The sequence below is a fragment of the Varanus komodoensis genome, unplaced genomic scaffold, assembly GCF_004798865.1.
Source record: "Varanus komodoensis strain SLA01 unplaced genomic scaffold, ASM479886v1 scaffold5, whole genome shotgun sequence".
Lineage (NCBI taxonomy): Eukaryota > Metazoa > Chordata > Lepidosauria > Squamata > Varanidae > Varanus > Varanus komodoensis.
Genome location: NW_025336087.1, coordinates 42,174,047 through 42,308,965, shown reverse-complemented (window position 1 = coordinate 42,308,965; position 134,919 = coordinate 42,174,047). Strand labels below are relative to the sequence as shown.

Below are 134,919 nucleotides of genomic sequence, written 5' to 3'. Positions count from 1 at the left end.
TCAGCAATGAAGTGTTTGAAAACATTTAACAGTTCCCGAGGAACTATAACTGATGAATGTGTAAATCCTTCATACTTCATGGACTACTGAATCAATGGACTGTAACGGTTACTGTGGAGCATTGCAGCCTGTTAATGAATATCCATGGAGATAGCTTAATGGCAAAAAATGCACACATAAAGCCTCTTTGGATAGTGTCGTGCAAATCTAGTTTTTTCTTAACATGAAAAGCTGACCTCGACATGGGTATAGAAGTAATTATGAGGCAAAGCACTAACTCTCTGAAACTTGCATAGCATTATGACAGAATTGTCTATGCTTATTTCTATGCCACATCAAGTGTTTTTCAAGTCTAGAATGACTGTCAACTATACAATAAGCAATGAATGATAAAAAATCAATTATTCACAAACAAATGATTGCGATGCTGCTTTCACTTGAGTCAGGCTGTGAACAGACCAACTCTTCTACCACCCTTACCAGCAATACACAAAACAGCAACACTCCTTGGGTTGTTTAACCTAGAAATGGTAGGGATAAAAAAAGCTCAGTGGTTGTGTCTGCTTTTAACCCAGCTTACATGCATGCACGTACACCCATCATTCTTGGATTGTTTTATGTGCTGACTTGGACATTTTAGGCTGTTTAATCTATAAACAGCCCAAAGTTTAAGCCAACAACAAGCCATGAGCAATTGTTGGGTTTTTAGTTGTTTAATTCATAAGCAACCCAGTATTCTGTATTCAAATGTCATGAAAAATATCAGGAATAGGGTGTTTCTGAACTGTGAATTGGAAAGAATGGCTCACATCCTCTACTTATGTTCAAAATTGGGTTAAATGCCGTGCCAACCAAGTCAGAGAATTTTGTGCCCTGGTCAGTTAGCAAAGTTACGTATGTGCGAAGAGGTTTCCAAAATTCAACTGTATTCATTGCAAGTATCAAGGGGGTTCATCTCAAGAAGCGTCAGCACCAGAATAAGGGATATTTCTACTTGGTATACTTACTGCTTAACCTAGGTCCAGTTTCTGTCTTGCCACATTTATTCTGTTGCTCCCTTGCCCACCAAAACCAATATGTCCCCTAGGCAGTGCTTAAAGAGCAATAGGATATATCAGATTCTCAGAACAGAGGTCAGAAATAGTACTCAAACATTGGAAGAAAGAATTGGAGTTCTGTAAACCTTAAGACAGATGACTGACAGCCCTTCAAATAGAGAACTGTCCTCAGCAAAATAGGATGCATGGCTACTCTTGAAGTTACTAAGTGCCAAACCAACAAGGTGCTTGGGCCTTAGATGAAACCTTGTAGAACCTGGCTTAAGTCCCTGGATAAGTCCAGAAGATAGGCTCATTGCCAGTTCTAGATGAGGTTGCACTCCCTTTGAAAGGCCAGATGTGTAGTCACTAGAGCCTGAAGTGATTATGACAGCTCCGCGTGCCTTTTTTAGTTTCAACTTTGCCAGCTATGGCCTCTCCTAGAGAGGGCTGGGCACATACGTTCAGCCTCTAGTAAAATCAAACCTGAATTACTACAATGCCATCGGTGTGGAGCTGGCCTTAAGGCTGGTCTGGAAGCTGCAGCCAGTGCAGAATGCAGTGCTCAACTGTTGATGACATTTTCAGCATGTGACTCCCCTGCAGAGGGAATTGTACTAGCAGCCCATTTGCCAATGGGCCGGATTGAAGGCTTGCTGCAAGTGTATAAACCCTAAACTTGAGACTGGGATGCCTAGGTGTGCCTTCTTTTTACCAACCTGCCAAGTCACTGAAGTCATAGACTGGCATGTCTGTCTGTTCCATGTTGGATGCATGGCCTGATTGAAGTCATCAGTGTTGCAGCTCTGTTCCTATGGGACTCTCTGCCTCTGGAGGTCAAGTAGTTGCAAACACACATCATATTCTAGGAAACCTTCGGTTGATCAACTACTGGTTTGATCAACACTGTTTTTATTGATACTCTGCTTTAATATTGCATTTTTAATCATTTTTCCCACTGTTCAACTCTCCAGAACTTGGGTAGATGTGGAGTATGTAGATTCTGCAAATAATGACTCCCAATCATTTAACATTAGCAGCAACATTATTCTTCATCTCCTGTCCTGCTACCCTAAATTATCCTGCTGAAATGAAGATAGATGGTAATCAGGAGTGAATATATGTGTGGAAGGACAGTTTGCTAGCAAGACGACATTGCCTTGGTTTTGAGGGTTTGTTTCTTTCTAAGTGTATATGCTTTATTCCAGCCATTAGTTAATGACATTTGAGGCTCGAGATAAAAATGAAATGGATCCTCAAAGCACTGAGATCTGTCCAGCACTGCCTTAGACAATCCAAACTGAAAATAAGGGAGGTGGATTTCTGATCCCCACAACCCACCAGGAGCAACACACTTACTACTGAATTTGCTGCTAAGTTGCTGCCTAATTTCAGCACCAAAAGCTACTTTGTCACTTTTATGCAAGGCAGACAAGGAGCATACCCCTTATTTTAATGCAAAATCTTGCTTGTACATTAAAATGTGTACCCTTTGTCTTGTTTTAAAGCTGCTGCTGTTACTACCACATGGCTGAAATTCGGAGGCAGTGGAGTGACAGCAAGGTTGGGGCAGTGGAAATAGGGGGAGAAATATAAGTCAGGGGTGCGTCTCGCAATCTTGGGAGAAATGTTGCCCACTCTTGATCTAAACCATGAACAATTGTAAATTTATCACAACAAGCCCCAAGGCTCATGTGCTCTTCATGCCTTCTCTTTGCCCTAAGGAGAACGAATGCTTCTTCATTTATATATGGTTAAATATACTTACATGCATGCCTGAAGTATGTTACAGTTCCCTGTTGCATTCAGGAAACCGTACTTGTTTTAAATCTATTTAATTAAAACAAACCAGGTCCCACACCATGCTTTGAAATGCTGCTTTGTGTTTCAGAGATGCACAGAAGGCAAATCTGTATCTACTGCTAGGTTTTTCAGTGATTTGCAGTAGATCAAGGATTTTTTACTTTCAGTTGTTCAACAGCTGAAACAAAATGAGTTTATTTCCCCTGAAATTAGACTTCTGAAGTGAAGAAAGCTCAGGCTAATAAGGAGAAGATTTTTATGTGGAAGAACTGAGCTTCACTCAGTCCTGGTAGTCAAAACAAATCCCTGAGCTCAGAATTCTTAAATTGTAAGTATGTCTTCTGTGCCAGGTTCCAGTTGTACCAAAATAGATCATATAAGATGAAGTATGCCCACCTCTAACCAGTAATGCTGGGCAATTTTATTTACATTAGTTTGGTGACCAAGGATAAGGAGGAAATGTGCATTTTTTAAACAAAATGCTCTAAGTGACACTGAATCACTGGGGTAGCAAGGAAATACATGCTCCACACCATGCTATTTTTCATGTATTTATAAAATGTACATGCTGCCAAACACCATCAGTGCAGTTTACAATATTTTCAAGACAGAAGAGCTATCTTCTATTTAAGTAGGTCTCTTTGCATGGTATAGGGCTTGAGCAGTGGTTCACAACATTTTGAGCCATGCGCTTATTCAGGAATTTGTGAGGCTGCTATGGGCATTACTGAGCCTAACTGTTGCATCTGTGGATCACAGACTTCATCTTATGCAGCAAAATCTGTTATGTCTATTGGACACTGCAATGCTTCTTAAGAATTTATTTGACTAATTTAGCAAATTGCTGGAGATGCAATTCAGCTAATGCTTTTTTAAACCCATGTCTTGGTAATATCTTGTAACTGCTTCTTTTGCAAAAGAACTTATTACAGATAAATTTTGTACTGGGACCATCTTTAATATTAGCTGATGCACCCTTTTATTTACCCGCTTTGTGTAAATTAACAAATGGTAAATGTATTCTGTTTACTCTTTTGATAGTTAAAAGTCTGACATTGCAACACTGGAGAGAGAAACACCTCATATAATGCTTTGAGGAATTAACTCTCAGGATAGAGGAATTTACAGTTATTTAAGTAGTGGAATGGGTGCCTTAGACACCATCTTCAAATTGATATTTGAATATTGGTCCACTCTTATTCAAACCTGTGTACAATTGCTAGGAAGTATGCATCTCATACAACTGCATACATATGCATCTAAAAACACCCATAAAACAGGAAAAATATAAAACAAACCATAGGCACCACACAGAGGTGCCTACCCTGTGCTACCCTGGGAGTAACACAGAAGGTGCCCCTGGGTGCTGAGTTAGGGACCTTTAGTCTAGTATGATTAACCTTCTAACCTTAAGTAAACAGTGTGCAGGTAAGTGGAAGGGGACTAAATCAAAAGGAACAAAAATGCCAACTGGGTAGTAGCCAGTTGTGCCCTAGCAATATGGGGGGAGGGGGAAATAGTGGGGAATGAAGCCATTGGGATTTATCAGGTAAACCATTTAGTGAACCTGGGTTGAAGGCAGATTCGGTTCTTAGATTACAAATGGGTTGAGGATTTGAGAAACTATTTTTGAAAGCTTCCATGGAAAAAGAGGTGTCAAGACACTCCCACAACAAAAGTGAAATGTTCTGTGAAGAAAAGGCCACATAGAGCAAACAAATCAACTACTGTAATAAAGAGAGTTAATTGAGGACTGGCCATGCATCAGTATGTCAAGCAAAGTTGACCACGAAACTAAGCTTGGGTTATTTAGGCACTTCCAGGTACAGCAAGCCAGGAGAACCAACACACTACGAGCGGTTTAACTATCACCAACAAATATTTGTTTTCCATTCTCTCACGAGCAAAATATGCTAAATTGTTCATTCTGGTCTGTTGCCCATGAAATTCATGCTTTAACGATTTGATCACCATCTTCAAGCAAAGTATTCACAATGATCCTCTGACATTGGGTTTTCCCAGCCCAATTGTTTATTTGAAATAAAAGAATAGCAAAAAGTATCAGAATGAGTGAAAATGATCAGTGCCAATTCATAACCCACCCTTCTCCTATTATGGCATAATTTCCCTGCAGATCTGGAGATTCCACCTTGCTTTCTCCAGACTTGGTAATATTCCTACTGAAGTTTTCAGGTTTCAGAAACTGAGAGCACACACAACCTCCCCAGAGCTTTTATTAGCTAAAATCCATGGTGTAAAGTTAGAACAGGAAAACATTTTTAGTCATTTATGCCACATTTCCTGGCATGCATCCTGTTCCACTAATGGGGTCCACTGTGACTGCAACAAACAGACCAGGAATTTATTCTATGAATTATGGGACTAGGAATTGTTCTCATTATTTGTGCTAGTCATTAAAAGCAATTAAAGTTTGGCACACGTATGATTATTCAGATATAAACAGCCTCTGTTTCAGATTCTCCTCAACGGTGTAACTTACCTGAGTTGCTAAAAAGGGACCACCTGTTTACACATCAAACCGCTGCCCTTCACAGTGAGAGGCATTCCTGAGGCTGCTACATACATTAAGCCCTCCACCCACCCCAAATTAGGCCCATGTTTACTTTAGCTCTGAATAAACAGTTCTGGGCTCTGACAAAAATTTGATCATACTTTTTTTTTTTACTTAAGGTTAATTAGACTGTAAGTAAGAAAATGTGTGCATGAGAAACAGGTAGGGATTAGTGAAAACAAATAATTTGTGTTACTCTAAAAAGGAATACTAAAAAAACTAAGGGGAAGAAACCATCCCCATATTAATATTTATTTCTACCCTGATGATAGCAGAAGTTCAGCCATAGTTATGATGTGAATGGCCACATAAGCATTTTCAGCTAATCAGGTCTAGCCATTTTATTTTCAATCACACCTTCCTTATTATGAACCATTTTGTGTGTCTACCTTTCGGGATGAAAACCATTCTACATGAGGCACTCATTGTGCACTTTGTGATTCCTCCTATGTGGCAGTCTGCAGGCACCTCACACAACACTGTTATTCTCAAAGGTCCTCTGATTCTTTGCCCAGTGTTTGTGTCATTTTAGATCAGGAAAAGTGTCACATTCTTCGAAAATGGCAGCATGAAACCTTTGTGTATTTACATAGTTCCACTATACTGCAGTGTCACCTAGTGGTTGCATACTAGAACATATAGAAATGTCAGGAAAGAAAAACCCTGGGAAAAGGTAAAGCCAGGGTATAGGAGCCAAACTTAATCCCACAAAAAAGGCTTTGGTAAAATTGAAGTCTCATGTAGAAAAGCTTATTAATTGGTTACATAATCCCATTTTGTCTCCCTAAAGTACTTGGTGCAATTTGTCAGTATCTGCAGCATGGGCTGCTGGAAATCAGGTCAGGGCACCAGGACCCAGACGACCAGTACGGTATACAGGCCCATTCCAAAACATAGGCAGTACAGAGAAAAAGGTGGCCAACTGAAGTGCAAGTTAGGTCAATCTTGATAGAGCAGAGTAGCATATGCCAGTCAGGAGTTAAAAGCCAGAGAGACAAGCCAAGGAGAAGCAGTTACCTGGTGAAGGAGAAACAGGTGAAGCTGAAGCCAGGCACTTTCCAGAAGTCACAGGACACTCCAACAATACCAGAACCCCCTACTGTTGAGGTAGCAGCTGAAGGGAAGAGCTCCTTCTTATATAGCTCTTCCCTCAGGGCTCCCAGGTGGTGCTTGTAACATTCCAGGTGGCTGCAATTGACTCTGGGCCCAGTCCTGCAACCACCAGGGCTGCTATTCTGTCTTCTGGTCAGAAGAGGGAACCCTGGTGCTGCCTCAGAACCTCACACTCTTTCAGTTAATCCCAAATGCATTTTTTTCCTGATTGCATGTTTTTTCTGCAAATCTGGAGATCCTGAACAAATTCCTTGCAATGAATTTGACTGGTCTTTTACCCCATGATTAATAGTAACTGTTGCTGTTGTTTTTAACCATGTGGTGACTTCCCTCTAGCTACCACTAGAGGCACTCTTCTGCAAAAGCATTTCAGATCTGTAGTTGTGGCACTACCTACCTACCTCCATTTCTTCCTCAACAGTCGTGGCACAATCACTGCTACGCACCATAGCCTGTTAACCCACAGTAAAACATAGTGCATGCTGGGTGGTTATTGTATATTCAAGCTGCAGCCTTGTTGTGCCATGCAAACCCAGGGGCAATGGGTTATGCAAAAGTTTCCAAGTTTGCATGACAGAAGCCACAGCTGGAATATTCAACATGGCTATCAGGACATGTTAGTGGCCACCCTGGTTTACATAAGCCCGATTGTCAGGATCTGCAGAGAGATGCAGTTCCCCCGGGTGGCCTGATGGAGCTGCCTTGCCTGGTCCACCTTGTAAATACTTGCAGGATTGGCATCATCTCAGTATTGCAGCTACATCAGCCTCCAGCTTGCTGGAATGAACTGGGGAGTGGCTACAATGCTTTCTGGGACCTTAAGAGAGAGTGGTGTCAGCTGAGGACCAGCAGTGAGTGTTCATTTCTGTCTACTTCCTGCAGACATTTCCACCTTTGCTTGCTGGAGGTGTGAGCCTGTGATATGAACCATCAGGCTCTTGCCCTTTGGATCCGCTCCTGAAGGTGTCATGCAACCCCTCCCACCAACAGTGCAGGACTTTGAAATTAGACCTCTGGAAGGAGATTTGTTTTCACTATGGGTCCTGAATATGTGCCTGGAACGGAGGATATAGGCCATGTGGTCAATCATGTGGGAGCTACATTATTGTAGTTATGGGTAGAGGGAGGTGTGGAGTTGGAAGGATAGCTAGCCAGGGGAGGAGGACATGGCCTACAGAGCATAGGTCGTGCCATGTTCTGACCTCCCTTGCAATTGCAGCTTTGATGGTTGCTCTATCAGCTTGCCCTCAGGTTTCTGGCTGCTGTTATTAAATGCAGGGTTGAAATAGAACAACATTTCTCTCATTCATGATCTAATAGTGGGTGAGGCAGCTGATCTAGCATGGATAACTGAGCCGTGGGTGGGTAAACAGAGAGGAGTTATGCCTACAAGGGTGCTTGGCTCAGCATCAAAGTAGACTCAAAGGATAGGGGGTTGCTGTGGACTATAAGGGTTCAATTTATCTCTGCAGGCTCCCTGTCCATCTGACTACCAGTCTGGAGTGTTTGCATCCTGCATTGGGCCAGAAGGACAGATCAGGGATTCTGTTGGCACTGTACCCTCCTCATGCTGCTCAACAGATTCCCCTTCAGAGCTGATGGAGGTGGTCTCAGATAGGATGCTGAGATCCCCCAGGCTGTTGGTTTTGGGGGATGTCAGCATTCATACTGAGGACAGCTCTTATGGGACAGCTCAGGATTTCATGGTCTCCATGAGAACCATGGGACTGTTCCAACATGCCATTGGTCCAACACACATAGTGTTTATTTATTTAATTTAAAAGTTATATACTCTTACCTCAGCATGATGCCATAGTAGGGCATAACCTAGACCTGTTTTTTTCAGCTGGGTGTGGGGCTGGTGATCTGAATATAGTGGACTTGGATTCAGGTCATTTGTCATAATCAGATCACAGCTTACTGAGGTTTATACTGATGCCACATTTCCCCTATGCAAAGGTGGGAGGTCCATTAGGATCCAGAGACCAATGGACATGGATGGTTTCCAGAAGGCTCTAGGAGATTTCCTAGCTGATCCAGCTGGTAGTCCCGTTTAAACTCTGGAAATTTTTGGTCAGTTGACACAGAATAATAGAACAGTAGAGCTGGAAGGGGGCAGAGTCCCATCAGGTCCAACCTACTGCTCAGTGCAAGACTCCCAGTTAAAGCATCCCTTTCAGATGGCTGTCCAGTTTTATCTTGAATACCTCTAGTGTGGGAGAGCCTACAAACTCCCTAAGTAATTGCTTCTATTGCCATACTGCTTTAACAGTCAGTTTGGTGTCACCTGCAAATTTGATAATCATTCCCTGCATCTATTGCCCTGAGTATCCTTTCTGCAGTAGAGTTTGTACAACTCTGTGGTATACTCTGCATCTGACACTTATGAAATAAGAAATGGTTCGAGTGTCAATGGAGGAAAATCCCTAGTGGATGCAATCAGGCCCTTGTATGTGCCTATAATCAGGTATACCCGGGCAAGAGTGGCACAGAAACTACATCTCGCTGCTTCTGTTCAATCTTTTATTTGTTGTCCAGTGGAGCTTTTTAAGGTTGTCCAGGGCCTATCACATGCTGCCCAAAGAATGTTGTAGACCCATCTGAGGCCCACTGTAACATACTTGCTAGGCGCTTCCAGGAAAGAAAGTTCTTGCATCTCTCAGGACATAGACTTCAGCACTACAACAGCTTTATCTGGTGAGGTTTCCCAGAACACAGACTGGTCTCATTGACTGGATCAGTTTCAGCTAGTGCAGCTTGAGGATATTGACAAGGTTCTTGAAGAAGTTAATGCAACCACCTCTATTCTAGATCCCTGGCCCCCTTGGCTAATAAAAAAAGGCAGAAAGGAAAAAGGCAGCTGGTTCAGGGCGGTGATTAATGGCTGCTCCTGAAAGGGAGGGGTCTCATGCTACCTGAAAAAGGTGGTGGTATGACTGCATTTCACAGATCGCTCCCTGGACCCAGAGCATGCTAACAACTTCAGGCAGGTGGCAAAAGTGACTTTCCTGGGCAAGGTTCTCGAGTGGGTAGTGACCAATAAGCTCCAGCCCTACTAAGCTTGGGACCGCAATATCCGATGTACACCTCTCCCAGCCTCAATCTACCCAGACTCTACAGTCTGCGTCTGGGGCCTTCCTCCAACTGTCAACTCCAAGGGAGGCCTGGAAAGAGGCCACAAAGAGATCTTTTCCTCACTGAGGCCCATCTGATGCCAACATTGTCACCTGTTTGGTAAAGGTTAAAAGTGCCCTCTATCGTCAGGCATTTAGTGCATACAATGGCATATGTCTATTGTTTTAATCAGGTCTAGCTTTACTGAAATTGCTTTAGATGTTCAAACTGTTTTAAATTTTGTATATTCAAATTTTAAACCATTTTAAATACTGGAATTTTATACTGTGTTCTATTGTATCTGTACTTTTAATTGTATCTCTTTTTATAGCACTTAGAAGTTGTTGTGAACTACCCGGCTTCAGCTATCAGATAACATAGAAATTACATAAATAAACTTGAACAAGCAGGCCCAGTGCAATCGCACAGACCCGCTGGAGGCACAGGAAGCTCCTCAGTTTAGCTGAGTTTTGCCACAGCAAAAAGTCATCTTTGTGGTGACTCTGTGTGTTTTTGATTTGGTTTCTGCCTCCAGTCCTGGAATGTCATCAGTTCTGGCTTGACTCCCACCTGTTCCTATTGTTTTTGCCTCTGGTCCTGCAGTGCCTTTCCAGGTGGCTGACACATGCCTTTTCCTCTTGCTGCTGTCACCTCTGGTCCAGTTTGGCTTGATGGGTTATCTGTCCACCTCCATCACCCTGGTCCTCATTTTCCAGTTGAAGACAACTGCTGCTTAAGTCCTATTGCGCACAATGATTGTGCAAGTAGGCCCAGTGTCTTCCAGTGATTCCTACCTGGGGCTCAGCTTTCCTTTTTTCTGGATTAAAAGTGGAAAGATGTTTCCTTTTTACCATCAAAAAGAAGCAGAGTTAGATACCTATATCTACATAGAGATGTAACATTTTAGTCAGCTCCCCTTTGCAGGAGTTGCCCAGTGATACTGCCTCCTGGTGTTCCATTCCCCATGTATAGTCAGCTCAGAAACCAGACAGTTTTTCCTGGACAATGCGAATACTCCTGGGATTCCCTGCACACTCCGCTGCTCTTACGCGGCTTATGTCAGAGAATCTCACTGCATCCTCATTCCCCGCTTTGGAATAATGTCACTGCCCTCATATTGTATGGTTGCTGCATACTGCCTGCCCCAGGACAGATGCCTCCAAGTCAGTGTTTTAATTGCTTACAGTAGACTCTCTCTGTCTGGTTATAACTGTGTACATTGATGGTGTTATTTTACAACAATAATGCATTAAATTAGATCAATATGCCAGAATGTCTACATGGTAAGTGGCACCTACAGCCATCAATCCAGGTCCAGATATACCATCTCTGTGCATGTGAGAGAGAAAAGGAATAATTTGTATTTTTGTGGAGAAAGGCCTAAGAATTAAATGACTATTTTTTAAAAAAAGCCAAGGCTCTTCCCTCCTGGGGATCAAACATGCTTCCTTCATGTAAACAGGACTCCTCACCCCTATCCTCACACACACTTTGTCTGCTAGACATAGACTAGAAATCTCACACTTCTCACCTTCCTCTTCTACCTTTCTGGGTTGTTGAAAAGCTTTCAGTGTCCTTTATATCTCGGCATATTTGTGAGGCACACCATGTCTAGACTCCTCTCCTACAGGCTTGCCCAAGTCCGCACAGCCATGTCTCTTCTTTCACTCCATAGAGTTAAAAGAGGAGAAATTCCTTATGAAAACAGATAATCTTTTGAACATCATTCATGGGTAATCCTCTTTACAAGTATGTTTTAGGTTTATCTTTAAGAGTGTCTGACTTAGATTACTTGAGATGCATTCCTTTAGCTGATAGGTCCTGTGTGGCTGGAGTCCCCATTGCCACCCCACTGTGAAAGCCCTCTGAGTTTGTAGCAGGGATTCCATCTTAGGAGGGCCCTCCCTCCATCCTTGCGACTCCTGTGCTTCTTTCTGCACTGGGTCAGCCTCTTGCGGGAGAACAATGCCTTTGGAGCAAGCACTGGGGAGGAGCAATCTGGGGTCAGGGAGAGGAAGAGCCAGGTGCTGCTGTCCTTTGGAGAATCCACGCCATGCCTCAACCCCTCCTCCTCGTGGGCAGAGGCATCAGCCCCAGGCAGCCAAAATCATCCATCTTAGTATTTTGCAGGAGAAAAGGTGCCTCTCACATGTCCTACACTTGACTGGATGTCCACAACCTTGAGTTCCAGGGTTCCAGGGCAGTCTCGAGACAAAGTCTCTAGGAGGAAGAACGAATCTGCAACTCCCAGCATAGGCTTTGTAGGCCTTTTTTCCATCTAAACATCCATAGGTTTGTTCCCTTAAAATAAACTTTAGTCAATTTTGTGCTGGCTCTCTGTATTTCCCTACACTACTTACAGTGTGGTGCCAGATAGACAAATCATAAAAGTTAATGCCATCAAAAACTCAAGAGGACTTTGGATGGACTTTGTAGGCACCACAAGATCACAATAAGGGAGGCCTAAATTTATTGCCTAAACTTCATGTTCAGCTTTGACAGATGTAAGAAGAGGACTCTGGACTATTAAACTGTATTTAAACTGGATTTAATGCAGTTTAATAGCTTAATAGTCCAGATATATTTTGCTGTGTTTAAAGTGCCCCTGGACTCTTTATGCATTTTCTTTTTTTTCTGATCTGGAATAACCTGCTATTCTTTGGAAAATAGTGCCAGAATCAAACAGAGCATGCTATGTTCTCTGGGCAGTAGAGCAGCTTCAGGCCAGTAGAGCAGCTTCAGTTACCCAAAGACAGACCTATGATCAGTGAACCTTTTTCATCCTGAAGGGCAAGTTCAATTTCAGGGAAGCTCTGGGAGGCCACATTCTGGTGGTGAGCAAAGGGGCAAAATTGCCAGCATGAACACTTCATTAGCACCAGCAACGTTTCAGTCCTTTAGAATGGGGGAAAGGTTCACAAACGCTGGGAAGCCACCAAGCAGTGGATCATGGGGGAAAGGGGCACGGCCATCTGGGTAATCCAAAAGGGCAAGATTGGGACCTCAGGTGGGCTGAATTGGGCTCACCCTCGGCTACAGGTTCTGCACCCCTGTCATACACCAAGGATTTGTCACAACTTTTTGAAATAGATTTGGTGCAGAACCATTAACATCCTTCATAAAATATTCCATGCTGTAAAATGATAGTGCTCTTTGATAAAAAGGTTGCCAACAATACTCTTCCTGCTAGCTTGTCTGGCTCAAAATTCAAAAGATGCAAGTCTCCACTTCTTAAATAAACATTCCACAAACAGCCAAATACGTAAGCAATAAGTTATAATAATTTTTATTCATGTTAGAATTTCTATCAGTGTTTGAACATTAATGTTTAGAGAGTTTGTACAAATTTTCACTCATGATTTAAAATTGAGAACCACACTAGATCACAAAATGGTAAACCTAAAACAGTTCAGAATGACATGAAACATCCACACTCTCTTTTAACACTGTTATCGTTTGTTTGTTTGTTTGCAAATGGGACTTGTCATGGAAAGTGTGCATTGTATTTATGTCTCAGCAATGTTCCAAAACATAATGGTATCATCATTACATATAAACTCTTTAAAAATATAATTCTGTCAAAAGAATTGAGGACTACTATGTACACTACAAAAATAAATTTTCATATAAATAAATTATATGGCATACTTTTATCTTTGTAACTGAAACACAAACCCATTCCTGCTAAAAACAGAAACAAAAAACACAGGCAGACAATGAGACCCAGTCTGAATATTTTTTCCTTTTAACTCCTTGCTCTAAAAAGCTACAAAATGAGTCCTTAATGTAAATGTTATATACTCTCTTCCTATTTAACATTAGTAAGCATTCTATACAAATAAAAATTCAATTATAAAGTAAAAACATAGCTGTAATAGTGTTTCCAATAGAAATAAAATCCCTGCATTGTGTTTGTTATAAACTGGCATGACAAATACTGTACGAACACATTCTTATGATACAAAAATATAAATATCAACAACAATTAAAGTTAAAAACTAAAACAACCAGCCACTGAGATCTCCTTTTGCCAATGTGACAAGAAGAGAAAATGGTCTATATACTATGCACTGAGAAGCAGGTATCTCACACAAGGGACCTCTCTCTCTCTCTCACACACACACACACACGGGAAGGCTAAGGTGAAGGGGCTTCAGAGCACAACACTCTTTCCACTTTTCCCTCTTCCTTTCTTTAATGGAAGTAGAGTGGGATGGACTGACTGATTGGTCCCAAAATAATACCAGTGGTAAGCCGTGGTGACCTCCAACACGACAGCAATGGGCTGTGGAGGGTAGCCTACCGTTAGCATCACACATATAGCTTTTTAAAATATCATACCGACATCTCCACACTGCCACTGCTCAGTTGGGGGCATGGTGTCTTTTGGCCACAAAGTGTTTTTATGTTACGACAGGGAACAGGGTCAGTAGACTGAACTTTGTTGTCCTACTAAAAAGTAGCTTATGTACTAATGAATCAATGACATGCCTTCTTGCTTTTACCAATGTTCATGTTAGGTAGTTGTTAGGAGCCATCTCACACTTTCAAGGCCAGGGACAGAAAAGGGCTGCTTGCACTACACTTTCATTATAAATGGTCTAGCAGGGCTGAAGGAAAATCTGTGGGCAGAAACTTAGCCTGGCAGAAGCGTATCTCCATTCAAATAATGTTTGAAACTGAGGGTCTGTTAAAACAGGTATCTCAAGTCAGCCCAATATGGGCCACCGGGGGTTTAACTGTGACACACTGGGATTCCCCAAGACCAAGCCAAATTTGCAGAACCCCACACCCCATATTAGGTATTTTTCCTAAACAGAGAGGCCTTCTGAGCCAGTTTGGTAAGGTGTATAAATAGGGCCTTCTTTCTGGTTCAGTTTGCCAACAGCGAATTGGCCAACCCATCAATAAGCACAATTCAGAAGCAAATTCTGTTGGGAAATTCTGCCAAAATTAGTGGGACTTGTCTAAGAGCATTGCCAGTATCAGGCAGGCTGCACCTCATCAAGAAATGGCATTCAAACATCACAAGATCATTCTACTTCAGTGATATGGGTGGTCTTATATAAACTGGATGCACAGCGTTTTGTGAGTGCTTTGCATCATTTCTATACATTCTTCTGGGTCTTATATAAAGGATCAATAGTCTAACTTCCCCTTGAGATATGTTTGCGCTCCTTCCACAAGGAGGGCTCATGCATCTTTTAATGAGCAGAATGCAGGAGCTCCTCCCTTTGGATGAGCCTGGGAGCCAGCAGAGAGAATGTACATCACCAGCCTCTGTCGCTACATCCAGATATCATGCTGTGCTTAACAAAGAGGGTAGGTCAACTGTGCTGACTTTGTGCCCTTTGCATATTTCTCTGGATACAAGATGGACTTGTTTGTTTTAAAAGAAAGCCCAAAAAAAAAAAAACTTCAAATAGTACTAAAATGATATTTAATAAAATAGTAAAAAACTCAACACGTTTCAGTATACAAAATACAATCTCTGTTTTCTTCTTCCCCCATAGGAGGTCTTTGCTGAAATGTGTTGGGCATCTTATTGTTTTATTAAATTTTATGCATATTCCTCTGTACAAGTTCATGCCTTTGGTGCTAACCCTTTTTCTCTGATTGTTTTAAATATGTCTATTAGTTAATTCCTTGCTCTAAGAAAGGGCTGGGAAAGAATGTACGAAGAGTGTATGTTAATTTTAAAAAGTTACTTTATTCTGCTAATTCAAGGAATATTTTCATTATTAAAAATGCTACTGTAACACTGTGAAAAGAACAATTCATGATGTGAGCATCCACTGTTAGTAGCTTGGATGCATTAAGAAATTGATTTAATTGCCATCTGAACAGAAGCTCTTCTTAATTTATTTGAAATTCTCATAAAAATATTGGTAGGAAGAATATAACTATGTCAATTATGTTCAGAATGCCTTTACAAAGTTCAGCGTGCAGCAAAGTCTTTAATATGATTATCCAAATGCCTTTATCAGCATCTCCCAAGGCGTTCAACCAGTTGGCTTTTAAGAGCCTTTTGCTGCAAACTAGCCATCTAGTTATGGTGCTGTGCTTCACTAAGGATGGAATGCCATTCCAATGCTACTAGGAGATACAAGTTTAGCCACTGAATGGATGGGCAGGGAAGCTTAGGCAGCAGTGGCAGGCAGTGCTAGGTGTCCAAAAGATCCAGGACTCAGACCTACAGGTGGAAAAAAGGCACTAGTTTGCATTTGCTAATTAACATATGCTCTAAAATCTCTGTATCCGTCTTTAAAAGACCCGTTCTTCTAAGGATACTCCTATTAGTGACAGGAGAATCTGCAGAAAAAAACACAGGCAGAAAGAGTCAAGGAAGGGCAGCAGGAGAGGAAGCAAATGTGGGCCAAAAGCCAACTAAACTAAGATGTAACAGCCATCATCAGGGCCCTTATACCTTTATTACAGAAAGCATCCATGGACCACAAGGTGGTGGAGACACATGGCCTCCCAGATTCAGAGCTACAGCCCTAGTGAGTTGCCCTATAACATCACTAACATGCAGATCAGGTTATTTCCCTAGAAAGCCAAATGCCGCATAACTGAAGTAACAAAATTGAAGGCCATAAATACCGATTCCTAATCTCTATTCTGTTTTATCTCGGTCCTTTGATGCGGTTGGTAGCAGTGGCTGATCTCCAATGATACTTGTAGTTCTCTACAAGACTAGCTATAAGCCTGCATCCAGCTGCACACGTGGGCATTGGACTAATTTCAGTGTCAGGTCTTCACAAATTAAATGTGGGCTGGATTGTAGCCTTACCCAAGAAAGATTACCCCAGTGAACAAAATCCTCCTGGAAAATCCCCTGCACATGAGCTGTTGATTATGGGATGGAGTGGCCCAAAAACCATCTACTTGCACATGCAACATTCATTTCAGTGAGTCATGTATCTGATGCTCTTGATAGTCTGTGCTTGACATAGTCCTTACAGTACACAAACATGCACATCGCAACAGAACTCACACATTTTTGCTTGCTTCACTCACCAAGGTTAACCCACTGCTCTTCATATTTGTTCATCACACACACACAGAAAAAAGAAAAAGAAAAAATTATCACGCATAGCGTGTTTGAAAGTCAACAGAAACATTTCATACTACCACAGGGCTGTGATATGGAAATTTTAAAATACTTTAACACACACACATGCGCATGCGCGCACACACACACCTTTACCAAAAACAAACAAAAATAAAATCCTAATACGTTAGCAATATTTGCATAGAATTATACACGTAAATTATACAATATTTAAGCAGCAGCAACATATGCTGAAATTTACGACTAGATTAAGCTTAGTTGTAGTACAGAGATCAATGTACAATAAAGTACAGAATACCGACAATAGTCCCCACTCTGTTAAACAGGAGTTAAAACAACTCCAGATTATACTATTTTACACAGTTTCTCTTGTATATTACACATGTGTACATCTTTTAAATATTTATAGAAATATTTCACAAAATTATACAATAGGTTACAGTAACAGGGAACTGTTGTCCTGATGCAGCATTGTCCTTTTCCATAACTTCAAGCAGTTTCTCTTCAAGCAGTTCTGGAAAGAGGAGGTTTCCCATCTTTGGCCTCTTCTTTGCTTCAGTTATTTCCCTGTACAAATAGAGACAAAAAAAGGAGCCCCACTGTTCACCTAAAGTTCAGCAAAGATAAATAAATCACCTCAGCCCCAAGCCATCTGACAAGTCCTGCAATTAAAAGCTAGGAGGCCGATGTTCTTTTTCCAGCATTGGCAGTGGCTTCCTGTGGCCAAATAATTTAAACAGGGTTTTTTAAACGCCTTGTTAATTTTCAATATTTCCATTTCTAGGTAGCTCACGATGCATCTCTGCCCAGGTTTGCAAGCACAACTGACAGAGGTATGTCATATTGTTCACAAGTTGTACCAACATCTCAAGTAAATGAGCACCATTAAAAATCTGACTCCTTGATGTCCCTACACTCACTATCCTTTGAATCCTTTGTGAGGTTTTTTGGGATTTTTCTGTGTTTTTATTGTTGTTATTTTATTGTATTATATATGCCCAACTTAATATTATTGTTTTTATTGTGTATGTTGGTGTTATTATACATCTTGTAACCCACACAGAGAGTCAGCTTGGCTAAAGGGTGGGATAGAAATGTAATTAATTAAATGTAATTAAATGTAATGTATATCTATATATATCTCCTAGAAGTGAAAAAGGATTACAGGGAATTCAGTGTAATATTGTAAGGCAGGCTTGCTCTAAACCAGGTTATCCCAGCTCCTCATATGTTTCCAAGGAAATGAATGGGACTTCTCACAGATGTCTCCATAGTTCTTTTAATTTAGTTTTTCTATCATTAGATATAACTTAGAGCAATTTGTTTTTCTGTATCTGCTCTTCTGCATTGCTCATTTGCCTATTGCCTCTTTCCCCTCCCAGCAGCAGATTCACGGAACTACTGCTCTTTTTTAGTGCTATGTATATTAGTCCCAGGCTCATGCACCCGCCAGTCCTCTCCAGAAGCATCTGCTCATGTTTTCAACAGAACACAGTCTGCTATGTCCCAGCCTAGACAAACTGGGTTAACTAGATATTATTGATGCAAGCAAAATCAAACCAACGAAAATGGACATGCGTACTAGTTCCTATCTTGTTATGGCCCCCGTGGAAGAGGAGCACGGAGGGATAAGATCACTGGCTATAGACTTGTACCTGTAATGCTTAATTACAATTTAGCATTGCATGTAAATCAGGGCTGAGACCAACCAGCTATGTCCAACATTAGGAGAGTACACAACAAACCTGAGACCTCCACCCATGCAGGCCCCATGTTGGTCCACCCACCAGACTATCTAGGCCTCATCTGAAATAAGTGTAGACTGAAAGTTTCCAGGCCCTGGTGCACAGCACTATGATGCATCAGGGTCAAACTCCTCCGAGGGCATTCTGGCCTCTGATTAAGTACATCCTCCTTGATATTTCTCATTTAAAAAGTCAGGGAGGGCTCTAATAGGCAGAGGAAGAATGCTGTAATAGGGTTTCAATCCTGCACACATGCATTCATGTGCAGTGCATTCAGTGGCAGTCAGAAAAGTTATGGGAGGGGAAGCAATAAGGCACCACCACCGAGCTGTGGCAGCCAAGTCAGATCTTACAAACCACAAGGTGAAGCAGGGGCACAGGGATGCTGGGCTACCGTCAATAAGGGCAAGAAGCCTCTTCCTTTCTAGCGACTGATCAGTGCACCTGGGTAGACAATCATTTAGGATATTGTCCAGGAAATCTGTGGCCCACCAGACATACTTGGATCCTAAGTCCTATCAGTGTGCCAATATTATGGGAGCTGCAGTCTAACAAAATCTGGATGGCCACAAGTGCCAGAGGTGTCAATTCAGAGCTAAGATTTGCCACACTGACCTTTTAATTCCTACTCCCTGAAATGTTTTCTGTAATAAGCTGGCGCTCTTGATTTTTGGGAGCTAGAGCCGGCTTCCAGACTAAGAGAGCTCCATACACATGGTTTTGGATTGCTCCATGCCTGCAGCTGGAATAGAAAATGTTACCTAGCGGGGATGAAAAGCCTTACCTTACTCTGAGCTGTTGCTACAAGTCCTTTCTTCACATTCAACATCTTGCAGTTCTATTACTTCTACTTTAGAGTTCCTCCTCTCACACCGGACATTGAAAGGCACATGAGGGTCCTCAAATTGTCCATGGTCGGCTTCATGGTATCCCTCGTAGGGTGGAAAGCCTCCCCCACAAGTATTGTGACCATGCACGGCAGGATGCACAGCGACAGTAACTGAAGCGGAGGCAGTCACAGTAGTGATCGGCTGGCAGTAAGGCGGCACCGAAGCCCCTGTGGCAGTGAAGGTGGGGTTTCTGATGTTCTGAGACTGAGCTCTATGACTAGAAAAGTCCCTATTATTAGGGCAAGAATGCCCCTCAGTAGACATTTCAAAAGCATCCCTGCGTGGCCGATATGGGGGTGGCCGGAGTCCTTCCCTTGGTTCTCTTTTGGGTTTCTTATGTTGATGCCATGCTTGCTGGGATCCAGGCTCTTGGTTAGGCTGTGATCTTGGACTTGGCTGCGCATACCTCATCTCTGGCTGGATCACCTGGAAATGAAAGAGGCAGCAAAACCTTTGAATGCATCTATGAAAGAAAATGATTGCGTCTGCTAGATACCCTACCATGGCCTAACAAGGAATCAGGTTTTCTCAGACAAATTCTGACAGTGTAATTTTGGAGGTTAACAGGTGCTCTCCTTACAGTATGTTCTCCAAAAGTTGTAACAAGTGACAAGGCATATCATGACAGCAGGGGCTGTGGCTCAGCAGTGGACCATGTTTTGTAGATAAAAGGTCCCAGGTTCAATGCCTGGCATCTCCAGGAAGGGCAGGAAAAGTTCCTGCTTGAAATCCTGAATGGCTACTACCATTCAGTTTCAACCACACCGGGTTAGAGGGGCCAGTGATCTAACCTGGTGTAAAGCAGTTCTCTTAAATGACGGTATATGAATGCGCACAAACACACTTCCCTCAAACTCAGCAGCGGGTAATTCTAAGCTTCTGACACATTTATCAGTATATTTCAAGAAGATGGATGGAATCAATCTCCAAAGTAGCTCCCTAACCAAATAGTTGGGCTGCAGCAGAAATTGTGGTTCAGCTTGGGTATGCGTACACAGGATGTTAGTGGGATGTAAGCATCTGGGATGTAAGTTGTAAGAATCTGGTTTTTTGGATCTTAGTAAAAAGCGTGAAGCACAGCAGCCACATAAATCAAACAACCATGACCAACTCAAAATGTGGTTCAGCCTGTACCTATTTTTAGGCCTCTACTTATTTGCATTTCATCCCAGATGCAGCACTGGATAGTAATGGGGGAGGGAAATATTTTTCCCTCTGTACTTGTACAACGGCCAGCATTTGGTGCTTTAATTATTTCAGAATGTGGTTTATAACACCTTCAGTGAAATCTTTATGATCTGTGCTATCCAATATGTTGGGTAGATTTCTTATTCTTTTTAAGGGTGCAATCCAATTGCTTGGAGGCTTACAAACATCCAATGGCAAGAGCAAGCTGCACTGTGCCTTGACCCAGCTTTTTACCTAGGGAACCATATGGGGCTGTCTACATAAAGCTCGGAAGCTCTGGAGAAGAGGAAAGGAGGAGGCTTAGACACCGATAGGAATTGGCATAAGCCACACTGCCTCCCTTCCTCATCCCTGGCACACCCCTATTTGTCCTCTCCAAGGCTCCACTGCAGATGTGTGGGGCAGCCAAGGCACTGTGCAGCCAGGGCACTAACCCTAACCCTAAACCCCCCTATTTTCTATTACATCTTTTACCAAAGCTACTTCCTACAGATGAGAAAGGACTTGCCCAATTCCAGTCCAGAGCTATGCCAAGCTCTTAATCTAAACCTCTGCACTTTCAGAAAAAGAAATAACACAAATGAAACATGACTACATTTGTTTAGCGCTGAAGTTGTACCAACACTTCCTTTCCCAAAATGCTTTTGAGATTTGCACCACATGGAGCCAGAAATAAAGATAATTAAAGGTCAGGTCACAAAAGAGGCACCATTTATTCCCTCTTTGCACTCATGCTCTCACATATACAGCTTCGTGAAAGTGTGAATGAGCTGCTGCAGTCCTTTGCCTGACTGAGGCAGCTGCCACCGTGGGAGTGCCTGAAGCTGTCCCCAGGCAAGTCAGAGATTCAAGTCAAAAGGCCTCTCAAACATGCAACCTTAGAGCAAAAACAGCTCCAAATTATCCTGAGAAGTTTTGGAGCTTGCCATCTCAGTTACTTTGTCATGTGTATGAACTTTCAGACCAAGCACTACCCAAAAGCATGAAGCAGTTTGGGAGGTGAGGCTCCATGTATTTGCAGTAGCTTCTGTCAAGCCAACTAGGGCACGGGTTGATAAGACAATGCAGGATGCAAGACTACTAGGCAAGAGAATGGGTGGGATTGGGATACTTACAGTGGATCTGGCAAATACTGGATTTTCAGTTGCTTCAACAATGACTTGGTGGACTGGGGCACTAGTCCTTTGCGTAGCTTCATACTGATGGAGCTCCTCACTTATTCCTGATACTGTGGTCTGAGAACTGTACTCAGAATCAGAAGAATCTGACCCATTCTGAGCATGTCCTGGTGGTATGGCAAACCTCACAATGCTTGGGGGTGGCTCAGAAGAGGGGGTAGGTAACCTGCTCCTTCCATCAGCTGGAGAAACCTAAGAAGGATAATTAAAAACTCTTAATGTATGTTTATAAAAGCCTCAGGCTGGTTCACAGATTCTGAAGGAACACCTAGCCCTCTGTTGAAAAACCACAAATTGCTTGCACTTTGTAATATCTCCTGATGCAAAGCGTAGTAGCATGAAATATGTCCAGATCTGATATCTTTTAAAAAACTGCAGTTAATGCATTTTTGTTGAACTCTTGTTGCTGCTTGTAACATGTGGATTTGCCCTTTTGGCTTAGATTACATATGCACAATACCATGACTTTGAAAAGTATTCAAAAATGTTGGCTGCTTTAAATATAGCACTCAGACTTTTGACTGGATGCAGGTGGATGGAATTTGTTACTAATTTGATACCATCTGCAGTAGCAATTCATTTCTAAGTCCAGTTCAGTTCTTACCAAGGCAGCATAAGCATTGCCTGCTGCTATACGTGATCACACATGGACCACACTCAGCATTGGAAGTCCAACAACTTGTCCCTCTACTATCTTAAATAATAAAAATTCTAAATTTTCTTCCTATCTTCTATCACAAATTATGTACAGTCCCTCTCTCCAACACTCCTTTTTGATTGGTTGAAAATTAATTAGAAAGAAAATAAAATAACCTAACCAATTCTGCTACTGAAAACAGATATGAAGATTGAATGAAATATGCAAATCTGTTTAATTTCCATTATACATTTCAGTAATGTAAGTTTGGTTTTCTGAATTTTAACACAGAATCCATGACCTCTGGGCATAAACCAAAGCTCTTTGTGCTAGGGATCCCTAAGCATCCCTCTGCTCACCCCAAAAAGGGCTGTGCTTCCGTCCATGTTTAAACATTTACAAAGGTCCAAGTGCTATGCAAAAGGTCAGTACCATCATTCACAGAATTCCTGCTCCTACCTCTCTCTTCCCTGGTGCCGAGCACCCAGCCACAACTAATCCTGGGGCAAGGAGAAGGTAAGCATAATAAGGTTGACTGCTCTCAGCATGGCTTCTTCTGCTGGGGAAATTGACCGGGCCAAATGGCAGTCTACACACAATGTGAATTACACACAGAACATCATTTATTTGTTTAAACACACATAGCATGGGACCAGGATACCTGAAGGATCTCCTGCTCCCATATGACCCCTCAGATCAGGTTTGGAGGCCCTTCTCAAGGAGCCATTCTCCAAGGAGGTAAGGAGGATGGCGAACAGAAGAGGGGCCTTCTCAGTGGCTGCACCCCACCTATGCAACTGCTCCCAAGAGCAGTTCGCCTGTACCCTCTTTACAATCTTTATAGCACCAGGGGAAAACCATTTTATTCTCCAGATATTTTAATAATTGATTTTAATTCTGTAGAGTTGATTAATTTTAACTGAATTAAATGTTGGGTGTACGTTAGTATTTAACATGTACTGTTTTAATTCTCAGGTTAAATTCTCAGCTGTATATTGTATATTTATTTTGTGTGTGTGTGTTTGTCTAAAAATTTATTCATATTGTATATTTACTGTATGTTTATTATATATTGTTGTGGTTTGTGTTTATGATGGGGATTATGTTGTTGTATATTGTTTTCATTGTCATTGTTTGTTTTGTTTTCATGTGTTTTCAGATAAACCCAGCCAGAGAGTCCTCCTGGGCTATCGGTTAACACGGATTATAAATTCAATTATAAATAAAGAAATAATTTCTCTAATGGGATACTGGGTTTCTACCGGGTGCTCTACCTGGGCCTCGAAGCATACAAAAAGCTGTCTCTGCTACCCCATTTCTGCCTTTCCCTGCCCCAACAGCAAGTTTCTAGGCAATGGGAATCCGTCCAGTCTCCCCCAACCTGGCTCTCTCCAGATGTGTTGGATTAAAATTTACAATCCTTTCCAGGCATTGCTGGCTGAGGATGATGGGAGCTATAGCCTAATACAACTGGAAGGCACAAAGCTGGGAGAGGCTGAATGAGGCAGTGGAGCAAAGTGGCTCACAGGAGGAGTGTGAGCACGGCCACGTACACAGTCGGTCAGTCTATGGCAGCCTTCCCCAACCTTGTGTCTTCCAGACACATTTGGACTGCAGTACCCAGAATGCCCAGTCAAAGGCCCTGCTGGATGGGAATTCTGGGAGTTGCAGTCCAAATGCCTCTGAAGGCCACCAGGTTGGGGAAGGTTGATCTATGGCGCCCACTTCTACAAGTGCCACCGACTAAAAGCGACACATCCCTACCATGTGCTCCTTTCTCTTCAATGAAAAAGAATGCTCTGCACATATGGCACTCTTACGCTGCGTGAGTGGAGCGTTCCCCTGCCTACAAAAGCACAACAGTGGCTTGACTGCAGCATCCCATAATAGACACATATTCAAGTGTTAGATCCACTGGTTTCACAGGTTTGTAAGCTGCAGTATACAAGCTGATTTTTATGATTGTTACCCCTGTGGTCTGTTCTGATAAAAAGCAACACACAGGTAGATTTGGATATTAGGAGAAAAGGATGGCATGTCCATGTACTGATGACAAATGTTGTGCTCTCAAGGTCAGGCATTGCATCAGAAAGTTAAAAAAGATCTGGACAGCCAAACCAGATTTCAGATACTTAACACTTATTTTCAATTTTTTTAAAAAAATCTGATTTCTAAACTTAAGTAAAAAACATTGCAATGTAAAATAATTACAAGTAACACACAATGAAAAAGACATAAAATCCTAATAGCAGCTGAGAATGAAATAACTATAAAGTCCAATAAAATACTAACCTCAGGATATGGTCCAAACAGGGAAAGAAGAACAGGAAGTAGCACCAATCCATTCAAAGCACCCAAGATGGTTAAAATGGCCAAAACGGCAAAGAAATACCTGAAATATTTTAATATACTAATGTTAAATGCGTTAAATATTTAAACCAGAAAACGAAAAACTGAACAGATTTTATCAAACTTTCAAACCAAGCGTACCAACATAACATTCAGAGTGGTTTTTAATGTACAAAGTCAGCATGCATTTTTTTTTACCTTTTGGATTAGAGGAGCTACATTCCATAACCCAAAGTGTTAGTTCAAAAAAAAAGAAAGGGAAAAAAAGCTTGTTAATTTACCAAAATCTTCCAGCATGTAATGTTATTTATGAATGTGTTACACAAACACAAAAATATGGAATGTGAACTGAATGACTGAACAGATTGAAAGCACAAATACAATGAAAAGGGGCCCCCATTAGCGAAAACCCAGCAGAAGCAAACAAATGAAGTGAAGGGTGTAGAATTTAAACAATTTAGTCTCGAAGGAAAAAGAAGCCCACTTCTGCCAGCAGCTAATCCACTGTGAAATGCTTCTGCGCCTAACAGCAGAATCTCTAATTAAATCTCTAGTGTATCAGGTAAGGCTTTCCCTTGCCATTCATTAATCCCAACTTTCCGCCTTGAATTCTGTGAGTTCCAGTTTGACCAAATAGCTCAAATTGCAACCTTTTTAGACACAGGAACCAGCTTTTTGCAAAGAAAATGCAGGCCATTCTGTGGTAAGCCTGAGCATTGTGGTGAGGAAGAGCACTTTACAATAGCAGAGCTGCATTGCAGGCTAATCTTTTGTGGAACAATTTAGCATCTCTGAATGCTCTTGTTTTGTGTCAGCCAATTCAAACATAAAGGCTGGAGGACTATGGAAGAAGAAGAGAGTGCACAAGTGGTTGTCCTTTCCCACCATTGAGGGCTAAGGTCTGGTATCCTTCATGAATCAGATGGCAAACCAGCCGCGAGAGGAAAGCCTGAGTTGAAGGTATCTGCGGGAGGGCAGCAGCGGGCAGAGAGGTAAAGCTCAAAGACCCATTTTGGAGCTAATGGATTTGGGGACTTTGGGTCTTAGGCAATAGTTTGAAGGTGAAAGGGGCAGAAGGGGAAGATGCCATGTCACTGCTGGCTACGTGGTTTAAACAGGAAGCACTCATCTGATCAAATCTATCAACATGGATAGCTACAACTATCACTGAGGATTACATCTGGGAATTTCTGGTCTGCATTAGCAGAAGCCGGCGGGGAGGGGTGCGTGGAATCAACAAACTAATCTCTTACACTAATGTAAACTAAGACAGCTTTATACTGGGAAATGCCATCAACAAGAAGCGCTGGAGACATTTGCATCTCATCAGTCTAGCTCAAGAATAAACAGACTGATTATAAATCTGACCACTTTGCGTATACAAAACTTCTACCCAGATGTGCTGTTGGGCTAAACACCTAGTTCTTGCCAAAGGTTTGGGGCCTCCATCAGCTCTCGGAAAAATGCTCCAGCTTTGCTCATTTACTTGAGAGCCATCTTTGAAAAAACAGAGGAACTAGGCCCAAAGTGTATCACAAAATGAGATGGCTGGGAGCATGCAGCCAATGTACTGAAGTGCTGAAATACCCATTCCGCTATTTTTAAAGCACACATTTAATTTCTGAGGGAAAATGGTGTATACAGACAATACTTGTTGACTAAGCAGACAGTACCTGAAATCTACCAGGCCACTGGCAAGTTGTTGCATTCATTGCCACCTGATGCAGCTATCTCACTATTAAGTATGGGCTTCCCAGTACTCACTCCATTATGCCTCCTCTCCTCTCCCCTCCTCTCCCCCATCGTACAGTGTGTTGGATCCACCTTTGGATCACTTTTGGTTTCTGCTTGTGGAAGGGGTAAGTGGCAATATATGCTGGACCATCATGCACCACTTTTCATGCTGCTCCAGAGGGTCCTACAACTCTGAGGGGCAGATTTTCAGAGGGTACAAGTGCCGTGGGACTGAGCAGAAGAGTAGGGAGCAGAGACCCAAGAGGACCCTGTTCCATTAGTAAGATTCTGCATACAACTCTCTCGATCCAAGTGTGTGTGTATGTATGAGTGAGTGTGTGTCATTGGCTGTCGGCATAAATAACTGACATGACTTTTCGGTGGCTACCTTATCAGTACACCTTATCAGTACTATATGGTTTCCCACCTTATCAGTATATTCAGAGTGTCCCCACTGCTGCATTTGTGCCCTCGACTGTTGTATATCTAGTTACTGGTTACCTCACACGGGAAGTGCTTTTTTGGAAGTGGGTGGGGATTTTATGTAAAGGCCTAAGGAAGAAGTGCTGTGCAGATTTATTAATGAAGACGGGAGTGTGAGAAAAAGAATGCACTGGTGGATTGCAGCAGAACCAGTTGACAACTAGCTTCTATATTGGAGTGAATGCAGAAAGAGCATATGATTTCATGACATCTTGAGAGACTAATATAAGTTTCCCCAATGCTATTCTACTCCTCCTTACTAACAGTAGAGGCTTTAGGTTTTATATTGATGTTTACTGTTTTTCATTTGTCAGCCTAGACCATGTCAATCTGAAGAGTACATTCTAATTTGGGGCTCCCACTATCAAGTTCTTTTATTTGGCAGGTTTGCGTGGCAAACAGAGAGGTGGCTGCTTTTCCTTGCAGCATCTCTTGTTAGAAGGAAAACAAGATTCCTTCCTTGTTAGAAGGAAAACAAGATCCATTTCACCACTCCTCTCAAGTTCCCTTCTGATTCTGCCGGATGCACATTCTTAGCTAAATATGCAAGAAAACAGGCTCCCTTTAGCTTCAGACAGAAAGGCCTTTGGACTTTATTTTATGGATTTTAAGTTACATTCAGTGATGTTGTAGGTGCCTGCCTGCCCACATTTTACACTGGACTTTTTATTTTGGTCTGCCGAAGTTTTCCATAAGCTTCAAACAAGGGTGGGATTGGTGGGGGAGGAAGGGGGGAGGAGGAGAGTTTCAGTTTCAGGATGTTTATAGATTTTCAGGCTGCTCCACTCCAAGTACTCTGCATGTAAATAGTTTCAAAGAGTGGTTAGGTTAAAGGTCACCTCCAGCTAACCACTGGACAATATTGGCTCTTTGGGACTAACTTAATTTTGCTATTGAGCAAACTAGAAGCTGCACAAGAATTTTTCTGAGAGGGAATCCGATTTTTCAAGAACTAAATCCAGAGCTTGCTATGTAAGTGGGAACAGCTACTAAAATTTAAACCAGCAGTTTAAAAAGCAGAGTGAAAGTAGAATCATGAAACACGCAAGCACAGCACATAATGCAAAATATCACAACACAGAAGGTCAATGAGAATACACAAGCATGTTCCTGTGAAAAAAATCTCCCTTAGTGGATATTTTCACAACCCAAACTCACTAAGGTATCCCAAAGTAGCACTTTGTAATAGAAATTTTCTTAACCCCAATTCTGAGTATGCAATCATAGGCAGTTTGCACTAGTCTGATAAATTGTGGGGAGTCGTGGAATATGCATGTGGTTTACCTGACAATAAAGTCAAACTCAGATCCTGCAAGCATTAATACACCAAGCAGCGTAGACACAGCTCCATCCAATACAGGCGCAAACATGTGCTCTAACGCCAGGACAGCCCTGCGATTCTTGTCTCCTATTGCAGTCAAAAATGCCTGGAAAAAAATGGTGTCCATGCAGTCAAGTTAGTGCATACAGCTGACAGGGATTCTTGCTTTTCCCCAGAGGAGGAAAAAAGCCACGCAGCTTAAACCCAGCTGCTGGCACTATCTCTCATATATACCATTAATGCACTAATTAGAATATAGAGAAGACGTTGCTTTGGTAATCTTTCAGAAAATTTAACTTGCAAGAAGGGGGATTTTAGGATCCATAACAAGCTAACTGAAAGCCCCCTTCCCAATGTTAGACATTTAAGCACTAGCTATGGAGACACACATTTGAGTGAAAGGCACTCTATGTATCAGTTCCAACTAGTACAAAATAATAGGCATGACCATGATAAATATACCTGTTCTCAGATGAAGGGGAGCAATCTTATGTAAGCTTAGGCAAAAAGCCCCCCAAACCCTGTAACTCCATGCTAGCTTGGCATTGCAGGACTTTTCTGTCCAAATGTACATAGGATTGAGCCCTAAAAGTACTTTTATTTGGGGGTTGCTTCCAACTGGTAAGGATTTTTTCTGATGAAAGATGTATCATTAATACTGTGTAATGCAAATTCTTGAGCAACACAAATACTTGGCAACAAGTAAAATATACAATCAGGCTGTGACAGCAGTATTGCAGAAACATGTTGGACATGCATGCTGAAATGCTTCATTTCCTCATTTCAAAGTTGTCCTTAATGTTGAAGATGGGAATACACGGAGAAGAATATGGAGTAACCTTCTTCTACCAGTGCAAGCTTTCAAAATCTAAGATATTTCTGGCATGAGTATTTCAACATGAGACCCTTCCTCATTCGTTTGCATTCTGAAGTTACACAGTTCTAAGGAAATTAAACCAAGCAGATGCAACAAGCAGCTCATTTTTTCCAGTGTTCCTGTTACTAAAAAGCACTGCCTGGATTCCACCTACCAGGGCAATATGAACGGTGAACTCCACTCCAATTCCAACAGAAGCAATCAGGATGACTACAGGCACTGCGCTCAGCTTTATTCCAATCAGGCCCATCATGCCAAAGAGCTCCACCGTCATCAGAGCCAGCACCACCACCTATGGGAGTCAAACAGTAGTTAGCAACTTACCCCATAGAGCGAGAAAATGCAAAAGGATTTTCTTTGTTCTTTCTCTATTCTAGGGGTTTTCTTTATTCTTATAATTTGCTGACTTAAGCAAGCTAAGAATCATCCCCAATAAGCATTAGTTGCTATTTTTACTTCCAGTATTCCTGACCATTGGCTATGGTGGTAGGGGCTGATGGGCACTGAAGTAAAAAAGGCACTAAATTAGGGAAGGCTGATCTACATTCTTTAGCGATCCCAGTGTAATTACTTCCTCTAAAGCAAGTGTTAACCTAAGGGTAGTATCCAACAGCTTGGTTCAACTGCTAAGATAAATTATGTAGTCGTAGCACTTCACTGGTTACTGTCCAATGTATTTATTTCTGTTTTGATTATAATTTGGACATACAATCTGAAATCTGGTTGGCTAATCTCTGCTTTCTGGCAACATTCCATGTTCACTTAATATACTCAGAGAATAGTGATTAATCCAAGGAAAGATACAGGAATCGAGCTTTCTTCTTTCCCAGTCTTGAGAAAATTATAGACTAAGTGTAGATGACTCCTGACTAGTCAGTACACAGAATGCTGTAATCAGCTGATGGTGGTCAGGTTACAAAGGGCCCCTTAGCTTTGAAGAACTTGGGGGGATTAACAGGAGCAAACCAGACAGTAAAAGTTAAGGAAAGGAGCTTTATTTATCTATCTTTTAAAAAAAATCAAGGCAGGAGAGGGAACATGCAATAGGAACCAAAACAGAGAGAATTACAAAAAGAAGAAAGCCTGAAGACTGTTAAAACAGCAAAATCCTTTTCTGTAAGCAAACCCCACTCCTGTAGGCCTACAATAAATTACAAATTAACCATTCATGAATGATAACATATATAGTCTATGTCTTTTGAAAGCTGTTCTAGACTAAACATTTACCTTTTAACGTACCTGCTGTACATTCTATACGCCCCAAACCTGGTAATTGCTTTCTACTTCTACCGTTTTATAAGCTAGAGAGAAGTTCGTAAATTTTAGGTAGAATAACATTAACATTCCATTTGAAAAGAGTGCTTGTGTACTGAAAGATGTCCAGTGCTTCCTGGAACATATAAAAAACCTAGTCTATACAATTTATATTCATCATTTTATTTCTGCTATACCCTACAGCCCTGTGTTCTCTCTCCTCTCCCACCCAATCCTAATATTGCTTAGGGTGTTGCCAAAATGGCAATTTTTTACACTGCTGGGGCTCTGAGAATTTGCATACATGTTATGCTTAAGCAATGAGCACCTCCAGGAGTCAACAAGTAAAGTATCTCCAAAGGAGGAGCTCACTTTGGGAAGCAACCATTTGCCTAGGACATTGGGATGCACATGCGAAAAAATTGTACAGAACAGAGCAATGACTTTTAAGCCACTTTTGTAGAGTCATGAGACTTATTTCTCAAGTAAACAGAGCTGGGGTCATTTCCAGAACACAACGAACAATGGGTTATATCCAAAGTTAGTTCTAAGTGAAGGGGACTCATTAAAATGAAAGGATTTAAGCTAGGCTAATACTGGATAGAACTCAATGAACTGTTTATGGACAGTTCATACTCCTCCCTCTAAAGAAATCAAAATTTTAAAAACTCGTAAACTTATTTGGCTTATAATAATAATTTTTATTAAAGACATTAAAGCATTCCTTCATTTTTCTTCTAGTTACAAGAATGAGGGCAAAAGTTTAGACATCTTTATTTTTTATTTTGAAACTGCAGCTAACAGAGTAGACCAAGGATTAAGGTTAGCAAAGCTTATACCTTTACCATGAACCCTACCCCCTCAAGTTGAATAAATATATCATGAATGATGCAATATGCATACTCCATCAGTAGCCTAGACATAAACAAAACCTTCCCGACTGTAGCAAGAGCTATGTTGAAAGGAATTTAACTTCAACAAAGACTTACAATGATCCCAGCCGTCCAGGGATTCAGAAGGAAGAGGGCACACACCAGAAATGTGCAGGCTAGAACCACGCTAATAGACAAGAGGAGCCAATGACGAAGGCCAATATATTGTTCCCAAAAGAGGAATGGGTATCCATTTGGGTAACTGGGAACCCCAAGACTGGTGTAGTTATCGCAGATTGCTCTAACTTTCTCAATAGCTTCCACAAAGTCAGAAGTATCACGCAATCCATTGAGGTAGAAAGGAAACTGAGCATATTCAATAGGCTCAGCTTCTGGGACTGGGGAGAAAATAACAATAATGATGTTGCATGAGTTTATGTGTCTGAATACAAAGTGAAACAGAGGTAACGGCAGTATTTTAGCTTCCTGTGCTAAATAAGTGCCATAATTTTCATCAGACAGCTATTCAGATATACCAGTGAAATGCAGCACAACAGTCCACTATAGCATAAAGAGGAGTGGTGCATATCAGACTTCATACAGACAAGCCTTCCCACTGCAGTAATATCATGCTATGTATTGGAAATTACAAAGAAAACCAAAATAACAGCCTAATGGGAAATAGCAGGATTCCTAAAACTACTAATCCTTCTATTTGGAATGTCTTTCTTGTCCCAGTTCATGCTGAATCTTCCAGGAGTAGCCTTTTATAACACATAATGTTTTTATATTATTGTACTGCTTAAAAACTTTCAGAAGGGTAGCTATTAGTATGCAGGAAAACAAAGGAGTCCTGTGACATTTTGAATATGAACAGATTTATCCTCACACAAGCTTTTGTGGGTGCATCCAAGAGCACTTACTGAGTGTAAGGTTTGACAAGGATCATCATCATCGTGCGAACTATACAATTATAAGTGACCTATAGAGTGCTCCTAGTGGCTGCGAATGTTGCTGAAGACTTCTACCACATGGGTACATTAACATTAATTAATGAATTTAAAAGCAAAAAAATTCAGAGGAGTATACTCCCTCAGTTCCCTTTACATGCATCTCAACTTCCAAGTGTCTTGGTTTAATGGTGCTGTGCTGCTGACAGATGGCAGTGCACATACACACATACTCACACACTTTGGGCTGGTTCACACATTAAACTGAACAACTCATGGTTAATAAACCCTCAGGGTTCTGAGCTGCACCATTCTGACATAAGCAAGTTGTGGCTTCCATTTCAGCACATGTGGACACATAGAGACTTGTGCAAACTCAGGTGTTTTAAGTTATTTGAGGGTTAAACAACAATGAGTGCATGGCCCTGAGGTAGCTTATCATGATTTGTGAACCACCCTATATTATTATTATTATTATTATTATTATTATTATTATTATTATTATTATATGATTCCCACCCTCTTCCACACCGCCCAGTATCTTGAATGTCTACGGTTAACATGGGAGAAATGCACAATGCATTATAGCCTATTGTGAACTATATTATTTCAGCTTAGAACTGTCAAGGCAGTTGACGTATGTTACAGCTATTTTCAGCCTGCAACTTATGAGACTCAACCACTGCTGTATAAAAAAAGATTTCATATATCCACTCCACTGCATCCACTAGGCTAGCATTTGTCAGTAGGAGTCTGTATAAACCCAGCCAGAACAACAAGTTGCCAGCCCCTGGAGATTAAAATGGATGGATCTAAACTCTAGACTAGAGAGAGAATGAAGAAACCTCAGGTACTTCTGCACTAACTTGCTGTATGGGGAATACCTCTGTACTCATTGCACAGCTGATAGTGTTCGAATTCCAACAACATGAAACGAAGCAGTGAGTCAGGGCCAGCATTCATAATCAGTGAAATACTTTGAAAGATAAAGCTGGCCAGTACATTTGTTGCATTTTCCCTGGTTATGGAAAATGAGCTTTAAAGCATGTTCCAGTCAATCAAAGAAAGATTAACTACTTCAGTTGGCTGATTCAGGAACTGCATCATTTTTATCCTTTAATGGCATGACACACCCACATTTTTCATGCTCTCCTTTTTGAAAGCAATGCTAAGTCTACTAGGCAACCCATTTCCACCCCATCTGTTAAAAAAAAAAAAAAAAACCTTTTCCCCAATAGCATTTAGTTCCTGCTTTTGCTGCTGTGTGTTCCAGACCCTGTAGGGTCATTCAGCTGACTTGCTAAACATGATTTGCCCTATTATAATCTCAACTATAAATTTTCATTAAGACAAGACTTGGCTGTGTGCCCGAGAGCTTTAGGATTCGGATACAGCGAGGCACAATTTACTTGCTATCCAGTTGTATTGCCAAGAACAGCAGTCCTCTTTTCTCCTACTTCCCAATAACCAACAAGCAGCCCACCCAATAAATTCAGTGGAAAAGCAAATAAAATCAAAGTGGTATTGTCATTTAGAATGCAAGCAGGGGACTCGAGCAAAGACTGCAAGGAAAGAGGATACTCTTTTATACAAATCTCTTTCCCACCTAAACAACTTCAGCACAACACAGGTGTTGGAGAATGACCTAATTTGCCAGAAATTCTTTGCTTGCTGGGCTGGCAGATTTATAATAAACATGATATAATTCCCAATGATTAAAAAAGCCCCTCTGCATTTGCAAAGGCAGCAAACACATCATGGGAACTGAAGGCTTCCCTTACGTATAAAATGAGTGTGCCACATTAAAATGAAATGCCTAATGCAAACTTCAGATCTCTGATATAAACTATGAAAGAATTCATTTTTCAAAATGATGAACAGCTACCGAGGTACGGCATTCTTCTACTACATTACACAACCACATCTGTCTCCTGAGTTTTTGCAAAGTAACACAATATATTGTTCTGTTTATGGTCTGAGTCCTGTTCATTGTCAACTGACTGAAGAGCTGCTGGGCCTCAAGAGAAGAGCTGAGGCACTTATATAAACCGTAAGACATTAAAGTGAAATGTTCCTTACTGGTTACTGGCATATAGTCTGCTTTATCGTGGACCCATTCTGGACGATGGGGCCGGATGTTGGCTTGAGAGGCAGCGTAAGCCACAGGGTCATTGCTAACCCAGGCTGTCAAGTAGATGTAGAAAGCCTTGGGGTTAATGATTCCATCCGCATCCACCAGCCGTTGTTTAGCCAACTGCAAAAAGGAAAGAAGTCTTTCAGAATGAAGGCTGACTTTAGATTCCTGCTCTGGTAAGGCACAGAGAATGGCTGGAACGCACCACACAACAGCATGTAAAACTGAGTCACAGCTTGTGGGGAAGACTTTTTGCTTAATAGGAACACCACAGACAAGATGAATGTTGATCATATGGGAAAAAACATTTTTCATATTCAAACGTTTCAAACTGTTTTGTGTTGCATGAAATGCCTTGCATGCAATATATTAGAAAACATTAAAATCAGCAAAAGGTTCCAGATGAAGACCAAGCCAATTAAATCTGAATTCTAAAAAGCTGTCTGCAGCCAAGAAGGGAAAGCAACCAAGTTGGAGAAACATACTTAAAGGTTTTTTTTTTTTTTTAAAGGAATGGGGGTGGGAAGGGAAGAAAAAGAATCTGGCAAGAGTCCTATAGACGTCTGTGTGCAGTTAACCTCTGTTGTTAACACTGAAGGAAATGCCACCCAGTAAATGGAGGAGAGCTATAAAAATAAAACAACATCTGTATAAATTTTGCTAACACTTGCCTCCTATGACCTATGTATTCAGAAAATGCCCAGCACCAAAAACCAGATGAGCGCACTCTTGCTGAGGTCACGTGGGCAAATGAATTTGGTGAGTCTGAATCAGATATTCTATGATTTTGGAACAAAGACAGTCTTGCCATACAACTGGAGTAATGTACAGAAGACGCCATGAAGGAAAAACACGACTGCCACTACAGATTTTTGTTTTCTTTTGTTTATTTTTCATTCTCCCCCAGCTCTCATTTTCTGGTCTTTCTAATTATGTGAAAAACAACAGTGACAGCAGTCTTTAAAAAAAAAGCTGGAATCTAGAAATCTGGATTCAATTAATCCACAGGATATGCAACAACTGTATGTCTTCAAATTGTCTTTGGAACTGCAGAGCACAGCTTGAAGACCCTGTGGGCTCAGCAGCAGGCATCTGTGCCTCCCAGGCAGAGAGAACCATGGGCCAGTAATATTTGTTCCATGGTGCACTTGGTGTTTACAGCCAAAAATTTAAATACATCAATTGGGGCACCTGATTATAGTTTTTGCTTCTCTTGATGAAGGTGACCATACCTGGCAACATGTTGTACTAAGACATAATGGGATTTTCTAGACCTGATTTGACTTCGTTCAAAGTATTCCAAGGGATTGGTCTTATTCATGTTGAGACTATCCTTATTCATTCCAAGGGATTGGTCCTATTCATGTTGCTGCCTGGGGAATGCTGGGAGGTAAGGATTTTTCCCTGTCCAACCTGACACAGAATTGTACCCTAAATCTTGCTTTGAGTTTGGTCCTTTGGAAAATTATTATTTTCTAATAAATTTGGAGGTGGAGTTAAGAATTATACATTTCCTTTTAAAGAATTCTGAATGCCTTAAGGGTTTTTCTACATGTAGACCAGAGGTCTCCAACCCCTGGTCACATTTACATTCTTGGGAAAGTGTTGTGGGCACACAATAAAACAATCAGTCATTTGGGGGAAGGGGGGGGTTAAAATGGGTGGAATGAGACAGAACTTTGCAGTTCAACTACCATTTCATAGAAAGATATGCCAGTGAAATGTCGGAAGCCTAATGCACTCCTCTGAACCCTTGGCTTCTGCTCCAACAAGGAGATAATTCAAGGTAAGGAAAACCAGTTTCCTCAAATTACCTAAATGAGAATTAGTTTAATGTTATTTGCCTCTACCTATTTCCCCAAAATAGAAATAAGACCCTCCAAATATATGACCAAACCACCCAATGCCAGAACACAGAAACATCATTGACTTAACATTCAGACATGCATGGGATCCAGACACCATGCGTCTCCATCTCCATCTCCACACCCCCTGGGTTGTACCACATGTGCCGTGGACGCTTTGTTTAATGGCATCCACAGTGGCTACAGAGCATCAAAAAGGCAAAAAATAGGCCAAAGAGCTAACTGTGGCCCTATTGGGCATCTTTTAAACAATGGGGGCGGGCCACATAGAGCCCACTCTTTGCATAAGGGGATGTTCAGAATAAACACCTTTCTAGTGCTCCTACATAACAGCAGACCATATAAACCACAAGAAAACCTCTGTGAAAACCTTGCAAGTACAGCGGCTTTTCATGATCTTGATGTAGCATTTTTCAGCACAGGGATGGCTGGCAACTTTCCAGGGACCCACAACCCAGCTGAGGCCCACCCAGAAAAGCCACCTAGAGAGCCGCCTCCTCCTCCTCTTCGCTGCAGCCTGCTTGTTCACCTGCCGCTTGCTCTGTCTGAGAAGGAGGGGCAGGGCATGCCACGGTGTACAGGCTCCAGGTAGTTCTGGCAAGCAAGCAATAGCAATGATTAGAAAAGAGGAGCCACTGCAGCTGCTGACAATGGTGTGAGAAGGCAGACTGAGGAAGTGGGGGCTCCAAGGTTATTTTATTTCAGGGCCTTCACAATCCTAGTGTTAGCACTGTGTAGTGGACATACTCCTGCAGAACCCTACACCATAAGCCCCCTGGAGCAAAGCTGGTTGGGACCTTCCCGGTAGGTAGGAGCAGAGCCCCTTCAACTGGGTGTCTCCAGCTCTTGACCTAGCCACAAATGTTGCTGTGTGTCCAGAGCGTCACCACGGCATTTAAACCACAGAAATACTGGCAAAATCTGCAGGGTCTGTTTACTGGTGTAGGCAGCCAACTTAATGTATACTTCCCAGCCAGGTCTTTTACCACAGTGACAGGTGTGCAAATAATGCATTTCATCCATAAGTTCCTAGGACTCTACAGCAATCACCTGTTTTGCCAAGAACAGGTATACTGGATACTTGCCAGTAACAATTCAGGCTGAGAGCATATACAGATGCTTTCTTGGACAGAGCTCACAGTTGTTACCTTCAAGAAGGCAGCAGGCAGCCCCCTACCCAAGAAATGTACTGGTGAGCCCATGATCAAGCCAGTGAATGTAAGTTGGTTGGAAAGAAACAGCCAGGAAGGGAATGAGCCAAGTTCACAAATGTGTATTTGGCAGCAGCCAGAAACATTCCCAAAGCTTCTGTCTGCACACTCATCTGATCTCAGCTGGAACTCGGGCTAGCAACCCTGATCAATGGGTAGATGCATGAATCAATACTTAATATGGCATCCAGTTGGCAGGAGATACAAGTGATTTTAACTGTAATCTGCCTGGAAAACATATTAATCCTGGCCACCACAGATTCAATAGGTTCAATGCTATGGCCAGGTGGAAAAAAGCCTTAAGGTCAGCTTCTGTGGGCAGCATGACACAGATGCAGTGGTGGCACAGCTGTCAGGGACTATCACCTTTAAATGTGCTCTTCCTACTGCATGGTAGCATTTCCTGACACCATTATCCAAGTAATCATTCCTTCTGCATCACTGTCTACAACACTCTGGTTTACCAGGGAGATGCATGGACTTGCACAAGTAACAGGGGGCACTTAAAAGCAATTGTATCAACCACCCACATTACCTTTAAGTTAATTAACCCACATTAACAATAAAAAACAAACACAGTGGTACCTTGGCTCACAAACTTAATCCATTCCACGACTCTGGTTGTGACCCAAATTGGTTGTGACCCAAGTCAAATTTCCCCATAAGATTCAATGTGAATAAGGTTAATCCGTTCTGGCCCCTCCAAATGTGGTTGTGAGCCAATTTTTGGTCGCGAGCCAAGTAAAATTTCCTCATAAAGTTCAGTGTAAATAAGGTTAATTCATTCTGTAACTTTTTATCAGAAATTGTGAAACTAAGTGACAAAGAACAACAAAGTAACAAAGTACTGTACAGTACAGTGGAGAACACTAACCTAGGTGGTGGGGAGATTGTTGTTTTGAGGGAGAGTCCCCCTCCATAAGGACATTGGGGAGATCTCTTTCAGGGGTTTCCTCTCTTTGTCTCTTAGCTGCAGGGTCAATTTTGGTGAAAAATCTGTCTATAGTCACTTGTTTTTTCCTGCCCTGCATAACCCTCCAGAAATGAGAGACCACGTTATTGTTCATCAGATTCAATACTCTGTTCATTTATGTTGGGGTGGTGCTTCTCAAAGAAACCCTGGCATGGGCGTGCTCCTGCAGGAAAGATGGGTGCAATCTTGGCCATCCCCCCACCACCAGCACGATCGCGGCCATCCCCCCCCCCCAAGTGCGGAGATGGACAGAATCACAGTCGTGTTCGTGCAGGGAAGATGCACGTGACCACGGGCGCACTCCTGCAGGAAAGACGGGCGCAGCACAGCACAGTCCTGATCACGCACGTGTTCCCTGCACGAACGCGACTGCGATCCTGGCCATCTTCCCACTTGGGGTGGTGACCGGGGAGATGGCTGCAATCTTGGTCACCACCCAAAGCGGATTCATGACCCAAGTCAAAATTTTCATGAAATTTTTGTTCGTGACCCAAGGCATTCGTGACCCAAAGTGTTTGTGAGCCAAGGTACCACTGTAAATACTTATCTGCATCATTCCCTTTAAACAGAGATATAATAATATTTTTAAAGTACCTGGCTAATATTAACAGGTTTATCCCGAATGCCTGAAATAGATTGAACTAAAAGTTTGTATGCTAGAACAGCATCTGCAGATCCATTTTTGTAATTGTTGAGTGTGATCTTCCCAGATTTCCAGTCACTGTCAAAAGCCTCTTGAAGCCCTGTTGGAAGATGAGAGGACAGGTTTCTTATTCTGTTTTTTTTTAAGGGCACAGCTTGTAAATAGAGAGGAAGAAAAGCAGAGATTTCCTTTAATAACTTAATACAAAGGTCATAGGACTTTACCATTTTTAGCCCTCAAGTAGGTGCTGACAAGCTAAGTGCAGCATCACCACCACTTTTCTAGAGTGCTTTCTGACTCTTCCATCTGTCCACTCCTGTCTCCTCCCTATAGCCTTGGAACAAGCAGAGCTGGCTGGAGTACTATCACCTGCCTCCCAAGCAGATGTTTGGGAGGATGCCACAGGTCCGAGACACCGGCCTCCCAGAACTCCAGAGCTCGCAGAGCCTGCCTTTCCCGCTTTCCAGCTAGTCTATGGAAGACAGCCAGGTTGGAGTTCCAGACAGTCCTCCTGCTGCCTCAGAACTGGCCCAGTCCTCCCACGCCCACTTAGCTAAACTCCACCACACGTGAAAACATCCTGACATCATAATATGACTGTGTGTGGCTGAACACATGGCTTCTATCTGGGGGGGGGGGGTGAAAGAGCAGGATGTCCACATGTGTATTGTGTTTTGCATGACTTATATGGCTGTGCATTCAGACATTCATGCTTATGCATGGAAGGAGGTGGGGGAACACTTTTAAGCTTCACCTGGCCCTTTGGTAAGAAACCTCCTACTGCACAAAATACTTAAGTGAAAACTCCATGAACCATGCTATAAATCAGGTAAGCAGAGCAGGAGTTGTGTCGCAGGTTGTAGAGAGAAGGAGGGAACACATGGGAAGAAACACCGCTCTGACTCCCACAAGGCTTTGACAGGAAGTGCTGAGAGTCAAGTAATTAAAAAAAGAAAAAAAAACTCCAGGAAAAGAATGTACTCCCTCTGAGTAAGGAATGCATTATGACTTTGAATACGCTTCAGAGTGATAGTGCAGTCATCATATACATGGAATACAATTGCAGCAAGTTCACCCTTTTAAAAGCAAAAGCAAAAGGAAGAAGGTGGGAGGAGTATGAAAAATCTCTCAACGAATCTCAGCTCAGTACTGAACATGCACACAAAACCCCAGATAAAATATTCAGCAGGTGCCATCCCTATGCATATTTAAGGTTCTCTCCAGGTTGCATGGCTGAACAATGGTACTCTGCTCATCTGTAGCTTTTTTTGGTTGCACACAACCCACCAATTTCTCCAACAAAACCACTACTGCAATTAATGGAACTATGTGAAAGATGCTTCTGGTAGATGATGCCCACAGACTTCTGGAAAGAGCCTGGAAGGATTCAGGCCATGCTCTGAAATAAAGGTGGACTCACTCACAGGCTGAAAATGAATGACACCTTGAGAGGAGACACCCAGCACTCTGTTGTTTCAGCTACTGCTAGGTGCTGAAGCCATAGGTTACATGACAACATGACCAGAAATTCCACCGCAAAGCCGGAGGAAAAAGAAACCCACACTCCCACTTCCAAACTTCAAACAACAACTCAGCTCCTTCTTGAGCACAGCGTGAGCGAACACGATTTTGTCAATTTGTTCCATCTGTTCAACTTGTGTAGCTAATACAAGTTGTGGGATCTGCTGCCAGCACGTGTAAAGATCACAGCCAACACCTATTCACTCTCAACTGTTATTTTCCTCTTTGCCACCCCTCGCAAGAGGGAGGGTGGGCAAAAATACCTCACAGCACAAATTTGGATCAGATTTAGAACAGGAAGCCACAGCCCAGCACAAGGAGGCCGTCTGAGCACGGATGAACGGCCCGCATATCTAAAGGGAAGGGAAGCAGGAGAGAGGAGGAAAGGCAGGGGGGGGGGGGGGGGGGGAGAATATACTGACCCACCTCACAGCTGCACTGAGAGGCTGTAATCAAAACCATCATTACACATCTGATAGGTTAGCTACAGCTATAAAGAGATAAGAGTGCTGGGAGAAAAAACATGGCCTAAATGACACAGCCTGAGGCTCTGGATGCTCGTTTGCATTCACAGACCCTTCCTCCATTTCCTTTAAACTTTGCCCCCCATGTAGAAAGATAAAATAAAAAAACCCCTCACTCTTTCAGCCAAGCAGATTCAGAACAAAAGCAGTGAATGGAGCGTGCCTGCCAAACATGGCACATTCAGACCTCCAGCACCTGGCCAGAAGCACAGAGCAACTATTGACTTTTAGTTATTCTAATACCATCTGCAAGGCTTCAAAGTACCCGTTAAGAAAACTTCGGTTGCTGAGGGTACTTGGAATAAGACAAACTTAGGAAGTGGAAAAATATCTCTCTCTCCTTCCTGTACAGCGTTTGCTTAAAACACCATTCAAGTACATTAAAAGACTAGGGGAATGTTTTATATTTTTAACATGCATATTCAGCATAACTTGTCCTGAACCCTTGGACTATGACAAGCTATAAATCCAGGCAACATTGGGACCAATCCTATACATATTTCGACAGAGCAACCTTACAAACTCCCATCAAGGCTGGGAAATGCTGGGAGTAGTAGGATTTTGTCCAAAGGATGCATAGCATTTTACCCAAAACAAATAAATGGCTAATTCATATGGAATCAGTATGAGTGTCAACTTCAACAGGCCATGCAATTATATTTTCAGTGGAAAGGAATCACAATAATTAAAACATAAGAAAATGGTTAAGAATTCTAAAATTGTGATGAACGAAATAAATAAAAAAAGTACATCTGTGTTGGTTACCTTGTAGCCAGTCTCTAAAGTAGTGCAACCACATTTTGGGAAGCTGTTTGTTTTCTTCCAACATAACGTATGTCACATTGCTAAAACTTTTGTGAAGTTCGTAAAGTAAATGCTGGATGTTGGGATAATCTGCTTTCTGTGTAACCACGTACATGTGGTAAAATGAGAAATACTTGAATTGAGCTGCAATGAAGTCATATTCCCGTGTTTCCCGTGGCACAATGTCTGTAAGATCCAGGCCATCTCTCACACGAGTAGTTCCATAAAGACTGAGGCCAAGTAAGCCCAGAAAAAGAAAAATGACCACAATCTGCAAATGATAATAATGGTGATAATGATGATAAATAAGACTTTATTTATTTATTTTTGTTTTTATTTATTAGATTTATATCCTGCCTTTTTCTTTTCTTTTTTTAAAGAACTCAAAGTTGCTTACACTTCCTCCTGCTCTCAATCCTAGCCTTACAATAACAACTACCCTGTGGGGTAGGTTGGGCTGAAAGTCTGTGACTGACCCAGAGTCACCCAGTTGGCTCCATGGCTGAGTGGGGAGTACAACCCAGGTTGTCTGAATCCAGTGCTACTGCTTAAGGTGGCATCTTCCTGAAAAGTTATTAAGAGACACACAGAACTATTTCTCAGAGCATGCAGTCCCCATTGCTTATGCGCTGGCTATTTGATTCTCATTTTCTGTAAATTCCTCTCAGAAGTGCCAATACATTCATTGACTGGGTTCAGACAACATGACAACCCACACTTAAGGGCTGAGTATAGGTTGCCATTGAACCATGAATTGCTGTTGAAAAATGGGGTATTGTGCCACTTGGATCTACCAGCACCAACAAAGCATGATTTAACCACAAAAGTGCTTGAAGAAAACCCATGGTTCATTGTTCGATTGTGAACTGTGGATTGTGGGAATGGCTTGAAGATGGCAGCCCTCTGGATGTCTGGAACCCCGGCTTCACAAGCCTCTTCTCTTCACAAGCCCAGCTTCACAAGCCTTGTCTCTTCACAAGTCTCTTCTCTAATGTGCATTACAGGAAAGACAAGCCAGAGTTCCAGGTCCTGATATCACAATAAGCAACCCAGGGATAGGACATTCCTGGGCTGCTTAGCTTCTCCTGCCAGCAGCAGGTGTGACTGCGCCTGGGTTGTTGCTGCACGAAAACTGGGTCTCTGTCCCCTTCCATAGACCAGCTCATGCAATAAGCAAAATTAATGGTACACAAACTTTGTGTTTTCTCTGGATATGCCAGATGTAAGTAGCACTGCAATGGAAGATTCCCTCATGGGACAATTCAGCAAAGAAGTCTAGCAGGACAAGATTCCAGCAGTCATGCATCAGTCTGGCCATGGCTCTACATGCAGAAATGCCAAAGTTGCTAAGTATACTAGAGAAGATCTGAAGGGACACATGTGCAACCTCACACAACCTGTTGCTGAGGGTGGGAACAGAGAGCAGTGATTAGAAAGATAAAGAAAACAGTGCAAAACTGTGCAGCCATGAGTGGCCAGAGGTTAATTTGTTAATCCTTTAGAGCAGGGAACCCCAACTGCCAGGCCATGAACCGGTACCAGTCTGTGTTCTGTTAGGAACTGGGCCGTGCAGCAGGAGGTGAGCGGTGGATGAAGCTTCATCTGGAAATACAGATTATCATTAGGGCCCCTTTGGGTCTTGGGCCTTGAAAGGAGGAGGGAGTAGTGGTGGTGGCAGCAGAGCCGAGTGGCACACGGCGTAGAAAAGCCGGGGGGGGGGGGGTGCACGTGCAAGCACTGAGGGAACAGGAAAAAAGGTAAGGGCTGGGCTACAGGTCAAGGGGAGGCTCCCACTGATTCTGCAATATGGTGAGTTAAATAATGATTTCACTGTATATTACAATGTAATAATAACAGAAATAAAGTGCACAATAAATGTAATGTGCTTGAATCATCCCAAATCCATCCCCCGCCCCTGGAAAAATTCTGTGGAAAAATTGTCTTCCACGAAACCAGTCCCTGCTGCCAAAAACGTTGGGGACCCCTGCTTTAGAGGAAACCAGGCTTTCTTTCCTATAAAATGTTCTGTGCTACTTTACATAAGAACTTCCAAATGGTTTAAAGAAAGATGAGGCCGCACACATAAAGCTAATTAAAACAAAGTAATCTGTACAAAACCAAAGCAATTACCAGCACAATTCTACGGCTGCTGCACAATACCTAGTTATTCATAGGATTTTTCAGAGATTCAGCCAGAAGCTCAGAAAATCACTCTGACCTCATGAGTAGGTCTCTGTGTTGAGAGCGTCCTTTCCCTTCCCTTGCAGCTGGCATAGCAAGAAACAGCTGCATCTTCAAGGTTACAGGACTGACACTGGGGATGGGGTTTAGGGGGCAGTCTGAGAGGTGGGGAGGAGAGGAGACGTGTGCCACTAAGATGCAAGGTATTCTCAACCTCCTTCCCCACTGCTCCAGAATCAGTCATCTAGCTGAGATGGAAGGTGGGAGGAGCAGAGAGATGTCCTTCACCTCTGCATTCCACTTGTCCTTGATAGGATGCTGATAATCCTCCATGTTTGAAGGGATGCATGCAAGATGCGATTGAGCCCTAGATTAGTCAACATCTGAATAGCTTTTTGGAAGAGAAAAGACAGCTGAGAGGGAAAGGCATTTTAAAGCAGTGGAGCCACAACAGAAATGGCTCTGCTTCTGATAGAGACCAATCTCTCCTTCAGACAGGATGGCGCTTGACACAAGGCCTCAGCTGAATATCTTACGTGCCAGATCTTAACTACCACTTACAGAAGATATTTGCAGAGACAGTGAACTGTGAGGCTTTTATGGAAGGAACTGCATATATGGAGGATGAATCCAGCCTGAACCGTCAACTTCAGTCTTTAGCAAAATAGCCAAAGAATTTAGAGAAACTTCAAAGAGATACATTTTCATCTCCCCTGATCATCAATTATGCTCCCACCCACACACACACACAGGGCCATCTTAACAGCATTATGGGCCCCGGGCAAAGCAGTGTACTGGGGCCCCTACAACAACTACAACTACTGCTAATTTGGGAAGTTTTCCAATTTTCCAAGGGTTAACATACACAGATTAGTAGGGGGCCCACGGGCAAGTGCCCATCAGGCCCATGCATTAAGAAGGCCCTGCCCCCACAAGTAAATGGTCTACCAATGATGGAGATAATCAAGCTACCTTCAAAGAAGAGTAAGGCATGCAGTGTTCATATTGCAACACAAACAGGTGTTACCTTTGCTTTTGGTTTTAATAGGAATGGAGCATACTGTTTTTCAGCAAATGAGGCTAGTGTCCATTTAGTACAGGGTGGCTCAAGGCAATGCAATGTCGTTTCTGAGAACTGGGAAAGGAGATCCCTGGTTGAACTTGTGCTTTCTGGACTCTGGCAGCTGAGGTTATCCTGTGTCACGGTGACTGGCTGCACTGATATTTCCGAACGAGGTTCTGCTGTGGTATAGTAAACTTGGGTGTGAGGGTCATATTCAGTGCGCAGCTGGACTGTGGACTGCATCGTGATTTGAGTTTCATGTGCAAAATTGTGGCTGCTGTAGGGAGGCGGAGGGCTGTAGCGTGTGTTGTCACCTGCTTCTGCATATGCCTGAGGTTCGATCTGAATGACTCTGCTGACACATGGACTGAAAGAAGAGTGGGGGAAGCATTTAGAGCCGCTGTGATTATAACCAGAAAATTTATTTGTTTGTTTGTTTGAGCATTTTACCCCATCCAATACCTTGCCGATCTTTGGACGGCATAGAAGTCAAAAATCCAATAAATACATATATACACAAATAAAAAATATAAATATAATAAATATTAATTTATTTATTTGCCTTGTACATTGCCCCATTATCTACATTATCAATAAGGCTCTCTGGGCGGCTCACACATATTTCAGCAACAATTAAAATGGTACTTAATGCATAATATGCATAATACATTTAAAACAATATATAATGTAAAAATAGTAGTAAAAATATAACCAATAATCAAAATACACTTACAATTAATCAATAAACTATTTAAAATAAGCTTAGTAAATGAAAGACCAATTAAATAAAATACAAAAAATAAAGTTATAGCAGATTATTAATTATATTTAATCAATCATTTCTCTATCAGTTATCAACAACATACATTTTAGCACATACAGAATGCTTGTACATATAGGAATGTATTATATGTGGAGCAGCCCTAACTGTTTAAAAGAAATAAATGATCATTGCATCCTGAAAAGCAATCCATGTGCTATCCACAAGCAGAAATGGAAAGAAAAACTTATTGATGGATTCTTCCCCAATCAATGTGGTACAAGGACTGAGTCAGCACATCTGTGTGTTTTGGGCTGATAAGCTGATTCTTCAAAAGCCCCAAAGACTGGAAAATTTTTTTATCTTCCTCATAATTTTATTAAGAGCAAAATTTAATTGCAATCAAACCTGTTGCTGATTAAAACAAGGCTTTTAGCAGCTGTATTTGCACTGGGAAGTGAACCTCTGTTCAACTGCAAATGCGCAAAAGGTTACAGTTTGTGTCACTGACTAGGAGAAAAATAAAAACAACAGCACGGAAGAGGCTAGCTAGGCTTATCCTTGGGAATGAAAACAGAAACCATTTGGTAACTTTAAAAGTTCAATTATAACACTGCTTGCGGTGGGAGTGGAAAACGTACTCCTCATTTGATGCACAGGAAGTCTGAAAGTGGCCACATGATTCTACCCTAAGAATGTTTGCACAATCCACGCAGTCAATGGCAAAACATCCATTTAAAATGATGCAGTCTATGCAGTAATCTTACCACCTCACCTTGTAAAGCAGCAGAATATATCCAGCCTCCGGTCTTCACGACGGTACAAATCCATACTCAAGATAGCAGGAAAAATTAACAACACCATGGCAAAGTTGAATACCACGACTACAGCAGCCTATATAACCAAGCAGAGAAAGGTAGGAAACATCAACAAACTTAATGCATGTACAGCAAAGAGATTTAATCAACACAAAAACAACACTGCTTTGATTTGGCACCTGCATTGGCCCATTCATGATCAGGATTTTGCTGCAAAAAATGAAAGGAGTGCTTTACTATAATAATTATTATTACATTTGTACACTGTCCCATAGTCCATAGGGCTTTCTGGGCAGCTTACAATAGAACAAGAAAATACATATTCCATACAAATACAATAATATATCCTAATATCAGCAATACATAATATCAGTACATAATACAATATAATACCTAATACAATACATAATATCAGTAATAATAGGATATAGCTATAATCTCTCAAACACATGAAACCCAACTACCCACCAGTACAGTTAACTAAAGCGACAGAGCCCCAGAGCCCCACATGGGGTACACCATGATACAACAGGGTAGCCCAAACAGCCTGCTCTCCGAGGCCCCACCCAAGAGGCATACCTGGTGCCGTGTGGCTCCCTGCGGCTCCTCTTGGAGTGTCTCTCTCCTCCCCTGCCTCCTCGACAACACTGCCATTTCTCCCACAAACAGTGATGACAACTGAGGCTGAGCTGGGGGGAGAGGGCAGGTGGCCCCCATGCTGGTCTGCAGCAGAAGAGAAGCAGCAGCAGAAGCAGCAGGTGGGACTTTAGCATTCCTATATCACTATGGGTCACTGAGTATGGGCAATATCCAGTGTAACACTACTGCCAACATAAATTATGTTATACTTGTGTAAATAGCTCCTACCGCAGCACTACTAGCACTTGCTGACACCATGGGTTTCCCATCATGACAGCAAGTCCTATTGTTATCGCAATAGAAGTCATTTACACTGATGTAACATAATTTATGTTGGTAGTAGTGTCACAATGGATACTGCCCTATGTAATTAGTTTTGTTTATATTAAATTAGATATGACTTCAGTGATGAACTCTTAAGTGTCATCTCATAGAGTCTTTATAGATGTCAGTACATCTCAATATGCATTCCTCATCTGCAGACTAGGAAAAACAAAGACCTTGCAAGATTAGAAGGAAAGATTTGCATATTTAATCTAATTTCAGTGTAGTTTTTTAAAAAATCAGGAGAATGAGTTCAGCATTCAAGACACACAACTGTGCAATGTAACTGGAAAGGTGGCCACTGATAGAAACCATCCTTGAAAGCTTGATTATTCACTACTTTAGACTTAGAAAAGAGAACCTTTAATTAACCGATCCATGATTTATAACCCTCCCATCAAACATGTGTGTGTACATTAACAATATCCTTTAGAGTCTTGCTAGAAAGGAGACGTTGTATCAGAGAAGCTAAATGCTATTTCAGACCAAGACTTAGGTTCTGGAATTAGAGAGAGAAGGTATTTAGAAAGGTCAGTTGAGATCTTCCTTCAGCTGGCCTGTGTGGTCCTTGTACTGCACCTTACCCACTCCCTGAAGTTCTCTAAAAAGTGTTTACAGACCTTTCTTAATCTTACACAGTAATCTCCTTTCTCACTGGATCCTTTGGTGGACTTTTTTTTTTTTGGTTATATCAAGCCAAGCTAAGTGACTCCTAAAACATGACAAAGCACTAATGGGAACCCACTGATGATTCTTAAAACATGTATTGAAAGCAAAGTGATTTTCTGCATTGCCCATTAGCCAAGATGGCTCTCTAAGTGGCTCCAAAACAGAAATGAAAACATAATGAAAAATAAAAGCAGTTGCTCCAATTATAGTCTTTCTTGTCTTCAAAGAGAATTGCCCCCCCCCCCATACTAGAGAGAATATAAAAACAACCATGCTGGATCAGACCAATCTAGTTCAGCATTCTGTTCACACATGGCCAAATAATTGCCCACAGTTGCAGAATCTCCTCCCTCCCTCCTTGCATTTTAGTTTAAACAAGTTATCCTAGTTTTAGCTCTCCTGTCTCAGGGCAGGTGGTTGGGTTAGATAACCTCTCCAGGTGCTCTCCCTATCATACAATTCTGGAAATAGAACTCATGGACCAAATGCGTATTTTGAGCATAAACTATCGCTAACACTCATATTATGACTGTCAGCTGGTTAAAAGGCATCATATATGTTTGCGTGCTTAAAGGATTGGTCTGGGGAATATTGTGCTGCAAGGACACACAGCAACTTTGGGACTTTCCATGTTCTGCTTTAAGTCATGGTCCATGTTTTCCAGGTTACTGGGAACTTTCGTTTCTCTAAATGTTTAAATATGTTGTCAGGCCAGGAAACAGCATGTGGCATCCTTGGGCAGTTGCCAGGACCCCAGCAGGAACTGTCACTGGCACTAGTTTTGGAGCCTCCTAAGACAGACAGACAGACCGACCGACCAACTGACTGACCCCCTGCCCACAGTGCCTTGATAAGCATTAGGCAGCTGGTCTTGGAAGGTACCAGATTGACTTCCTACAATATGTATGATGTAGCATTGCTCTGGGGTATGCTGGGAAAACAACATGGTGTCCCACAGCTGTCCAGTACTGATTGGAACATCTGTTGCCTCCTACTGCCAAGGAAGTCCACCAGGAATCACCCACACAGGAGAGGGCCCACCAGAGGACACTTTGCCTAAGGTCTCAAACATAGGGCTGACTCTCCATGATGGAGCTGGTCAACTCATGACCAGTTTTTCCACCCCCAACACTCTTTGCATCATTCCCTGATACTACTCTGTTCTGTTTACTACTGCATAGGCATGCTGAATACTCTATTTTGGTATAGGAAGCGCATGATCATTTCATGTCACTAACAATGTCCTTGACTGTGATGAACAATATTCACTGAAATATCAATTTGAAGCTCTCTTTTCATGAAACGGTAGCCCCAGTACAAAGAACTGGAACAGACCAGGAGGAAAGGTCAACTGAGGCTGCTAAAAACCCCAGGCCCGGCATTGCCAGGAATGGGAAAGGTCCCTCATGTCACCCTTGCTCCTCGCATAAAGCAGCCATCCGAGAGGAGGGTTAACTGGGTGGGGAGGGGGGTCTCACATGTCTGCCCTTGGAAACCAACAAAGCTGGTGGGGGCTGAGGCTTTAATCCAGGAGCGTGTGAATGAGCTGTGGCTTAGTTGCCAGCATAAGGAGGAAGGGCTCAGCTTCTCTGAAAACATCAAAACATACCCACTCAACCCGCTGCAAACATGAGAAAAATGAGTGCTATGTCTATCCCCATCCATAAACTGAACTATTTTTCTCATGAAACGAGCCTCTCGGCAATTGACCGCTTCAAAATGTGGCTGCCGCCACTGCTGCATATGTTAGCTGAAATGCAATAATGGGAGCCTGTGCTGGAGTCACTGAGGGAGAAAGCCGAGCGAGGCTGGGGCCCTGACCAAGGTATGCGCTGCTTTCTGCCGTTCCTTCCAGACCACCCAAGGAGAGCGGGTGCATTGTATAGTGAGAGATGATGAGCAGATGAGGAGGCCGGCCGTGCAGCCTCTCGCCTTCTTGCTATCTCTCTGCAACTCCCTTCTAATGGCATTCAAGTCTTGTATTCTCCCTCCTCTCACTCCCCTCCCAGACTTTACAAGCAAAATGAAAGACTTTATGACAGGACAAACATGCTTAAAGGAGCTGGGTGTAGAGGGGAGATTTAGATATTTCAGTTTAAGCTGGGAGTGAGATAACAAATGAGCCTGAACATAGCCTGCATTGTTTCTTCTGCTAAATACACATATTTTTTGAAGACAAATGGAACACTGCATCATTAAGCAAGTGTACAGTTATTTGAAGACTATCAACTCCGCAAAGGGATGATGCCATATTCTTTGCTTAGGAGGAAAGAAAGGAAAGCAGGGATTGATTCAGTCGAGTTTAAACTGGAGAAGTTCTTGCTACAGAAAAACAAAGACATCCTGGTCCCTACCCAACCTCTCCTTCTAGAAATGATGGAACTAGGAACTGATCTCAAGCTGGTGCGCAAACTCACAGTGTGCAGAAGATAGTGCTTGAAGCAAAGGATTCATTTAATGCGAGATCTCTTTTATGCCATGAATCAAACTCCTTGTTCAGGGAGATCTCATATTCAGATAAATGGAATATCTCCCATTTGAAGGCATTATATTTTATATGCAGCAGATGTGGGTGGGAAGGATAAGATTCTTTCCAGCCTGGTGTATGGAGAGGTTCTGAAGTGGGAAGAGGAGAGAAGAGTATCTGAACGGACTCTGGTGGGTGGGGGAAGTAGAAAGTATACAAGCCAAAGAAGAACTGGTTCTGAAATGTGTATGTGAGCACATGAACATCAGGGGCAGAGAAAAGTCCCTGAATGACCAGGGAGATGATATTATTATTATTATTATTATTATTATTATTATTATTATTATTATTATTACATTTCTATGCCACCCCTTGCCGAAACCTCGGGGCGGCTTACAACATGATAAAATACATTGAAATACAATAGTACATAATAAATTACCATTAAATATAAAAATACAAAAAATACATTGATTTACAAATACAAAATTAAAATTATCAGTATAAAATAAAAATATAGGATGAGAAAGAGAAGGAAGAAGAAGTTGCCCAGGCCAGATCATATGTTTTAACAATTGAAATGATGTTTAAATAAAAAGGTCTTTACCTGGCGCCGAAAAACCAGTAACGACGGTGCCAGGCGGACCTCTTTGGGGAGTGAATTCCATAGGTTGGGCGCCACCGCAGAGAAAGCCCTCCTCCGGGTACTTACTCTCCTAATTTCTTTCATGGAGGGTTCCCAGAGAAGGGACTCTCCCGCAGATCTCAAAGGGCGGTCGGGCATATACGGACGTAAGCGCTCGTTCAGGTAGCCAGGACCCAAGCCGTTTAGGGCTTTGTAGGTCATAATCAACACCTTGAATTGGGCCCGGGCTTCAATGGGAAGCCAGTGAAGCTGACGGAGGACTGGAGTCATGTGAGCATAACGCCCCGTCCCCGTCAGCAACCTGGAAGCTCTATTTTGCACCAATATAAGCATTGTCTTATTAAGATCTAAATTGTCATTAAAACAGCATTTACTATAGAGAATGGAAACAGTGCTCTAGTAGAGGTATGTGTGAAAATATTATGGAAGATGCCGATGCAAACACAGTCTCACTTTTACTTTGACCCTTACAATTTTCCTACAGGCCAAACACAAAATTCAGTCTTGGATTAAGCATATTGTATTCTGCAAATTTATCTAGATTCATACCTCCTTCTTTCTAGACAGCATGAACTTAAAAGCATACATATAAATAGTTTCTTCTTTGCCCCCTTAATTACATTTTCATAAGGATTTTCCCTCTTGGCAAAACAGCAATATAAAGTGCTGTTTCTCAGAACTGCATGTGCACCAATAATGACAAATGATTTCTCTCTAAATTCACTTTAGGAATATTGTGCTACATGGATTCGGAGATGTTCAATCCAATCCACCAAGATTTTAGAGAGTTCCAAAAGGAGAAATTTTACTTGGTGCTCAGCAGAGGTGGGGAGAGCTGATAAATATGCTAAGAATAAAAATACAGATGCACAGATAATTAAATATGGTATCTGACTTGGTGGCAATAGATTACTGAACAGCAAAAGAAAATCCAGTAAAGGTTTCAGAAAGAACCACCACTCACATCCGAATCATTAGTACTTCCTTGGATAGTCTGCACTGAACTAAATCAACAGCCTGGTGGTATAGTGAATGTACCACCTTGCCTGAAACAGAAGTTTAAAAGTAAGTGCTGATATGCAAGACTGAAAGTTAGGTTTTCACCTTGTCAGGAAGCCATTTATTCTCTCTAAGCAGCTGGGTTATTTTACACCTATTCAGTCTCAAAAGCCAATGAAGCTTTGATTGTTATCTTTTAATGTCTTGAGGGAAGTGAACAAAGATAGAGGAAGGTCAAAGCAACTTTCTGTTTTAAGCCCATCTGCTAGATGGCTGCTCTTGAGATGAGCAGAAATAAACACTGCTGAAAAGAAAATGTGGATGGAGAAAAATTGCAATATTTCTGTGCTTTCTTAACTTGGTTGCAGATTTCTGACAGGAATTCTTTATTAACAAACTCTAAATGAGACCAAGCAAGGGTAAAGGACAGTAAACGGGGAGAAACAAACACTTAAAAGCAGACCACCCAAATGCAACTTGCACAACCAGCTGATTGCTAATGCTACAATTAAATGCATCCCATAAATTTGGCTACACCTATAAGAACTCAGAGATATACCAAGTGCTGTCAAGATTTGATTTTGTTTCTGTCTGCTTTTTCTATTCTATGCTCAATAATGTTAGATTCTAACTATGTAGCCTTTGCATATTATTTTACCTGCTAGATTTAATGTGATTAGAGTGACATGTTTTGTATTACAGAATGGTACTTATGCATTATGATGTTACGTAGGTTTCAGTTCAGCAACTCACACAATCCATGTTTAAACATAGTTTGGCACTAATGTGACCAATATGTGTGGTCCACAAAAATGCAGTGATCATTCATTCATTCATTCATTCATTCATTCATTCATGACATTTGTATGCCGTCCTTTATGACAATCATCTCAGGACGGCTTACAGCGAATAAAAACAATCAATAAAACAATACAATATAAATATTTAACCAATAAAATAAATCAAAGCGACTGTTATTAAAATTACTAAATTTTAAAATAACATTTAAATAAACATGATTTTAAGCCTGGTGCTGAAAGGGATATAGGCTTGGTGCCAGGTGAACCTCTTTTTATAAGAAAAAGGACAATTATGGCCATATGCATGCAAATATTTATTCAATTTATATTCTGCCTTTTCACCACTGAGAAGACCCTGTCACATCATCCCCACATGTGCCTCTAAAAACGCTGAGAAGAGCCTCCCCTGCAGGCCTTAAAACCTGGCCAGGCTCATGTGGGAGAAAGTGGCCTTCCGGGAAGCCCAGCCTCAAGCTGTTTAGGGCTTTGGAGGCCATACCCAGCATGTTGAATTCTGATTTGAAACTGACCAGTAGCCAGCAAATTAAGTTACATTCTCCCTGTAACCAGTCCTGGTCAATAGTCTGGCTGAAGCATTCTGCACTGGTGTAAATTCTCAAACAGTTTTCAGAGACACCCCTGTATAGAGAATGTTACAGTAATCCAAATGGGATGTAACTAAGGCAGATGAGACATCTTGGAATGGGCCAAGTTGGTGTTCTACATGCTCCTGGTCACCACTGAGAATATGGCCAAATGGCAAGCTTCACACTTCAATAGCAATGTAAGTCCATCCAGTAAAGGCTGAGTCCCTATACCTTGATCTGCTTTTTGAGTATCAGCTTGATAAAGCTTCAGCTTGTGCGTTCTCATCCAGCCCATTATCTACACCAGACACTGATTTGGAATGAGAACAGTGTCCATGGATTTAGGCGCAAAGGAGAGAGAGAGGTAGTGCATAAGTATACTGCTAGCACTGAACTCACAAACTCTGAACAACCTCTCCTAGACATTTCATGAGGATCAGGTGGAACCCTGAGGGACTTCACAATCCAACAGACATGGCATTGAACAAGAATCTTTCAGCATCACCTTCTGAAATCAGTTGTCCAAGATCAACCAGAGCCACCCTATGACACTGCCACTCAGTCCCTTCTCAGGTATATTCCTCAGAAGGACACCATGGCAATAGTATCAAAAGGTGGTGAGGGATCTGGCAGAACCAACGGGGCACATGCCTCCTGTCCAGTTGCTGATGCAGATCATCTACCAGGATAAACAAAGCTGCCTGTGTCCAATAACCATTTCTGAAGCCAGACTGCATGGGATTTAGACAGTCTGCTGCAGCCAGAATCCCTGGAGCTGAGAAACCACCAAATGCTCTAGCACCATGCCCAAGAATAGAATATTGGGAGTAGCTGAAAATTATCCGATGGAGTTCAGAGAGGATCTTCTTCGAGGGATTTCAACCCCACCTCTTTTAAGCAAGACAGAAAGGGGGCTTCACTGTTACTTTTACCAGCTCGGGCAGTTCCCTCAGCTTGTTTGGAGAATACTGGGTAGCAAAATACAACAATAATGCACAAGAATATGTTCCTACAGACCAGTTTTCCCTGAGCTATTGCCATCCAGATATTTTGGACTAAAATCCCCAGCATTCCTGAACATTGCCCATGCAGTTTGTGGCTAATAGGCACTGAAATCCAAAACATCTGGAAGGCACTAGATTGTGGAAGGCTGCTATAAACCAATGCTATGCTAGAGATTGCTTTACAAGTCTACAAAACTGAAGTACATCAGTCTGACTTGCAGGAGTGGGAAGGCTGGAAATCACAAGTCAGAGTTCCTAGTTATAATAACTAAACCAAGGACCAAAGATCCATGGGATGTTCAGTTGTTCCAGTTTGCAGCAGAAGCATACAAGTTTGTTTGGACTCATACTTGATAAATTGTGGGTTTTCATGCTGTGCAAACTAAACCAATGCATAGCCTTATGAGAATATGCATAATTAGATTTTTTCCTCTATCAGAAAACAGATGTACTCCTTTCAAATACTGATTTATTTACAGCAGAATTATTGGTTGCATAGCAGATTGACTTATAAGGAGGGAGAAAAGATAAAGGAGTAAACATTCAATGGTTTAACAAGAGGAAAAGGTCATGGAACCATTCATAATCTAACAAGATGCATTTGCCAAGGATTACATGCTTGTGTAATGGGCCTCTCCTACTTCAGCTTTTGGACTCCAGAATCAGGGCATGAACACTGAGCACACAAAAAAAGCTCAGCTTCATGCAGTGAATAACAACTCTTTATGGTACTGCTGACAAACTGCCATACTCCAATCTCCAAAAAACCCCCACAATAGTTGCAACAGGTATTAAGAAAAATGGTAATTCTTGCTTCCTCTAGTTAGGTCGAGGGTCAAGTAGAGTGAAAAATGATTGGTGATCCAGACAACGAGGGAAGAAAAATGAGTGCTGAGAAAGTACAGTTACCAAAGTCTTTACCAAGGTCAGAGTGTGCTATAAATTGTTCCTGTGTTGGAGCCATGCCAAAGGACAGCCTCCCGGAGCTCTCTTCAAAGAGCTCTTCCATAGCAGAAGCAGTACCCATCAGTACCTTTTAATCTTGACTTTGGAAAAAAAATAGCATCATGATTATAGCTAAGAAGCACATTTGTGGACACCCATTCTTGGGAGAATGAGATGGTCACTACCATTCTTGGGAGAGAGGAGGAGAACAGTAGTTGGTGGAACAACTTTGTTGAAAGGATTTTGGGTGGGTTTGCATCTCAGGCTTGTGAACATGTCATGGTGGGCTGTCTATTTGCTGAACAGCCCACAAACTCTCTATTTGCTGAACAACCCAACACATGATCAGGCTCACAATGGATTGTTCTCCCTCTCGTGTGCTCCAGCCAGCTCTGGTACATATCCCAGTGTTCTTCATGGTAGAACCTGCCTGGTCATCTAGGCTTTCTCCTCCAAATGTCCCCCTTTTTGTTCACTGCCATTAAAAAAATATTGAAGCCTTAAAAAGGCACAGCTGGTGTCAAGCTTTGTTTTGTTTTTTGACTCATGAAAATCATGTAACTGCGTGTGTTGTTGTTCAGCTTATCACTGTCTGATATGTGAAGTCTCTCTCGGTCAACTTCCTTGTCCATTTCAGCTGTCAAAAGGAATGGCAAAGTGAGGTAGGTTTAACAAGCTGAAACTGCTTACTGGTTAAGTTGAACTCCATTGAAAGAGATCATTGCCTAGCTGTCCGTTGAAAAACACTGGCAAAGGGGAAAAACAGAGAAGGTGCTGCGATTGATAGTGCCCACACCTCCTTTTGGTCCATATATTTTTGCTGCCATCTCCCCTTTGATGCTGCTTTTCAAGTGACACCTAGTGATTTCGTCCCTGGCAACTAAGTGCAAATTGGTCCCACCATATCAAATGCACTCTCCTCCTCTGTTCCTTTTGACAGCTGAAACAAACAAATGAACCAGGCAAACATCCACATGTCAGACAGCCATAAACGTGCACCTGCATGACTGACTAAAATAAAATAAAATCTATTATCCATCTGCGCCTTTTTGGGGCACCAAAAGAAAAAGTGCACGGTCTTGCCCATCGGGCATAGGAATGGGTGTCATAAATACAGGTTAGGGGACAAGTGGCTGGAGAGCAGCACTTGTAAAAGGGATTTTGGGGTACTGGTCAACTGCAGGCTAAACTTGAGTTGGCAGTGTGACACAGTAGTCAAGAGGGCAAACACCACCCTTGGTTGCATAGCCAGAAGTGTGGCTTCTAGATCAAGAGAGGTATTACTACCACTCTATATGACTCTGGTGTACCCGCAACTGGAGCATTGTGTTCTATTCTGGGCTCTACATTACAGGAAGGGTATAGCAAGGTTAGAATCAGTGCACTGTATGGTCACAAGAATGGTGGCCAGATTGCAGGGAAAGCCATATGAGGCGAGACCGAGGGAACTGGGTCTTTTCAGCCTGGAGAAGAGGAAACTCTGATGGGATCTGTTGGCAACATATAGGTACATGAGATGGTGTCACAAGGAGGTGGGAAGAGACCTGTTCTCCCCTGTGGAAGAGGGCAGAATGTGTTCCAACAGAGCCCAGCTCAGGGAACCAAGGTTCAATTTGGATGCCAGGAAATACTTCCTGACAGTTAGGACCCCAGGGGTATGGAATGGGCTTCCACGGGAGGTGGTTGAAGCCCCATCAGTGAGAGTGTTCAAGGATAGGCTGGACATGCACATGCTGGGCATGTTGTGAGCGGAGCCAGCTGGAGCCAGGGGTCAGACTAGATGGCCTGGGAGACCCCTTTCTGATTTGCTGTTTCTATGTTTCTAAAAAGAAATCAAATGATGGTCTTTCAAAGTACCATTTTGACATTGGTAGAAGGGCAGTCACCTGTGGGATCATGAAGCCATTCTTTACAAACCATGATGAAATTCCCTTGTTGGGTTCAGTTGACACAACAACCTATCATGGGCAAGAACATCCCTGAAACAAGCCACAGGTTCTCAGGGTGGCGTGTACTTGAAAAGTAAGTCACTGTGCAGAAATGGCACTAGCTTTGTGCAACATGGTGGATTGTCCTGATGTGAGAAGTGGATCATTGGCTGTGATCCAGAAGTTATCAGTCCATTGCCTCTGTTTTATCAGCTAAAGCAGGGAACCCTGCTGCATGAACTCATGGAAATCAGTCGCATCTACTGACAGAAATCTCTCTGCATGTTTTAGCAGTTAAAGACAAAATGAATATGTTGATTTAGTAATAACACATGTGAAAGCAGCATATACAGTGCTCCTGACAGTACCCATAATTCCAAGAAAGGGAAAACTCTAACTTACAGAGCCAATATTTTCCATTATTATCCCATAAATGTCAAATCAAAGCCTTTTCATATTATAAGCTTGATTTGTTTCAACAGCAGTTCATAGTTCCTGAATATTTCATGTAATCAGAGTAGCTTAGGAAAAAAGTACCACAGAAGATGCTGCAGGACGAATGACCTGGGTAGACCACTTCTATGGGCTGTTAGTCATACAAATGAACTAGTCCTCAGACTGCTAGAAAAAAATTGATATGATTTCCATTACTGGATACCATTGTTCAACATGATAAAAAGGGATGGTCTTTTTTGCCTAGCAACATCGTAACAGATTTTAGAAGCTTTATACATGGATCTTATAGAAACATAATGACCAATATTTACATGATCAAATCTTGGCTTAATAAGTCAAATTATGAATGATCCTCCTGCATCAATTTTGCTCCTCACAAGTAGAGGAACAAGTTAGGAAGCCACAGTTAACTACAGTCCTCTGTTATATTTGAACTGGGAAAACTACATTTGATGGGTTAAAACAGGCTGGAATAGATGATGTCATGTTTTAATACTGGCTTATTGTTATTGTTACATTCAACAGAATAGAGTGAAAGCAGAATTGGAAGGGACCAATAAAGCCATCAAGTCCAACTCCCTACTCTGTTTCCATGTGTGGTCACCCATCTGACTGTAGGCTCACACCTTTCCAACTTAGCAAAGGTGACTTGACATGCCAGCTTGATGTATAGCTACACAAGCAATGCAGGAATTTGTATCTTGCCTTTTTTCCTCTTGTGAGGAACCCAAGGCAAATTACATAGCTTTCCTCTATCTACTTTTATCCTCATATCAACAACCCCATGGTGTATGTTAGGCTGAGAGCCCATGACTGGCCCAAAGTTACCAAATGAGCTTCATAGCTGAGGATAGACTAGAACCTTGATCCTCCAGGTCCCCAGTCCAACAGTTCTAGCCTCCACTGGCTTCCATATTTTGGCTGGTTGAGATGTCATTAACCATTGTTACATGTCATAGAAAGCTAAAGTTAGCTATGGCTTCCTTACTTGTTTCTTCATTCATACATAGGGAGGAACAAAAATGTTCATTTCTTGGTTTCTTAAACTCATAACTGATCATCATAATGCAACCAATTATATAATCATGAATAATTATCAAGCTGAACAACTAAACTATGGTTAAGCAATAATTGCAATCCAGAATGCAAGCCATGGTCTGAGGTAGGCTCACTGTTTAACAATTAACAGGAATATCCATTGAATAACATTGAACAATGGTTCCTGTTAACCATAGTTATGCATTATTGAATAGCCAGGGGCACAGCTTACAGTGATTAGCTAAAGCATCATCAACACTCCTTGCTAGTCTTGCAGGGAATGGGACTCTACCCCACTTAGACATCAATTAATTCTTAACTGCTTTATTACATAAGTTACACGTGTAGCTTGTAACATAAAACTTGAATTCATCCCTAGTGGACAGCTCCCACTAAGAATCTGGTGGACAGCTCCCACTAAGCATAAGTATCTGAACTGGTATCAAAATTTTACCAAAACAATCTGCAAACACCTGAGTAAGCAAGCAAAGAATCACAATTTGGAGTATGCTTTGCCTAAGTCTTGAGAAAGAGCTAGAATTTATATTTGTTTGTTTCTTGTTCCCAGCAGTACAGCCTGAAACTAGCGTATCACCTGGTAAAACCTACACAGATTGGCTACTGCCCCCTCCAACACCAGTTCATCTGAAGACTATGAGCATACAGACCGCATGACTTTGCCATGATCTCTCTCCTTCCTCCATTCTTCCTCTCTGCCCCACTATTTGTAGTCTCTTAAAAGTTTGCATATTTTTTGTGTCTTTTTGATCCTGATATGGATTTTGCTATTTTTCTTATGGCCTACAAAGCTACTTTCCCCTTTTTTGGATGTGCTTTTTAGATATGCAACTTGTATTGCCTATTTCTGAAACTCTGCTCCCTTGAGGCTTGTACAGTGCCTGGGACCAGTGAGCTCTCAAATGTGGCAGATATTTGTAAAAAGGAAGACAGCAGGCCAAAAACTGCTAAATATTTGCTTATAGGACAGTATTATTCATAATAAAGACCTTTAAAATGTAAGTGGTAAAATAGCATGCCTTACACTAGGTTTGAGGACTGACGTCTTTGAGTACATGTTATCTAATTATGCAAAAAATGTATGACATGTCCTTGTGGCAGACAAACCTCTTTCTGGATGCATTTTGATATGCTACACAACCTCTAAATCCACAACTGACTCCAAGGTTATTATGAGCATCTACAGGATTAGTCACATCTCAGAAAAGCCCCAAGTTTCTGAAAGCAACATGAACCTCCCAAACAGTTAAGAGTCCAGTTAAATGGTGCCAGTTAAGCAAATTCACAATCTATATTAGTAATTTGATTCCTTTCCTGCCTGTGTGCCTTTGGTAATTAAGCCATTGATTGTGTATAAAAGAGAGAGAGAAATCACCAGCCTAGGGAAATGCCATACGCGGTGGCTCTAATCCACTTTTGAGAACATGAATGCTGATTCTTAGCTAGTAAGAGTGCATTTCTATGCATGAGAAGAGAGAAAAAGGTCCCATGACTTGCAGTATACTCCAGTCAGCCATACTAACTGGAGCATCTGGGAGATGACAGAATTTCTTTCAGTCTGAACATGCACAGGATTGAGCCCTAAATGTTCTAAAATATTTAGGTCCAGCTCAACATAACCATCCAAGTAGGAATGATAAGAGATTTGATTATTTTCTTCTTATTCCCAAACTAGTAGTATCTGTTAATGCCCTTTCTCTTTTCCCCTTAAAATATATTATGTTCTGTAGACTGTTCTACAGCTGCAACTGGACTGGGGAGCCTCAGACCCCCACAGGAGCCAAATTTGTTTTTCCAGATGGTCCCCACCCATTTGCTGGCTTCCTGGCTTTTGGGCAGTTGTCTCCCCATCCTAAAAACTGGATAAAGGGCGTCTCCTAAGGCTTAATTACTGACAGTATGAACTTTAAGCCATAATAGGTCTATATTATTTGTATTTTGCCCTTACCCATTTGCCTTCAGTCCCTTCTATCATTGGGATGCAGCTGTGAGTCCTTCTGTAAAACTAAATTTGGCCCTTGAGCTGCAAGAGGTGCAAGGCCCTATTTTACAAGCTCAAGTATAACCCCATGTTCCTGGATGTTTCAATAATATAACTGGCCTGAGAAGAAGTGGGCACTTCTACTGAAAGATCACATATGTTAAAAGAGATGAGGCAACTCAGCAAACCCCAACCTTCACCAAAAACAATACATGCCTGTTTCTCAAATTACAAAAATTAAACATAACCAACATATTTTCAAACCTTTTGAAGTCCATATACAAAAAGAAGCCCAAGGTTTTCACTTTCATTAGTTTTAAGTCTATGTATCAAGATTTTTCTAGGGTGAATCAACTTTTTCACTTTTGAAAACATTGTGGAACAGTGGTCCCCAACCTTCTGGGACATGGGGGCTGAATTAGAGTGCCCAATGCTTAAAGTGGGCCACATCTTAAATCAAAATGTAACAAAATTATTAACCTACCAATTTAGATCAAAATTAAACATTCAGAAGTTGATGAAGAAATATTAACCTGAATGCAATCCATGGCGGAACAGTGTTTTACTGTGGAATTCTCTTATGTATTGTATTTTTTGTGAGGAAGGGACAGGAACAGGCAGCAGTAGAAGGTGCTCTTGAGGCAGGAAGAACAGTGTGGGTCTGAGGGAAAATACCTTCAGGGTGATAGCAGTAGTGACCAAGCAGGTTGCAGGGCCGCACAGAAGGAGCTTGGGGGCCGCACGTAGCCCATGAGCCGCAGGTTGGGGACCCCTGTTGTAGAATAAGAGTCAGTGTGGTGTGGTGGTTAGTGTACTGGACTGGGAAACCAGAGGATCTGGGTTCTAGTCCCCACTCAGCTATGAAGCTCACTAGGTGACTTTGGGTCAGAAAGGAGGAAGTCTATCTAAGCCACCTTCGGTTACTTGCAAGAGGAAAAAAGACATTGGCTATACATGTAATTTAATGTCATATAATAATGAGAGCCATTGCTACAATCAAAGGCTATTTCCCCATAACCATGTACATGGAAGCAAGCACATTTAAAATTAAACACCTCAGATATGACTGGATATGTAAGTTCCCATACTAGCTAGCATTGATCTAACTGTGATGTAGGTCATCTTAGTCTAGGAGGAACCATCCACTGGCAGGGAATTTCTGCAGTGTTCGCCCAAGTCAACACTAATCCCTGCTCCAGAGTGGCTCTCAAACGAAAGCGCCAGACTAGAGTCAGCATAATAATAATAAACAGAACCAACAATGAATATGCTTTAGAAACTTACTTGGAGTGAAAATGCCCGTAGAGCGGGAATGGGAATTAAGGCAGCCATGAAGAATGCAGTTACATTACTGATAGATGTAAGGGCCACACTTGCTCCAGTGCGTTTCAAACATTCCCCTGTTCTATCCTGAAAATACACAGGAAGTTGTAGAATACATGAGGAATGAAATAGCACACAACATACACATACAAAGTTTACCTAATATAAATCCAGATTGTGTATGTCTACCTGCGGGGAGCTAAGAATATACAAGTGATGGCACCAGCATGTTATTGATGCCATGGTCATTAAAAAACCATGCTCAAAATTCACAGTACAGAACTCAAGGGAAGTCAATTAGGTTTTTGAATTTTAATTTAAATAATTTACAAGACACACATAATCATATATGAAGCCATAACTGCATCAACTAAGTACTAAGGGTACTTCCAGGAAAAGCCTTTATCCTACAATTGCTCTGCCTCAAATGTGGAATTATATGGCAGATCCAGATGAGCTAGTTTTCCATTTGTAATTCTTCAGTGCTTTTGCACCACTACTTCCATCTTTTTTCTTATTGGAAAAAACTATTTAAATAGGGAAAAGACAGAACAGGTACAAAATGCCTTTTTATTGATAGTAGAAAGAAGAGTCTATAGCCTAAAAATAGATGTAATAAGTATATTTTCAATCCAAGGGTGTCAGGTCAAGCTTTGCCCTACATATCTGAACTCTTTTCTCCCTTATCAGACTCAGACCTAAATGCAAGGATCTGGATCAGAGAAGCCTCTACAAAGGACCTGAAGTTTCTTTCCAACCATTATCTGTTTTTCTAGTATCTCACTGGTCTCTCCAATATGGCCCTAAATGGAATGGGAAACTGATTCACCTTGCCACCAAAGATTCTTGATCTTAGAAATTTAACTCAGGACAGCATTAATCCTGGTTCTTTGAACTATTGATTATGCAAATCCTTAGCTCCGAAAGAATGGCCCCAAGTAACTCGCCTTTACCTCAAATGGAATTCTCTTATTCTGCCCAGTTTCACTAAATGCGTGTGCCAAAAGGAAGACGTCATCTACACCGACTCCTAGAGCAAGAAAGGGTAAAACCTGCATAAAAAGGAAACAGGAACCAAAGACAGTTAAGGGGTCTCATGACCTACCAGAATATTAGTTAGCTGACTAAGATAACATACATTCTTACACCTGGACTTCTGTTTACAGCTAAACACAGATACATGCCTGTTAGCAAAAATCCCAATCTTTTTGCATCAGTTTACAAATGTTTGATGAAAACATTGGTTTTGCTGAAAATGTAAGGTTTTACTGAGTCTCTTTTATATTTTCCCCCATCTCATTGCAAGGTTTAGAATACATGACAAAATGTTCTTCTTTCCATTGATTCTTGTGAGGACCACCTTGTAAGGTTGATTTCAGAGTTTCAAAGATGGAGAAAAGGCCCCAGGGTTGTGGACTACCTTCACCATGAGCTGAGAATTACTTTGCCAGACTTTAGGTGCTTTATAAATAAAACATGATGACCACTATGAGTAAATTGGGAGTACCTGATTTCAGCAAGATTTGGGATCATCATAACCTACTGTATTTATTTATAAATACATTTCCTCTCTGTTGATATATTTTACCTGTGATGAGCAAGGGATCCTATAGCTCCCTGAAACAGTGCTTTTTCAAAGCCAACCTTAACTTCTGGACTACCTGGAGATTCTAACCCAGTTTGCCAATACCTAACTCTTTTCTCTGTAAGGACTCTACACTGTAACACTTGTGACAATCATAAGTTACTTTCAAAATCTTGAAGCAAAACAACATCTTTCTGCTGTTTTTACCTTGTTGTATGCTTCTACTCATGCATACCCAGTGCTAAAATTTCAATTCAGCTATATGTGTGAAATGTAAATAAAGATCCCATTGAAACACATTCTCTATTCAGATCTATGTCCTGAATAACCACAGGTAGCAGTGCCGTCTCAGTTTAGACATATTAAATGTTAACTACTTGGCAGGCCAACAGAGATACAACTGAAAGTACTAAAAACCAGTATTTCAGAGCTGTTTACATTCTCCCCCTCCCCACCCTGCTTCAGTCTGTTAAACAATCTGTTGCATTGTTCCTTTAATACCTGAGTTGTGGCTGCATTAAAGGAAATCCCAATCAACGAGCAGAGCCCCAATCCTGCAGCTACCGAGAGTGCAACCAACAAGACTCCTGCCAGCCCCACGGCACCCTGGGACTTAGCACAGTCCCACCGCAGCATGGTTAAACAGGCATAGGCGAGCTGCAAGCAGAACAAAAGGGTCTATGTTTAAAAAAAAGCAAAACATCAGGGAAAGTCACATATTAAATGTGTTCCTTTTCTAAACAAAACCTTCACCTACAAAATACATTTTGATGGGACAGCAGGCCTGGCTTTTTATTGAGGCAGAACATCTTGTCCAATCCTGTCAAATAGGTCTAAAACCCGGTTCCGCACGTCTCGGGCAGATGTCTTCCCAGTTCTGTTACTGTTTAACTGAAAACCACAGAGATCAAACTGGTGGCCCCATCCATGCTGAGCATGTGCTCCCCTTAATGAGTCACAGATCCTCCCTCAGATATATTACATGACTGAACAAGTGGTGCACAACTACAGATTTCAGAGTTGTCCAAGAATGCTCCGAGAGTGATTTCTGAGATGACAGCTTACTGTGGAATAATGCGCAAATAAATCACGAAGTATAACATTGCTCTTCTGTCCATTTTACCATGAGTAGGTAGCCACTGGCAACTCTGATAATGCTGACATCAGAAAATGATTTTAGGATGTCCTCCAAAGTAGTTGTAGTAAAGGAAAGCACCTTCTGAGTAGCGTTTTGTGCAACACTTTGATGTACAACCTATACAAAAGAGATTGGAAGCACAATCACATAAGGGGGACAATATGATACTTTCATGCATGGATATAGTTTAAAACCAGCCCCGCTCTCTCTCACACACTGTAGAGGACGTGTCACTGACCCTTTGTTACACAATTGCCATACTTGGTACAGAGGCACAGCGGGCTGCTACAGATCAAATAAAAATGTGTGCCTTGGAGGAGAGGAAAATTGCAATTAATTTAAAATAGTGAAACTGAAGAAGGTTCATGGCTCCCTCTCCACTCCTTCCCCCTCCTTTCCTGCTTTCTCTGTCCGTGAGCCTACAACTGGTCTGTTGTTACATCAGTTGTGCCTCTAATCTAAAACAACAAATTCTTAAGAGCAATCCTCTCTTTCTTCATTGGCTGGACACTTCAGAGAGGTCACCAGCAGCTTGGCAGAGGTCAATGCCTGGGAAACAAAGGCCAGATCATGTCACATGACCTCACCAATGGGACTGCAGCTGTGAACAGATTCTGTGGCTGGCTAATGTTTTCCAGACACCTTTGCTGGATAACCACACTGACCAAATGTTTTTGAAACCAGCCTAACTCTTTGAGCTATGGCAATGCAGTGTCACACCAGCAAATCAGAAAAGGCTTCAAAATTCCTGTGTTAAAACAAAGGTGCACTTCTCTTTGGTGTCATTCATAGCAGGAACTGGTAGGCTTCCCTGCACACTGAAAGAAAGGTGAATTGGAGGGTCTTAACTTCTTTGTCAGTCTCAGCACATTTGCGTTTTAAGCACAGCACACAGCCATCCTGGCAATACCTTAAATTACTTCACTGAAGGAATACTAGGCTACACTGAAGTCTAACACTGCTGGTTGTCTAGGTGAATTCCTATTTTACCTCAACATACATCCTCTGCCAGGCTTCCAGAATTGCAGCTGCCTTGTCCTCATTCCAGTTGATGTGCGAGACATATTCATAGCCCTTGAAGTGCTCATACATTTGTTTAGGGGTCATTAGCTGAAACATGGTCTGTAACGCCTGGGCACTAAAAAAAGAAAAAGCAAGGAGCTCATGATTCTCCAGGAACTATTTCTAATGCACGGCGTTCTACTTCGAAGTATTTTTGGTTAGCTAGAATACTGCATACTGCCTTATCCCGATTCAGATCCTAAGCCCATCTAGCCCAGTGCTGTTGACATTGCTTGGCAGTGGGCTTCCAGGGTTTCACAGGCAGGAAACTTTCCAGCCCTACCTGGAGATGGGGGAGAATAAACCTGGGACCATCCGCATGAACAGACAGCTGGTCTAGCACAGCGCTACAGTCCTCTCCATCTTTCCAGCAGCAGGGCTGTGCTAGAAACCTTGAAGGTCTGCTACAGATCAGCAATACTGCGCTAGAAGGACCAATGGTCCCACTGAGCACAAGGCAGCTTCACATGCTCCTCTCCTTTAATGCATGTTTGCAACCACTGTTTTATTTTGATGTATAGCCGCGTTCAATATTTGTTGAAGAAAATTAGGCCGCAAATCTTAGCACAGTTATGTAAACACAAGCTCAACATGAAATGTAAATAAAAGTTCTGCAAAAATGACACTGGGGTATGGGAATTGAGAAGTTATGAATGCCCTTCCAATCTTGTTATGAGATGAGCAGCTTAAGTATTCTTAGGGCCCACCCTGTTCTCCAGATACTAATCCAGGGGACCAGACTGTCTGACTATCCCAGTTGTGATAAGCTATACCCATGAAGGCTGCAGCTCATAGCACTACAGAGTAAACATGTAAGAGGTCCCTGATGAGCATGTGTGAATCTGAGACTGGACATGCTTCTTGAGATGGAGTTTTCAAGGAAGCAGGTGGCAGCAGTCCTTTGCCTTCCCAAAATGCACAGGGCAGCAATTCAGCAAGACATCTAGCAAGCAAACACAGAGCTTAGTACCCAGTGGGTTCTTCCACTGATGGAAGGCTCTTTGTTCCAGCAGAGGCTCTATCAATGAAACAGGGCATTTTGGCAATCCCACCTCCCCACCCAGATTTTCCCCAGAGGACTGGTGGAACCCTTTGAAAAAGCATGGGAAGTGGTGCAGGAAGAAAGGGGATTGGCAGAAAAATCACCTCCCTCCCATTCCACTGATGAAAGCCTTTACTGGATTATACAGCTGTCCATTAGCAGAAGGATACAACTGGTTACAACCCAGAGGCCCCTTGCTTCTTTTCCTTATAAGTGGAATGTGAGCAGAAACGTTGGAGCTTAAATGTGAACTAGACATGGATAAAAATCTTTAGAACTGAAACAGTAACTTTAGAATGAGTTACACCCAAAGTTGAAATGCACTTTATACATGTGAGCAATACAACAGATTCAAATAGCATAGTACATAGCAAGACAGCTGATTCAAGAAAGCACTGGAACATTTAAAAATGTATACAAGGGATTTTTCCCGCTAGGAGGCAAAGAAATAGGGAATGCATCAGACAAGAACATGCTGGCAGCCCAGGAATGCTTACCTGACAAGTTTCCCAGTACTGTTTTTAACTGTGCCGCCAACAATCAGCTCTTCCTGCCAATGCATGTATTTTTTTGATAGCCCATAGCATCCACCACTTAAAACAAGAGCCACGTCAAGAGGCTACAATATAAACAAAAACGTTATAAAATCACAGGACAATAAAAAGCACAAAATAACCAGTGTATATAATAACAGTGATATCCATTTAGGGAGCCAGGAAGACAAGTTCAGAACTTCACAGAAGTCCGGCCCCGAGCCCTGCTCTGCATTAAGCTCTAAAAGCAGACAGGGAGGTCCAGGTAAATCCTTATCGAATTACAGCCCCTCCATTCCTGCCAGGACTAAATTTGGCAGTGAAGAATAGCTATGGATTTTCCCCATTTTCCAACCAAGCTTCCTAAGAGGCAGCAGAAAGCCAGCAGGGAAACAAGCAGAGAAAAGGAGGAAGTACAGACTAGTGGCCTAGCCAAGTGTTTAGTAAAGTAAGCCATAGTATCATGCTGAATCTTGAGTCCAAATCCCAGCCCTAAAAGTTAATCTGTAGATTTACCTGAGACAAATAATCCTGACCACATTATCTTCTAAATTGTTTAGTACTTACTATGACCTTAACCAGACAGTACTTTTTATTTTATTTAAGGAACTTAAAGGAACTTTCAAGGAACTCAAGATGGCTTACATAATTCTTTCCCTCTTCTCCATCTCATCCTCACTGCAACCCTGTGAGGGAGGTTGGGCTGAGAGTCTGACTGGCCTCAAGTCACCCAGTGAGCTCCATGCCTAAGGGGGAGGGGGAGACTAGTACACAGATCTCCTGAGTTCCAGCCCAGCACTCTTAACTACTGCACCATTCTGGCTCTCATAGTTATAATTTCTACCCTTGAAAGAACTTCGCCTACCAAATTGCTTACATTGTTTGTACTTTCCCATATAATTTGCTGGATATTCTAGCTAATTTAAAAATGGTAATTCTGTAGATACACAGTAAAACCTTTGCAAAATATCTAGCCAGTGATGTTAAGCTTTGTGAATTATATTTGTTTAATGTGTGATAATACAAATAGAAAGTGTAGGTTAGAACATAAGCTGAACTGATTTCAGGAACTGCAACATTTAAAGTGTGTGCGTGTGCTGAAAAACATATCACAGAGATTCCTAAAGATAACATGTTGGCTTTTTATGAATTGTTTTACAATTAGCTGTAGTGTCAGTTAAAAAACATGATTGAATTGTCTTAATGACTTTGCAATCTAGTCACATTCATATACTAAATCTCTCACTTGATAGGAAGACATAAACAACACTGGAGAAATAGAACTTCAGGTAACTAAAACATCAGCAAATCAATACTGTCCAGAGAGATTCATAGTGACCAATTTAAACCTATGTAAGTTTAGACAAAAAAGTTGTGCAACTTCCAGCAATCCCCAGCCAGCATAGTGGGGATTGCATTCTTAATCCCCTTTTCAGAATCTGCTCAATCGGATCCTTTTCTTCTGTAATTTAATACACACCCAGAACTGAAACTTGGATTAATAAGCAAATGAACATCTACAGACAAATGCAGAAAGGAGTCAGCAACCCATAAATAAATGGATAAAATCAAAATTCCAAAAGCAGGGTTGCATCCAATGTTATGCTAGCAGAAAAAGTACAAGAGGTTCCATTAGCATGACTCCCCTTACACTTGTGCAACCACTAGCAGGACAATTAGCACAAGCAACACCAGCCTAGTGCAAGTTGCAATGAGTTATGCAACAGCTTGCAGAAGCAACATATCTGTGTGACTCTTGGACAGGTATGGAACTGAAGTTTCCACAAGCAGCAGAAGTGTTACACAGAAAGAATGATACCACTTAATACCACCCAGAGTGCCAGATCAAAATGCTGGGAAACCATTTATTGATTGGTTAATTCATTTATTGAAATATATATACACCTCTAAGTGCTTCATATACAAAAATACTAAAAAAATGTTAGTATACATATATGATGCATTATAGTAAGAAATTATTACAACTTGCAATGACAAAAGCAAAAAGAAATAAAATGAAGCAATTGAACAAAACAGCATCACAATTGGTTACCAGCCAAAAAAAGTTTGTTTATACAAGTATATTTTCAGAAGTTTGGTTGAAACTTAACTACCAAATGAACAACTTCTAAGCCAAGACTGGCCAATTTGTTCTGCAGAGGTGGTGATACCAATATTTACTGGTCTGATTTATATATTGCTCTTGTATACCAAATAGAAAGGCACTTGTTTATGTGTGTGTTGCAGAGCATATGAAAGCTCATAGTGTCAGGCTGATAACAAATGCTGTAGGCAAGGCAATGCCCATGCATGACTTAAAAGAGGAATTTTAACTATCCTGAAACTGAAAAACTATTGTTGATAATAGGGGACTTTAGGATAGGAAGTGAAGTTTAGCCATTTTTAGTACATTTTCCTGAATTAGCCAATGAAAGATAAACTAACTTACTTTGGTTGAATTTTTGTTGGGGGCTGTGATAGGGCAGTCGGGATCATCGGGATTTAAGCAAGGTCGATCCATATACCCGTGACCAACTTCTGCTTTATTCAGCATTTCCTCCCAGGTATCTACTTGGGAGTTTATTTTCTTTAACTCTTCTAAGAATTCTAAGGGATCAAAGTTTGTCCACTGCAAATGGGGTTTCCCTCTGTAAAAAGAAAACAAAACAGAAGGATGAAATGGCATCAACAATCTCCACAGGAATTCACAGAAATATTCACCTTAACTCCCCCACTCTCCATACAAATCCAAATTCAAAACAAACACTGGACACAATTCAGCCCAACTTAACCCTAATCACAGTTACTTGGGGGGGGGGAGTCCATTGAAAAATCAATAGAACTTAGTTCTGAGAAAACGTGTTTAGGATTCTGAGTTACTACCAAACCCTGCTGAGTTTGGTAATAATTCCATTCCTTTTGAAAAGACTGTTGAGAAGCCATATGCTAGGTCTGATTTCAGACATGACATTTCATGTTCATGTGAGCAGCTTTACGCATTCCAAGGTGTAATTTCTCCATCCATATGCAGAAATGTAAAGTTTGAAACCACAGCAACCAATATCCTACAGAAGCCACTTTTATGATTGAAGGAATACAGTTTCCAGTTTCTGGAGGATTGCAGAAGTTGGTGTTGGCCAATATTCTCAAATAACCAACTCATAAATTACCCTGGATAGACAATTATGTTGCGTGCGCACATGTAGCCAGGGATATACAAAGTGGCAAGAAATTTCATATCTGCAAAGAAACAGCCTATAGATATACTTAAAACGCTGCCTGTTGATGCCTTAATGAAATAGGTAGCCTCACTTTAAAGGAGGAAAACAACCCCATAAGAAAAAAAATCAAACTCATATAACTGAAAGGAGGGTAGATGTTTATGAAAGATTTTGTATTGCAGTATTTTTCTTTCAGAGGCAATCAAGAACATTCTGATGTTTAATACTTAATAGCCCAGTGCTTCTTCAAACTTTGGGAGTGTAGCAATACTCTTGCAAACTCCTTGGCCCTTGATGCCACCTCCATCATGACTCTCTTTCTATTTCCACATTTGATTTTGTGTGATGTTGACAGACCATAAAGGCTGCCTTATTTTGTGGTTCAGACTACTGTATCTGCTTAACCAGGCTTAAGTCATTATTCAAACTCTACCAACCAGAAAACACAAACTCCCTTATTCCCCCATCTAAAAAAACTCAGAAGGTTAAGAGATGGCCACTGCAAATTGCTTTTATAGAAGCATGCAAACCAGGGAAAAGACAAAAACACAATATAGCTAAGCCTTGCATAGTTAACAAAAAACGTCTAAACTGATTAAAATTAACTGTTTGATTAGCACTTTACATTGTATATAATTATCTTCCAAAAGCAATATCTTTTATCAGTCAAAAAGCTGATAAACAAAGGATTAGTTTCTTCTAGAGTTTATTACTGTTATTACTGTTGCTGTTATTGATTCTTTAGTTCAGGGTGGAAATTCACATACTTTTATTTGAAAAATTATTTGGTCATCCCTGCTATTGTACTTGTCATTTAAAAGCATCAAAATAGCAAAGTTAATTTCTTCCCAAATAATCATTCATAGCATCATAAGGATGAAGATACACAGGCATTCTAAATTGTGATGGAAGTAGCTTAGACATGTGCTTACAGCCTACAGAGGCATTTGTTTTCAGGGAGGAAAATGTGTGCTCCACCACACTTAAAAGGACAGAACTTTATCTTATTTTCAGAATTGTCTTTCAGATAGGAAAGGAGAGCCCAGTGGTTATTTTCTAGGTAGTTTGCTTAGTATATAGGGCAAAGATGTGTGATGAGGAGAATGAACAGAACACAAATCATCTGATTGAAGCTGCAAGACTAGCAAAACTCAGAAGCTGTTGAGCATATGTCTGATAAATTACACTTTCCAGTTGTTACTATTCCATGTGTCTGAAGAAATAAAAAAATACAAATCTGCAAGACAACAGTAGAAACCAATTCTAAGTAAAAACTGAGATCCCAGTCACATCAATGTCAATTATAAATCACTAATGTTTGTTGATTAAGGCGACAAGTGACACGCAGAGTTCATTTAGATACTGATTGAGACCCTGGCTGAACTTAGCTGAACTTAGTTCTCATTGAAATCAACGGAACAGTCCATGGATAACTAGTCTCACTGATTTCATTGGCAACTAGGTTCAACTAAGTTAGTGCACATTGGACCTACTCTTCCTAAATTGGCCAATATGGAGCAGCCCAGCAAGGCCTGATGATGCAGCAGCTACACGGAGAAAGCAACTCGGTCCCAGAAAAGTTTCTTGGAAGCAATGCACATGAGCATAGTAGCTATTCCTTTTACACGACCTTGCTGCAGCTGTGTCTAGTGTCATGCCTGGTCATAAGTTATCTCCCCTATATAGTGGCATTCATGGAAATGGAGACTTTAAAATGTTTGAACAGGGTGTCTGTCTTCTTATAGAACATCCATCATAAAGATGACAAGATGGATGTATCAAAGCTGCATGCACTTGTAACACCACAAAGGCATCCCTGTGACTCCCAGTATTTTGCTGCCCAATTAGCATCTGAACAAACAACAAAAATGCAAAATACTAACATTCAGTTTAACTTTTTACAAATGATAGAAAACAACAATCGCCACTTACGGTAGGTATGCAGTCCCTGATTGTAACTTTGCCCCCTCCCAGAAGCAGTCCAAGGGTGTGATAATTAAACAAGGGTAAAGATGTTCGATAATCTGCCAAAGTTTTAAAAAGATTAGAAAAGAATAAGGAGTTAATAATGAAATGGTAATGAGCGGAGGGAAATACATAAAAGCATAATAAACACAACTATTGCTTGTACCTTGTCCATGTAACCTGTTTCTGTGATGGGTTCCCCTGATTTGTGACATAAGTGTTCCAATTTCCATTGTCTGTTAAAAAAGTGCAAATCATGTCAATACTTAATTTTTTTCACAAATACTACCATGCATTTTTTTCAATGTGAGTACCACCCATGCAGATAGCCTAGTTTTAGGGAAACTGAAAATTACAGAGGAAGTAGATTGTTAACTCTTATGGAGTAAGGGAGCTATTATGTGATAATCAAAACAGGGCAGTTTTTGTATGTTGCAAGAAGCTGTACTCTGTAAGCAGGGTTTGAATCATATAGGAACTGTGGAGAACACCATTTCTGCACGTGCCCATGTTTACTTATTCTCCCCATTCTAGGACAATTACAATCTGCAACTCACTGCTTAGCATATATGGGAGTTTTTGCAACCAACATTTTTTGTGTTCTCTCCCGTTTTGTCAGTCTTGTGGCATACTAGAATTCAAATCATATTAGTCAACCTGTATGGGGCAAAAATGCTGGAGAGCTATGGTAGTGCTGGTCATTGGATCTGATGGCCTCCTGATTTATTTATTTATTTATTGGCTCTATGAGTAAATTAATGTTTCTTCTGCTCTTTAGAGCCATGTAAATGAGTGCACCTCAACCTTTCATTTTATCAGATGGCAACAGAGACTTTCTGGAAATAACTTGGGAATTCTGTAGACAGACAATAATTTCAAGTCACCCCTTGAAATCTTACCTACTGGGAAATGCAAAGGATTTTCTGGTTCTTAGAAAATTCTCAGTGTGTCAGGCAGATTTCATGTTGGATATTTATCTGTACTCTATCAAAAACTGTTTTGAATTTGTAGGGTGGCACTCTGATACCCATAAGCCTGTATTTATACAGCAGTCCAACATATTCAAAATCATAAGCCTTTAAAAATATTTCATGAAAATAAAGAAGTTATGTTTCCTTTTAAGCCAATAGCAAATCTATATGCTTATCATATTGGCATATATGTTTACTTTCTGAAACAAAGGAACTTCAGACATTGAAACCTAGGGTCTGCACCTGGTGATTGCTGGAGAAGGAGACGGGCAGCCCCTCAAGTGTGCTGCCCATCTCCTTGCCCCCCATTTGCCAGATGCTAGAAAGGAATTGGGGATGCTTAAAACTATTAGGCAGTTGGGGGCGGAAGGGGACTCTGGCTGATTTCCTCGTTTCTTTCCAAGTGGCCCTTCAGGAGAGTTGCACATACTGAAAAGCAAATGTGCAGGTATACTGCATTTTCCTTTGCTGTGTGCTCACAATCAAGGCAACTACACAGCCAAGGAAACACAAGCAGTATGCGTATGTGAAGGCTATCCATATTCCCTGCATCAGTTCTGCTTTGTGGAAGCAGTGGAAGTCTACAGTGGAGGACTACGAAACTGAAAAATAACACTTCCCACATCAACTGGTTGACATTTTTCTCACTTCTTCTGACCTTAGTTCCTGGGATGGGGAAAGGGAAGTCACCTTTCTCCTCTCATCTTACCTGTTATACATATATACGTGTACCCTGCTCGCTTGAAGTGCAGAATCAAGGTGCTGTCTGAGTGCTTCTGTTGTTAGTACATTAGCGTGGTCTTCTTGTGGTGTCTGAATCATGAGTTGGGGATTAAACATGGCCTCTTCTCCAATCTTCTGCCGTGTGTAACTTAACTCCCGACTCACTCGTCCACCAACTGACAGACAAATATTTACAACCTGGGATCAGCCAACAATAACTGACTCTGGATTCACATTCTAAGAGCTTACAGGCCACCAATAAACTTTCCCATATGCATGGAATTTTCTGTAGCTAGTTAAAAGCTGAAGCAACTTTGAGAAGAGCTACAGCACAGAAAAGGACATACATTATCTTCATTATATTTTTTAAAAATCATTGTTTTGATTCCACAAACAGAGCCATGTCTTAAGTCAATTCCTGCTAGACACGTCTTCTTTTAGGATCATACCAAAATTTCCATATGTAGAAACTTTATTAAAAAAGAAAAGAAAAGAAACCTTTTCCTTTCAGACCAGACCAAATATTTCTATGTTACAATTTCTTACACTTGTATAAACAGTCTGCTGCAATGGCACATTTCAAGATAAATGGCTTCAATTTACACTCTTCTCCTAAATAATTTGGCAATGGCAGAATGGGAAATGTTTATCTTCCATAAAATGGAGGTAGGAGGGAAAGGGTAAATGAGCATTAGTATGTCTTGCTGCTGCTAGTTAAAACATAAAAATACTGTTAAGTTAGGGTCACATAACGGTGCAGGTTCAGAGGAACAGAGTCAACTACTTTTAAGCAATCAACTCCAAGAGTCTAAAATTACTCCAGTGAACTCTTATGTACCAGGTTCTGGATACCCAAGTAAGAATTAACATCGCAAGCAGCATGCTGAAGAGACAGAATTGCAACAATTATGTTGCCTTATCTATTACAAATCCACTTGGGGCCTATTTGAGAGTAAACATGTATAGGGTTGCGTAGTTAGTGGAAGAAAAGTAAACACAGCTAGAATGTGAGTAAGGCGGTTATACCCTAACATTAAAAACCACAATGGCTTGAATCTTGAGAACTGTGCATGGTGTTCAGGGATGCACCAGAATTTTTCTACTCCCTCCTTCTTGCAACCCCTCCTGAGGAATGGGGAGCTGTCCGAAATGGCATGCAACGCAACATGAAATGATGCAGCTGCCACGTAATCTGGGGAAATCTGCAGAAACCAGTGACCTTTCTGTGCCTGAGATGAAGTGCACTTTGGAGATAAGCCAACAATTTTAGGGGAGAGCACATTCGAATTGTCAAAGCATCATTTGAACTGTTCCATATATTATAGTATTATAACTGTACACACCTTCCCCCCTTTTAAAACTTACTGTAAATACTCAATGGTTTCTTTCATTAAATGCAATGAACTGAGGCAGTCTTTAACATTAGCCCTTTCTTCCCCGTAGCCCTATATAAATTGATGAGACACCAAAGCTAAGGGCATTCTCACATGCGAAAGCTTTAATTTGTTAATGCTGAACACTTGGTCTACAAGGCACAAGTAAAAAATTGCACATTTGATTTCTTATCTTCTCCCTTCCCACTCCACATGCAAGGATGATATACAAATTAGGTCTGGTTCTACCATTAGACAAAGTGCACCAGTTGCCTTAGGTGGCAGTAAGATGTGAAAAGAAAGCAATGTGGGCCTTGTGCCCTACAACGTACTTCCTAAATTAATTTTCCACCTTCAGGTATGGTGGAAGATGCTGCCCAACATCAGTGTAGAAGATAGATTTATTAGTCACTTTATTTGGGCATGACATGGCAGAATGTCTCAGTCCAGACCTGATTCAAAAGTAGCACAAACATTATTACTTGGACACCCTGCAAAATTCCCAGCACTCATTCAATGTAATTTGCTGTGGGTACCATATTGTGCAGTACCACTAGCGTGCAGTACTTTTCTGGCTTTGTTTGCTTTAAAAATGAAAATAATGGTAAATAACCACTTATGTAAAAGAGCTATACTCCTACAATGCTAAAATAACTAGTTTTGAACAAGATACAATTATTTCCATTCATCCCCATTTTAACAAGGTGGTTAATGGTACTGACTAAAAAGGTCTTTTTTATGAGATGATAATAACCATTTCAAAATGTGATTTTAAAGTGAGAATTATAGGAGTATAGCTACAGCAGGAGTGGGAAACATGTGGCCCTAAAGGAGTTTTGGGTTACAGTTCCTATCATATGATGGCTAGGTGAAGGGACTGGGTATGCTTCTCTCAAAATACAGCATTCCAAGGTGGCTATTTTAGACTCTGAATCTGAACTAGAAGAGGAGACTGTGCTGAAATGCTTAGTGGACTTTCCAGGGCCAACAAGCTTTGAGATAAGCCAAGCAACTGGTGAGAAACAAACCACCTCTGGTCCAGGAGAAGACACTGCAGAACGGGAAAGGTCAGAAGAGGAGGCATGTGACTTTATGAGCCCAGTGGTCTGACATTAAGTCAAACAACAAACCAATCAAGTAACATCCAGCATTCCTACCCTCGGGCTCACAAACAGCATGAACCTCCCAGACAGTGCAGCTAGGTTGGTCTGTGGGAAGAAGTGAGGAGCAGGATTCAGTCTGATACCAACTTCTGCTATGGGCAAGAGCTAACTCTGCAGTTAAAGGGCCTTAACTCAATTGATCTTTATATAATAAAGAGGCTACTTCTGGATGGCCAGTTTTAACATAATAATAGATTGCAGTGATAAGCGTCTTGTCATGATCTGCTGAGAAAAGGAGAAAGATCAGGGAGAGTTATGGGTCCATGGCATTAGGCCTGATGAAAAGTATAGGCCAAAACATCTGGAGAGCCACAAACTGTTCACTTGTGAAGAAAAATGCACTCTGAAATTACAGAGGCATAGCAAATTTTAACACCATTTTTTAAAAAATCCAATAAGCAAACTTATTAAAACGGTACATCGTATTTGTTGCATCATATTATAAGGATATAACAGTATAACACTCTTTCATTTAAGAGCATTTTGCTATTATACACATACTATATATCACACATATATAATATGGAAAATATATAGCTGTTTCAGCATCATTTAAAATCAAGATAAAAGAAGCAGATGATAGATGTAAATTAAACAGGAGATAAAAATGGCACCCACTACAAAGCATATAATGAATGTTTCTGAGTTGTGTTAAGTTCAGCTGCCCAGAAACTCATTACCCACAACAAAGTAAGTCCCCTTAAAAACATGAAAGAGTAGCACTAAGAAGCTGGTGGGGACAGAACTAGTGGAAGCACATAACAAATGCACAATAGTGTAGAAAGTTAATTGTAATTCTCTTTCTGGCCCACAATAGAAGAACAATGATTTATTAGCATCAAGAGCTATCTGTTTGGAAGCCCCTGTGGAAAGTGTCCATTTGTGAGCTACAAAGGATGACTTTTCCAAGATCCACTGTCCCTTTTAAGTCCATGAATGCATGTATACAGTATGAGAGTTGTCCATATGCTTAAGGAAAGGAAAATAAAGAATTTTAGTCTGAGAAAAACAGGGATTTTTCCATATATTGTAGATTCAGCTTTAAGTAAGGTCAAAAATGACCTCATTCTTTGGGGAAGTAAACTCTAATTAGAAAAAAGTCATTTATTACATCTTCAGTCTATCATATGACACAGGGAAGGAAACTGCACTACAGCCCCTTCTGTCTGTTAGGGAGTGCTGTGGTGGTATTCGTGCAAAACACTTTTACCAGTGTTGAGGCACATGCTAATGAATACCACGCCAGCTCCACTGTGCTGAAAGCATGATCTTGTGACACAAATAAATGAATTACAGGAGAAGTAGGAGGAGTTAGAAAGGTGAAGTATGTAGGCAAACAGTCCTTTAAGTTTAACTGTTTTTAATAGTTCCATTATGTCACACATAAGTTCACTGTCATGAAAGAGTGGAATTTCTAAAAAGTAATTCATAGCTCTTTCCTGAAAGCCAAAACAATGCCCCCACTCTTTTCAGTGATGATTTGGAAGTCCATGTCCTGTGCTGACTTTTGTAGGAGTAAGCACCATTGAAGGCAACGTGATTAGGCAAAGATATATTTTGGGAGGCCTTCACCTAGTTGTTCCTCATTTAGCATTTGATACACGGTGAGAGGTGTTATTCACAGATTCACACCTCTGCACATGTGCACTAGAAAATAGTTTTAAAAAAATGACAAAAATAATGACAAAAATAGGAAGTCCATTTAGGGTGCGTATCATGTGCCTCACCAATAAGACAGACACTATAATGTTGGCAAAGTCTTTACCGTAGATCCCCCCCCCCCCGCCATTGTCTGTTCGTCAAGTGCTAGTGGACCCTAGAGTCCACTCAATCCACATTAAGAACCACCACTAGCAAGAGAATGTAGGTCTGATGTTTTAGAACTTTTGGACCAGAGTTTCTTGACTCTAACTATATTCTTGTAAAATTCACTGACTTCCAACTGAATACACTAGCAGGTAAGTGGCTTGAGAGAAGCAAATATTCCTAGATACAAAGGAATTGTATAACTTTTCACTTATTCACTGACACAGCAAATAATGCAATAATTTATGTATACAAACAAAATAATGTATTTTTTAATTCATGCTTGATTTTAAATTGTTTCATAATAGCATGTTTTAAATTATCTCTTGCCATCACCAGATAATGTCCTCTGTACTTTTTAAAAATGACTTAATTTAATTCAGCTGATGCAGGCATCAATGACATTTTGCTATTCCAACCTAGAGTTCAAATGACAAAAATTCTTTGTGTTTCTATGTGCTGAACACATGTTCTGCCATGCATGCCCAAATCCATATATCATTTTATTTTTGGAATCACTGGAATCTAATGCTAATTTCAGCCAAGAGGTCAAATCTTGTGCAACACAAAAGACAACATTCCTTATTGCTACTCAAAGTGACCAACTGTTTAGTATCAACAGAAATTATTGCTTCTTACTCGAAGTGCTGTCAAACTATATTAATCTCACAGAACAAGGCAACCTTAGCCTTGCATCATAGTCAGCTGGGAAAGCTCAACTCTTCCTTTTCTCCACAAAACCTATAAAGGAATAATGACAACCAAGTAGATGGAGCTTTTATATATATATGAATCTGACCAAATGGAACAGCGTATTTTAATACCAGCTAATTATAAATAGGATTTATACATGTTAATTTGTTATTGAGGCAGTGAAAGTTGCATTATATTTAAAAATTAGATGCTTAAAAATGGGTATCAATGCCCTTCAGTAACAACCTTTGAAGATACCCAAATAGGAATTTTAAAATTCAAAGTAGGGTGGGAGAAGAAAGATGCATGTGAAGAACTTATATTGTTTTAATTCATTTTTTAAATCTCATATGGTGTAAGGATCCTATGATGTACTCTGGTAGCTCCAGAAAATTGTTGCCACACAAACCCTGCTCCTGGTTTTTCAAGAACAAAAGAGTTGTGGAAGGTCATCTATTGAAAGGAGGCATTATTAGACACCCCAGCTGAATAACACATCTCTTCCTACCCCCACAAATAAACTCAATACAGTCTAAGCACTCCAGGTGAAAAATCCTATCATTAAAAGATTTCTAAACTACTATTAGTGAAAAACTCCCCAAAGTGGTTAACGAAACAAGATTCACACTACACGTCAATTTAATCTGGAACCAGTACAGAGTTGTGGTGCCTTCATATTATATTTAATATGGTTAGCTCAGTCATGTTGATCTTAAAGCATCTCATTCAAATCCCTGGTTGCATATTGTTAATTACTGTTTGCAAAGCGGGTAGTGTTCAGAAGCTTCTAGAATCCCCTACTTACCAAGTTTGGCCAGTGGGTTTACCAGAAAGGGAATGCAGAAGACTCACTTGGATGGAGAAAACTAGCTGATTTTATTATTTCAGCTTACAGCCTGCCTTTTGGCCTTCTTGGGATCTCAAGATAGCGCACATGGTTTTAAACAAAACACAGTAGTTTGGCCAAGTACAGTACTAACAAGCAATGGGTCAGTAACAAAACTCACTGTTAAAAGCAACATCAGAAGACTGAAAAATGACTAAAAGTTTGGCAGGACAAGAAGGACTGAATAAGTCTTAAAGAAATAAATAAGCCCATTGGGCTCCCTACCGAGAAGGTTCCCTAAGTATAGCAACCACAACTGAAAGCACCTTATTTCCTGGGTCATCACCATGCTTCCCATCATAAAAAGCCAACTGACTCCAATTGACTTACCCAAATACAGATGTCCACACAGAAAACCCTCTCATCAATATAAACCCTAATCAACACCATACAATTAAACATGCACTAAAAGTATAATCTAAAGACAATATAATCCACAGTACAGAGAGTCCCCAGGTTACAAACACCTGTAATATGAACAACTTGTACTTATGAACGAACTGCCATAAAGCCTATTACTTAAAATAAATACTGCAGAAAATTGTCATCACCAGAGAGGGGTGGGGGGAGAGGAAGGCCCCCAAAGCATGTCCTCCTGCCCTGCCCATCCTGCCAAGGAAATCTCTCCAGCATTTCTTTGCTGCAAAAGAGGAGGCACCGGTGAGTTGGACAGTGAGAGCCAATGATACTGGGGTTAAATATCACTCACCTGGACAAAGAAACCACTCAGTTACAGTACCTCTGACTTGTCTGGATTAAGGTCAAGTTTTATTTTTGAGCTGTCATCCATACACTCAACAAAACTCTCAGAACCTCTCCAATAAGACAAAAAGCAAGGAAGAAGCTGCATGCCATCAGCATACTGACTCCAAAATTTGGGACAGGAACACGAGAAGCTGCCTTACACTGCATTAGATAGCTAATACATTTTTGCTGATTTTGCCTTTCACTTGTTCAAAGCAGCAGCTTTTCCAAGACTACCTGGAAATCAAACCTGGGATCTTCCACATGCAAAACATGTGCTTTACCCAATTATATGCCTCCATGAGGGATGACCTCACCTGAGGGACAGAAAGTGGCATCTTGAACCACAAAGGCCATTGTGCTGAAAAGAAATCCTCCAGTCCTACCTTCTGGAATTGGCCATTCAGGTATTGGCAGGACCATTACAAAGCTATTGTGCCCATATCTGGTTCTAGCAGTCACACCAGAACAACACTGTGTTTGATGGCATCGGTGCCACTGAGAGATTGAAGAGAATCTAATGAGACACTTTTTCCCTGTCATTCTCCTACCAAATTTCATCCTGTAGGGTGAACAGGGCAATTTCAGTGCTATAACAAGGACTAACACCCAACTGAAATGCTTCCAGAAAATCAGTCTTATCCAAGACTGCCCACCACTCACAGGAAATATTTGCCATCAGCCTGTAATTAAGATCTTCCAGGTCCAAGAAATGTTTCTTCAGGAATGGTTGTACTCTCATCTTTTTAAAAGATGCTGTGATCACGCCCTCTCTCAAAGAGGAATGTTCATTTCCTGGATCTACCTGGCTGTCCCATTCCTGCTAGCTGTATGTAATGAGCCATGAATAAGCCAAGGGCCCAGTGAGTACATGATGGCATGTACCTGACCAAGTACCTGGCCTGCACCATCAGTCCTTACAAACTGAAAGCTATTCAATCAAATAATGGCCTGGATTGGTCTTCTATAACTGTAGACTATAAACCATGGCAAATGCAAGCACTTTTCAAAGCATTTCACAAACATGTTATAAGGATTCACCAAGGGTTCCGCTGCCTCAGCTGAGCCCAAAATGACACCCTTCATATGTGTGTGACTGTAACTTTCCTAATTCTCTCTAGCCAATGGCCATGCTACGTGGGAATTGTGGAAGTCATAAACCAACACACTCTGGAGGACTCCAGGTTGGAGAAGGCCACAATACATTACGCCTTGGACCGTATTTCAAAACACCACATACTACTCAGAAAAGCTGCACCAGATGACATTCTGCAGATGCAATGGTGGTAGATAAAAATTACTTTCTTTCATTTTATATTCCTCTTACCATTATCATTTATAAGCCGCCTTTCATCCTTTTATGAGGAACCTAAGGAGGATTACATAGTTCCATTTTATCCTCACAACAACAATCTTGTGGAGTAGGTTAGGCTGAGAGTGAGTGACTTGCCCAAAGTCACCCAGTGAGCTTCATGACATCTTCTGGGTCCCCAGTCCAACAATATAACAACTGCACCACACACACTCTCAACTGCATATGCTAATTTATACGTATAAAAGCAAACTTACAAATAATTCATACAACTTAAATTGAAATAAAACACTTTTCATAGTTGAGAGGATGATCCATGTTTCTAGTCAGGTGCTACTGTTGACAGGTATCTTCTTCCACGGTTTATCTTTAAAGCAGACCTGGAACCATTGCCTATCCTTCAAATAGAAGATGCTTTCAAACAGAGGACTCTCGTCTCTAAAGTAGGACACAAGGGTACCCAGGAGTACCCTCACTACCACAGAGGTAAGGAACACTAGTATGAGCATTACTGGATTTCTAATGAGCTTTCCTCCACTTGCATTAGAAGCGACTATACATTTGTTTCACTGCTCTCAGCATTGCTGAACAAGAAAAGTAATTCTGGAGTTTTTGTGCCAACTGCCCAGAACATGCCTGGATTCTGTAGGTCAACCAGGGCTTTGATGGAAGCATCAATCCTATCCATGGGCAAATCACCATCTGGAATGCATCAAAATCCATTAACCTCCAGGGGCAGACCATCCCCCTTGAGGGATGGCACCTGTGGAAGAAAGAGCCATAAGTGGCTCTTCTATTTTCTTGCTGTACAAATACAACAATCTGATGCCTTTTCAAGACACCTTGAAAAGTGTGTCTGCCTGAGTTGGCCTCCTGACATTTTCTAATACTAGGAGAGGCCCTGATCTAGATGCAAGCAGGGAAGGACGAACATTACTTAAAGCAGCTTCATCCATCTACCACAAATAAGCACTCGTATTCTTTTTTCTGCAAAGGAGGCCCAGTTGTTTAATACCACTCTTCTCTTCTACAAGGATTGCAAACTAAGTTGTGGACACCTGCCTGCAAAAGGTTGCATTAAGACCATCATATTATTTCCCAGGTCCTTGAACAGCTGCCAGGTGGCAACAGCTTTTCGTCATTTCTAACCTGAGGCATATTTGAACTGGTGACCTAGAGGTGAAAGGCTCTGTATCCCATTACCAAGCCCTACAGCCAAGCTGTGGACCTTTTAAATGCATAAAAAGTGTTTTACGTTGCCAGGATTGGGAAGCAACTTGCACAAAACTAAGTTACACTTGATCATAAAAGATAAGCAAAATTCTGAATTACAGAACACTTAAACTCTAATGATTTGGTTTTATGTTGGCTCTTTGATCATTTGTAGATTGCCAGACTAACACACAGCCTCTCCAGTGATTTGTCAATTCATTTCTTCTTTACATCTGGTCACTCTGCATGGTCCTACTGCCGACTGCTCACTAATCTTATCAACCATTTGTGCACTATTAAAGATGTACAGCCCTCAACACCATCCAGCAAAGTGCTAGAGTGGTCAGTGTGTAGAGTAAATCAGTGCAGGTTTCGGTGAGGCTGCAATCATCTATCTTGCAATATCAAATCTTAACTACAAATCACAAAACGATTGCTAAGACAACAATAAACTGATAATTAACTTGTTCAGTGTATTTTAAGAGACAGCCAGAGTATTTCTATTCAGGTGCCTTATACTGGATCTTGATAGAAATGCCAATTAAGTGCCTGAAGATGAATATAAAATATGTAGGCAAATGCATGTAAGTAGATCAAACTTCCATCGATATCTGAAAGCTATTTTGTGCTTCTTGCATGAAACTCTTACTTGTCATCCAAATAAAGTTCCAAAGGCCTCTTACTCTCTCCGAATGTTTGTAAGTGTATAAGACTAGCATTTACAATGGGTTTCCAAAGTTGATAGCATCTAAAAGATTTGCCTATAGTGGTAGTGTGACATTATACTGAAGCTGAGTGTGTTTTATAAGATTGTGTAGGTACACTGATAGGCAGCACCTATATACATCAGTACAACAAGCGAAAGGTAACAATATAGTTCAATGGGTTCCTTCACACTGACATTCAGAAACTTCTTTTCATTTTTAACTTTTTACTGATGGGTCAGCTAGCAGAAATGTGCCATCTGGAACCAATATTTGCAGGTAGTCCAGTTCAAATAAGGAAAGGTGTAAGCACCTGTCTCCTGCCCACCACTTTTCCTTAGTAAATCAGTGCAGAGATTTTGGCCTTCGGCTCCCATCTGCTCCCATGTGAATGGTTAAGGATCTTGAGACTTGTAGGCCGACACACCTGGAGGACACCAGGATGGGGATGGATGTCCAGCTTACCTGACAAACGCAAGTTCCCCAAAAGAGACTATCTAGGCATATAATGTGCACTCTCTGACTCCTGCACCCTCCTGCTTCCTGTGGTCTGCCTGTATCTTCAGCCACAGCAGCCTACAGCTAGGCCTCTGGCATGGGCCAAATTGTACACCTAAGCATCCGCTTAGGATGCACTTAAGGATTCTTTTGGAATTTAGAGCAAATTAAGGATGAACAGAGACTCACAGAGCAAATTTTCTTTTTCTGCAGATAATAGCCCTAGTGGCTCCCTCTGGCAAGGATAAATGAGAAGTAGGATGAGAGGGCTATTATGATACAGTGGTAGTCAGCCCATATCACATCTAGTGCTGGTGCACAATGGAACATATAATAAAGACTTTATGGAATGGATAACTAGAGAGGATAGTGTGGGGAGGGGGTTTCCATTTCTTCAGTAAACAGAAGCTCAGTAATCTTTACAATTCAGACCAAAAAGTTTTTCATGCAGTAGAAAGATTTACATTATTTACTCCCCCTCCCAAAGTCAATGAGATCTTTTTGACCAGTAAAAGCTGAGGTCAAGATTTCATGGTACAGGTAGTCCCTGAGTTATGAGCAACCTGTACTTACAAACAAGCAAACCTCATCCTTGAGCAGGGCAGGCACTCGCAGGCTTCTGGCAGCAAGGAGAGGAAGGAAGTAGGAAAGGAAAAATAAGAAAGGAGGAAGGGGAGGGAAAGGGAAGGAGAAGGGAAAAAGTGGTGCTGGTGAGCTGAGAAGTCAAAACTAGTAAGCGACTCCAGTGATAACCCTCCTTCCCTCCAGCAATACAATCAAATCCTGACTCTCCAGCACCAGTCATCATCCAGTTAATCTTAGGCTTAATGTTAACTCAAGAAGTGTTAACCTTTAATAATCTTTTTACTTTTTATTCTATGTTTCTATCTAAACTGTTTTAAGAACTGTACTGTATACTTACACATATAACATACAGATTATCTCTCTCTTCAATACCTGTTACTTTATTATTACTGTATTATCATTATTAAAATGTATTGTGTTTAAGATGTTTTAGCATATACAGAAATGTTTAAGTGTTTTATATGATTGTTATGTACATGATCCATCTTACATACAAATTTGACTTAAGGATGTTCCTGGGAACTACCTGTATATAAACTAATTTCAATGAGGTGATATGTGCAGCCAATTACACATGAAAATGTTACCTCCAAGGGGAAAAAAAATCCACCAAGGATTTCTTTTTCATGGACTACTGGGAGAATATCAGAGCAAAGGAAATTCATCCTTTCCACCATATATGAAATTTACACATACATCCTTCTGGAGAAGTAACACGGGGGAACATGCAGCTTTGTGCCATAGCAATAAGCTTTTCTCTAGATCTAACTTTGTAGTTAACCTCTGTGTGGCCTTTCGGTGAATGTGCAATTATTTTATTGAATGGTTAAAAGCCGTATGTTAAAGTCTTCTAAGTTGTACTCACCAGGACACTGACAGAAAATAGCAGAGGTTTTGAAAAGACTTTAAAAAGATGTATAGTGCCAAAGTGGAATACAAAGCTTCTTCCTTTTTTTTTCTTTTTTAAAGGATAACTATCCCCCCCCCCCAAAAAAAAGAAAGCATTTGAAAAACTCAGGAAAACTTAACATCTAGGGAAATGAAAAGGAATGAGCATATTATGGAACAAGGTACAGTTTCTTTCACTTCTTCTCCACCAGCTGCTTGCCGTACCATCTGCTGTTGCCTAAGCAGCTTCTTTTTGAATGGCTTTGAAGCAGAACTGCTCTCACTGTTGGACACAATCAGGTCAGGTCAGCAGTCCCCCACCTCAACCCCTCCCAACCTGCAGCCTGCCACGGCTCCCTCCATCACAATCTTTCTTCTTGGGCACCATCTCCCAGGATGAGCTTGTTTCTGTCAAAGGACCCACTTTTCATAGTTTACAAACTAATCCCAGAGTAAAAGGGATGTGTGTGCCTGTGTGTTATGTTTAATGCAAAAAGCATTTCAGAAGCTTTCAGAAGCACTTTAAGATTGTTAAGTATTATTATAAAACAACATTTATTCATATTATTAACTTCTGGGAGTGTGTGAATTCCTACTGTAAATAGAGATGAAAATTTCAAGCACTAATGTATAACAAAACATGCAGCCAGCACTAAAAAATGTGACAGAAAAATATATGAAGCTACATGTCTTAACTGATTCTCACTCACTCACTCTCACACACAGACACACTATCACAACATAAGCACTCACACACACAGTGCCAGAGCATTCAGGTTTGTTGCATAACATTAACCCCAGATCCCTTCTCTCAGCTTCTGTGGAACTGACATCACCTCTCAGCTCTGAGCACTCTTCTCACCATTATACAGCCCAGTCTCCCTTTCATTGGCTTTCCACTTGAGGCCGCATGGGGCAGAACACAATGGAAGTCTTCAGCTTCACACACAGGCTCCCCCAGCCTGCAAGGAACATCACACTGGACTGATTTATTTCCAGCACTGTTCCTTCTCTCTGCATCTGTGCAGGGAAACACACATCACTGGGAGCCACTTTCATGATTTTGTTGCGATCAGGATTAGCTGGATTAGGGGCCGATTCATAAGGACCCCCTGTGGCTGTGAGGAAGTTTCATCACAAGGTCAGTGTGGTGTGAACTATATTCTGTCAACACCACCACTCCTTATAGCCAACTACACAAAAAAGAGGCACAAAAGAAGAAAGTTGCAAATCTGAAATATGTGAATGAAACAGTTGACAGCAACAAAGAGATTTACAGATTTTCCCATCAGCCATTTGCGATATGCATGCCATCAGAACTGGTTTCCTTTAATGATTTTTCACACACACACACACACACCAAACCTGCATTAGTCATTTTTAATTTAGAAAGAATTTAGTGGTTTAGGAGGTGGGAGGAACCTGGGGAATAAATATAGCAACCCACACACAAAACCACAGAGGAATTTTTTTGGCACTTCTTCTAAAAACCAGACATGGAGCTTGAAGATTGTTGCACTGTTGAGATTTTATTGCATATAATGCTGTCACCTTCAAGACCGTTTAATTCCAAGCCCCTTAAGGGCAGTAACTACCACAGACTTCTTTTAAGGAGAGAGAAAGTGATGGCTGGAATGTGGGGGCCAGAGGAGGAAGGTAAACATTCAGTTATGTTTAAAGCTACAGTTATGAAATTTTCTTCCATTCCCACCCCCCATCGCTTCACAAGTAATGACACAATGAAACTAGTAATATTTGAAAACTATAAGGCAAAACCCAACAAGAATTCTATGGGGAAAAATTGGAGGGGGGGGAGAGAGAATCGCTGCGCACGTGTACTTTTTAAAAAAAATACAACCTCCACTTGCATAAAACTGGACTGTTCAATCAAAGCCTTATCTGTTATATTTCTGCCTGTCTTTCTCCTCTGTTTAGCACATTCACCAACAAGAGAAAAGGAGCCAAGCAATGGAAGCTTTGACCTGCAGCTGTAACACAATACTTTCGCACAGCCCTGTCGACCCCTGACATAAATTTTACACCGCAGCTGGCATTTACACACTTAGCATTACCATATGTATAGCCTACTCTGTGCTAATTATGCTAATCACCTGTCTAACTTGCTGCTGCGAAAAAATGGTTGTATTTAGCAGTCCACTGCCTACAAATGCAGCTTACTGTGTGGCTGAAATGTACATTCAGACAGCCCTGAACGGCAAGATTTTTCCACGTTGCTGGCTTCATTCAGTGCACAGAAAAATTTATTCAAGTCAACTGGTTTCGGTCTGCAACAAAAAAGTTACGAGAAAAAACTGAGTGTGCTCCTGCCCTAACATTCTAAGTCTGCTTGCAAGCAAAATGATAAATCAATTGGTGTGGGAAACAAAACGGGAGAGAGATTTCTTTTGCAAGCCATGTGAAACTGTAGCCTATTTTAAGGTGGGGGGAGGAGGGAGGAAGGAAGGAAGGAAAGAAGGGGGAAGACAAGAAGAAAGGTCATTCTAGTTTCCCAAATTTGAGAGGAAAAAGTAGTTTACAGATAGTTAAGCCAGACCAGAATTCTCTAAATTGATACCTTTTACAAGTTGCCAAGTGTGTGTGTGTGATTTTTGCTTTGTTTTCAGACCTGTGCATGCCTCAAACTGACACCACAGTATCATTTCCCATGGATTTACTTTTTGGAGTGCACCAATGTACAACCATAAAGGGCCTTTTGTACTGGTGTAAGCTAGGAGTAGCTTCCCAAAAGGCAGTTGCCTGAAGCTGGCACAAAACTCAAATGAATTAAATCTGAAATAACTGAAACTGGAATCAGGTGTAATTCAAAAATCACACAAGGCCAAAACATGGACGCTCATGCACCAATAATGGTGCTCTTTCTCTTCACAATACAAAGACAGGCAGCAGAGTTGCCATTTGCAAGGTTAAACTGGAACTTGGAGTTAGATTTTTGAAAGTTATGGAAACAGTGGCAGCATTTACCTGAACTGTTACGCCAGCATGCAAGCTACCCAGTGTGAGTTGTTCATGGTGCAACTGACAGTGTGCCCAACAGACAATTTGGCTTACCATGGCTTGTTCTCCTCCTTGGTCCTCTAACCACCACCTCATTGTCTTTTGCAGCTGCATGCATCCTTGTCTCACCCTCCTGCTCTGATTGCTAGCCCTAGTCCTTCATTGTTATTGTTCTGTTCTTTTTGGAGTATCAAAATGCACAGTCAGGGTTAGGTGTTCTGGCCCTAGAAAACTGCATAAGTGTCATTGTCATCATCATCATCATCATCATCATCATCATCATCATCTTTGTTGCTCTTTTGCAAGTGCGCAAGCACACTCTTTCAGCTGTCTGATATGTGAAGACCTTCTGGTCAATTTCCTTGAATATTTCAGCTGTCAAAGGAAGCAGTGAAGTGAAGTGAATTGGTAAAAAAAAAGGAAACTGACACGACCAGACTTCATGTAAACCTATTTGCACATAGTGCCAAGGTCCAGTTACCAGGTTGTCAATTGGAAAGCACTGGTAATGGGGAAAATTGGCAAAATAAAGTGTACCAAAAAGGGGTAGGGGAAATACCTCTTTCATAGCAATATTACCATCTTGCTTTTAAATGTTCAACTGACACCTCAGTGCCTTCTGCCTTTTCAACACTTTACCAAATCCCCAGCCATTCCAAAAAGGAAAGATACTATTTATTTATTATTTATTTATTTAAAACATTTCTATGCCGCCCCATTCGCCGAAGCCTCGGGGCGGCTCACAACATAAATTAAAATATAATACATTAAAAATATTACTGTGCCACATTTCACTGCTTCATTTTTAGAGTACTCACTTCCGTGCTTAGTGTGAAACCCTGACAATTCTAAAAAAGAAGCACAGAACTATATGCAAGTTTAATACCTGACAACTAAATGGAAGCAAGTAAATTTGCACCAATTTAAGCTTTGGGGAAATTTGCTCCATTACTGCAGGTGCACCAATTTCCCTTCCATTTACTGCTTTGTCCTTAAATTGGAGCCTATTTCCATGCCTTTTAATTCTCCATCATTAAATGTGCATACATTTCTGAGTCCAAAACAACTGTGCAAATATTCCCCAAACCCCTTACAGGTGTTAGAGGAGAACAAATCAAATGGGGCACACATCTGGAGGGGATGTGAGTAGGAAGGCTGCCTTGTAAGACAGTGTAGTGTGGTGCTTAAAATGTCAGACTAGGGCCCCAGGAGATCTGCGCTTTAGTTCCCTCTCAGTTGATTGGGTGATAGTAGGCCAGTTGTAGGCTAGCCCAATCTACCTCATGGGGTTGTTGTATGGACAAAATTGAGCTATGTAAGCTGCCTTGCGTTCCTCAAAAGAGGAAAAAGGCAAGATATAAACATAATGTAATATGATGATGATGATGATGAAGAAGAAGAAAAATGGGATGGGAGAGCTTTTGAAATATATCCACTCATTTACCTGCATGTTGGTTGGGAAATGCTGGAAATTGTAGGACTTCTTTCTGGCTAAACATGCATATGATTGTGGTCTCAGTCGATGTCTCAGAGACAGGTTGCACAGTAATCCATCTAAGTTTTCTCACATGGTACATGAGGCTGAGAAATCCTATGATTTTGCTTTTTCTGATTTCCCATAGATTGCCCTCCTTTCCAAAGTCACAGTGTTGTTAACACTTACTGACTGATCTGGTTCGTGCAATACAACAACTCCCCATGGGGGAGGGGGTGCCATGTTGTCCAAACCCAGATCAATTTCTGCAGGTTCTTTTACTTTTCACAAACAAGCCACCTTGTGAACCCACAGCTGTGAGACTGCTCGTAGTTTCCAAGGACCAAGTGCCTAACGGTCAACTGAAAGCATTGGTAAAGGGAAAAAACAGAAGGTGCACCAAAAAGAAATAGGGACAATATCTCCTCAATTTTTTGTGATTATCTGCAGTTTTCGGTAATTCACCTTTTCAACACTTTCCTTAGCTACTTCAGAAAGGGAGAAACGTAGCTCTGACTGGAGCACTTACTACTTTGGTTACTGTGTTTCCCTTATGGTTCATAAAGAACATGCAGAAAATAATGCAATTTTTTTATGGCTGGAAAGGAAATGGATGGAAGATTTGCACACCTGTATTAACTGTGTCATTGCTGCAGGTGTGCAAATCTCCCATCCATTTTACTTCCCAGTCATTAAATGTATGCATATTTCTGGAGGACTTTTAGAACTGACAGAGAACTGCAGCAAGTGCCCAAAAAGGAACCGCTATAAGAGGGAAGCTAATATCTTTCCTTCCTGCAGTAGCTGCAGTGCATGGGAACCACTGAAATGATAGAGGGCCCTGAGAAATGTCAGTTCAACATTTAAATTTGAGAGGATTGAACTACTAAGTGGGTCATATTGCTGCCATACTCTTTTAATACAGCACTTTTCCCCTTTACTGGTGCTCTTCAATTGACAGCTAGGCACTTTTGGCCCTTGCAATTATGTGTAAATTAGCCAATATGCTTTCTCAGGCTTTCCTTTGACAGCTGAAAATGACCTGGAAATTTATCAGAGAAAATACATATATCTGAGACATGCAAGTTTACACTTATGCACTTCTGAAAAACCAACAAGTTAATTTAAAAACAGAACCCCAACTGTGGAATTTTCAGGAGCCAAATACCCAACCCATAATCCTAACTGTGCTCTTTCAAGTCTCTAGAGGTTGGGAAAGGTGGCAAACAAAAAATGGGCAGTGACAAACAGGCATGGGAAGGCAAGATGGGTTCTGCCACCAACAATATTGGGATACATGCTGAAGTTGGATAGAGGACTGATGAGAAAGGATGGGCAGAACAATCCACGGTGAGCCTGATCAGCTGTCAGGTACACTGTGGGTTGTTCAGTGAACCACCAACTCACCATAGCTTATTTGTAGAGTGTCTTAGCATGATGTGCAAAGCCACCCATTATTTGCAATGGAATTGATACGTTCTAGTTCCATATTTGTCTGTACTGTAATTACATTTTCAAATAATTCATTTGGTTTAATTTCTTTTCTCCTATTTAAAAAAATCCTAAAAATATAGTTTGAACTAACCGAGCACAACCAATGCCACGTTTTGCTTTCCAGCATCTCGGTTACAGTTGATACTTCTTGCCAGTCCAAAGTATTAATTTATCTGGGCTTTTGCAGCTACAGAAACCTAGCTGTGCAGCCAAGAACTCAAACAACACTACAACTACTGTGTTCTTTTCAGAGTAGAGATTTTTTCCCTTCCCTTAAAAAAAAAAAAAAGAGAGAGAGAGATGGACCACCCTGCTCTCATGGCACAGAGCTCTGTTTACATTGCAAGACTTGACTGTGTAATACATCTGGCATTTTTGGGCAGGATTCCTGAGCTAGAGGCCAGAAGCCCTTAAGCAATGATTTAAGGGGAGGGGGAAAAACCCTACAAGTTGACTTAACAGTGCGCGTTCCTGATGTGTTGCACTTCACTTTTGATTATTGACTGGACTAGCCCAAATATGCTGCTTCAGTAAACAGAAGTGGGAGAGGAGAATCTGTTTCTTTCAGATATTTTTATTGTCAATGAATGAAGAAGGCCTTACAAATATTTGGGCATGTGCTGCTGAATATGCGACTTAAAACATTCATTTCTGCTTGAAGATACCTGCTTGCACATGAAAGTTTCAGAGACATGGAAGAAAAATGGTACATTCTTCAAGATGAAATAGTGGCATGGGATCAATAAACTAGTAGCCATCGTGGCTAGTTCACGAATTCCCACTTGTAATTTGGTTTAAAGACCTGAAATGCTATTAACAAGAAATTAGCAAACAAGAGTAAGAAATTTTTAAAAACCTGCCAGTATAGTCAGCTGGTCTCAGTTGGTGTCCTGTGAAGTCTGCTAAGCTGCTATATCATCTTGCACCCACCATATCACACTTTTTCTTAAATATAGTTCTCATTCTTTCTATCGCAATGCACAGAGTGACTGATATGAAGGAAACAGGTCTATTAGAAAAGAAACCCATGACATAGTACAGTTTTTTTTTTTAACTTTACATTCCATGTCAATGAGAGATGTTTCAGCATCATCTTAATTTACCCACTGGAATCAATGAGACTTTAAAATGCTGATTTTTATTTATTTATTTATTTATTTTTTGGTAGTTCATGTCCATGAGACAGATCTGGCAATCCACTGACCTCCAGATGTTCTCAACTCCAACTCCCATATTCCTTGGTCATTGACCATTTGGATTCAGACTGATGGGAGCTGTAATCCAAAACATCTGGAGGGCACCAAGTCACTTGCTCTGTCACAGTGCAAACCAGGGCTATTCTGTTCTTTGGCATACAAAATATGTAAATCTAAAAGGCATAACAATAAGGCACTTTGTACAATGCACGCTATGTAGGTCATGCAAGGGAATTATTGAAAGAAGTAAAATGTAGAGAACAGATCTGTATTACTGAACTCTCCATTATATACATCTTTTAAGTGTGTGGATTCAGTCAAATATTTGAATTCATCATGTAGCACCTGGTACTTCCTGCCAAAATAATCCAGCAAGTCCATTTCAACTGTTATTAGATTTTTTTATTGTCCAAATGTTTTAGTATGTCCCAAGACCAATACAATGCAGCCTTCTATTATTGCACTGGATTGCAAACTTGTCAAATGAAAAGGTGTTCTACATTTTGGAATAATATGGAATCAAAGCAAGTGTGAGTCTCTACAGCAGCATAATCTCAACTGGCTGTGCATGTGTTTAGAATTGCAACTCATATCAATGGTGTTATGTATCCAAGATCTACCCATAAATGCAAGAAAGAAAGTTGTTGTGGCCAAGTTGGCATCCTAGTGGACATGGTTTTAGCAGGTCACAGAAAGGTCAGCTTTGAAGGAGAAACCATATGAAATATAAACATGGCACTGTGAAAAGCAGACAAATCTCCCATAGCTTCATCCAGCCAGTACTAATCTAGGCATCAGCTTTGGAACATAATCTAAACAAAAGGATCAGTCAGTTCAGACATCTGGAAGTTGTCATATTTTGGAGTCTCCTAACAGTTGAGCACATAACCAAGGGATCCAGTTGCAGTTTCAAACCTCCTGGTCAAAGACTCTAGTAGGAACAGACAGAGAAGTACCTTAATCTCTGACTCCACCAAAAATGTGTTCAGTAACAGAAGGTGTCAAGGGGAGAAATGCATGGAAATGAAATTGGTAGTTTTGGGCATCTGACAAGGTGTTTTTCACAAACGGTCCATGGGAAAACTCATGAGAGAGGAGCCCATTGTAGGGGTGGGAGAGATGCAGCCATACAGAGATTGCTCTTAATCTTTGATTTTCTCCCATTCCTCTAAAAGAGTTAGATCTTGCAATGGACTGATTCAGAAATCATGAACTTGATCTTTTAATCATGGTCCAAAGCTTGGGAATGGAATGCAGGCCTTCCTCCACTTTCACTCAGGATTTCCTTTTCCACTTTGTTAGTTTGCTCTACGTTTAGTTTTCTCTGTCATCTAAAATAGCTAGGTATGGCTAGCCCTTGCCTCTAAAACTTAGATTTTTAAAAACCACAACAAACCAAATTTACAAACCATGTTTTGGAGGCAATACATTAAGTTTTGTTTCTCAGTTTGGGCACTGCAGCAGTGAACTGTGGTTACTGAAAACCAGGGCATGAATGAAGGAACACATATGACCTCCAAGGTTTGGAGGTTTGGGTTCATGATATTCGAACTGGGCCAATGTCTTCTCTGTAACCACAGAGTCTTCTATAAGAGAAACCATTTTTCAATCTTGATTCATTTTAATCTGTAGCCAAAAGTGCAATGAAAAAGTACCCTCTCAATCCCCTTCCGCAAACATTCTGTGGAATGCAAGTGCCACATACAGGAGCACAGAAAGTAGAGGTGAAAGAATGCATTGAAGGCAATACTATTTTGCCTCATAAACACGTACAAATACATTCCTGAAAGCAGAAAAGGAAACCAGTGAATGGATCTACATTACCTAGCCTGGCCCAGAAACTAACCACAGAATACCAGATACAGTAAATAGACTAATGTGTACTGCTTCAGTTTAAGTGATAAGCACCATATAATATTTTGGTTTAATTTCAATTATTAAGTAATTTCCTGTAACAGATGCTTAAAGTGGTGGAAGTAAATGATCCATCTGCAAAATTGTCACCTGTAAACTATGGATCATTTGCCAATGGCTACCATACTCACTTACCCATGGCTGGTGCACTATCTCCCAGGCTATAAACACAGGAAGCTTACCCTACCCAAAGTCAGGCAATTAATACTTCTAGTCTAGTCCTATTTATTCAGACTGGCAACAACTCTTCAGCATATTGAGCAGAGGTCTTCCTGAGCCCTGTGACTTGTGTCCTCTAATTGGAGATGCCAAGGATTGACCTGGGAATCTTCTGCATGCAAAACCAATGAATGACGCTTCCTTCCCTCTCCTGGTTATCCTAACAGACATGAGGTTGCATGTTTCCAACTCCAGACTCTTTCTTCTCACATTTGAATTTACCCACCCTTCACCTTCTGATGTTAATTATGATTGCCAAATACATCTGCACCAACATTGACTGTAGGTAACATTGACAAGGCTCTACATTATACTAAATTTTTAACCAGTTTCAAAGCCTGCTTAACGTTAACCATAGTTAACATAAGCCTTATTCACATGGAGAGTGCTTTTAGTTCCACTCTGTTATTGGGTTGTGCTTTATTTCCACTTGGATATCGCATCTCCTTCTGGCATCTGAATACTGAGCATGGTCACCCACAAAGGAACTCCACCATGTGGTTCACACATTGGGGTTTCTTTGCAGACAGCTACTCTTAATATGTGGATGCAACTCTGGGAGTAAAGTTAAAGCATAGCAACACTCCTGTTTCACCACAAAATGCACTACACAGACATAACATACGAACAGGACAGTAAGTACAGATCTAAGAACTGTAACACCACACTATAAATGGGAGGAAGCAGTAAACTTACATGTGAAAAGGAAAACAATTTTCAACATTGTTCTTAAGCCTTCAGTTGGCAGTCACCTAAAGGACTATCTTCTTTAATATATACTTGCCCAACCCTAACATCATTCTCAAATCCCTCTTGCAGGTGCCCCTACCAAATGAAGTGAGGCAGGTGGCTACAAAGAAGAACACATTTTCAGCAGTGGTATCCTGCTTTGGATTGCTCTCTCCAGAAAGGCTTCCCTAGTATCTACATTGTGGTCTTTCTGGCATCAAGTGAAGATCTCTTTATTTTTCCAGGCTTTTTAGACATTCACTTTTTAAAACAGTGTTAGCAAATTTTAAGATATTTGCACAGCTGCTGGATTTTAACTTTGGTTTTATTGGCACCAAGTTAAGACAGTCCTTAGTTAGCAAGGTGGGGAGGTGAAGTAGAGCACTGCTGTGGATGAGAAAAGAGGTGGTAAGAGGGATAAGACATAAGAGGAACCTCCGTAGGAAATGGGCATTGGGGCAGGTAGACAGAAAGGTATACCAGGAGGAGAAGGCCTTTTGCAGAAGGATTCTTCACAAGGCTAAGGCTGATTATGCGCTGAGATTTGCAAAGAATATCAGGAGCAACAAAAAGGGCTTCTATCAACCTGTAAATAGCAAGAGGAAGGAGCGACAGGCAGTGGGACCACTTAACAAGAAGGGGATTTGGTGACTGATGTGAGGGAATAGGCACAGATGCTAAATAATCATTCCGCCTCTGTGTTCTCCCCAAAGCAGGACGGAGGAAATCTACATGGGGGACCAGATGAAGCTTGGGATTTAGGGGCACAGATCAGAGTCACCCCCCTAGAAGTCAAGGAACTCATCAGGGCACTGGATGTTACAAAGGCACTAGGCCCTGATGGGTTACATCTGTGGGTACTTCAGGAGATGGCAGGGGTACTCTTGCACCTGTTGGCCTCCATTTTTGAGGCCTCCTGGAGAACAGGTGAGGTTCCAGAGAACTGGAGTACAGTGTTAGTGGTCCCAATTTTCAAAAAGGGTAGTAGAGGGGACATGAGGAATTACAGGCTGGTTAACCTTACACCCATCCTGGGAAAGACAATGGAAAGGCTCATAACAGAAAATCTTCTGGAATCCCTAGATAGGGAAGGGAGGTTGGCTCCCATGCAACACGGCTTCTGCAAGAACAGGTCCTGCCAGATGAACCTTGTGGAATTCTATGACAAGGTTTCGAGGTGGCTGGATGGCGGGGATGTGGTTTACCTGGATTTCAGCAACATCTTTGACAAAATGCCACATGATATCCTGGTTGAGAAATTGAGGAGTTTTGGCATAGACCAATGCACTGTCTGATGGATTAGGGCATGGCTGACAGACTGAAAGCAGAGAGTAACTATTAGTGGGGAGTCATCGGGATGGCGGTCAGTAATGAGCGGGGTTCCCCAGGGCTCTGTCATGGGACCAATTCTGTTCAATCTTTTCATCAGTGACCTGGAAGAGGGGCTGATCAGTCTGCTGATCAAATTTGCAGATGATACTAAAATGGGGTAGTGGCCACAACTGAGGAGTAGGTACTCTGGATCCAGAACGATCTGGTCAGCCTATGGAAGTGTTATTTTATGTTATTTTAAACTATTTTTAATTCTTAATTTTTTATCTATTGCATTTTATTGTTTTTATACTTGGTTGTAAACTTCCCAGAGAGCTTCAGCTACAGGCAGTATAGAAATGAAGTAAATAAACATATAATCTTGTTTTAAGCTTACTGTTTGTATAATATGTTTTACTATATTGTTGTATTTTATGGTCTGATATAGTTTTGTTTTGTGAACTGCCTAGAGAACTTTGGCTAGGAACAATATTGTAGCAAAGAACATAACAAATGTAACAAAGAAATAATAAATAAATGTTGAGATATAAATCCTATTAAAACACAATCCTATGCAGTTTAGATGAAGCAAGTGCTACAACTGCCAATATTTCCCAGCCTGCATGACTGGCTGGATGTTCCTGGGAATTGTAGATTATTTTTCTCTCTAAACATGCATAGGATTGCATCCTAAGTTAATGGCTCAGGAAAGAGAGCATAAAATCTTGTGGTCGGCTACCAATCTTTTAAATACAGTTGTGGCCATGCAGTCTACACCACCTCAATCCTAAACTACCCCTCAGTTTTCACTGGCAGTGTAAGTACAGTAAAATTATTCTCAGCACTTGATGGGACGTTAAGAATCAAAGGCCTGCCACCTGAGCCACCCATTGACCTGGTTCACATATAACAATAGCCAAAAGAAGCGGCTGAACAAAGGTTGTGGTATCCTGGGTTTCATTACATTCAAATCCAGAACTATGCATTAACCATGGGTTGTTAACCACATGATTGTATAGTTTGTTGGGTTGTGACCCCTGCCATGGTTTTAACTATTAAAAGAAATTCAGAAGCAAAGGTTGTTCATTTTTTCCCACCAGGCTACAGAAATGTCAGGAAAGAATGGCCAAAAAACCTCCTCAATTGTTCTATGTGTGATACTACAGCATCACAAATGCTTCTGAAACACAGGGAAGGTGTGGGAGAAGGAAGGTGGACTCAAACACCCCGGAGATTAAATAAACTACCTGTGCTTTGTGCAGTTGTCCAGCAGACAAACCATGGGTAAATTCCGGTAAGGCAACAAGCACCACTCCAGATTTTCATTATGTGTAAACCAGGCCGCTATCTCACAGCCTGACTTGCATCACAGTTTATTGAGAGGAAAGAGGAAACCAAAAAGGTCATTTTAAAAGACTCAAAGGAAACGGGTGAACATAAATGCAATATGTAGGATTAGAAGTCATGATAAATTACCACCTGGTAAATAGTCCATTAATTCAGGTTGAATACAGAAGGATTCGTTATTATGTATTATTTATTTATTAAAAGCTTTTCTAACTTGTCCCCTACAAACATCTCAGGACGGCTTACAATAAATGAGTAGAATAAAGCAAATATCACAGCATCCAACAGTTAATATACTAGAACCCCAGTTAAAATCAATTAAACATTAAAATAGTGGGAAAATAAAAATATAGTATTTTTATATAATAGAGCTTTACCATTCTTGTTATATCACATCACAAATATGGATTAGATAGAAACAGTGATTGCCTACTCAACCAGCTGCATTGTTAAAGCACAGATCTGAAGGTTGTGCTGATGTTATCAAACCAATGAAATTCAGTTGTGACACGAAGGGTGGGACTGTGAACTTGCATTAAGCCAAAAAAGCAGTTTGATTTTTACTGATTTTAAGCAAGTAAATCATCACTTCTAAAATATTACGAACAAAGCAATGCAGCTATTGGGGGTACTCAGTGCATCTGCAGAAAGTCAGACTGTACAGAAAAGCGTATCATCAATTATCCACAAAACAACACATGCAATGAAAAAGTATTTCCAGGAGGTCTGCAGATTTCAACTAGGCTTCATGGCCAACCTAAACATTATAGTTGCCAGGACCATGTCCTTTCCCCCAAGGGGGTGGAAAATTTGTCCCTGACAGCATGTAGGCCTTTCAAAGTGCATCACAAGTTTAAGGACAATGCTGTGAGCCCCTGTTTAACTTCAAGCTTCAGGATGAAAGGGGTGGGGGCTGCAGAAAACCAAGTCCTCAGTCCCTCTTTGGCTCTGCAGCTACTAACCCTGCCTAGTGCTTGAGCTATCTCTCCAGCTCCGGCCTAATACACAGAGACACAAAAGAAACGCCAGGCTTCCTCTGAGAATTCCCCTTTCCACAAGACCTCTGCAACTGGGGTGCTGCCTTGGGCTCATCATGCTTGCCAGAGGTTTTCTGAGCACTCACTGTGGCAAGAGACACTGTGCAGCCCTGTTTATTTGAATCCTTAATGTTTGGAGGCACCTGATGCAACATTGAGCTTGGGCAGTGCTTGACAGGAAGGCACTTGGGAGCCCTATTGTATATGCCAATCTGAATTTCAAATAGGTACGGTGTATCTGTGTCTTTCATTTGTTTCCAGTCTTATCCATTATGTGTGTAGTATTTGCTTATTTGAGTCAGTATTTGCTGCTCTGTAATATAAAAGAAGACACTGCATCTGCACGAGGTCAGGTTTTTGGTTAACCGTTCAGTGCCCTTTGGTATAGAGCAGGCATGACAAACATGGAATGGGTTGGAAGATCAAATTCTACCCTCAACAAGGTGTTACCATTAAGGTTTTTGATCTTTCCACTTTCCTTGCCACCAAAGATCTCTAAAGATGTCCCTTGCCTTCCTACTCCCATTGCTACACTTTCACGCCTTGACACAAATCCCTTTGACAGCAGCCTCCTCTTCCTCAGGCTGAGCTACCAACACCCCTAACTCATAGGACAGTACTTACCCTCCAAAATCTTCTTGCAAGCCAAAACAGCTTTCCTAATCACAGCCCAGACAACCTAAATATTGCTGTCACCCAAATTGTCTACATGTATTATCCATCCTCCCCATCCTTCCTATGCTGAAAATATAAGCAAATGGCAAATTCTACATACCACTTTGCTGTAATGTACTGAAACCCACTTTTCTATATTCTGATACTCCTGTATGACTCCACTACAAATTTAATAGAGAATGGTAGGAAGTAGCTATAACAGGCACATGCTTAACCTGGGATGTGTGTACAAACAAAACTTGAGCTTGTCAAAGTTCTCCAAATTTCATCTCATTCCACCTTGTGTCAGACTGAGATTTTTTTTCTTTTCATATGAAAATGTGTGCATATTTTCTTGCATTATTTCTTCAAATGTATGGACCAATCATGTGCATTTTTAAGATAGATACACTCTTCTCCCATTGATTAAAGCATACTTGTACACATTTTCTGTGCACTGTTCAAACATACATAGGCTTTGAAAGGTGGGATTTTTTGGTCTGCAAATCACTTTGAAAATTTGGAAATTCACAGACTTCAACAGGATACATTCAAGCTGTTTTCAGTCCAGGACATGCAAAAGAAATGAATTTATCTGGCCAGAATTTCTTATACATCCACAGACCAGCCAGTGCCAAGTCAGTTCCTTTATCCCACAGTGGGAATCAGCTTCCTAGCTATGAAAATCAGTCAATGACTTGCATGAGGTGTGGCAAAGCTAGCACCAGGAACACCAAAGAAGCTGATATTTAACATTACTTGGATCAGACTGGAAGGTTTTACTTCCATATCATCTGTAACCTGTTATAAAATGGAGAGAGTGTGTGCGTGCGTGCGCACATGCACACACTTTACTCAGCACAGAAATCCTAAAAGATGGGCCATGAATTCCCGTGACCTTTAGATTTGAAGTCTAAAGCCTCAGTCATCCTGTGTAATGCAGGCAGCGTGTTGCTGATGACAGCAAGACACCACAGACAACAGGATGGACAAAGCTACTTATGCTTCAACACACTGGGGTTTCAGCAAACAATCTTCAGCATGCTTTTCTTTTTCTGCTTCTTCTTGTACATCTCATCTTAGTTCCAAAGCTTGTTGCTATTCACAGTAACAAGATGTTACTGCCACACACATACCCATCCTTCCACACATACTAATAGCACACAAAACTTTTTGTTTGACTATGTAGCCACACTTTTTGCAATAACACATTGTGGAACATCTCCAGTGAATCATACAGGCTATGGGGCCGAGGTAAGGAGAAGGGCTTGGGGGCAACACAGTCCCAACAGCGATTTTTAGCTTAATAAACTATGGTTTATTAACCCAGGATTATTACAAAGCTTCTCCAGCTGCAGCTGCCAATGGTTTCAAAACACCTGCCCAAGGGAGACCCTTCTCATTCTCAGAATTCCTAAAGGACAGAGAACCACACTGTTGGACAAAAACAAGTCACGGATTCTAAGAGCCTGAAACTGAAATTTAATTGGACCCTGAGAATGCAAGGTTAATTTGTATGTACTAACAAACTGAATTTGCAAATTTTTATATGTAAACTGTATACAGATTGCTACAATAAGTGGTGTACAGATATTGATAATAAATATATTATTCAAAATCTTTCTACTATTGGATACTAAAGGACATCTTCCCTTTAAATCAGCTTTTGTAATATATTTCTTGTTTTTTTCTTCTCTGATGCATGGCTTTCTATCAATATGATTCCTTAATGAACAACCAAAGCTATTAAATGAACTGGAATATTTATTTTAAAAATTCTTTTACAGCTGCCTTGTGAAAAATACCATGGTCTTCTCTGAGGTCCAAGTCCCTCATCATTCTTACTTTGTGTAAAAGAGTGAAGGAACCCAAATAGGTAAGCAAGATATGTTTAAAATGACATACAGCCCTTAACCAAAATTGGTTCCAGAGGATTTTACACATTTTATAAAACTGCTATATGAACCCCTCCATGGGGAAAATGACAGTGCTTTCTGGAGCTGAAAGCAACTTGCCAAGAGACAACTGATAAAATGCCAATCTAAGGACATTCAGAGGGTCTTAGCGCTGTGCATCCTGGTGTGCCTCCTCTATGCTAATAGGTCCCAAAAGGGTGGTGAAGAGCACTATAAGGCCCTGCTGCAGAAGACCATTGAACCAATTTCTGGCAGGTTGCCATCAGTATCTAGAGTTGGACTAGCCTCATATGGTCCATCTCTACCATTCAACCTGCTTCTAAGACCCCGTGGCAGAACTTGGTTTATTGACTTTCATCAGCTACCTTTCCTGTTCCACTGTGTCCAGAAACACTTGCAGGTGTTCCAAATGCTGTGATGATTCTAGCAATTCTTTTACATGCTGTTTGCAAACCATGTTCCCCAAGATGTATCAACTGCATATCTGTGTTTCCTGAGCTGGAGACTGAACATCCCTTAATGCCTTGTCCCTAATCCAAATTCCCATCTTTTCTCAGAGGAGCCACTAATAGCGTCATGATCTTGGGTGCCAAGGTAAGGCATTACTTTGTGCTGGATATATCTCCTGACTGTAGGCACTTCTGCTGTTAGATCAATCAGCACGTGAAGGCATGCCTCAAGGAAGTCTATAGATGTTAAGAAGCCCTCCTTGTATCTGCCGTAGATTTCAGTGTTACAATTCTGAAATGGTTCTTGAGAAGGAACACATTTAGCCACTAAGATAAAATAATTCTCATGTCCTCATACATTTTCCAAGAAAAAAATGGAGTAGACATTGAAATATTAAGTGCTCAATTGGGTTCTTGGACTTGGAGTGGCCATGAACTTGTTTCAAGAATAATGTTCAAGTCTGAGTGCATACCCTTGGGTTACTGGCGGCTGACCCTAGGCAGCTGAGGTAGTCTTCTCTCACATATGCACAAAAGCAGCAAGTCAACCTCTTATGGGCCTCTGGGTTTTGACTACCAAGAGGAGGAATGTAACTACTTAGACCCTTTAGTTAAGGAAGGAGAGCTGAATTCTGCTTGATTTGGCTTCCTAAAGTGTTCCTGGATTGTGGCTATTTGGATCTGGATCCCATAAACTCCTGTGACTTGATGTTGGTCTGTAGGAGCAAAAGATCCTTTACAGCCTACCCTTTCTTTCTTTCTTCTTATTCCTGGAAAGCGCCTTTTTCTTATCTATATCCTGTCAAGGAATTACATCTAGGAGCTCTCCAAACAGTTTAGTACCTGCAAAAGTGGTATTGGCTAGCCATCTAGGATCCTGGACTGATAACCCAATCCCGCAACCAGAACTTCCAGCAAGCCACTACTTTGCTCCCTTTTAATATGGACTATAGCTGGATAGCACACACTGATGAGCTGGTCAGTAGATCTGCTTGTAAAGCCAATTCCATAACTGTTTGGATTATGAGATCAGTGCTGCCATTTCATCCACCAAAAGATAAATGGTTCTGGCAGATACAGATAGATTCACTGAAGGCAACTGCCATGGCCTCTAGTTGCCCCTACTTACTTTCACGAATTATGCCCACTTTCATGGTGTTCAGCCTTAAGCTGGTCCAGGATGCTCTGAGACATTCAATATATTTTATAAGCAAGACACTGGACGTTCTGCTCCTACATGGCTTAGCTCACTTTGCCTTTCTGATCTTGTCAAAGGATTGAGGGAAACAAGTGGACTAGTCCTTTGAAACTCTGGTTTGTCTTCCATGAGTTATATGATGCAGCAGCAACCCTTTGCCCAAAAGTCTACACTGAAAACAATCAGGAACTGTGTGTCTGCGTGCATAACTGATTGTGTCCATCACTTCTTCAAAGAGTATTCCCTTCTCCTGGTCTGGTAAATTAACAGAAAGAGCTAGAGGAAGTTCAACAAATATACTTAATATTTAAACCAAGAATAGTCAGGTTTTTCTGTCCGAGCTCATGGAATGTAGATACAAAATGTTGCACTAGCAGGAACCAAAATTCAGATAATTAGAAAATAAAAGACAGCAGCAATAAAACAAAAAAATCAAATCATTAAATATAAGCACAGGGAGAAATGACACATTTTTCCTGATACAAGGAGGATATAAGTGTCAGCAGCAAGCATACAAAGGTAGGGCAGTCATTCTACAGATAAGTTGCCACCACAGAAGAGAGGCCTGGTGTTTTTTCCTCAAGTTGGTATCTCAGTAGGCAGAAACCCAAAGAAAAGCCTAACTCAATGAACTTAACATGTGGGGCAGTTTATATAGGAGCGGACAGTCCTTGAGAGATTCTTTAAAGCTGTATATAGCAAACAACATGAACTGAGCTCAGAAATACAATAATTTCAGTGCTGACAAGAAATGTTCCCTGCAAAAGGGTTCAAAATGGATGGTTCCATTTTGAACCATCTGATATTCTGAATGGTCCTCAACCTTGTGTTCTAATATGCTGTGAGTCACCTATGAAGAGCAATATTGAAAGGGTGTGAATATCCATGCATATCTGTAAGTGTGTCCAGTTGTTCTAGATATAGATAGCCACAGCCAGGTTGGACTACCTTCACCACAAGGAGGTGACATTTGGAAGCACTCTTTGTTAATACAGAGGCTTTCAATTAAAAAAAAAACCCAAATACTTGCATAAATCTTTCCAAGATTACTTTCTAAAAATTACTGAAGAAAGTGTAATAATAGTCTGAGAGGAGATAGCAGGCAAGATGATTGCTTAATACGGAGAATTGTGAAATGCAGAATAGTAAGATACCAAGTACAGCAAAGTGACTAACAGAGCAATCCTATGCATGCTTGTAAGAAAGAAGCAGGTGCTACAGTGTCCAGCTAGGCTTACTTTATAGTAAGTGGGCTTAGGATTGGAATCCAAATTAAATACAACGAGGCATGGAGGGGTGGGGGAAATGACATTTTGAGCAGCAGTTTAAGATTAAGAACAGGATTCTTTAAAATATTATCTAAAGCAACATTATATATTCCATCCAAGGCAGTGCCAAGAAGTGATTCAAGGGAAACCACTGAGTACCAGTAAGTTTACAGAAGTCCAAGAGTGCTGGCACAAGTTGGAAAGTAGGAAACGAACATTAGAAGAATGATTTTGAGTACTGCTTCTTTTTGGTCTCTGATTTCCCCCTGACCTTTCTTCTGAGAATTTACCCACCAGGTGGGTTTTTGCAGTCCTTATATAAATATTTCAACTCTAATAGCTTTAAACATACACTGCTAATCATTCATCTTGGAGTCTGGAGGATCTTAAAACTCATTCAAACTTTATTCTTACAATTAAGTTTGGGTTGGGATTTTGTAAGTTTATAGTTCACTTGCAGCAGACTTTAAGAGTGTGATACCTTCTGACATTGTGTTCCCTAAGATTGCACCAGACATAACATGAAACAGATTGGTTTCTAATATAAATACTGACAATTTCTTGAGAGGCAAAAATGTTCAAAAAGCTTTAACAACAAAAATAAAGTGTCTTTATTACAATGGCCACAGACATCTATTTTAAGTCATTTGAAGTATTAACCTTATTTGGCAAATACTGTTCAGTATATGCAAACTTTCAAACAGGGTAAAAGAGAGAGCCTGTCACCAAACTTTCAAACAGGGTAAAAGAGAGAGCCTGTCACCCTCAATATATTTCTCCAAGGAAGTGCTGAGGCTGGGAATTTCTGGCACATGGGCGAGTGGTGTTCTTCCAAAGCATGCCCCTGACAAAAGGGAAAAGAAGATTCTGGGCAGCAGGGAGAGAGAAGCAGCACTAGTGATAAGTCTCTGAGGTGTCCCCACCCCTCTGCATTGCCTTTTTAGTGCCTTACTCTGATGGAACTAAACAGACCATTCCAAAGTGGCTCGAAGAGTTATCATGTAGGTCAGACTAGTCCTATGACATCTACAGAGTCACTCAAGGCTTAATCAATCTGCAGCGCAATCCTATGCACACTCCCTTGGGAAGCCGCCTCACTGAAATGAAAGGGGCTTCCATTAGAAGCAAGGTTAATAAGATGGAGCTGTCACCTCTAGGATTATTCCAGAATTTTCAGTGGGACTAGAATTTCTTCAGGAGGGCAGCCCTCCACTTTCCATACAGCATCTCTTTGGCTGAAGGAATCAATGTGAACAATTAACTCCATACTCCCTTATTTTATACTCACATTTATGTGGATTAGTAAGTTACCCAACAACAAGAACCAAAAAGGGTTGAAAAACTTCCACCCTGTTGACTCTCCTGTGAGCTAAGACAGGCTAAGTCTCCCTAAAATCAACACTGCATACTACGTAAAAGGAGAGAACACAAATACATTATGCTTCCTCTTTTCAGACTTCGGGTGCATACAAGTAACTTGTTCATTTTTCCTTGGTGAAATAATTAGCTATTTTCACATCTGGAGTCATGCATTTTACTATGAAGAGGTGACATGCCTAAAAGCATCTGACTTCCCTCCCTGCCCTCTTCCCCCTGAAATATGTGATAGCACCATGTAATCTTGAGTATGGTGCTTCAGTCCAATCCGGATTTAGTTATACTGTAATGCCTGTATGAAAAAGAAAGCTTCACTGGGCATCAGAACACAAACACTTTTCTTTTGCCTAAATGCAGGTGTGGTCATCCTTCAGATCACAGAGTGATATACTGGATCATGGACAGTGCAAGCTCTAATCAAAAGAATGGACACTACCCAAGCGTTTCCATTCATCTGAGAGAAACTTGTATTCAGGATATTCCCAGTGCCTTAAACCAGTCTTCCCAACCCTGTGCCCTTCAGATGTTTTGGACTCCAACTCCCAGCATTCCTGACCATTTCTTATCATGGTTGGGGATGATGGGAGCTGAAGTCTCAACATCTGGAACACACCAGGTTGGGAAAGACTAAATTACATCCTCCCAGTCCATGCAGAGAGCCACAACAAACATGGATTTGCTCATTTTCAGCACTTAAACAAAGAGCTATACATTTTCCAAGCCAACTTCTCCACTTTGTACTCTCTTATGTTTATACATGGAAATATGCAACTGCTACTCATCTAGTTTATTTGCATATCATTCCTGTTCAAGGCCATGATGTTTATACAGCATTGTCTACTGAGGGGCAAAGACACACATAATATCACCAGACATTTCGCTGTTGCTGCCTGGGGCAGAGCAGGAGAACATGAGTGGGAACACATTTAAATGAAGTGTTTGGTTGTTTCAAATACCCCTCTTAGAGACACATGGATGTCTAAATTTAGAGTTACAGTTTTTATGTTACATGTCCTACTGCGATAATAAACTGCATAAGACAGCATGGCTAAATGTAATGAATAAAAGAAATTATTGAGGGTCAAGCTCATCTAGCTTTGATAGTTGAAAGAAGTAGAGGAGTAACTTGAAGAGGTAAGAACAGTGGCGAACCAGGCAGTTATTTTGTAAATCATATTTTCTTCTCCCAAGTGTAATATTTATATTATGCATTCAGTCACAGAGGAATGGTCACTACAGTAATTAGGACGTTGCAGGCATTAAAATGTCAAGAAAAGTAGGCGGTGAGAGATGGGGCCAGCAGTCCTGAGTGACAGATTACTCAAGTCAGCCAAGTCAAGTCAAATTCAGACCTACAGCTTTCTGCCTTCTTGTAAGCCCAGTTGACGTCAACTAGATTTATGAACATGCAAATTAGTTCAAAACCACAGCGTAAGACAATGAGAAACAGAATTTTGACATTTGCCCAAGAGTTTAACCTAATGTAAATTAAGAACTGAATGGTGTACACAATAAATACTGAAGGGTTCTGAATAAAAGCACAGCCTATAAAAACTAGGGAGCAACACTTTAATCAACCTCTAAAGTTATCTGCTACCATGGCTTCCACACCCACATTTATATCTTTATGCTAATTGTAATACCATAAGAAGTATCCTTCCAGAGAAGACCACTAGTCCATCTATTCCAGCATCCAGTTTCATCACAGTGGCCCAACAGTTCCATCTGGGGATACCCAAGCAGAATGTAAAGACAACAGTTCCTTCCTGTTGCTGCTCCCAAACAATCTAAGATCGGCCATTAGTAATTAAGACTATATGCAATCTTTCCTCCATGAATTTGCCTACTGCTCTGTCTACACTTGTGGTCTTTCCCATGTTTTGTGGCTGTGCAGTCCATAAAATACCCTCCTCCATCACAGGGCCCTCTAGATGTGTTGAAATGCAATTCCTGTCATTCCCAGCCATCATATGCAAAGCTGCCATAAAATAATGTCTCGTGTCAAGAGGGGCTTCTTTTTGCCAGTCCTGGATCTCCTGCCAATCTGTTTAATTGGATGGTCCAAACTGCTAGTATTCTAAGAGACTATTCTAATATCTTTATCCAGACTCTTTACATCATGTCTACTTTTATTAACTTCTATGATATCCCTGCCTCTAAGCTGCATTGTTTTCTAAATGGAAAAGCTCAAAATGTTGCAGGTTGTCTTCAGAGTGAATATGTTCCTATCCTGGTTCATTTTGCTTGCACTTTTTGGTATTTTCTCCTAGTTCTACAATTTTCTTGCAGCCTGTGGTCACCAGAACTGTATACAGCAGTCCAACATGATTGGTCATACCAAGGATTAAACAGCATCATTGAAGTGGCAATTGTATTTCCCATCTCTTTCCTACAGCTCAGTCCCCAAATATTACATTGTATTTTCTGCAGCCACTGTACAGTGGTTTGATTTCTTCTATCCAAGTGACCACTAGGATTGTTACTGCTGGTTCTGGTCTCACAATTTACAGGTAAGATGAGAGGGGGGTGTTGCCCCTGTGGGCATCACTTTATACCTACATACACTGAAAAGCATCTTCCATCTTGTGCTCATTCACCCAGTTTGAAAAATATCATTTTGCAGCTCTTGCAGTCTTGCCTGACTTGTCATTACCCTATCATCTGAAAATTTTGGCCTACCTCATGTACACATGCCTATCTTCTAATCATTAGAGGAACTCCACTTCTTGTCTTTTAACGTTGGAAAGCCTTATATTCACACCGATAGTCCATTACCAACCAGGCCCAGTGTGAAACACCTGCCTCCATTTACCAGACTGTTCATACAGTCTACCCATATAACACCTGTTTAAGACTCCTCTATTCTACTATTTGGGGCTGCTATAGAATACACCAAAGCCACGACAAAGTCCTCCTGCCTATATTACCTAGCTACTTTACTAGGCCTGCAGTACTTGATCATTGCCCAAATGACATATGGTTCCTTTATGCTTAACTGTATGAGATTGTTGCATTTCCTTTCCTAAAGACTCTTTAAGATGGTTCCTGTTCATGTTAGCAGTACCTTTGCCATTGGACTCTTGCTCTTCTGTCCTCACTATTCATGAAGCAATAAAGGCTTCCTCCTTTTGTCTCGGATAGGATGCAGTTGGAATTCTTTTAATCTATCACAACTTTTTCTAAGCCTATATATAGTCCCTCTGCAAGGATCACTACCAAACCCACAGTATCATCATTATTAAACTCTTTCATGCACCACTTTTTAAAGAGCCACACCAACTACATGTTGATTAACAGACTTCCTATTAACCCACATGCTACAGCACATCTCTTTACTAACCTAGTAAGACCTCCTTTAAACAAGGGAAAGCAGGGCTGCAAAGGTCTATTGAACCAGCTTGAATTTACCTCTGAATAAATACTCCTGGATTGCACTAAGAGTCTGCTCTCTTCCTGTGATACACATTCCAAAAAAAAAGTCATTCATCCCAGATACCTATTTTTGTGTAAAGCTTTATAATTCAGGGACGCATCCATTCAAATGTTTTTCTAAGAAACTGCCATGAAAGGATTCAGAGAACAAGGGCACAAGTCTCCCAATCTACTTTGTGAACGCTCTTCATGAAGATCAGAAAAGTTCAAATAAATGCAAACTTCTTGTTCTTAACCTAGCCTAGGTTTTGCCCCATTAAGCAGAGATTTGTTCATGTAGCTCAGTTACTTTTTCAAATCACCCAGCCTTATTTATCTTGTTTAAGAATCCTATTTTGCCTTTAAAAATAAAAAGCAACCCACCCCCCATTCACTGAACCCCCACCCCTACCAAGGGAGAACAGTAATCTGTTTTGCAAACATTCCAACATGTGTTCCAGTCTGTGCTTCAGTTTTCCTTTTCCTTTTTTTTTTACCTTGAGACAAATGTTTTTCCCCCTCAAAGCTGAAAGCTGTCCAAAAAAACAGGACCACACACAAGCACAGCCCTACCGAGCTGTGCTGATCACGTTCCGCCTGTTCCTGCTGCTGCTGCTAACAGGACACACACACACACACACAAAATGGCGGAGGGGGTGGGCTACTTTCCAGACAGACTTTCCTTTCATGCAGTTGAGAGGAAAGAAATAGTCAACTCACATAACCCACCCCCTGCCCTGACACCATGATCTCCTCCTCACAGGACACACAGGCAGAGACAGAGGGAGATTGTAGTGGACCCATTTCGTGGGGTACACAGTGAGGGTCTCTTCTTTCTTTGCCTTTTACCACACACTGTAGTTCCCCTCCCTCTCCCCCTCCAACTGCACCTCACAAAACACTGCCCTCCAGAATGGATTACAGCTCTCTATGCAGTCCATCTGGCATCCAGCCAATGCTGCCGAACAACCAACCATTCCCTCTTTGTTGGGGAAGATTTTTATTTTTTGAAGGTGCGATCTAAAACACGTTCAGTCCCCTGCAATTTAGGGATGCTACATAAGCAGTAAGGATAAAGATCAAATCTTACCTTCTACCCAGAGCTCTTCCACATTGGTTTCGAGATTGGCTGCCCTTAATCCCACAGCAAAAGCTCCGAATATCAGAAGGCCAACCACCAAAAATTTCCCGCAGTTTTTTTGAATGTAACAGCCCAGTTTAAATAACAGTCTCTGAAACTTTGCTCTTAGCCACAGCGGTGCTTTTCTTCCAGTAGCCTTTCCCTGCAATGAAAGGAAAGATGTATAAATGAGGGGCCCTGTGAAGCATCACAGGCACAGAGCATGCTGGCCTCTGTGGGTGTGTTGTGACTGCACTAGAATAATATGCGTGCACAAAGCAGCATGTGTTTCAAAAAGAGCACACTGCACTGAACCAATAGTGTCAGTAAAATGACAGACCTGGGCACTGAGCAGTCACGGCTGCAAAACACTGCAGCCTCCATCACAGGTTCACTCACACACTAATGGCTTTGCTCACGAGCCACGCAAATCTGGGTGTGTTTCTGTTGATAGCTCTCCTTATTCATAAACCAGCACAGACGGCTGGGTTACATCACAGCCAGATGTAGTAAGACAGACCAAGCACGCTCCCTTATCTAAGCAAACCTATCCCTGCCTCCTCCTAACCAAGCGTCTCCTATCGGTTCCATTGGCCAAAGATTCATTCAAGCCGAAAAAGGAGGCACACGTTGGGAAGAAATAAATAAAGCACGTGAATCTAAGCAGACCTGTCAAGCTGTACTGGTGGCGGGCAGGGAGAAAGCGATTCCCCCGCCCCCCCCCGCTCTGGAGGGCTTGCTGGGGGAGGGGATGGCAAGCCTGCTTAACCGCAAACGGTCTCAGTCAGTGCCTGCTTTCCCGGCTCCTAAGCCTCACTCCTGGTAGTAAATGCACGGCCCCACGTGGTCCGCTGGGCTGTTAACATTCTGAACGTATCCTTATGTATTGCCATACGGTTTGGGAGACGCGCTGTGATCTGAATTCGGAAGCAGAGCAGACATCTGTAAGTTACGACAATATTTGCGAACGGAAGAGGGCAGCCACATGGGTTTCTTGTTTCCCCGCTCCACTCCAAAGCCTAAAAGTTATTTACAACAAGAAAAAGCTCTGCCCTCTGAAACAAAACGATCGATAAAGGAAAGCAACGGATGCTCTCACTTCGATCATCTCTCTCCGATCCTCCCTGCGTCTTGCAAAGTTAACTTTGCCAGAGTTGTTGCTTTCCTCGGGGATCAAGGCGAAGCGGAGAGTCGAAGGGGAGGGGGAGAGGACGGGGGAGATGTTCCGTCTTGACCAGAATGGGGGAGATTTAAGGTAGCAATTTGTTTACGACTTTCACTCTCCTCTCTGCCCCTGGAGGTGAAAAGCGACATTCGGTGTGATAAGGAAAGGGTACATTCTTAAGGAGAAACCGGGAGGGTAACAGCAACATGGGATTGCTGGAAACTAAGGCAAAGCGTTAAGGATTCTTTTACCTGTTCGAAACCTTTACAGTGCATGTACAGAAAATCAATTCCAAGTAAATGAAAGGAGAGAAAGAAAAAAAACAGAGGGTGTCAGGAAAAAACTATTATTACCAAGGAGGAACGAGCTCAGAGAATGAGAGAGAGGGAGAGGGAGAGAGAGAGACACAGAAGTCGACCCGGGTAAGTTTAATTAAAGGATTGCAAAGCGCAAACACACACTCCAGGAAAAGTGGGTACAAGACCGGAGCAGCGGAGGAGGAGAGGAGGAGGAGAAGGACTGGCCTCTCTACCACTAAGAAGACGCGGATATCCACACACCCCCTGCACACATGTATAACTTTCTCCCAGCCCTTTACGGATGATCCTTCCCTTTTCGCCGCCACCTTTTGGGAGAAAAAAAGAAATTCCGCCAAGGAAGAAGCGAGATCTCGGTCAAGCACCTTCGCTATCTGCTCCAAGGCGAACCCTGCATCGCAATAGCTCGGCCGCTGCAGATATTCCAGATCGGGCGGCGCGGCGCGTCTGTTCCCGCCGCCGGTCCTTCTCCGCCTCCTGGTGCCGCTTCTCCCCGGCCGATCTGGCTCTCTGCTGCAGCCGCCGCCGCCGCCGTTCTCCGGCTCCGAGGCATTAACAGCTGAGGCCATGTTGCCGCCGCAGAGCCGGGGCTGTCGCTGCTGTTGTTCTGGCGTCCCAGAGGCTGGGTGCTCTGCGGTTCGCCCCAGCACGCTGGAGCTGCCGCTTTGGGGGGATCCAGGGGGACCGGGGACTGGCTGGCTTGGTGGAGATTCTCTGCTGCTGCTGCTGACAGACCACTTCTTCATACCGCGTTGGCTGGTCCGGCTGCCGCTGCTGCTGTAGCTGCTCCCGGCGAGTCAGACCCCGAGCCTTCCATTGCAACATTTCGTGATGATCCGGAGGTCTTCGCCGCGGCCGCTTCCCACATCCAGTGTGCGAAAGTGCGAGCGGGGCCAGGGAATCTCAGTGGGCTCGCCTTCCCCCCACCTCTCTGCTCCTCCGGCTTGAATTGTTCTCCAGGCTCTTCACCGTCCGGCCGCTGGAAGAAAACCCAGACTCCCCCCTGGTCGCTTTTTCTCGCCAAAGCAAAGGAGGATTGGAGAGAGCCTTGATCTCAGTGCTGCTGCTGCTGCTCCGTCTCGGCGTGCTGCTGTATCATTCTGTCTGGGTACAGAGCTGTCTCTGAAGCTCGCTCCGGGCTCCCTCTCGCCTCTCGATGCGTGTGTCGCTCCCTCTTTCTTCCTCGGCGTGTATGCGGCAGCCAGCAGCAGCTCCCTCGCTTCAATAGACGAGATGAAGAAGGGGGAGAGAAAAAAGGAACTCTCTCCATTTGGATAAAGAGGAGGAGGAGGGGTGAAAGGGAGGGGGGAAGAGAGAGAAAGAGAGAGAGAGAGAAAAGAGCTGAAATCCCGCCCCTGGGGCTGTCAGATGGCTTGGATTTCTGGGCTGCGATTGGCTCAAAGAGGGCAGAAATTACTCAGCAAACATGACTATTATTAGCTGCTTAGCAACAGCTCACCAAAGTAGAGAGACCACCCAAGCAGGCAAGCCTTGTGTGTGCATCTCCAACTTCGGGGGAGCCTTAAAGAGATCCAGTCTTCTTTGCATGCAATACTTCCACTAAGGAATGCTTCTCTTTTTCCCCCACCCCCTCATTTCTTTTGCTGCCCCCCCGTCTTTCCTTTTCAAGAAAGGGTTGTTGTTGTTGTGTGCGCGCGTTCCAGGAGAAGAGCATGAGAAAGAGGGAAAGGAGACGCTTGTTTTCAGCAAGACTTGCAGAATTGCTTCCCGATCAACAGTATAAACTATGGATTTCTTTTTTTCCGTTGAGGCGAAGTGAGGTGGGGGGAAAGGCGATAGAAAAGCGAAAAGATTTCCGAAGCTCTTAAAAGAAAATCCTTTTAGAGGCACTTTGGCCTCAAGCTGCAACGAATACTGGGAGGTCCAAGCTGAATTCCCAGGCTTGCACAAATAATGACAGGGTGGTTGATACTGCGGTGCGCGGAGCCTTGAACTCCCTCCCTCTCCCTTTTTGAACCAAAGGGAAGCCTTCGTTCCCGAACAAGAAAACAGCCGGCTGTATTAAGAAAAAGACCACAATGAAACCTTAATACTTGAAATAAGAGATTTAAAACTTGAAGGAGCCAAGTCGCTCGCTTAAACCCAAGAGGAATTCCAGTTTAAGAATCCTTAAGAACAAAAGTGCAGCGGCCGCATACTTTAAAACGAGAGACCGTTTTAGATAGTTTACACCAGCTATATACATTTCCGTGCATTTAAAAACCAATCGCGGTTGTTTTACATGTCAAAGCTGGTTGTGCGCGTTTTATTAACGAGTTTCCCCCACAATACTAACACAATTACGGCTCCCGTCAATGTTGTCATCATTTTGGGTCAAAGTTTTAATATGCTACTATATTGATGTTCGTTATTAGTGAAATTTCGCACGTGCCTGTCCTGGTTCTTTTATCCTTACTGCGCAAAATGTTTAGACCATGGCAGAAAGAATTCTGACCGAGGAAAGAACGTAAGATCATCGCGTCGTGCGTATGTCTTCCGGAGTACTTCGCTACCTGCCTTTTCCTCAGTTCTGTCTGTCTGTCTGTCTATCCTGTTTCAGCTCCGAAAAGCTAAAAGTTGGTATTATTTGAAAGAGTGAAATGAGGGAGTGTCCCTTTAAGGAGAAAGCTTGTGTGTATTCATTGAAGGAAAAGCTGGGGGGGAAGCGGGAGGAGTGAAAGGACCGCACATTCAGAGAAAAGGGGAAGGCCATGGAGGCGGGCTGTGGATTTCACGTGACTGGCTGGCTTGCTGCGGGTTGTGCAAACAAGGCCGGGCTTCCCCTCCGCACGAAATCTGGCGCTGCTACCGCTGCCGCCCCTTTGCTTAGCGGCGCCCAAACAGAGCCGAAGCCAAGCAGAGGAAATTTCAAGTGTCTAATCCAGCCACGAGCAAGAGCGTGGGTTTAGTCGCTAAGCGCAAGCAAAGGAAGCCGCTACTCGATGTCTCACCTCGTCTCGCCCCCCCTCCACCAGCCCAGGAGAGAAAAATACCAGACAAGCCATAGTACATTCCTAAAGGAGGTCTCCCCCTTTACGTTGCCCAATAGCGAGCTGCGTCGATTCCGTCTGCCCAATGGCGGAAGCGGAGAGGACGTTTCCATTCACTTTTGGGCTACATCTTGGGGGTGGTGATGAGCCACCACGGCAGTTGTGTCCGAAGCAACCCTGCCCGCCGCCTGCCGCCCCGCGCCTCGAAATACATGCTCTCCAGACATCCTCTGAAATGCAATCAGTGTGGGAATAACCCATCTCTTTCTAAGGGTTTTCTGGCGGAGGTCTCATCCTTCCCGCCTCGCCTGGTTTGGCATCCAGCACAGACGCGTAAAATAGCGCTCGGATCCAAAGGAGTTCTGTTCTTTCCACAGGCAACTGTGAGCCTGCAGAAGAGACGATAGTCACAACACACAAACACGGCCGGCCACCTGCTGTAATGCAAACATTGCCCTAAGGGACACACTACTATTGCGATGGGAATTGCCCCAAGGCCACGATCCGCAAGACAGTTATTTTGGAACAGACACTGGCAGTGGGTTCTACCCGATAAGTTCAATCTGCTGTTAATCTAAGTGCAATACAGTGGATCTACTCTAAGTAGGGCTAATACTGATTACAACGTTTTCCCAGGATTTGGAGAGAACGGTGTGGTTGTCGAACTAAGTAGTGGTTTGACTAGACGGCGCTAGTATCACCGTGATGGAATAAAAACAGGTTTATTAACCCGCCCGCTGCCGACTGGAATCAGGATGCGACCCATATAAAGTCTAAAAAACGAATCCGGAGTAGCTGGTTTGTGACATGCAGCTCTGTACCCGGATCCTGCCCTCATGTACACTACAAGTAATCCCCAAGGGCTTTTACTTGGGAAAGGCATGTAGCCCACCGGTAGAGCACCTGCTTCAGAGCCAGCGTGTGCAAAGTAGGAAAGGACCATGCTCGAAACCCTGACTGACTCTCAGGGAAGCAAGCGGAGGACTGCATTCATACAACTACCTTCCAGCAAATAGCTACACACTAACTTCTCACTTGAATCCAGAACTGGAAAACGCCCTGATGGACTCGAGGCGTCGATGCCGTACTATCTACTTGCCTGAGCCTAACAACAAACGAATAAGAAAAACATCGCGGCAAAGCAGAACGACGTTAAATATGAGGAAGCAAATGCGCACCGAAGGGGCTTTTTATTGTGGATGTAGTACATATCGGTCTCTAATGCGGACTAAAACATCCACTCCTTGGATTGGAAATCACTCTTACAGTGTGTTACCTCATCTTGATGCCCAGTGCTTGATGTAGAGAATAAAACTGGGAGGGGAGGGGAACAATTAGTCTGGAAGTCAAAAACTAATCAAGGCCTAGACGGAGATTTGGCTAGATACTGAATGACTCGGGAAAGAACCCTGCTCGTGTGTAGTTGCACCAAACGGGATGATCATAAGGAAGTGCAGGACCGGCAGCCTTTATAGTCGTTAGGGCCGCCTTTCTCAACCTCGAGCACTGCAGATGCGTTGGACTACAACTCCCTGTATCCTCTAGCAAGCAGTTAGCTGGGAGTGTTGGGAATTGTAGTCCAACACATCTGGAAGATGCCCGTTTGGGGAAGGCTGCGTTAGGCGATATCACTATGACCACGTCGTGTCGCGTTCTTTACTCAGTGTTTGCTCTACGGATTGCAAGAGGCATCCTCAGCAACCAAATGGCTTGCGGCATCCAGAGGTCCCGATCCTGGAATGAGGCTTACTCCAGAGTAAACATAGTAAAGGCTCAAGTTCTAAAGATGAACAGAGCACTCACGCTTCTTTCGTCTTGTGCTTATTTCCCGTAACTCCACATTGCAGGACCCTCTCGCCTTTATCAAGCCCCCTTCCTATATGCGTAAAAAAAGCTGGTTCAAAAAAAAACCCAAAAACCCCCACAGTTGTTCCCAAAACTCAATCTGGAGGCTCAGTTTTAACAAGCTTTATCTTAATATCCTCCCGCCCCCACCCCACCGGCCCCCTCTCTCCCTGTGGTCTGGTTCGTTTTATACACAAGAGATGAATTACCGAGGGGATCTAATTGGTCTTGTTTCTGTGATATTTCCCCCCCTCTCTCTCCAAAGGAAGAAGTGTCAGTGTAAAAGTCTCGTCTCGACTTGGGTGGTCAGAGAGGGGGGATGCCCCCAATTTGCCTCATTGCTGATGCACGCGAAAGAAGGCTGCTGCATTCACAGCGATAATGTTGCCCCTAATCAATCTGTCCTCCTTATTTACATTTGTAAGCATTGTTACCTTTAATATGCATGTAGCTGCGCCTAGACAGCGGGGCTCCCCTCCCCCGCCCCGACTTCAACTAATCACAGGATCCTGCGGATTTAAGAAAGACCTGCCTTTTTAGGGGGGCCTGTAGGAGTCCGCGTCGGGTGCACGGCTCCGGCCTCGCGTTCTTTACCCCTTGCCTTTCCACGTGGCTGGGACACCCCAAAGGAAGCCTGCAGCGTGCACAGGCTGGTCACCTCTCCGGCGGCCTCTTCTTCCTCGGCTCGCGCTCTAGATCTTACATATCATCTTGTACGGCAGGATCTGCATGTCATTAGAAACCAGCTCTGGCGCCACAATCACCCTTCCAGCAGCGCGCAAATAAACAAAGGCTTGCACATACTCAGACACGCACGCACATGTACCACCATAGAGAAGTCCTCCCAGGTGGCACGATGTTGCCAGGATTTCGATAGATCATAAAGAGCGTTGCAGCAAGGCCCTGCAGCATCCGGTTACATTCATACACGAGATGACGTTGAAATAAGCCACCTGCTTTAACAGGAGCTGGGGGAAGCAATACATGAAATAGATACAACAGACCAGAAGGCCTGCATATGGCCTGTGAGTTTGCATGTGAATGTCGTGTGCTGCCGATCCATTTGGCCCATTTACTGGAAGCTAGGCCCACTGTATTCTGTCATGCAGGGATCACAGTTTATAGTATCCATCTTTACACAGTATTGTCCTAATTCTGAGCTTAATATTCAAATAGGGCATTATAATTTGCAAAGCTCTAGCTACAGGCAACTTAACAATAAAAGCCCTCTCTTTTACAACAACAACAACTCAGACTAACCCTTAAGCCTCTACCCACTTGATGAGGGAACTGGGACTAAAACAGAAAAAGAGGGCCAGTGGGTCCCTGGTAAAGATGCAGAAGATAATCTGGGTCAACTAAATGCCTGTGTGTGTATGAGAGAGAGAAATACTGGATCACACAGAGTTTCACATCATGAACTGTTTATTTTCCTTGCACCAGTGTTAGTCAAAGCTTGGCCTTTTGGTAACTCCAGGATATTTTTGGGGTACATGAAGATGTTATAGTTGGTAATGGATAATAAAGACCAAAGTTACTCTGAACATGTTTGGAGTATTTTTCTTCTGTCTGTTATGAATGGGTTCCCTCTTAGGTGGTCTTTCAGTGATCTCACTGGCTATACTTAGGTTGGTTACTGCATTATATGTTTTTCGCCCTGGAACTGAAACTACCTATTGCTAAATAGAGTTATGAGATTTGTGGACCAGACTTTTAGATGGTAAGTGCATTTCTCTAGTCAGGTTTGAACCCAGCAGTGATTTTGGTCCAAGTCAACCATTTCATTAATCCAATTCAGGAACAGAACAATGCAGAATTTGTTGTTCAGAAAAGTTCTTGCCTTGGTCCATCACATCATCCATAAAGTGTTGTATTATTTGTCTTCCTGCTACAGACAAACACTCTTCATTAAAATATATTTAAAAACTTGAAATGAGACTATTAGCTTTTGGTGGAATGAGAATGTGCAAGTGTTCCACTTACTCTAATTGAAGGGATGAAGCCTGGAAAACTTAATCCTATGCCTGTTTACTTAGAAGTATCTCCCATTTTGCTCCAGGAACTTTATTCCTCGGTAAGTATACATAAATGGAAACTATTATTGTAAGCCATTAGTATGGGGGGATGGAGTTAAATCAGATCAATAAGGTTTACTCTCAAGTAGACAAGTCTTAACCCTACAATAAACACCATGGCAGTTAAAAAGTAGCACATACACACATGGATTTCCAAAGTGAATAACTGCTTCTTAGTTATACTGAGCAAAGCTGGCTGGTACAATCCAAATCATTTTGCTCTTCTTGTTTGTTCAGTTAAAAATATTGCCTATCTCTCCCAGCTTTGTTTAGCTGCCTGCTACTTCAGCAACCTTAGTGGTTGCTGCAGCAGCAGATGCATTTTCAAGAGAGGCATTTTGCAAAGTGCAAGCCAGGGCTTGGGAAAGGCCCCCAAACTGCATGAATCAAGCCACACTCAGCTCAGCCCCCTCCTGCCTTCCTTCTCTGTCGCCTCCTCAGGAGTGCAAGAAAGGGAACTGCTCGAGCCAACTTGTCAAAATAATGCAGCTAATTACCCCTGATCTCCTTTAATAGAGAGCTGCTTTGCACGCCACAAAGGAGCAAATGAGGGATCTACAGCACATACACACAGGGAAGCAGGCATGTCGCCCTGCAGAGATCTGTGAGCGAATGTGCCACCAAAGTCCCAGAGAGCCCCAAGTTCACCAAAAGGCAGGAGGGGGTTTATCAGGCTGAGAAGCCCTTGCATTAAGGAGCATGGGAAATGGCATCAGAAGGCCTTAAGGTGGGGGTGCCTGTCCCCGAAATACACAGAGATGGGTAGCCAATGGGTTTCACTTTGATCTAAGCTCGGTTTCCAGGAAGGTTTGAGACTGGCTGTTCTCAGTAAAACCACCAAAACAAAAATGTACAGATCTTCATATATTTAAGAGAGTGTCAGGTATTTTTTAAAATGGAGCTTCTAGTCCTCAAGATGTTTAGAACTTCAAGTGAAGAAGAGTAGAAGAGTTACCAGACTGAAAGGAAGACATGGTTCATTTGTGTTAAAGTATGTGGAAGATGTACCTGTTCTAATTGCACCAGACCGGATGAATTCCACTGTGTGATGTTGAATGTGCAGGAGTGCTGTCCTCTAATGCATATGATTGGAAAGGGAAAGAAATGAAAGATAACAAAACAGCAGGGGCGTGTTGTTTAGGATTAAGGGCTATTAAGATGAGAAAGGGCTGAAGACTGCTAATCTAGGGTGCAAATACCTATAGTGGCAGTATACAGGGCATAGCCCTCTGGCAAGGTATAACTCTGAGAGCCAGTGTGGTGTAGTAGTTAAGAGCATGGAACTGAGACTCTGGCAATTTGGGTTCTAGTCCCTGCTAAGCCATGGAGCCAACTGAGTGACTTTGGGCTAGTTACAAACTCTCAGTTGGTGAGGTCCAACCTACTTCACAGGGTGGTTGTTATGGGGATATGACTGAGAGCAAGACAAGGATTATGTATGCTGCTTTGAGTTCTTTAAAATAAAAAAGGCAAGTTATAAATCTAATAAATGTACAAAGGCTGCTCAGCTAATTCTAACACAAAATTGTTCTGCTATCATGAGGACTAGAAACTCACTCCTTTAGACAATGTTTGATAGTCTATAAGCTGCATAAGAAAGAAATTGTTGTTGCTGCATAAGAGCATGATCCACTAGAAAATGGCTGTGGTGGCTATTTAGTTGTGGTTACTAGAACTGCTGCACAATCTCAGAGTCATTATCTCCTTTTAAAGAATCCTTCTTGTTGCATGTCTTCATATGATAACCACTAAGATGTGACTAATAAAAACATGTTGGTTTGTGGGTTGGGCATATCCCTTTGACTAATCCAAGGCAAAGTCAATATCTCTAACTTTATTTTTGTATGCTTGAGGTATGAAAAATCTTCACACATTCTCACTCACTCATTCAGACCAGAATAAAACTGAAGAGAGGGGTAGATCCAATCTTCTAACTAGTCTAAACTTTATAACTCTGGGCATCCCTTCATGAAAAGAGGGGAAATGCTTGAACTTGTAAGTTAAACAATAATGGCTTAGCTGATGTCAGCTAGTCACTTATCTCCTGGCTTTGCAAGAGTGGAAGGGAGAGAGGGAAGAAGCAAAGCCTATATTGGAGTCCCTAGTAAATTGAAAAGCCTATGGAAATTAGACACTCCTTTTAGCATCATTAAATGGCAAAGCTCTCCCCACCACAGCTCTTAAGTTATAGGTGAGGAAACACATTCTCACTGCTTTTCATGGAAAGGACTCACTGCACACAGAAAATTAAGCTGTCAAGGTGATGGGGACAGCTGATCTCCCCGTATAATTTTTCTATGTGCAGGAAAAGTGAGTAGGTATGCCCCTCCCCTTTTCTTTGTTTTTTTCTTGGATGGTAAATCTTTCAAATACAGCACACCTTTCATCTGCAGCCAGGAAAAGATTTACAGCTTTAATCTGCTGATTGTATAAATTAAAGTGGCCCTCAGCAGCTGATGCATGCTGAGGGGCAGGTGGTTCACATTCTGTGGCTGGGACCAGGCAGCACCCAGAGCTCAGCTCTGCTTCACAGAGAAGGAAGGTGGGGGAGTAAGTGAGCACAGATTTTTTAAAAATCATCTCAGGCTGCTGCTGGGTGTTCATATTTGACTGCTCTGTAAAACTGCACTTTGCATTACACTGGAAACAATTAGGAAAAGAAAAAAGAGGAGAGATGTTTCTCTCCTGCTGAGCCACCCAGTAACCCTTAATGTAATGGAGGGTTACTTCCAATACCGTGACACTCCATGGACTCTCTGAAACAATCCGCTCAAGAGTTCTAGTACCATGTTCTGCGCAAGGAATAAAATGGTGGCAGATACAGAAACTGCAGGGAAGGCAGGCTTTAGGGCTCTCTCACAACACATGATTTGTGATTGCCTGAAGGAGAAGGTGAAGTTTACACTATCCTTTGGGTAGGACTTTTCTGAGGACAGCTCCTCTGTCTTTCTCACTCATCCTGCCTCCTATTTGGCAAAGGCAGGTTAGTTATTTATATAGTCTAGTAGTATTTGGGGTGGATGACCCAAGCAACACTATCCTGTTGACTCAGTGTAAGAGCAATACATTTATTGGAGATACAAGTGTGGGGAGGGAAAGCTGCTAGAGTCACTGCCTGCCTTTCTTTGATACCACTGCTAATTCAGTTTACACAATACTTCTCCAGCTCTCAATAGGGCTTTATACACAGTGGTAAAAGCAAAGGAAATAAAAGCTGGGGGGTGTGTGTAATGCATATATGTGTGCACACATGTGAGAAGGATTGCATCTGAGAAGAGTGAGATATGCTAATTCATAAGGATCTGCCTTGTCAGTTTGCAATCTACTGTGTCCTGAAATCAATTAAGGCAGGAAAAAAATAGGGACTTTTCCCCTCCCTCCTCAGTACTCCCATGCAAAATGAACCTTCTTTTCCATTACCTTGCAAGATTATTTAGAATCCCAGGTCACAGTCTGCAAATAAACAAACCTAGAAATTAGATGGCTCAATTAGAAGCTTTGTTTAAAGAGACCCTTACTTAGGAATGTGCATGTTGTCCATTAACCCGAGGCTGAGGAGGGTCCCTTGACCTGGTTTTATTTTTAACTACTTTGAATCTGTAATGCCAGCTATATTTTTTAAAAATCCATTTTCCAGGAAGAAAGCCCAGACTGTCCTATGGAAGCTTCTACAGACAAAACATCCATTGATTTCTGAAGGATTCGGAATGCAGGTACACCCACTGACACACAACACACACTGGCCCCTGTAAACCATGGACACTCAGTTTGCTTGAAGAAAACAGAAATAAGGATGGGAATACAAGTCAATGTTAAAAACTTTCCTGTTCTAGTAGTGATACCAACAGCCAAGAAGGAAGACAATTTGCACTGCAGCCAAGGTTTGGTTGTGAAGCTCTAGTATTTAGGATGTTTGAATGGTTCCCAAACCACCCACACTGACAGTGTGGTCCAGAGAGCTGAGCTAGGACCCAGGAAAAGGGTTGCATTCCAAGGCCTGAGGGCACCCACAAGACTCACTGGGTGGCCCTGGAGAAGACACTGTCTCTAACTTTCCATCCTAACATATGTACTTGAAATTCTTATTGATTTCAATATAATTGACTGTCTACCAGGTATGCTTAGATGGTCAGCCCAAACGCCAGCATCCCATCTATACAATGGGAACAATGACCTCTTATTAGGGCTGTTGTAAGGATATAACAAATCCTGCATTGTATCTGTAAGGCACTTTTTACTTTCAAAGGTATAAGGCTGAAGCCCTATTCATCTTTACCTGGAGTAAGTCCTATTGAACCCAATGGGAGTTACTTCTCAGCAGACACAGATATGATCTGGCTGCACAAAAAACCAAGGCATGTCTAACATCCCAGCCTCTTTGATCTCAGGGCCAACATCAGCACTGCTAAGAGTGTTAACTGCTGCTGTTGCTACTAATACTGCTGCTACTGCCATTACTAGTACTATTACTGGAGGTCCCAATCCTCACCCATTCCTGTACCTTCTCAGTTCACAAATGCATTTTCGTATATCAGTATGATTAAAGTATATAAATTATGGATCTCATGTATGTAGCATGTCGATTGGTAGCTGGGGGGGGGGTGGTAGGGCATCAGGTATTAAAGAAGAGAAATTCAAACAACCAGTAAGGATCTCTTTTTTTAATCGCTGGTTTTCTATTACCTCACAAAGTTGGGCTTCAGGTTTCACGATGAAATGTTCCTTTCTGCCGAGGAGGAGGTTGTTAAATACTAAGCTGTAAAACATTGGAGGCTCCTAAAGATGAAGTTCAAAAGATCACTGCCACTAACGAGCAGCGAACCGTGGCTGGATCAACACGCCCCCAGCCTTCACTAGCTCTGCTGCTCACACAGCGGCTTCGAAGAAGACACGTCCGGAAAGAGAGCCAGAATAATACCTGATGGTCAGCAACACCTCAGTCCTCAAGCCCATTCTGATTTGGATGGATCTGACCGCCAAACACGTGCGTATGTGGATCGCGCCACTTGGAAAGACAAAATCAATATGCTCTAAGCGGCTTCCTCTGAAAGGTCTGAGGGGTTGCTGTTAACTGATGCGAAAGGGCTCTCCAAGGTGGCCAGTGCCCATTTTGTAGTTTCCTGCAGGCAGAGACCACAGTGCAAGAAGCCAGAGTGCGTCAACTCCGTGACACGATCGGTTCCCCCCGTACCCTGGCGTTTTAAGTGCTGGTTGAAGCTAATACTACTGGAAGGGGGACAGATGAGAGAGACAGCAATATCAGGAGATAACACTTTTTGTCTTTCCCAAGCAAAACAAAATGCAACGCTCAGTCCAACAGTTTTCATCCCCAGGAAGAAAGCTTTCTTTCTGTCTGTCCTCTCTGTTCCCTCTCTCGCTTTCTCTCTCTCTCGCACACGCCCCTCCTCGCCAGGAATCAGTAGCCCAGGGGGGACTGGTTAGCGGAAGCCAGGGTGGCGACCCTTCCAAGCGTGAAAATGGGATCCAAGAGACCCCCCTGGACGTGAATTATCACCGATCAATTCCACCCCTGCCACCCCCAGCGGCAGCAGTCCGCACCGCCACGGGAAGGAGAGACGCTGGCGTGTGTGCGTGCTGGCAGTGACAGGAGTGAGGCGAGGCATCCCCTTCTCTCTCGCGTACCAAAAGCCACCCTGGATTCCCTTCCTCTGGTTACATTTGCTCTCTCCCCCGGTCCCCCCCGTCCCACGCCTGCATCTGATGCTACTTCGCTAAAGGATTTGCTTTCTGCTGGAATCCCCGCCTCGGTTCACGCGCGCATCCACCGATTCCCCCCCCCCCGCAACCCACACACAGCACCTTCTGCCTTACGGTGCGGGTCAGAAAGCACGGCAGCCCCCACCCTGCGTGCTTCTCGGTTGCTGTATCTTTTACTCACCATCTCCCACCTACGGCCCTCGATGGGGCAGGGTGAGTCCCTGGTGAGGTTGGTTAATTTCATTCAGTGCCGCCGCCGCCGCCGCCGCCGAGGCAGAGGGCTTTGAGAGGAGTACATGAAATTGCTTTCTCCCTGATCCTTTCCTCCTTGCTTCCAAACCACTCTTCTTCCACTCGGTGTCTCCCCCCCAGCGCACCACCCACCCACCCACCCTCCCTGCGTCTCCGAAAGGAACAGAAAGTGTAAAATAATAATTATAATATTCCTTCCAGGTTGCAGGCAGTCCGCAGAGTGCTGAGAAGTCTCACAATTGCATGCCTGTTTCTATTAAGAGCTCCATCGTCCTCTCCATGTGGGTGGTCTTGGCTTTCTCAATAGGCAGGACCTGTCAGGGTCACGTGATAGATCCGAAAAACTTTACCCTTTTTACAATAAACTAAAGGGAAGCAAAGTAAACCAAAGTAACGTGCTATCAGCACAGCCCCCTCCTGGGTAAACAGGGAGGCAGCCTCTCCGAGACGGTCCCTGGAGCCGGTCCCGGGCATGAAATCGACAAAGTGGCCGCAACAGCCTCTCTCTCTCGCTGCCTCCCCGCCACCACAGTCCTTTCTCTGTCTCTGCTCTCTCTCTCTCTCTCTCTCTCTCTCTGTTCACTCGAAATCATCACCCATCTTAACAGAACATACAGACTGTCTTTCATCTGGTGCATAGTTCATGTTAGCCTCCTCCGTTTCTTTCTTGTCCAGTTGGGAAGCAAAATAATGTGTGGAGTTGCCCCCCCCCTTTTTCTTGCAAGATGTGAAGGGGGGGCAGGTGCTGGAATGCAGTCCCCTTGTTAAAATAAATACAGGGCAGAATGTAAAATGAAGAGAAAAGGGGAACCAGAGTTTTCCCTCTGCTGAAATGTTTACCCATTCCACCAAGCGCTTGGTTTACAAATGTTTGGCCCTGCAGGATTTATGTTAATCCTTGCCATTTTTCCCCCCTAAGGTTTGCTAGGAAGGTATTTGCCTCCAAGGTGGCAAACACACAATACAAAGCAAAATGAGTGGCCCAGTGATAGAAGAGATCCGATCGTGACTTTTGTCTGTTTTGCCACAGTATTCCTTATGGTTTGATTTTTGAGATGGGACAATTTAAAAAAATGTATGGTGTAAATTGCCAAATGCTAAGTTGGCAGGGAACAGATGTACAATTTCATTTTGTTTCATTTATTATATTTCTATAATGCCCTAGATTGAGAGTTCTCAGGGCAGTTTAAAAGGTTAAAAGCCTTAAAAAGACAACATTCCACATACTATAAAAACCATTGACATAAAACATATAAACAGACAACATATGCACACACCCTAAGCAAATTGAACATTAAGAAATTCTAAAACCCAATTAACCTTATAGAACCATAGAAACAGAGCAAGTCAGAAGGGGTCTCCCAGGACATCTAGTCTGACCCCCGGCTCCAGCTGGCTCCTGTCATGACATGCCTACCATCTGCATGTCTAGCCTATCCTTGAACACCCTCACTGATGTGACTTCAGCCACCTCCCATGGAAGCCAATTCCACACCCTCAGGGTCCTAACTGTCAGGAAGTACTTCCTGGCATCCTAATTGAACCTTGGTTATCTGAGCTTGGCTCAGCCGGAGTGCGTCCTGCCTTCTGCAGGGGAGAACCGGTCTCTACCCACCTCTGTGTGACACCCCCTCACATACCTTCCCGATGTTGCAAATGTCTGAAAGTAGAGGAAAAGATAACAATGTTGAAAGATAACAATGTTGGCACCATGCAGGCCTCATTGGAGAAATTGTTTCAAAATCATGGGGCCACCATAGAGAAGGCCCTTTGGCTTATAATCAGGTTCTGACCTCCCCTTGGAGGAGACACCTGGAAAAGGACCTTACATAATGAATGCAACATGTGGGTAAGTTCATACTTGGAGAGATGCTAAGGAAGACTTTTTAGGTCAAAACCAGCACCTTGAATTGGGTTTAGAAACATACAGACAGCCGGTGCAGGCAGGGCAGAACCAATGTGCTGCTTTTGGAACTTTGGGTCCCTGTTATTAGTTTGGTCACTGCATTTTCATAAGCTGCGGCTTCTTTAACCAATCTCAAAGGCAGCTCCACATAGTGTGCATTACAATGATCTAACTTGGAGGCTACAACAGTGTTGTGATAGGATGTGATGTGTGCACCCACAACATGTCTGTGAAGTACATCTTGTTCCACTGATGCAAATATGGGAATCAGAACTGCCTTGTGGCAACTAGTGAGAATGTATCATTCTGAAATCTGGAAGGGATAATTTGAGGTACCACTTCAGCAGTATGTTTTCCATTAGTTTTATCACAGCCAACAAACTTAATGTGATTTGTTCAACAGGAGCAGCAACATCCAAACACATACACACCCACACACACCCACACGTGCTTCAAATGGTCTAATCTTACTATGTCTATTGAAACTGTTTAATTTGTTTTTTAATTTTGTATATTAAACCTGCAGCATTTGATTGTATTTGTCCCCTTTGTTTTTGTGTACTGTTATGAACTGCTCGGAAAGCTGCAGCTATTGGTTGATATAGAAATAAATAAGTAGAAGGTTGCTATTAGAAATGTGAAAACATAACACTTTGTTCTGAAAAGTTGTCTGTAAGCATCATGTTACTGAATGATTGTTATTGGTGGTGACAATTAGTCCTTCATAGTGAACTGGTTCAGTCCTGTAGATGATTTGGACAGGAATTCTAAGTGGAAGTCTTTTCATTTGGTAGCCTAGCTAAGTCCATTTGTCTGTGCATCTACCATCTATCAAAATGTCCCCCCCCCCCAATTCTCCTTTGAAAAAGGCTTTTAAAAAGGCTACAAATTTCAGTAATAAAATTGTCCCTCTGCTCAAGGACTTAAAAAGACATGATGCAAAAGGAAAAGTGATTGGGAAGGATGAAGAGAAAAAGATGCAAACAGAGGCACTGGTTATTTGTTAAAAAATGGCACCATGCCCTGAACAGACGAGTGACCTTCAGTTCAAAAACAGGCCATGGCAGGCTTTGGAGGAATAGTCAGGCACCTCAGCTTTGGATGCAGGTGCAGTGATGTTGGAATTTGTTGGTCTTTCATGGTGTGGCATCTGCTTCCTGGGGCATGTCTAGAATCTGCTGGCTTCTCATCACCACAGCAGGAGGTGGCAGGGAAGTAGATTATAGGGTCTCTAGACCAGATGGTGCTTCTGCTCTTCCCTGTGGGAAAGCTGGTTCCAACATCCCCTGTGAAATAGAAAGCATTAGTGAATGGAGATGAGAAAGGCAGCAGTTTCTGTTAACCTTGGGCCTCCACCTGTAAAATGAGAATGGTTACTTTAGCAGAAAGGAAGACGCTCCTTTGGCTACAGTGCCACAGCCAAGATTTTTTATTTTATTTTATTTTTGTTGTTGTAGGTGGCTACATGAATGAGAAGTTTCCTCCAAATCTTCTGTCCTGTTACCATGAATTCTGGGATAGGACCACGGGTCAGCCATGCTGGAAATAACATGAGAACCCAGACCCATGGAATATGTTTGGAATGTGGAGCACTCCAAGAATTGAGGAAAGGCCATAGCTTGGGGCAGAGCACCAACGTTGCATGCCGAATATCCCTGGTTCAATTCCTGGCATTGCCAGGTAGTGCTGGAAGAATTTTTTCTGAAACCCTAGAGGGCTGCTGCTGGAGAGTGTGGAAAGAAGTGGGACAGAGCTTGATCAATGGCCTGATTTAGCAGAAGGCAGGTTCCTATGTTCCTCCACCTCTTCTAGGTGACTAAAGAGACCTGGCTCTCTTCTTTTATCAAAGCCTTTCAAACAAACAGACAGTCTGGGTCTAAACAATTCATCTAGTACTAATATCCTCAACCTAAAATATTTAGGCAACAAGCCAGTGCTGGAAGTTACACTTGTATAATTGGTTTTAATGGCCTTTAAACTATCTACATACTCCAGTTTAATCTTATTTTAAAGCAAACTCCCCAGTTTTAAATGGTCTGTTGATTTTTGTGCCATTTCCTTCCATATATTTGTGAAAGGATTTATGTGATCATTTCCCCTACATGTTTGTTTCACTAAGTGCCTAGTTGCTCCCTTATTTTCATGCCATGGCATTTATTTTCTGAACTAGGTTGAGGACTATAGTGGGTACAAACTGGAAACCTGGCAGTAGGGTACAAATTGGAAACCTGGATTCATGTTGAAAGCATTAGGTGTCACCATGGACCTATACAAAAAAGAAGTCAAACTGAACGCATCCACACTCCTCCCCCAGCTAACCACCTCAAAATGGCCAATTGAATTGGCTCTAGTATTAGTGAACTTCTAAAATTTTCTGTTACAGAGCAGGGAAGGGCAGAAAATAGATCTTCAAATGTTTTGGATTTCATTTCTCAACATTCTTGATCATAGGTCAAGCTGTCAAGGAAGCTGAAATCCAAAAATCTGGAGATCTACCTTTTAACCACCCTTGTTACAGAAACCTTTATACAAGCCTTGAACAAAAGATTCCTAGATTTATGAAGTGGCACTTCAGTAAAACCAAATGTCCAGGCTGTTAAGACAAGGAAGAGTGTTGTGGCAGCTTAAAGACAAGTACATTTATTCCTGCATAAGCTTTTGTGGACTACTGCAAGACTGAGCAGAAGATAGAACTCCAAAAGTTTTGAACTTCATTTCCTTCAGTCCCTGACCACTGGCCATACTCCCAAAGTTTACATGTCTAAATCATCTGGAGTTCTTGCATGTGCCCCTAGTCAAAAGGCAGCAAGGAACCATTCTTGACTGGCAACGGAGCCTGAATTCTCCCTGTTTTTTCCAGGTTACCCCATGATTCCTTGCTACGCATTCAGCTACAACTATGTTGTTGCTTTGACCTTTTGTTTATTCTTGAAAGCTGCGTTTTTGCTATACTTTGCTTCTCCTCCTCCTCCTGCTTGCGATCTGGTATTGACAAATGAGATAACGCAAAGAAACCTTAGTTTCCTGTTCCTTAGAGCACTGGTCACCCTGGCTGAGGCAAATGGAAATTCTAGTCTAATACATCTAGATAACACCCATTTTGGGAAAAGCTGCCCTACAGGAAATCTAAGTCCTTTTTCAATGGGTGAGTAAATGCTTTGCATGCATGAAGTTTCAGGTTCAATTCCTGTGTTTTCCTTTTCTTTGTTTTCTCTTTTTAGAATATCTCTGGCTTAAAAAAGACCTTTTCCAGGGATTCCTGAAGAAGTAATATCAGAGTAGACAAAGCCAAAGGTGTGACCCAGCATAAGGCAGTTTCATATGTTTATTCTTCACCTGATCCTATCACTGTACTCTGTCACTGTCAGATTTTGTGAGCAAAGGTCATTATTAACATATCTATTCTTATATGGGACATTAGTAAATATCCAAGCCAGATACAGCTAATCCAGGAATGAAGGAACCTTAGGTCTTTTCTGATGCAACCTGTGCAAATGTGATTATATACACATTCATGCTTCGTTTTCATGTACTATTTTGGTATGATGTGGCCACACACATTCTGGGTTTTTCTAGGCAAGGCTTTTATCCTGCAGTGCCCTGCCTCAAACATGGAGTTATAGGGAGGTCCTAATGATGATATTTTCCAATTATAACACTCTTTCATCTTCCCACCACTTCTTCCATATTTTTTGTTATGAGAAAAAATCCATTAAGGAGGAAAAGATAGACTAGGTAAACAAAGGCCTTTGATCTGTAGTGCTAGGAAGATTTCATCTAGGAGCGTTGCCCATTTTCATGTCACTTAGGACCATAAGGGATTGGCACCTTATTGCTCTCCAGATGTTTTGGATTGCAACTCTCAGAGAACCTTCAGGTTACGGGGTGGCATAGAAATGGAAATAAATAAATACAAATTTGTCATCATGGGCCATTCTGCATAAGCCCTATAAGAGTTGTAGTCTGAAACATCAGGTTGCCTTTCATGAAAAAAGCATAAGCAAAAAGCATAACATGAAAAAGCATAAGCAAACTACTGTGGATTTAATTTGCCATTCAGTTCAATTGCATTTCAACAAGGTACTTCCTATCCTAGTGGAAACCTAGATATTCAGTGGTCAGCAAAGGTTGAAAACAAAAACGGTCAAATGATTGAAACCTCCAGGAATAGGATTGTTTGTTTAGAACGCCTCTGAAGCCTTGCCTGTTACCAGGGTTGGGGCAAAACATGTGACTGCCTGAGGCAAAGGACGAAATATACCTGCAACCCTAATTCCATGTACAAAGCTGATCAGGCTGGCAGTTGAAGCAAAATTCAACAGTGACAGGATGAGGTCCTTTACTTCACTTGAAATGTGGCTCTGGAGGCACAGAGCAGGACACGTGGCGCACACAACACTGGTGCCTCATCCTGTCACATGGTAGGACTGGCTCCGCTTCATACAACTGGGGTTGACATCGAAGTAGGCCTGGCTAGGCACCTAGAAGACCTACTGACAAAGCCCCACAGAGAGGCTGTTCCTTTTGCTACTGCAGTTTGTTCATTCCTTTGCCTTGCACTCTGGTCCAGGCAGCAGAGGTGGTGAGAAGCAGCAGCTGCAGGTCCCACTGCCTCCTTACTTCCTGGTTTCCATCTGGCAAGCAAGCAAGAGATGATGAGGAGGAGGAGGAGGAGGAGCCATTACAAGGTGGTGAGAGGGCAGACTCACTGAAAGAGGGGCCCATGGAAGGTCTCTTGCCTGAGGGCTTTCCAAAATCTGGAGCAAGCACTGGATATAATAATTTGGAATGTGGCACAATTCAAAGCCACAGTGATCTCCAGTGAAGAAGCAGGAAACATTACAGGTTAACAATAATGGGTGGAAAAACAAACCTAAAAGAAAAACTCACCAGGTTCTTCTTAGGACTTCCAGTTCCTAACATGAAGAGGTAAACAGCTCTGATTAATGGGTATATTTGGCTACACTGGTTGAGTGAGTTTCAATAGTTGCTTCAACTTAGTACTTCATGAAACTTAACTGCAGCTTTGTAATGTAAAGGCTGCTTTTTTACAGTCTGTAGGCATAAAGCCATACTCAAAAATGGTGTGCTGGCATAAATGTGGGATTAATGGAATGTTACTGAAATTGTTTAAAAGGCTTTTAAAAATTATTTTTATGGGTAAGAAAGAATGTTTTTGTCCTTTTTCCAAACAAGGTCATGGTGGAAAGTTTGTCCTTTATAGAATAGATGGAGAGGGTATGCGAAAAGATCACACAGAAGAGGAGCAATGCTGTTATCTTTCGTTAGGGCAATGTGAAAACCTTGAAAGGTTTCTGTGACTCTAGCTCAGCCTTCCTCACCCTAGTGTTCTACAGAAGGAAAAGGAAAAAAAAATCAAAATTATCTTGATAGTTAAGGCAGAAAATAATAAGATGGAATTTAACAGGGAAGGGTGCAAAGTTCTAGGAAAAAGAAATCAGATGCACATGTATAACATGGGGAATACCTGGCCAGCAATCGTATGTGTGAACATGATCTTGGAGTTATAGTCAATCAGAAACTGAATATGAGTTTGCAGTGGGATGTGGCTACAAACAAAGCAAATGAATTTTAGGTTGCATTTGCAATGGTATTATTCCAAAGTTTTGGGAAATGATAGTTCTCCTGTCCTCTATGCTGGTCAGTCTTCCCTTTGAATACTGAGTCCATTTCTGGATACCACACTTTTAGGAATTGGAACAAATTCAGAAAAGCAACAAAGATGATGACGGGACCACAGGAAAGGTTGAAACAGCTGGATGTGTTTAGCCTTGAGAAGAGAAGACTTGAGAGGGGGCAATGGTAGCACTTTTGAAGTACCTGAAGAGCTGTTATACAGAACAGGACCACAGAATGCAAACTACCGGACTTAATGTACAAGTAGTCTGAATTTGGCTGAACATCAGGAAAAGACTTCCTAATGGCCAGAGCTGCCAGACCATGGAACCAACTGCCTAGGAAGTGGTGAGCTCTCTATCACTGGAGGAATTCAAGCAGAGACCAAACAGCTGTATGTTATGAATGCTTTAAACTGGATTCTTGCACTGACAGGGGGTTGGATTTGATGGTCTCAATGAGCTCTTCCAGTTCTATGAAAATAGAATTCTAACCAGTTAGTCCCACTTAGAGTGAGTCCATTTAAATGGATGGGACTGAAATTAAACTAATATTGGATACAGTCCCTAGTCTCTGAAGATATTTTTTTCTATGCAAGAATAGAAAATATACACTGGTGCAGGCAGAGTGCTTGCCTTTGCGTGGTTTGGATGAATTCCACTTAAAGGAGATTATCAGCAGGGGCCATTGCTCAGTGGTGGAGCACATGCTTTGCATGCAGATCAATTCCCAGCATCTCCATGTAGGGCTGGAAAAACTCCTGCCTGAAACTCTGGGAAATGGCTGCTGCCAGTTAGCACTGACAATACTGAGATAGCTGGCCCAGGGCTCAGTTTAAGTCAGCTTCTTACATTCTTAGTATATTCTGCATGGAATAATTTCATAAGTTACATATGTCTTCATGATGCACAATGGTCTCAGAAGTCAGATCAGGTCCTGACCAACCCTGGTTGCTTGCAGACTTCCTTTGATTATATTGAGCTTCTTAGCTGGATTACTAGATTGGATTGCTTGAGCATTTATTACTGCCCTCCAAGGCAATTATTTCTCTCAACCGGTTTCCAGAAGATTTTAGAAGGATTCCAGAAGATTACAGGTCTTAAGGGAATAGATAGGCAGGCCCAAGAATGGTGATTAAGCTGCTGACCAAGCACCCAGCAGCCACCTATTCAGTGTAAGTGAAATGGAGCCTATGCAAATACATAGGACTCCTCAAAAGGAATCACAACCCTGATTTAGTCAGGATACCATGCCCTGATTGGCCCAGG

At 41.9% G+C, this 134,919-nt stretch overlaps 1 protein-coding gene across 4 annotated transcripts; it reads right to left on the bottom strand.

The window, feature by feature from the left end:
* Positions 1-13,432: 13,432 nt before the first annotated feature.
* On the bottom strand, positions 13,433-114,467 carry PTCH1 (patched 1). Of its 4 annotated transcripts, none has more exons than XM_044446302.1 (24): positions 113,594-114,467; positions 111,717-111,909; positions 74,740-74,929; positions 73,226-73,295; positions 73,027-73,118; positions 70,323-70,521; positions 67,838-67,959; positions 66,227-66,374; positions 65,222-65,353; positions 64,600-64,755; positions 63,467-63,565; positions 62,475-62,600; positions 46,647-46,765; positions 45,076-45,478; positions 41,829-42,138; positions 38,970-39,118; positions 34,272-34,446; positions 31,360-31,640; positions 29,271-29,408; positions 28,203-28,345; positions 24,645-24,744; positions 21,653-21,907; positions 19,244-19,775; positions 13,433-17,281 (listed from the first exon to the last, which is right to left on the bottom strand). In XM_044446302.1, the coding sequence occupies exons 1-23, from the start codon at positions 113,972-113,974 to the stop codon at positions 19,245-19,247; spliced, it is 4,512 nt and encodes a 1,503-aa protein (XP_044302237.1). In that variant the 5' UTR covers positions 113,975-114,467; the 3' UTR covers positions 13,433-17,281; position 19,244. The 4 variants fall into 4 exon arrangements, with proteins under 4 accessions (XP_044302237.1, XP_044302238.1, XP_044302239.1 ...); XM_044446303.1 differs by having other exon boundaries at positions 65,315-65,353; XM_044446304.1 differs by lacking the exons at positions 13,433-17,281; positions 19,244-19,775; positions 28,203-28,345 and having other exon boundaries at positions 21,774-21,907.
* Between the last annotated feature and the right edge of the window lie 20,452 nt (positions 114,468-134,919).

Bases quoted from the DNA above. Each gene is read 5' to 3' on its own strand.
- PTCH1 (XM_044446302.1), bottom strand. From the start codon at position 113,974: ATGAAGAAGTGGTCTGTCAGCAGCAGCAGCAGAGAATCTCCACCAAGC. The intron at 67,960-70,322 runs GTAAGTTAGTTT...TTTATATTGTAG, and splicing joins CCAACAAAAATTCAACCAAA to CCTCTTGACGTGGCTCTTGT. The intron at 31,641-34,271 runs GTAAGGAACATT...TTTTCTCCCCAG, and splicing joins AGACTATATGCCAGTAACCA to TCCCAGAAGCTGAGCCTATT.